The sequence below is a fragment of the Carex rostrata genome, chromosome 20 (genome assembly GCF_964058835.1).
Source record: "Carex rostrata chromosome 20, lpCarRost1.2, whole genome shotgun sequence".
Classification (NCBI taxonomy): Eukaryota; Viridiplantae; Streptophyta; class Magnoliopsida; order Poales; family Cyperaceae; genus Carex; species Carex rostrata.
The window spans coordinates 760,938-901,578 of record NC_135937.1 but is presented as its reverse complement, the minus strand read 5'-3'; the positions used below and the strand labels follow the sequence as shown (position 1 = coordinate 901,578).

Genomic DNA, 140,641 nt, shown 5'->3' with positions numbered 1-140,641 from the left:
AAAATCTGGCAGCAAATTTGATGACTTGGTGTTGTATTTCCAAAACCCTCCTCAAAGAAACCGTTGGTTTAGATCAGACCTACTTCTAAACACAGGATCCGTGCATCTCCCTCTCTCATGAACTGCTAATTTCTGAAACTAAGAGAGGTTTTCAAAAATAAAAAAGTGCCAGAATTTATCTCTTATTATTATCATCCAATCTTGGAACCCAGACAGTAAATCAACTGTTGCCTTTTAAGGTTGTTAAATCCAATTAGTTTGTCTCTCTCTGGACTAAATTTTTTTTTATTTTGAAGCCAATTTCACCCCCACCTTTTAATCCTTGCACATTTTCGATTTTCTTCAAGTGTTTTTTATTTTGGATAAATTTTAGAGGAATAAGAAGATTGGTTCAATGAGAATAGACATGGTGTTTCATAAACCAAGATATTAAGTTATGAGACCCCACATGTCATATTAAATGAGAGAGAAGAAGAAGTTAAGCTCAAACATGAAATAAATGAAATAATGGGCCTGAAAAATACATAACGGGCCTATTTGATTGAAATTTCACTTTAATCTTGTTTTCATTTATTGTCAAAAAAATAAAGATCTGTTTGCCTAAACTAAAACTTAATCATTATGTGACTCTCAAGTTCTTTTATTAAACAAAATACAAGGCAAAATTTGATGCTTTTGATCTCATATTAAGCAAAATATAAGTCAAAGTTGTACGACTTGTCAAGAAAAATACAAAAAAAAAACAACAACAACAAAGAATTCACGACTAAGATTAGAATCATATTGACAACCATAATTCAATTTTGGGATCCTCATGATTTAGAACCGTAATTTTTTATTCTGTTAATTTTTTTTATTAGTACCTGATTAGCTAATGGATTTAAATCCGATAAGTTTTTTAAACACAATTTCTGCCTCTCCCTGACAGAAATCCTACGTCCGCCCTGATTATAATGAGATAAAAAAATGCACATCTAAAGAAAACAACTTTATGAAAATATTTAACTTTTGTCTGTACGTTTATATTCTTTCTTTTTTTGAAATTATATAGAAATATCTAATAGAGAATTACGATGCTAATCATCATTAATAATTATTATAAAATTTTAATATACTATATTTAAGTAAGAGCAATTGTTATATCAAAGAAATTACGGAACCCTACTACAACAGTAAGTCATGAGAGCCCCATTAAACATTATTTTATCATAGTTCTATCAATTTCTTAATTATTGACTAGAGGCATATTTTCTATGTTTATAGAGATGGCATTACATTAAAAAATTGCAGAGGCGTATTTTCATACATAAACACAGTGCAAATAATACTTTGTCAGAAATCTATGTTTCTTTTCCAAATTATAGACTCTTCAATAAACAATATAAAAAGCCACCAACTTCAATAATACATATTGTTAACAACAGTATAAAGTATAAATTAGAAGTCGTTCTACTAAAAAAAAAAAGAATAAAGATTTTTATCCCCCATCTTAAATCCCCTATTCATCCCCCGTGGTTCCAATATATGTACTAACTACCTTATCCATTAAATCAACTCAGTTAAAATCAATGATTGCTAATATTATTTCTAATAATTGATTTAGAAATATAAAAGAAAAAAAGAAAGAGAAACAGACCACTAAAAATCTAATACTTTATATATTTAAATATAAATTCTGAAAAATAAAATTTTCTTCTCGCGTGGAGAAAAGAGATTACGTCTCCAGTAACAAAGTATGACGTGGTGATGTTTATATACAAAAAGGAAAACAAATCAGCAAAACAAAATATGACGTTTTGCATTGGCGTGCCTCTAGTCTCATGTGATTCTTTTCATTCTACTCATCTTCAGTAGGTACATTTGGGGTCACATGTCCAGTGCATCAGCTAGTCTATCACTCAGGAGTCAGGAGAGCTTTTTTATTCATTGTAGGCTGAAAACTTTTTAGTTTTTATCTACTATTTTTTTATTATAAAATTTTGAACCTATCGTTAATTTCTAAAAATAAATTCAAAACAATTATGATATTATCAACGCAGAGCACGGCCTTTTCGATATGGACGAACTCCGACACGGCCTGATCTCCGTCGTTCGGAGTGCTTGACTGAAACGATCATGCTCGTCTCCTCACCCTTTCTTCCTTTCCCAGCTCTCTTTTCTCCACCGTACCATTCTTCCTTTCCTAGCTCAAAAATTTGGTCATTTTGTTATGATAACCCTCTACCTCTTATAAATATCCTTTTGTTCTTCAATGTCGATGTCCTATTCTTACTCCTTCGTCTTCTTCAATCCAATAATTTGGTATACAAAAAGGTCTAAATTTAACAACAAATATATATTTAACAATTTGCTATTGTAACCAGGAATTTACTAATTTATTCTTGCTTTGCAGTTAATTGATTTGTACTGGGCCGTGATCCCAGTGCTTCTAGCACACTACTACGTGAGTCATCCTAATAGCTAAAGCAATGTAGTGAGATCAACCATTGTTATTGTATTATATTTTTCTTGTTATTTTGGTTGCTTGATATTTTAGATATGAATATTTTATATTTTATATATGAATATTTGCGTGCATAGGCATCCATACTTGCATCCAGTTATTTTAAAAATATGTTAGGTATCTTAGGTATGAATACTTGCATTATGATATATAAATATTTGCTCGACGTGGTATGAATACTTATCATATTACGTATTAATACAATTAAGCACCAAACTGAGTAATTTGTAAAAAAAAAATTAAGATACTTTTTAACGTAACAATTCATACTTCAGTTATAAATATGAATACTTATATTACGAGTTATGATTACTTACAATACTTGATATTAATACTTTCAAACGTCATCTAGTGCCAGAAGAAAAAAAAATATTTGCTCGATTTGGTATAAATACTTTCCATATTACCGAATTAATATAATCAAGCATCAAATATAGTCATTTGTAAAAAATATTAAATTAAGATATTTTTTAACGTAACAATTCATACTTTAGTTATAAGTATGAATACTTACATTACAAGGTATGAATACTTACAATACTTGATATTATTACTTTCAAACATCATCTAGTGCCACAAAGGAAAAAAAAAAGAATATGTTAGATACAAATACTTGATACACGAACTATTCACACTTGCATGACGATGTAGTAATACTTGCAATACATGATCTTAATATTTTCAGACGTCATTCTATGTTATATGAAAAAAAATTGATAAAATATGTTAGGTTCAAACACTTCAAACATGAATTATATACACATGTATTACGATATATGAATACTTGAACGACGAGGTATGAATACTTGCTCGACAAGATATGAATACTTGCTCGACAATATATGAATACTTGCACGATAAAGTATTCATGATGATAAATGAATACTTGCATGACGAGGTATGAATGCTTGCACGATGGACGACCTAAAAGGATATCATCATGGATCTCATTTGAAAGAGAAAATTACGTAGAAGACGTCCATAGTTTTAGATTTGCAAATTTTCTTATAGATTGTCAGAAATATTAACGAGATTGAACGGAGAAAAAAAATCCAACTCTAAAAACGTGTAAAAGATGTGTGTGTGATGTATCCAGTTTTTTTTCGAAATACTTGGTATCTTAGGTATGAATACTTGATGTATTATATATTAACACTTGCGTACATAGGTATCTATATTTGCACGCGTCAGTTATAAAATCTATCAAATATTAGGTGGTTCCCAAGTAATTAGTGAAGTTCAGTTAGTTAATGGTCCCCACAAGTAATTATTGACTGGGGGATGAATGGGGGAAATTGACTGGGAGATAGTTAGTTGATCCCAAAAAAAAAAAGAAACATGTTTGGATAAAAGGAACTAGTTTATACATAGAAGCTGGTAAAAATAAATTACGTTGTTTATTTATTTTATTATGTATAGAAACGATCATAAGTTTCCTTTGTTAACGAATGGCAATAGTTTTTCATTTCTAAATATTTGATAACTATATATGTCTGCATGTATTAATTGATACTGTCTAATTTCTTTTTTGAGGGTAATGCTGTCTAATTTCTAAAATATCATGATTAATTTTTGCCCAAGTGTTGCACGTGTCTGAAGATATTATTATATGGAGATGGGCTATGGTGCATTGCAATGCATAGGCCATGGTGTGCATTGGACCATAAATCACCGATTCAAAGTCCAAATGACCGATCCAAACCGTTCATCTTGTTCTCCATATTAATATGTCCTTGGAGATCAAATTTTATATTTTTTGAAATTTTTTTACTATTTATTAAGCCACTTTGAAAATCGCTGATCCAACGGTGGCTTCTGATTTTACTGTTCCAAACAGTCACCGTTGGATCAGCGATTTTCAAAGTGGCTTAATAAATAGTAAAAAAATTCCAAAAAATGTAAAATTTTGTCTCCAAGCACATATTAATATGGAGAACAAGATGAACGGTTTGGATCGGTCATTTGGACTTTGAATCGGTAATTTATGGTCCAATGCACACCATGGCCTATGCATTGCAATGCACCATAGCCCATCTCTTATTATATGATATAAATGCATCTTTTTACATGTCCAAAAATAATCATGCATCCGAAAATATTATGAGATCGTGTAATGATATGTTGATAATGGGATTATGCTAGCTCGGAAATCAATTATAAACACAAACTTTTTTTATCTTCTATATTTGAAAGTATTTCTTTACACATGATTTTGACGACTTAGAATAATTTTAGCAAAAATAAAGACCCGTGAGAAAAAAAAAATGAATGTATACAAAGTTGCAAACACATGTATATTTTTTTAAAATATATAGAATTATCAGATTTTAGAACGTAATTAAAGTTATTATAAGCTTGTATGTATGAGATTTTCTTTTAATTTCTAGAACTAGAACAATAATGAAGACAGTTTTTAGATGCTCTAAAATAGCATTCGCTGTAATTAGCATGTCGAATTAATTACTAGATAGATAGTTGGGTAACAAATAAATTGACTTCGTCCAAATCCAAATTATTAGTTGTTTTTTTTTCAATCTTTTGCATCCTCCAAAGCATTTTGTTGTACATGATGGAAGAAGAGAACGAAAGGGTTGGCAACTCCGACTTCATCATAAGGTAACTCTTGAAAAGTAATTTATTTAATTAATTAGACGAATGAGCAAAAATTGCATGTCATACATTATATAAAATGAAATATATTATCTATTTGATATGCAAAATTTATTATAGAATATGAAATAATTTATTGTATTATACCCCTCTCTCTCTCTCTCTCAGGGTGGAGAACGCCCGACCAATTGGAAGAATTCCTGAGCCAGATCCGTCTATGGACGAAGGTCTTCGGATTGTTTCTGGCTTATTTCTACTGATGATAGCTTTCGCACTTATTCCAATTGTTGAAAAATTGGTACATAATAACTTGAACAATGGATTGATTCTATTGCTGGTGATTGCTCCATACGTTTTCTTGCTTGTGGTGATGGTGCTCATGACAAATGTTTGGCCAGAAGGACATTCTCCGTTTATTTATTCCATGTGGAGCACACTCATTTTCGCCATAATTGTTCTATATTTTCTTGTACCGAAATTTTCAAATTTTGAAATGGTGGTATTTACAGTGGCACCCCTTTTACCCATCCCTTGTATTGTACTTATCATCATTTGTAATTATATGGGAGTCGTGTGTTAATAAATATTTGATAAGTACCATCTTCTCCTTCCCTTTCTTTCTCTACCTTTCAAACTTCCATCCAAACAAATATATATATCCATTATTATATTATGTACGTAGTTATCCTGATCTGCCAACGGCTGAGATTGAAAGATAAGATGAATTTTCAAATTAAATATCAACCCTCCAATTACATAATATGTCTTGTTTTGATTAAATACATCTATTTTATTTGTAGAAGTCTAAATTTAGTTAAAATCATACTCGCCACATAAACCGCTACATAATTTGTCACATTAAAATTGAATAAATTTCTAACAATTTGTTTCCTTATTTCTCTTTACAGCTATTTTAGATTTTTACAATTAAATTATTTCTGAATTTAGCTTGTCCAAAGTCATTTGGACCATATTCGTCCAATGATACATTTTCACCACTAGGTCATTCCATTTGTAACTAATTAATTTGATTTGTATTAATTGCTCCCTGCCATTAATAATAAAATATTTCCACGTTTGCAAATTGAAAATGCAACCACAATGCATTCTTACAAATCTCTATTATTGTTATAAATGGAAGTCTCTATTATTTTCTCAAATCCTCCATGTCTCACAAATATAAAAAAATAATCTTTTGAAAAGAAACTTCGACATAAAAACAACTTGCTTTAATTTAATAACTAAGTAAATAAAGCTTTTAATTTCATTAATTGTTATTTCTTTTGTTATTTTGAATATCCCTTATCAACTAATTACATATAAAATATACAGTTGTCAATTCCAAAGATCACAAACATTATATATATTATTCATATTTTAATTATTTTTCGTTTAATTACTAAAGAAATATGAGATGTAAATTCTTATAAACTCTTAAAGTATATTTAATGTGAAGATAGAAATTTTTGAAAATTAACAATGCAAAATAAAAAAAAAACAAGAGTCATAAGTAAAAGAGGTGTTATTATAACCGCTAAATTTTTTATGCTTCTTTCTCTTAAAAAAAAATAGACACGCGATACTTTTTATTAATTTTTTCTTTTAACTGATATTATTTTCTTTTCAAGTTTCGAACATAGATAAATACGTCATTAGAATTACAATTTAATCGACTGTCAAGAAACCCTTTGGACGGTGATGCAGTCCAAAGAGCTTTAATTTGAACATACTCCACTCCTATTATTTTCTTATTTCTCTATTTTTTCTATTTTATTTCTCCTTTTTCTCTATAATTTCGATAATGATAATGGAAACAATCATATTTTTCTAAATTTTGTTTAGGGTTACTGTATCTTTGTGAATAGATAAATAACAGATCTTATGCTGATGGAAACAATCATATATTTCTGGCCTAGAGAGAAAATGAAGAATATCTAGAACTTTTGTGTAGAGAATTTTTCATTGTTAAAATAATCTCCATCGAGAATATATATGTAAAGAAAACTCTTAATTGAATCATTTAATCATATATTTTCCAATTTTGTTTCTTTACATATCATTTCTCTTCTAAATTGTTTAATAATCGGTCTTGCTTGTGGAGAAAATTAGATATTAAATCATAATTATATTTTAAGAATTTTTTTATGTTATATTTGATCTTTTTTTTTCATTTGATGTTGTTTCTTTTATTGTTATTTCTTATTTTGATTTTTGTTTTTTCATTTGTGTCTTTTATTTTTATTTACATATTTTTTATTTTGTGTGAATGTCAAACAAAAATGTCTCTTCATGTTCTATGCAATCTTATAATATATTCCTATTGCAACACACGGGCACAATACTAGTGTGTGTGTGTATATATATATATATAGAGAGAGAGAGAGGGGTTGGCTATTCTACTTCCATAAGCATATGAGGGCATATGCTTATAAGTCATTTTTGTGTTTTCAATGCCCAAATGGTCGATCTGAATCACTCAACATGTTCTCCATATTAATATGTGTTTGGAGACCAAATTTTATATTTTTTTTACTATTTTTTCAGAATTTTTCAAAACAACCATAAAAAATATTAAAAAATAATAATAATGAAAAATGAAAAATCCTGTTTTGAAAAATTATGAAAAAATAGTAAAAAAAATTCAAAAAAAATAAAATTTTGTCTCCATTCTAGTATGGAGAACATGTTGAGTGCTTTGGATCGACCATTTGTACTATATATATAGAGAGAGAGAGTGAGTCTACCATACATTGCAATGCATAAGCATTTTTGTGCATTGGACTATAAATTACCAGATTTGAAGTCCAAATGACCGATCCAAATCGTTCACCTTGTTCTCCATATTAATATGTGTTTGGAGAACAAATTTTACATTTTTTAAAAATTTTTACTATTTTTTTAGATTTATTGAAAATCATTGTTTTTCAGACAAATCTCGACCATAAAAAACAATGATATTCAATAAATATAAAAAATAGTAACAAAAATTTCAAAAAAAATATAAAATTTGGTCTCCAAACACATATTAATATGGAGAACAAGATGAACTATTTGGATCGGTTATTTGGACTTTGAATCTGGTGATTTATAGTCCAATGTACAAAAATGTCTATGCATTGTAATGTATGGTAGCTTTACTCTGTGTGTGTGTGTGTGTGTGTGTGTGTGTGTATTAAAATGTTGAGATCGACTATTTGAATTATGAAATCGCAAAAATTGATTTGATATAATTTAAACTAAAATTGTAACATTATTATTAACTAGCTAATATATTTATAGTAAATTTGCTTCATCTATATGAGTCTGGCTAATATATTTTTAATAGAATTTTGATCAAAATACTTATGGATAAAGTTTCAAAATTTTACATACGAAACGTTGAATTAACTCAATAAATTGGTTATATATTAAGCTTGTAGAATATCAATTTTACTATTTTTTATAATTTTTTAAATATGGTCTTTTTTGACATACCAACAATACATCAATATACGTATAAATCTTCATTTTTTTACCACTTGATTTAATACCTATATTGCATGGATACGGGTATGGGTATCGTATCGGATCGATACGGACACGGTGATACAATAATTTTAAAAATTATAGGATACAATACGCCTATTTTATATATTATTTTTTATTATTTTATATATTATATTTAAATAATCATAACTTAAATCAAATTTGTTAAAAAAAATAAAGATTTCATCTACGTATAAGTTAAATACTATATTTACTAAAACATATCACATGTGATACTCTAGTGTGGTATAAGATTTTGATGCTCAATGGGAGGACCCAAGTTCGATTCATGCTCAAAGCAGAAGAAAAAAAGACATTTTCATCGGTCCAAGGGCGCGGTCCACGGGCTCGGCTCATGGTGTATCCAGACGTATATATGGGTATCCAGCCATATCTGTGGGTTTCAACGGAGTATCGGCCGAGTAAGGATACACCACATAAATTCAAAATTTCAAAAAATTTATATATAAATGAAGCTCTCTAGAAAAAGATCGGTTGGAATTTTTCGTTTGAAACTGTTTTGATGGATTTTGGATTGAAAGCATATGGATTTTTAAATAAAGGTCAAGTCCTTAATTAGTGTTATATTTAGACTTGTGATATCCAACTAACAAATAAAATCAAAGTTAACCAAAAAAATAAAATCAAAGTTATAAAGAGTTACAATATCACTTCATAAATATATCAAATGTCTTATTTTTTGGCGTACACTCTAAATAAGAAAAAAAAAATTCACAAAATTATTTAAATCAAATACTAAGATCTCTCTAAAAAAAAGAGTGGACCTCCCGGGGGGGTCCGCTTGTGCTGTGACCCGCCCGTGGGCCTGGCGGTCGGGGCATTTATAAAAAAAAATGAAATCGGAGGGCATTTTTAAAATTTTCTTTTTTTTTAGGGTATTAATAAAAATGGTCGGACTTATTTCTTTGCAACAATAAATTCCTTCCTGGCTTGTCAAATTGCTAGTCATTTTTTTTTTTATGAAAGTCCGCGGTCATAATTATTTTGTTGGAAACCTCACGAGTCGTTTATTTTTGGTGGAGGGCTTCTATATACGATTGTGCTGCTGATTTTGGAAAAATAAAATGTTGCAAGGACTTGTTACTGAATCTCTGTTTTTGGTTTCTGGGTTGGAGCTGGCTTAGCTCTGCGATACACCTATCTATAGTTTCAACTTTCAAGCACGATGAAGGATTCTTCAGTTCAGAGGTTGAGATTTTGCTCATGTAGCAGTTATGTTCTTCATTTTTTGCAACTAAGTACTTCGATCTCTATGTACTTTCATCTTAATTTTATATTTTGTTCTGAGTATTATTTTTATTTGCTTCAAATTAGTGTTAGTTTTGACTATTTACGTACATAAAATATTTTCCCGTGTGAATAGAATTCAAAGTTAATCTTCCAATCTATAGTTTCACTTATTTAACAATTTAACGTAATTTCAAAAAATGATTCAGCCTGAATAGTCGGTCAATTTGACGAATATGATATTAACATGAGGAGAGTTTAAATGTCTTTATTTTTTTATCTCAATTATTCTTTACGTTTTAGTTTTCTAAAATATTTTTTTTGTCTCAATCATGTTTTCACGTTTTAATTTTCTAAAAATAAAATTTTAAATTTTAAATGTCAAAATAAAATCGTTAGATATGATTTATATTATTTTCTCTACATATACATAAAAATATTACTTTACAATGTAGGTTTATACAAATTAATAAGTTCAAAAATCAACGTCTGAAATTTATCAACATTGGTGTATTTTTGCAAGTTCTTGATACTAATCAAAACAAATTTAAATGTCATGATATTTTATAGGTGCATAAAGAAAATGATATGCATTATATTTAACAGTTTTATTTTGACATTTAAGTTTTAAATTTTAAATTATTGCAGTTTTATAAATAAAGGTATGATAGAGACACGAAAAATAAAAATATTTTGAACCTTTCTTTATTAATATAAAAATAATATTTACACAGATTTTTTGTAAAGGTATAATCTGTAATAATATTAATAAAGAAACGTACGAAATACAACGGAGCGTACGTAAACCTTTTCCGGTTTTCCCAAACAAAGTCATTCCATTAATTTTTTAGCGGTCCACATAAATTAGCATTTAATTGTACATGAGGTTTGTGGTTACTGGTTACACAAAATAATTGCTGTACTTTACTGCTTCTAATTTTCATATGTTGCATTTACTCGTGATTTAGAAATAAGTATTGTATACTTTTATTTCATTAGTTGGTAAAAAGTAAAAACAATAAATGTAGAATCGATCACCATCTATTTTTCACATTGTTGGACTTATTTCATATATTGTATACTATACCCTAAAAACAATAAATGTTATTTTTGGACCGCTAGAGCTTCGTAAGTTGGTAAAAATAAGAATTGGGCCATGGACAATTGTTGGACTTATTTCATTTAAATAGTAGGAGCTTAATAGGCTTGTATTTTTCTTGGTATACTTTCTTCATATTTTTATTAGACGATCTTCGGTTGTGAATTCTAGGAGTTTTAGAGATGTAAATGCTCTAACCGATGTTTAGCAATTAATTAATTTTTATGTCCACATCAGTGCATCTTTATTTTTGTTAGAGAGATAGCGCTAAGAAAGAATTTGAAACAATTAAAGATAACATACATTTCCAGGCATAATTACGGGTAGACTTGCAGACACTTCACACTTGGATCCCAAAAGTGTCGCTTCAAATCGATTTGAAAGCTGATAATTACCAAACAAACACTTCAATAGGAAATTAGTCATCACTACTTCGTCGGAGAAATTAATACAAAAAAGGAAGGCACAAAGAAAATCACCACCGATTCCGAACTAGTAGTGATCGGCTAATCAAAATCCCAGTTTCCCGACTGAAAAAAAGTATTCACTTGACACGGTAACTCGTTCTGCATCATCCCCGAGCCTTTAAAACCAACAATACCACCAGATCAAGCAACCCTTATTCAAGCCATGAAAATTATTCCGGTTTAACCCAAAATCATGACCTTAGATACAGGGAAAATGAAAACTTAAACCAAACTGAAGTATAAAAGCCATCCAATATTAATGAAAACAATTCAGAAGTAGCTGAGATTTGTACACGTCATAGTATCACCCAACCAGCAGTACAAGTAACAGAAGGAAAGCTAATCCTCAATTGCAAAACCTAAATCCGATTTCTAGACATTTTGTCATTTAAAATTGTTCAAATGACGTATGCTAGCAGATTATTCCTCATCTGACTATATCTAATAAAATCAAAAAAAGTAATTGCAGACCACTCAATTCATTGAGTATTTCCTAGTTATTCCGTTAGAAAAGAATTGCTAAATCAGAGTAAAACGAGCAATTCAATCACTAATCAGACCGTTCCGCAAACTTCTCAGTACGTGGGTCATTGAAATTGATACCCGCCATGGCCTCTCCCAACCCACAACTGATCTCAACCAGCACACGAGAGTCAGCGTAATTGTTCACAGCTTGTACTATAGCGCGAGCACGACGAAGTGGGTCCAAGCTATTGAAAACCCCTGATCCGACAAAGACACCATCACAACCTAACTGCATCATGAGAGCAGCATCAGCTGGGGTGGCAATGCCGCCAGCTGCATATTTGAGAACAGGAAGGTGGCCCAGCTGCTTTGTCTGCATCACCAACTCAAATGATGCACCAATGCGCTTTGCAAAAGCATAGACCTGTATATGGATCAGGATTGATCAAAAGGTAAATGTAAGAATGCAAAAACCAGGGTATAAATAGGATTTAATCAAAAGAGCAATATATTTGAAATGCAGAGACCAGAACAAGGATTAGGATTGAATAAAGAGGTAAAGCCAGGAGGGTTAAAATAAAGATTTTCTTTTTGGTCACAAACAATAGTTAGTAAGTTGCAGCGGTGCATATAATACCCCTGCAATTTCTCATATCTGCAAGTAACAGCTGATACAATGTTTATCTGAACTTGTCGCAGCTGCAACATCTTATGGGACTAGGACTAATGAAGAAAGAGTTTCAACATGTACAGTGCAAACTCTATAAAATGAAATGCACAGCCTTGAAAAAATATGTATATATATATCTGATCTGACTCTCTAAAGCATAGAAAATATCACTCCAATCCAATTTCTTTGAATGCAAGGTATGGTACCGCCCGTTTTTCAAGTAGCAGGAAATTGTGTGAAAAAAGTAGTTCTGGGTAAATCGAACAAAACAGCCATTCAAAGGGATTGGCAATACAAATGGTATCCCTATGCCAATAACAGCAAAACATTATCTTTGCATTGCAGGCATAGGGAAGAACAAAGTGACAGACGTTTGTCAGAAATAAGGAATCAAACAATCTGACAAAATATATATTTGCACTTGGAACCTAAGATTTTTATACCTCAAATACCCACTCTGTCCAGATACCATAAAGGAGAATAACACTAAACTGGACCACAGAACCAAAACATATGAAAGAATACCCTATAAGTACCTCATCATCATCCATGTTGCAGAGAGAGCGAATCCCCCCCATGAGAGAGCGAACATGGCGCACGGTTTCAACAATATTGCCAGTGCCAGCCTCTCCCTTTGTACGGATCAATGCTGCACCCTCCCGGATCCGTCGGAATGCCTCTCCTAGGTTGCGGCACCCACAAACAAACGGCACCACGAAGTTATGCTTGTTGATGTGGTGCTCCTCATCTGCCGGTGCCAGTACCTATTGACATATAGTCAGTAAACCATCTTGGGATGAAACATTGGAACCAAGAACATAATTTAGATGTGTAATAATTCAAAAAAGTAAGGACAGACACTTTTTTTTTTGAAGGTTGTAAGGACAGACACTTGCAAACAGAATTTATATTAATAATGTTTTTGAGAAGCACAGCACAGCATTAACTATTTTATAATTAACAATTTAATTATTGCCTGTAAGTATGGAAAAAGATTAAAAAGGTAAAGTCCTAGTAACTGATTTCTCTAATAAGCTCTCTAACAATTATGAGCAACTCAAACCACGAAATCCATTACAGAAAGTTCTGATGCTTATGCTGAAGGGACTGATAACTGATAAGAACATGCACATTGTCCATATGGAAAGCAATCTTGCATAACTTAATCTGAGGTTTCAGAACAGTTCATAACAAAAAATTCAATGATGAAGGTTCTGATACTTATACTGAGGGTGCATATTAGTAATCTTGCATAATTTAGTTTTGGCGCTTCTCACTCCTCAGTAAACGGTAAGAAAAATATCATCATGATCTAATCTTTCTGCCATTTATCCATAAATATCAAGAAAATCTAGCATATTAGTAATTCAAGATTTTGATATCTGCACGCAGCTATTACAAAACTCTACAGATGATATAGTTAAAAAATTAGCTCAGTTTCAAGAATTAGCAATATCAAAAGTATCAATGCACATACTCCAAGAGAAAAGAAACAGAATTTTTCTACTGTATAATTGCCAGACCAAAAAAGATTCATGAAACTAAGCGGACGGAAGAAAGATGACAGATCAAGAAATAATGATTTAACAAAAACATAAAATTCGTACATACCTCACTCTCATCCACATAATCGACCCCGATGGTCTCCAAAATCTGTGCCTCAACAAAATGCCCGATTCGCGCCTTCGCCATGACGGGTATGGTGACCGCATTCTTGATCTCTCTGATCAGACCCGGATCGCTCATCCTCGCCACCCCGCCTTGAGCCCTTATGTCAGCTGGGACCCGCTCAATCACCATTACAGCGCTGGCACCAGCGGTCTCTGCGATACGCGCTTGTTCAACATTGACCACGTCCATTATTACGCCGCCACGTAGCATCTGGGCCACCCCAACCTTGACTGGGAAGACCGACGATTTCAATTTCGATTTCTTGGCCGTTGATTCAACCAACGCGTTGGAGCCGCTGCCGCCGTACAAGGTCACCACACCGCCACCAGGGGATGACGTGATATCCGACATCTTGTGTGGAATCTCTTTTCCTTTCTAGCTGCGTTGCGAGTGTAAAATGAATAGATTTTGATGAACTGGCGAGGAAGTGAGAGGAACGTTTGTAACTTGTAAAAGAGCCAAATGAGGAAATATATATATTAGTTGGACCGTTTCCAGCCTTTTCTGGAGTCATACGGGAGTCAAGATAGTCCAGATTCTCTGGAGTACCTCAAATTTTGAGGTTAGATCCGGACCGTTCGATCAGAATCCAGCCAATCCGATTCGAGATAGAATGCATAGACCCCTTCAATATTCGTGCTAAAACAGATCTGACTGTTCGTATCTAAACTGAATTCAGTTATTTAGTGTTACTACACTAGTCCACTTAGAGATAGACCTGCTCTGATTTGCAACCCTCCAGAAGGCTCCGGAATTAGTTTGACCGGGTTCTGTACGATTTGCTGGATTCTGTTTTTGTATAACTGATCATTAGTTGATCATTACCTTTTCTGTTCAAGCTGAATCGATATTTCCTGTGGCCAGTTTTTATGGACAACTGTGCTGCGTGCAATACTGACATGCAAATTCATGAATTAATTATTCCTGTGATGCTCGTTCAAATGTTCGAAAAAAGAATTCATGATATTCTTGTAGCATATACAAGTTTCTTAATTTTTTTACAAAAAGTTAAAACTTTGTGTTGTTGTTGATAAAGTGATATGAAAAAAATTTAAGATGTCTATAAAGCACAACTTCTTTTATTATTTTTTCATCCTAAAATTAAAGTATAAAAAATCTAAAATAAAATATTATCCTAGATAATTGATTCCGACTGCACAATATATATAAAAAAAAAGATAAAATCAATATATATATTTTTCTTTACGATCTGATTCCTCGCTCAGAGAGAATAAAATACTATATCAAATTTTTAAAAAAAAAAATTATTGTACATTTTTTCCCGTTTTAGTTCGAGAGAACGATACGAAAAATAAGGTGTATAATTTCTATAAAGATAATAAATGCGTATTTTAGAATTTTAACTTTTTGCATGACTTTGACTTTGACAACGTTTTTCTGTTTGTGAATTTTAAAATTATTAGAAGTCTTACCAGAACAGATGCAATAGGGTAGGCATAACAGAATTGATGTTAGCAGTCAGTTAGGATTGTTTGACCGGTCAAAGTAATTAGTTAGAGAGGTTAGAGATGTTAAGAAGTTGTTAGTTTGTTAACAACATTGTAAATCAGCTTTATATACAGAGCTGCAGTATGTAAAGGAACACAAACAGAAATACAATTGATTCAAACTCTCTGACTCTCTTCTCTATCTCACTGTATTAGTATACCTTTCAAAAAATAGAAAAAAAAAATATTGTCGTTGCTGAACAAATTAATATTATAATCGACTGTGATTAACCTCAGATGTTAATATTATGAAATGCCGACGGATATTTCAGATTCGAATGCTCTGAAGTTTAATCACAGTAGTCTTAAATGAATTTACAAACTTTAGAGCTATTTTTTTATCGAATGCTCTAGAAGTTTAATCACCAGTAATCCTAAATAATTTTTTTATTATAAAGAAAGTCCAATTAAATATATTTTATTTTATTTTGTCATTATTTTTCATCTAAGACTCTTGAAGTTTAATTGTCAATATAAATTTTATCCAATTAGAACTATCACCCGATTAAACTTCTATGGCAGAGTAAAATAACTATAATCTGTCCTATCTATAATCTGGAAAGCGCCACGAGTATGGACAACCGCTGTTATCAATAAAATTTAGTTCAACATAAAAGAAATATCACGATAGAAACACAACCAGATATTAGCCCAACAGAACAATCACCAACATAGTACCGCCAAAATATTCCATGAATTCCACAAAAAATCTGTCTTACAACAGCACAACTAGACTAATAGAACCTTTTAAGGCTCCATCCATAAGTAAACCCTAGCACTACTGACACTACTACAACAAAGATTTAAGAACAAGGACAAAAATAATTTCACCATCAGAGATAGTAAAAGGCCCTCGATTTAACTAGATTTCCTCCCAAGAAAGCACACCGATACCACCAATAAAATAACTGACTAAATATTAGCAGAGGTCTCAAGCATGTTTGGCTTTTGAGTGAGATTGAAGAGCATTCTCACTATTAAAAGTCCTGTCACCAACAAGATATAAACACATCAGTTTGCTTTGTCATTGCAAAATATTGTAAAAGCAAGGCAGTAAACTACTAACAAGCACAAAAATCTCATATACAGAAAAACTAGTCGAAAATGTACAAATTAAGCCTTTTTTTCAATGATGAAGATACCAAAATTAGCTGACTAGTGTATCTTTCAAAACAATTGCACGAGGGCTACAAATATGCAAGTGTACAGGGAGTTATCGTATGGTTTTAAATGATTTAAAATTTTGCAGGTTGCTCGAAAAATTTCTCCTAGACATTTTGCACAGACAAAATTACAAGATATTAAACTTGGATAAAAAAAACAGAGAAAATTACTTGCTGCAAGATTTGCAGGCGATTGAACCACCAGATTTGGGAGTCTGAGGCTTCTTTGCCTTGTCAGTGCTAGCTGCAGGTGTCTTTGGAGCCGTCTTAGCAGGATGTGGGGTTGCCACATGTCCTCCTTTCTTCCCATCTATCCAAATAAAAGATCATCAAAATAGTTAGAGATCAAGAACTTTTACGAGAAAAACAAAATGAACATGAGAAACAAAAACAGAAGGCAAAAGGTACCAGTTTTCTGAGCTCCAGCAGGAGACACAAGCTTTGCCTTCTTGTTTTCTTGAGCAGGCGTCTTTTGGGAATCCTTCAAAGGCCTCTTCTTGGAGTCGGTCTATATAAGAAAACAATAGCAAGCATATAGTAGTTAATATATACTTGTTGAAAAGAGGACATATATGACACCGGTCAGTGAGGTACAGTACTATTTTTTGAGGTTTGATGATTATAGTAAGTGAAAAACAAACCACTTTTTGCAGTACATGAAATGGCTGGCAGATACCAATTGGGTTAAAGAGACAAGTACCTTTTTGGGGGTAGCTTCTTCCTCTTCCTCGTCACTTTCATCCTCATCGTCTTCATCGTCTTCATCATCATCCTCGTCATCATCCTCATCATCGTCATCCTCGTCAACATCCAACTCCATCAATTTCTAAACACGATACACAATTTGACTACATAAGATATTTGTCCAATTTGATATACAGGATTCGCTATGGCATCCTTTTCTCCAATCCATCATGGCAATCTTGAATATTTACTTGAAGTTACTAAAATCTGAATCTGATAATAAACATAAATTGTGACATAAGAGAATGAAAAGTTACCACTGCCTTTTGCTCAACATCAGAATCATCCTCATCAGAGTCATCATCATCCTCCTCATCAGAGTCATCATCATCCTCCTCAGTTACCACATTCTTGGACTTGTTGGCCTTGACATCTGGTTTGGGCTTTGATGCACCGGCCTTCTTTGAACCGTCAGCCTTAGCTTTCTCTTCTACCTTGGCCTTCTCCACGGCAGACTTTGGTTTTCCTTTTATTTTTCAAAAGGAATAAATTGTTTAACTCAGCATATTAGAAATTATAAATTCAATGTCAGTAAAGATTCATGTAATAACAAATGAACCATTCCAAGATCAGAAAAAATCCTATTTCCTGTGCAGCTCTTTCACGGTGAACACATACACTCCAACTTAATTATAAACTATTACACCTTGCAATCCTTCCAGATTTATACCAAATTACACAAGTAAAGAATTAGTAGCCCCTCGAGTAGCTTATAAACACAAATGCAGATAGTTTATTGCACCATCATGACATTTTGCACCTTTAGGTGTCAGAATGCCACTCATCATTTGTCATGAACAAAAAGTGCCGAATTATGATAAACAAACAATAACCAATTAGCAAAAAAACTTTTCTAGTTGCCTTCCGAGTACAATTTGCTGTCACTCTGAAGTGTTAATTGACAACATCAAAGAACAATAATAATTGTAGATTTTTTTTCCCTGTTTTCTGCAAGAGATTTGCTATGCCAATAAAAATGGAATAAACTGAATGAATCCTACAATCCTACAAACAAATAAAAAGATGATAATAATATTAAAATTAATACATACCATTTGCAGCAGGAGCCTTGATTGGAACAGCTTGCATTGGCACTTCTTCCTCCTCTGACTCATCAGACATGGAATCATCTGAAGTTGATATGCAAATTATCTACCATCAAATTCATACCAACTCCAACAAAAAAAAAAAAAACTTAAAAAAAAATATGCAACCCTATGTTGTTCTCAAAGTATCCAAACTGCCCGGCATTTCATGGAATATCACAGCAGAGGGTTTTAAAGTAATTTAACTAGGAGGAACATCGTTTTATGGATTACTTCTCTGCAAAATTTCATGCCATATTTTGGGATAAGATTAAAAATACAAGACCTTAATTTAACAAGCTTGTAGATTTTATAGGTGTCAAGAATACTAAAACCCAACAATAGATACAGAAATTAGAATAGCTACCATCAAACATGTGATCAGCATCATCAGCCACAATGGTTTTGTAGCCACAGAAATATACGCTTGCATTTTTAGAGGTGTGAGACAGTTCAAATTCCTTCTCAAAAACCAAATCATACTGGATCTGGGCACATTTCTCGCCGGAAAGTGTTCCTACAACAAGCTTTTGGTCATCACATTTCACAAATAGTGGCACGTTCTCAGTCTGTTTCTTCGTCTCGCCTATAGAAGCCTTTAAAACACAAATAAGAATTCCAGGGTAAATGAACATGATTACAAACAACTTTATTGTTTAATTAAAAATGAGACATTTCTATGGAGAATACTACAAAATACTGCAGTCCTAATTCATCAAAGATGCCAAGTCACTATTAGTGAACAAGTTTGGAGATAAAGGATAATAATGGCAAAAAAATACATCAATGCACTCGTATATATCTTAATAATATTACCATAATTAAGTTTGGTGAAGACAAGAACAATTTCTAGGTAATACAGGATTACATGTAGTTTTCACAGTAAAGAGGATCAAACATTGTTCTTTTTTTCTAGCATACCACAAGTATAGTGCTAATACAAGTTCTACCATACCTGTGAAAGGTGAATATACTTATCATCACCAGGTTCGCATTTAACAGTCTCTCCCGGTTTAACTTCAACGCCTATAATAAAATAGAACAAAAATCAGTGAGCTCAAGGTATGCATGCTATTAAACAAGCGATATTTAAATTAAATAACACAGTACTGCAGATCAGGTAAAACATATTTTCAGAATACCATCCACAATCACATACGCTATGAATACAGATATACAATAGTCCAAAACTACTGGTTTGCGTACAAACTTGATATTGGAACCCTAGGAATCTAGCTTATTTATACAAAAACGACAGATACATTAAAATAAAAACAATACGAAAAAATCCCAAAATACTGGGTGAATATATATTCGAAATGGGAACATTTCTAAAAGCTAGTTATACACGATGATCGAGAATATCAGCAATCAAATAAGACGGCGATTGCTTCGAACAGCTATCAAACAAGTAAAACCTGAGTAATAACGAAGATTGATAACCACTGAGGAAGAACCTAACTCTCTGACCGGTTAAACCCACAATCGAAACTTCTCGAATTAAGCCGAATTATAGAAAAATTAAAGATTAATCGAAGGGATTAGAGAGGAACGAACATCTTACCCCAAAACTCCATTTCTAATTAGAAAGACTTTGAGAAGAGACTTGAGCGAAGGCGGCTTTGTAGGGTTTATGGTATTTTAGGGTTTGTGAGAAATGGGAAGAAGAGACTGCTTTTATAGATAAAAACCCTCCATTTCTGGTTATTTTTTTGTTACCTATATGTAATGGGTCGAGTAATTATGTGTGTGACTCGTTTCGCGAAATTTGACATGCTTAGATATTTAGAAAATGTTGATTTCACTTGGGTATTCCTGGTGCATATGAGGCGCAGAGAACGGCGGTCCGATTTCGGACAAGCGATTTCTAACGACCGATGGAGATCTCCTACGCCTCGAGATTCGTGATTTATGAGCGGCTATTTTGAATCCCTAGTGGGAATCGGCGACGAGCCGACGACTCGATGGAGCGCGTATCCTCTGAGATATCTCAACTTTTGCGTGACCGACGTGTCCGGTGCCTATTCGAGGGTTATGTAGGGTCAGTATTATGTGTGCTTTGAGATTCGTGCAACACGTATTTAAACAGTTAGGATTTTCCATAAAGTCACAGAAAGTTTGAGATATCTCAGAGGATACGAATTCCGACTCGATGGGCCGAAAATAGACGATGCTTAATTTTCGGGCGCTTAAATAAATCTAGCAATTTATATTTTAATAGTTAGAAACGTAAATACGTAATGTTTATTTTATGGATATTAATATCCCGATGGAAGAGCTGCATGTAGATTTTAATATTGGTGTATAAATTCCTAATTTCAGATCTTGAATCATAAATATGATTATTTGACCTAAAATAAATATGTAATTTTGAGTAATTAGCATTGTTTTAAATAGATAATTTTGGACATTCACAAGTATTCTTCGTAACTTGAAACACACGTTTCAGTCGGAATAAATTTAATTGAATCTAAAAAATATAATTTGCACTTGAAAGAAATTATTTGGGTTGAAATAATTATTTTTAGCATGAAAATATAACTATATTAGTTCACAAATATGATATTAAGCGAATCAATTCGAAATGATTATTTATTATAATTTAATGGTTATAACTTTATTTTGTAGGGTGGAAATTTAAGTTCAAATTCTATCTATTATATATTGTGTGTTTTGAATTTCAATTTCTCTATTAAAATTTTCTAGTTCTGCTCCTAAATTCATATCACCCGTACTTTAGCAGAGCCTCAACAAAACAATCGAATTTCTAATAAATCGAAGTTGCACAGGAGAGATTGGCACCTTGAAATTTCCACGTTATTTTCTGGAACGAAGTACAAAATTTGACCTTTAATTTTTTGGTCTACTGAATATTCTCTGCGTATATGTATTTTTTTTTTTAGTGGATCTGCGTATATGTACTGATTTCTTGTGGTTGATGTTAAGAATTTATTAAGCAAAAAATATAAATCCAGCTGGTTCCCCGATCTACCCAAATTTTTTATTAATATAAAAAAAATGTGAAATTTCAGAAACTATCTAGTTTTTTGCGTTATTTTGAAATCTATCAAAACCACAAATTTTTATTGCTCTTTTAGACTGAATTACTGCAAAAAAAATTTGCGGTTTTGGAATTCCAAAACAGCAAAAAAAAAATTGCGATTTTAAAAAAAAAAGCAAAAAAATTTTGCGGTTTCATTTTTTTCATATTTTTTTTATTTAAATAGAAATATTTATAATTTTTTCTTTTTTTGTATTGAAATATTAGAAATATTTAATATATTTCTTTGAAAATAGACGGAATACTATATAATTTGATTTATTAGAAAGACTGCTACAAATAACCTGGATCAATATTTTTCATGCCGAATTTTTTGCGACTGTAAGAAAAATTAATATGTTTCTTTACGAGTAATTCAAAAAAAATTAAAAATGTTTGAATTTTGAATTATTTATTCCGGTTTAAAATCACTTCTAAGTAATACATTAAATATTGTGATCTTTCTAGTACATTTAATTTATAAAAAGTGCATCTACTTTTGAAAAAAAAATTAAGTTATTTAATGACTGTTATTTAATGACTATTATTTAATTAGAAGTGACTTTTGAATCGGGATCAATAACTGAGAATTCAAGCATTTTTATTTTTTTTCAATAACACATAAAGAAATATATTAATTTTTCTACAGCTGCAAAAAATACGGAATGAAAAATGTTGATCCGGATTATTTGTAGCAGTCTTTCGAATAAATCAAATTATATAATATTTCATCTATTTTCAAAGAAATATATTAAATATTTATAATATTTTAATAGAAAAAATAAATAAATTATAAATATTTCTATTTAAATTAAAAAAAATCTGAAAAAAAAATTGCGGTTTTAGACTGAATTACTGCAAAAAAAATTACGGTTTGGATAGATTTCGAAAAAAAAAAGAAAACCGAGATAGTTTCTGAAATTTCATATTTTATTTGGATATTAATAAAAATTTCAGGATCTGCCATTTATCGAACAAAACTAGGAATCCGCATCAGCCCAGTAGATGAGATGCAAGTCATAAATTCAGACTGTTATTTTAACACGGCACGAATCTCAAAGCAGAACTCCAACACTCTCAGTAGACTTCAGATTGAGTTTGAGCTGACTGGGATTAATCTGGGCCGTACTTTTTTTCAATTGTACCTCACGTACTTGGTGGGACACGGAGACTAACATAAGTTCTCCAGTGAAGAAACTCAAAAATTGGGTTTTAAATCTGAAACGTCCGATTCGAATCCATGATAATCTATCGGAAGTGGAGTGCGCGTATCCCCAGAGAGGAGTTCGAATCGCGAAGCAATTTTGAACGAAGGATTCAAATCGGACCGTCCAAATCCAAAACCCAAAGATTAGATTACTTTAGGGGACCGGACCCGACTAAGATTGGACATTACCACTCGCCGTTCATAATCTGAATCAGCCTCTAATTAATCGTTAATGAGGGTTCAATGTCATAATTTCTTTTTTGTCTCTGATAACTTAAAATTTTAAACTCAAATATCAATATAAAACCATTATGATCTATGTTATTTTTTTTAATATATAAAGTGTCAGCTGTAAAAAATAAAAAAACAACTTGTGGTTCAAATGTTTCAAAGTAGTAGATTAAATGGTAGAAATCATATGTTTAAATGCTTAAGATTTGAAAGTGTTTATGGATTTTACTTAAAAAAAAATGACGACTTAAAAATAACTCAAAAATATTTCTTCATAGATCTCATTTAAAAGATAAAATTAAGTATAAAATATTTGTATTTTTAAATTTGCAAAATTTATCATAGATTGTTGAAAAAATGAACGAGAATGATCAGAGAAAAAAAAATAAGAGTAGGTGAAAGAAATTATTTTTTTTAATTTGAAAACAAAAGTAGTTGAGAATTAAAAATTATCCAAATTTAAAATTTAAATACTTGTAGATAGAGTTTTAAAAACTTGCGATAGCATTATAAATGCTTATAAATAAAACTTTAATTGCTTGAATATAAGCGTTAAAAATAGAAGTTAAACATTAAGTACTTAGAGAACTCGTTCGGAGATTTTATTTGAAGTTTCTTTTCTTTTTTTAATTTTTTTGAGGTACCACGCAATGCTGGGAACGGACTAAAAAACCAATTAATAGGCCGAGAGGCTAATAGCAGCTTCTAACAAACATCTTGGTCTTATACTATCATAATAACTTCAAATAAATTCAGTGCTCTCAGAATTAAATTGCGTGTTAGGTACAAACCCTAGCAAAGAACAGGCAATTTTATCGTCTTGCTCAGCTAATAAAACAACACCAACACCAAGAAAGAGACACTTTACCATAATATAAAATGAAGAAAAAGACAGATCTATAGCATAAAATAAAATAATGATAAATAACAAATAACTATGGCAATTCTGTATGCTATTCATAAATCTCCCTCACCCTGCCTCCTACAGAAGCAACATTATACAGCCAGTCATCACAAGATTAAATACAGCAAGAGCAATTCAGCCAGTAAACCAATGTGTGCTAGCAAAACTTTGTTGTACTAAAATCAAACTCCCCACAGTAAATTAATTGAAAAAAGAGAAGAAAATTGCAACACCGGCTGATTATAAAAATGAAGAAACATGAACAAGCATAGAAGCAAGCGAAATTGTACATATAAGATAGTGAAATTTTTTATCGGGATCGATTAGGGTTGATGATGCCAAACCACCTCCTTTTACCATTTGATCTGTCTCTTCCATCAATCCCATTGTCATCAATGGGAGATCGACTGCCTTGTTGTTGGGATTCATCGCCGCTGTAATATCTATTACTAGGCCCACCTCCACTTGTACTACCTGCCGAATTCACTAACGTGCGCACTGTAGTGAATGCTGAGTGAATATTGTCTCTTTCCCTCAATAGCTCGTCCACCTATTTAAAAAAAATCACACACGTGTCCATCTAAATACTAATAACACATTGCTAAACCTTGCAGCAGCAATACAACTATACAAAGGTTTCATGTGGCAACCATATTAAATTATGATTGTAATAAAAGATAAAAAATAACAATGCAAGTAACATTACATTAAAATTTTAGTTAGTGACTATTTATCAGTACCCGAGTTAAGTTCCAAGTTTCAGTGCACCTCCGCTATAGATAGAAATGGAGGTGCACATGTGATAATGTTCATACTATATGCGGGATTGTATTTTTCTCATTTTAAAAGAGCACAGTAGAAACATATTATCAAAAGAATAGTATGTTATACGTACAACGGCCTTTTCTTGGTTGTATTGGTTTGTGACTTCTTGAAACCGTGCCAAAGCCTGCACAACCATTTTTCTTTATAAGTTCAAAGCAGAATTTCATTCACTGCACAGCAAACGAAAAATTAAGAATGCACATGGTCATCATATTAAAAATATAAAAACCTTTCTGTATTCAGATTCAAATTGGCGTAGGTCAGTTCTCTTAGTCAAAATTTTAGCCTCTATTTCCTTCAGTCTCTCTGTTGTCTCTGTGTATGACTTTGCACACATGGCCTCTATGGTGTATGAAGCTGGTTTAAAGAAGTTATCACCTAGAAAAAAGAAGAAAAATGAAACACAGAATACAACAACAACAATAACCAACCCTTTAGTCCCAAACAAGTTGGGGTAGGCTAGAAATGAAACACAGAATATCAAACAAAATATAGGGAAGACAACAAGGACTGGCCAAGGGTCATCAATAGCTTCCATATTTTATGCTTAGTTTATTCTTACTCTAAAAACTTTTTCATGTTGTTAAGTCAGACCTGTGAAATATAACAACTAGCAAGAGTTTTAGCAAAGGTTATGCCAAATGTTTTACTCTAGCAGGAGACAAAAAATAAAAAAAATAATAAAAGCTTATCAAAATTATTTGATGATTCTTTTAATCTCAAGTTTACCACATGACACTCACCAAAATTCATAACATATCAGTGTACTTAAACATAATTGAAGGGGCTAACCAAATAGTATTGAAAATATCGGGGATCACTTTGAAAAACCAAGAAAGTTCACAGGCCATTTGGCTTTCCCTGAGAAACAAAGAGAAAAGAAAAGAAGTTGGTACCATAAACGGCAAAAATGTGGGTTCCAGGTTTTAAAGTAGACATTTCACATGGCTGAAGTCCCTCTAATCTCTTGAAAAATGCTGCTTCTGGATCTTTCGCCATCGCCAGCTGTCCTTTTTTCACATGTGAACCCATTTAATCAAAAACAACACTAAATACTTATAACAACATAATAAAGCCAGGGCAGAGCCAGACTTTCAAACTATGGGGGTCAATCATATAAATTTTCTTACAGAGAATGGGGGTCAATTTAACAGTACCATGACATTTTACACTAAATTATATAGAATATAACACATAAATATAAAAAATTGAAAACAAAATTGACCCCCATTGCTCTTCCTTACCTCCGCCCCTGAAAAAAGCAATATTACTAACAAAATATTTTGGTGTTTCAGAAGCTAGTTCTGTTGAAGAAACATAAAACCCACACCACTTAACAGAAAAGAAAACAATTCAAGCATGGTATAGATCAGAAAGTACTGCTACTATAACCACTGTTCATGCTGGTCCCAGTTAGGACTGATAATGTACCAGCATGCCAGTACAACATTTTTGATAAAATACAACAAAACAGTCATATAGCATAAAATCACTCACGGCATTGACAGCAGAGTCCATACGATAGACTTGAAAATGCAAAAAGTACATGCCGACTGAAGTTATTTTTCCCGTCTTTTGGCTATCTTCCTGCAAAGTTAATTAAGAAAACTGAAACCAATAATTGCAATTTCTAATAATGACACTAATACCGCAAATTTATTAAGTATCAAAGGAGAAAAGGAGAACTGAATTTACCTGCAAAGCTAATCCATATCCTCCATTCGATTCTTGTTCAAAGTATAGAAGCTATCATACACAGAAAGTTTGCAAATATATATAGAGGTCATATATTCAGCAATACATAAGAGTTTGATATATGTACAACTCTAAACATCTTTATTAAAGTATGAACCCAGATTGACCAGCTTTTACAAGATGTGATTTTTCAGCACGTTGTGTAGCCTTCTATATTTTATTCTCAAGGAACTTTTGCAAATTTAACCAAATATTTACCATAAATGCAAGTAGCACAAATTTTCCTACTTGCAATTTAAAATTAAATTATCTACATCAATCTAAAGTAAATAGATGACTAACTGTCGTTATAATGTGCCTGGCATAATTTTTGTTTGACATTGATTTCAGAAAAAATAAAGGACCTCAACTGTCAACACATAACATGTTTACAAATCAAATGTGCCCAGGTTGTTGGTTTAGAGTGCTAGTCTCTTTATTGAACCAATCAACTACTTGCATATAATCAGCTATTCACCTTGAATTTGCTTTGAGCAGCTGATGTAACCCTAATGACGACGCCAGACTGGGTTTGCTGTTCGCTTATTGTCACTCCAAAGAAATGTGCACTTTGTTTTTCAACCTCCAGATAAAGAAAATACAAGCGTGATAAGAAAACAAAAGCAAAGAATAAGAATATTTGATAGAGAACATCATAAAAGTAGAAAGTAGAGAGAAACAGGTGGCACCTTGCCATTGGCAGAGGAGCCAAGAGGGAGCGGTCTAACAGTTACAGTTCCATTCATAGCTTCTTCGAGCACTGTAGGGGATACTGTTGTCTTTATAGGAACACCAAGCTTGCTGCTCAAAAAAGCAGAAATATCAGTAGATCTTCACTTGATGACATATTTAAAATATTGCAAATTACACCTATATTTTTACTGATTTTAAAAATAACCACCAAAGTTTCCCTCTTTGCAGGTAACAACTAACATTTGGTTGACCATTTGCATCCAAGATCCCAAGTCTTATCCATGAACAAGTTCATAAAACTCGTGACAACAGTATGCCAAGGTTAGAATGCACAAAAAAGTTTGATAATTGGGTGATGGGTGTTTAGCTGCAGACATAAGGAACCTTGGGTGCAATTTGTACAAATAATAAATTAGAGGGTGCTAATTGCAAAAAAAAATTAAAGAACATAATTATTCTGAATGCTCAAAAAGCAAAATATGTCACCTGAAAAGTGCAGCAAAGACGGTATTTACAGTACCAAGATTCGATAAGTCAATCTCCATATCCATTCCTTCTGTCTCTAAAGCCTGTTCATTTTGAAGTCAATTACAAATGCAGAACTGTGTTAACTTGACATTTTACTCAAATAAACTCATAATAAATTCATTACTTCAATTAAGAAAAAACACACACATTAGAAAGAGGTCCCGAGAGTATTTAATGGAATACAATATCCACACAACAAATTCAAAGGCAGGTCAAGAATAATTGTCACAAGATGACTATAATTTTTACACATTGGCTTTTTATAGGTGAATGCTACAAATAATAATACATTAAGCTAGAGATTATAGCAATTACTTCCCCAAATTGGATGGAAGATTATATGCACCATTAATTAACTACTGTAACAAGAAAAAGAAGAACCAGACCTCAAAGCCGGCAGTATCATATTGTCTCCTTTTATCAGGATCTGACAAGATGCTATATGAATAAGCCACTTCTTTGAAGAGCTCAGATGCTTCAGGATTGCTTGCATTCTTATCTGGGTGGTACCTACATTTTATCAAAGTCACAATTATGAGACAGAGCCCCTTCCTCTTTCTTTGCAATACTTGGGACTAGTCTTCCTATCACCACAGATATATTATGATAGTTTTTTTTTTTTTTTGAAATTATATACAGTATTGTACAGATCTTTCTCAAAAAAAGCCAACTCTTCACAGTCACACCTGACAAACCAGACATTCTTGCCGTTAAAAGAAAAATAATAACCAACCTTAAAACCAACACTGAGCAACAAAATGACTAAATTATCCCTAAACTTCCAATTCAATTGATATAATCACATCTAGCATTTCGTACAATTTGGTTATTGGTTTGCTATTATCTATTAGGGCATAGGAAAGGGCTCTTTAGAGGTTTATATGTGAGGCGTCAGTTCCTTTGTCTGGTTTTGTTGGCCTCTTATTTCAGTTCATATTGGTATTTGCATGGCTAAAGAGTAGAGGGAATGTTGTGTGTGTGTGTGTGTGTGAGAGAGAGAGAGAGAGAGAATGACTTGAGTGCAAGCTTTCTATAAGCAGATTTAATCTCCTGATCTGATGAATCTCTTGTGACACACAGCACCTCATATGGATCTCGCCTAAGAGCTGGCGCTGATGGCCCTTCCAGTTTACCAGATGCCATCTTTGCCTCTCTTTCCCTAACTACCCTGTTTTACCCCTCTTGTCTCTTTTCTCTCTTGAACAATAACCTGCAAGTAAACAAGTAACATAAGAAAAATCTACTCACAGACTGGAGTACCACAGAGATCCAATGCATATAGTGAGCAGAACACCTAATCTTGTACTGGTATGCAACCGGAACGAGTACAGTTACAGACTTAACCAGGTACAGGCATCAGGACAAAAAGAAAAGAAAATAACTCTGGTTGTTGAGCTTAAATTACTGATTTTCTAAAGTACTACATCAAGGTGGCCCCAAGAACCAGAAAGAAAAGAACTCTGCGTGTACCAGCACCAGGCTGGGTTTATAGAGTACTCAGACCGCAGTAGCAATTCTTATTTCCTTTTAATAAATTTTAATAAATTAGAGATGATTTATACGACACAGGGAAAAAGTTTCAAGTAATCTCTCATCTACATTTCCAATTAGCTTCCGAAGCAGCTAGCTTATTCCAAAAAACCCTTCTAATCGGCCTCAATTGTAAAAAAAATCAAACTAAGTTACCGAAAAGAAATGGAGCAGTTATCAACCAATTGGTGATCTACGAACTCCAACAGATGGATTCTGTACACCAAAATAGATCTATAGATATATACAGAAATTTTAGGGGAGAGGAGGAGAGAGAGAGAGATTCCACCTGTGAAGCGGTTGGATCAGCTAAGCCTAGACGGAGAAGGCGAATAAAAGAGGTCTCTCTTAATCTCGATGTCGATTTCTATTTCTGTTTTGTTTCGATATGGTGACACCAGAAAGGAAGGAAAAAAATGAGTTTCAGAAAGGGGAAAAGAAAAGAAAAACAAAACAAAACAAAACTAAACTCAACGAGAAAACAGCTATTAATTTATTGTAGTTATTCGAGGGGTTGGATTGGGATCGCCGATGGACGGACGGACGGACTGATGGATAGATCCTTTCCTTCATCGCACGACGTTCTATTTTTCTTTTCCTTTTCCTTTTCTTTTATACGATTTTTATGTTTTCTAAGCTGGATCCATCCAGGCCCACTAAATCACCTGGCCAATGATTTTGTATTAACCCATAAAAGTGACAAATTTCACGGCATACCAAGCGAGTTAAAGGAAGAATTGGTATGAATTAAATTAAGACAGAGTTTTGATATAGACGCAATAGTAATACTGATTAATAATTGTAATATCTCTGAAATAAACTGAGACGCAATAATAATATTGTTTAATAATAGTATTAAGGGGCAATTTCATGTATACCCCTTAAAAACTTCAAAATTAGGTACCCACTAAAATTCATAATATCATATTACTCTTCTAAAATTCAAAAACTCACAAATTAATTATTTTACTGTTTTCCATTAAAACTCTTTTTAAATTTCCAAAATATGTGCAGAAACTCAAAAATTAATTATTTTACTGTCATCTTACCCTTTATTGAGAACAATACAAATATGTGCATGTTTTGAGGGCAAATAAGCCATTTCTACTTTTTGACATTTACAAAAGCATATACTGAAATGTGTTAGAAGTAGAGAAATGATCAATTTGCTGTGGAAAACAAATCGATTAGAAGACTGACATTTTTTTCTGTAACAATTTGAAATGAGTTCTAATAGAAACGACAAAAAAAATGAATAAATTTGTGAGACTTTTAAATTCAGAGGAGCAAATATTTAATTTTAAAGTTTTTATGGGGCATACATGAAGTTCCCCTATTGTTTGTAAGGACTAAGGAGATAATTTCTTACTTCACTAGTGAGTTCGTCCCGAATTTTTTATTAATAGAAAATAAATAAATAAAATATTGAAAAAGGGGATGATTTTTGGGTTTTATCGAGATATAGGTAGATTGAGACGAATTTTTTTGTCCAACAGACAGGACCAATTATCCCGTCCGGCTTTAATCACAATTAACAACCACTAAGCTAAGTGGAGCGGAGAAAAAAAAAAGATGGGGCGGTACAGTTATTCCCGTGCGGAATTATATATAAAAAAAAAGATGGGATGGTACCCTTATTTTCGTCCGGGTTTAAAAAAGAAAAAGAAAAAAGATGGGACGTTTGGTGCAAATGGCGTACCAACTACAGGTCAACTTTTTAATTGTCAACCAAATTAAAAAAATCACAAAAAAAAGATGGAACGTTTGGTGCAAATGGCATACACCACATGTTTTAATTGTGATTTCTTTTAGCATCGGACGGTGTAAACAAACCCGTCTCATCTTTATTTTTTATTTTTTTTATAATTCCTGATGGGAATAATAGTACCGTCCCCCCTCTTTTTTGTTCCTCCGCTAAGCTTTTGTTAATTACGATTAAAGCACAATTAAGGCTGGCCGGAATAATTGGTCTCGTCCGTTTTCATTGGACAGGAAAAATCGTCCCGATCTACCTATATATCGATAAAATCTAAGAGAAAAGGTTTCTGTCCACTGGGTTTTGTCCATCATTTGTCCACAACCTTATCCACTCTCATCTAACTGTTTTTTTACAGTATACAAGATTCAATTGAAAATTTATAGTATTATTTGAAAATTTTACAGTATACGAGATTCAATTTTACAGTATATATTTTACAGTATGCAAGATTCAATTGAAAATTCTACTGTATACAAGATTTAATTTTTACAGTATACAGGATTCAATTGAAAATTCTACTGTATACAAGATTCAATTTTACAGTATACAAAATTCAATTGTAAATTTTACTGTGTAGAAGATTCAATTTTACAGTATACAAGATTCAATTGAAAATTTTACTGTATACAAGATTTAATTTTACAGTATACAAAATTCAACCCAGTGCGGACGCTGATAATTAACTCTAACTGCCAATAACTGCTAATAACTAACTCTAACTGCCAATAACTTCCTATAACTGTAATTTCCGAAAGTATAGTTTGAAAGTACATTTATTTTGTCTTGTTGTGCAAGTTGCAATCTTTTTCTAACTATCATGGGACCACTTCAAATAGTTGCTGGATGTTTTGTGATTAACTGATATATTTTATGTGATATATTGTATAATTATACAGTATGTAGAAATAATTTTATAGTATTCGCGCAAGTTAAAGCTGTGGATAAATGGTGAACAAAAAGCTGTGGACAATTAGACGCTTTCAAAATCTAAAAGCCATCATTTTTTGATATTTTATTTATTTATTTTCTACAAATAAAAAATTCGGTGAGTTCGTCACGCCAACCTAGAAAACCTCAAAATAGACGATATCTAGAAACATTACCTTTGAAACGAGAAATAATGAAATATCATACGTCTTGTATTCTTCTTGCCAGACATACAAAAACGTTGTAATCCCAAAATTTGTTTTTATCACGTTGCTTAGGGGTTCCCATTAAGCGAAAATTATCGAAGTCCTTTTTTCCTCTAAGTGTTATTTTCTCTCAACGAGGTGAGCGGATTCCAAAACTGACGAGACAGTAATATACGAGGATCGATCCATTTCACTGTCGTGTGAGATGAATCTATATCACAGTAGTGGTAAATCTTTGAGTCCGCATCCGAGGGGGCGGATTCAGAATAGAACAGGGAGACAACCATTTCTCTTGAATTTTGAGTTTTAGTGATGATTTATTAATATCGATCGACTTTGTCTTTATTTGGAGATTTTTTGTGCTTATCTTCTAAATGTTTGATTTGTAATTTGAATTAAATTTAGTGTTAAAATCAAAACATATTTTTTGAATTATGATTGATAACTAGAATTATAAGTTAAAGCATCATGATTCGATTTTTTATTGCCCCTGATGAAAATCCTGAGTCTGTCCCTGCGCATTGTCTGCATTAACTCTAAGGAGTATCTTTAGATTTGAATTATGTATTTTAGTCATCTGATTTTAAACATAGTTAATTCGATCTCAGCTTATAACGCATGAGTCTTTTAATATTAGTGCGAATTTAGTCTGCATAAATTTTAAATAAACTGAACAATCCAGATCTATTAACTCAAAATATTTCTTTCTTAGTTATTGTAGAGGATAAGAATTCTAAATATTTACTATTTCTTTAACTTAGCACAAATTTTAAAACTGACCTCTTACAGCTCTAACAGATACTAAAATGTTGAAATTAATCAGAACCTTCATTTTTTTTAAATTGCACCTGATCTACCTGAGGGAACACGGAATTGACGTGAGGTGGCCCACCAACAAATTAAATGTGGTAAAATCATTTTCTGATTACTTTGTATGGGTTTCATCCACGTAGTATTCCTCTGGCGAAAACGGGGCGATTTTATTCCACGCAATAAAAGTTAATTTTAAGGAATTTGATTGCTAAACTAGCTTAGGTGCAAACGAATCACATACAAACGGATAGCCAAACTATTTTCATACTTGTTGTACATTTTTTAATATGGATAATTTCGAATACATATACACATGTACTTAAAGAATCAAATTTTCAGACTATAAGGACAAGCGTAAATGAAAATCAATTATATAAAATTTTATATTTTGAATGAAAATTAATTTTATAATATTAATAGTATTTTATTTTAAAATATACACAAATAAAAAAATAAATTGGAGGTCAATTGATTCAATATCTCGTGAGCGCAACTAATATTAATACATATAGGAGTGATAACGGATCCGGATAATATAATTCGGATTAAACGTATTCGGATCGAATTCGGACCCGAATAATATTTAGATCAGAGGAACAGTATCCAAATACGGATACAAATTCGGATTGAGATGATTAAACGGATTGGATATCCGATTGTATCCATGCCTTCTAGTTCGATGTAAACGGATCGGATATTATCTGATTTCATTCGATTTCGAATCCGGAAAATTATCTAAATTATCCGATCTGTATCTCTGAGACTATCCATATTCGAAAAATTATAACAGATAATGATACAATGAGACTTTTAACTATCCGTATCCGACTGTTCACACTTTTAAACCATAACAAATATGTTATATGTTCTTAAATTGATTTATTAAATTGCATATTGTACTAATAATTTATTAAATTGCGTATAAATATATATATTTTGATGAACAATATAATGCTATGACATAATTAATGACTAATATTTTATAATATAATAGATGTTTTGTAATCAATAAGCTAATTATAAAAAATATTTGTACCCGTAATGGCGTAATGTTTAATATCTGTATCCGTATCCGAAAACTTATAACGGATATGGTACGACCACTATCAGATTCGTATCCGGCCGCTTACACCCCTATTTCTAACTCATACATTCGGATCCGGGTAATATTTAGATCAGAGGAACAATATCCAAATACAAATACAAATACAAATTCAGATTGAGATGATTAAACGGATCAGATATCCGATTGTATTCGTGCTTTCTAACTAGGGGTGTAAACGGATCGGATATTATCCAATTTCGTTCGAATCCGAATATGCAAAATTACTTAAATTATCCGATTCATATATTCGAAAAATTACAACGGATAAGAATACAGCAAGACTTTTAACTATTTGTATCCGACTGTTTACACTTTTAAACCACAATAAATATGCTATATGTTCTTAAATTGATTTATTAAGTTGCATATTGTACCAATAATTTATTAATTACATATAAATATATATTTTGATGAACAATATAATGCTATGACGTAATTACTATTTTAATAATATAATAAATATTTTGTAACCAACAAGCTAATTATGAAAAGAGTAAGGCTACGGTGCTATGGGTTGCATAGAGGGCTACGGTACTACGGCTCAATATTCGAGTTTTCAAAGTTCTAACGGTCGATCCGAACCGTTCATCTTGTTCTCCATATTAATATGTTTGGAGACCAAATTTTATATTTTTTGAAATTTTTTTACTATTTTTTTAGATAGGTAGAAAATCACTTGATCTAAAAAATTCTACACTATTCAAATATTTGACCTTCTACCTATCTAAAAAAATAGTAAAACATTTCCAAAAATTGTAAAATTTGGTCTCCAAAAACATATTAATATGAAGAACAAAATGAACAGTCCGGATCGATCGTTAGGATTTTGAAAACTCGAATATTGAACCGTAACACCGTAGCCATCTATGCAACCCATAGCACCGTAGCCTTACTCTTATGAAATATATCCGTACCCGTTTGATATCCGATCCGTATCAGCATATTATAAAATAATTATAACAAATACGATAATACCACTATCTGATATCCGATCCATATCCAACCGTTTACACTCCTATTTCTAACTCATATCATCTCCGCTGTAGAGCTTTGGAATCTTTTAACGGTCGGATATACTATCATATTTAACATCCTTTTTAGTCGTGGGACTAACATTAATTCCAAACTATCCGGACAAACCTAGGTTATGCGACTCCTTTTCTCTGCTTTATGAGGCTCATACTAACCGTACAACAAAAATCCAAAGTCAAAAAGAGGCTATATGTTTTATGAGATTCTCTCCGGCCTGTTTGATAGTCAGACTTCGTTTTTTTTCTTAAAATGACACTACAGTAAAACCAGTTTTCTGCGACTGGTTTTTCAGTTGCAAAAAGTAAAAAGCGCTGGCCGCTGATAATAAATTCGGTCGCAGAAAATCGTGGCCCCTGAACCTTCAATATTGACTCTATTTGAAGCATTCTGCGCGCTCCGACCGGCAAAAGCATCGCTGCACCAATGATCGACGAGTCCGGGCCAGTACGCTTGCTTGATCCAGGAGTCGTAGGGGCAAAGAGCAGCCCCACGCTCCTTCCACTCAAGCATTGAATCTCCGTACGACTCTTTTGCTGCCTTTATGCATTTATTAAGCATATCCTACAGCCGTCCATCAGCTATCATTCTAAATGTATCCCATGCCTCAGTCAAATTTACATCCGGTGCAAACTGGTAGTGCTTCTGCAATGCATAGTTAAAAATTAATATCGTTAGTTAGCTTAAAAATTACGATTGGAGAAATCCGTGTATTTGGATTACAGGCCAGGATAATTTTGACGTACTTCCTGCGAAATAATTTTGTTGACATTCTTCATCTTCTCTGGATGCCCTGCATCAAAAGTCATACAAAAAGGTTGCAATTATTACAATCACTACAACTAAAGCATAATTACAACATACAACAAAAGTGCATATTACTTGTAACCCCCCAACCGAAGCACTGGTCGCAGACTCAAAACTGGAGGCGACGGAATATATGCATTTGCACCGCGGACATTTTTCTGACTAGACGCTCCTTCGTCTTTTGCCGGTGCCTTCCCCTTTCCCTTTCCCTTTCTACTTGGTGCCATATCTAGAGTTGAGATGCAAAAAAAAGATTGGCATTTCATAATAACTATATACACATACAGAACAATACATACATTTCATAATAACGGACTTTCAACTAATTTGTTGAAAGGTGCAATGTCATAAAATCCAGATCTATACTTTAGACCATCCAGATATCATCAATTGATAACGGACCCTCTAAAGCAAGTCATGAAATAAATTCACAATCAAATCAAGAAATCACAATTAAGTGTTGCATCATCCATGCAACAGGACTTGTATACAGTCATGCAAGTGGCATATAAATAAACTATGAATTTAAACGTATGTACCAGAGAGAGAGGACACTTAGCTTGCCTTGCCTTCGCTTGCCTTGCCTTGCCTTGTCTTCACTTGTCTTGCCACTGTCAAACCTTTCAAAAAAACAAAAGCAAATCAATGTTCATGCAAAGGTTCTCATCAAGTCAGTTATAGTGAGTTAATGCAGAGGATCCATACTCAAATGCTTCAAAACTTACAATTGCGTATGGAATTCATATCACCTAAGTTAACTCAAATGGTGAGTTAATGCAGAGGATACAGACTCATTTGCATATGTACCATTCAAAGCAACAAAATATGTATCATACTAGCCCTGGGTCATATTCAAACCTAAGTTCAATTGTAGGATACCAGTTCATCGAAAACATCACAAAATCCTTCTCAAGTAAAGAAGATTTCAATCCCATGACAAATGAAAAAATAAAGTGATATATTTGGAAAAAATTCACAAAAAAATAGGAAATAGAGAACATAATTGACATGTAGACTCTCAGTAGATTAATTAATCCTATTTCAACACTTGCTCTCTCGAGTTCAGATATAAACATAAAGAGCAAAAAGGCCATGGTAAGGTCAGAATTTTGAACAGTCTGGATTTTCAAAAAGGCCATGGTAAGGTCAGAATTTTGAAATATTAAGATGGTAACTAAAAAAAATAACGAGATATCTCAGGGGATGCTTTGAGATTCATGCCAGATTAAAATGGACAATTCAAATCTCATTCTACACATGACAAAGCTAGAAATTATTAGCTAGATTAATATCAAATTAACGATTATTGCTTCCCAGATTTCCAATACAAGTACACAAGTTGCTATTATTCTCTGAGACAGTTTCTGATTTTTTGAAACACGACCTAAAATTTACAGCAACCATGAAGTGCATCAAAGAAAACAGGAAAATGACAAAATTAAAGAGAACCACCTTGTCAGAACAAAGGGGAACAGACGTTAGCACTGGCAATCTTTCTTCTTCGCGCAGGCGGAGGCAACGGACGGCTGCTAGCTGGTTCACCTATTTCTCGGAAAGAAGAGGAGAGAACCGGGGTGAGAAGAAGAGAAAAGTGGGGCTTCGCTTGTTTCACCTAACTAACGGGAGAGAAGCGGGGTGAGAAGAAGAGGAGGCGCGAGTTTAGGGTCAGGGTTTTTAGGCGCGAGCGATTGATCGACGAAGACAGAGAGTGAGGGAGAAGAGAAAGGGTTTAGGCGCAATGGTGCGTGGCACCTTTTTTTCGGGAAAAAATACCTTCTGCGACCGGCAAAATGACCGGCCGTTGATGCCGGTCACAGAAAATCCTGATCGCCAGAGAATACAGGTTTTTTTATTTTTTTTTTTGGAAAAAAATTATTTTCTGCAATCGGCATCTGACTCAGTCACTGATACCGATCGCAGAAAAAATATTCTGCTATAGTGCAATAAGGCATTTGCTGCCACGTTATTATAAAGGCATAGGCATCCTTATTCTCTTCATTTCAAAATCCTGTGGTTATGTTTTTTTTTTAAATTTAATTTTTTCATAGATTTAAATTATAAACTAACTTAAATTATTCATTAATTTTTATATTTGAATTTTTTTAATTAATAGTTATATTTTAAAATTTGAATAATTCAATTATTCGTTTCACATCCATATTTGTAGATTATCCTCTCCATATCAATTGTTTAATGAATATAAATATGGATACAAAAATAATTTCGGATGTTACACTAAAATTATCAACTTATCATATATTTCACTAAAGAGATACACACATTATATGTACTTATGTAAAAATCAACTACGTAATATTTTTTGATAGGGCCATGTGCTCAACGTCCTCAAAAATAATTCGGATGTTACACTAAAATTATCAACTTATCATATATTTCACTAAAGAGAGACACACATTATATGTACTTATGTAAAAATCAACTACATAATATTTTTGATAGGCCATGTGCTCAACATCCTTATAAAACAAGTTTTGGGCCAAAAAGAATAATTTGAGTTTAAACCATCTTTAATGAAATCAACTAAAAAATGAACAAAAGGTCTAAGATAAAAGAACAAAGGTAACCAAATCATACGGCCCAGCCCGGGACCATGGCGTCTCGGCCCAAGGCCTCAAATCGGGATGAACCACGTGTCACTAAAGCAAAATTAGTAGGCCCCGCCCCATGAAAGCCTGGCCCATAACTGACTTACGGTCATCTCCACTAAATGCCCGTACAGGGCGGGTGCGATTTAATCACCGCCTTCTATGCGGATGCTACTGTACTGTATGCGAACCTCGCATCTCAAATATGCGAACGTCACCTCACCCAGTAGAAGCGTCACCGCTTATATGCGAACTCTTCTAACAGTTCTTGTTATACTAAATGCACCGTTAATCACTCAAAAAACTGAAAATAAATGCAATTGAAAGTAAAATAGATGAGTTTAGAGAAATTTGACACGCGGGATGTTAACAGAGTTCGGAAAAATAAAGACCTACGTCTCCGGGGCTTCGCAACCTCTTCTAGGTGCGCCTTTCTATTACCTAATATGAAAGGATTACAACTTGTGAACCGTTGAGCCCTTACAATCCAAGCGGGAAGTCAACCAGCCAACTAGAGATGAGAACAGGGTCTCAAAGTTTAAGCTACTCAAGATAAACACTCAAAAAACCACTCTAACCTAATCTAACTCAAGATTAGTAAAGTGCGTTTGAGGTTGTTGAGGGATTTTGAAGTTTTAAACTCTCACAACAATAGAGTAAGCAAAGTTCTCAGAAAATCACGTTTTAGAAGTTTAGGGTCAGCTAAGATGCTTTGGGAAGAAAACCCAAAGCCCTATTTATAGAGACAGTTAAAAAATGAGCTGTTTGACTTAAAACATTACCAACGTTTTAGTTCAAAATGCGATTCAGGGTTTTAATTTTCTGACAGCTCAGTAAAACGTTACAACGATTGTAAAATGTTATGCAATGTTTTGTACTGTAAAATCTTGATCAAAAACAGAAATTTCTGAAGCTCATATTTAATTAAAACGTTACAACTTTTGTCAAACGTTACAACGCTGATTTAATTAAATTGTTGTAATGATTGACAAACGTTACCAACGTTTGTAATTCAATTTTGAATTTGATTCAGCTGTACTTCAGCATTTCTGACATTCTCAAATCATTATAACGTTTTATAAACGTTACAACGTTTTCAATTGCTTCTGAGTTTGATCAAGCTGTTACTTCAGCGTTTCTGACAGGCTGAAAACGTTACAACGTTTGTTCCCTATTTAAACACCCTCAAACTTACTTTACCAAGTTTATGATTTTATAATTTGTATTATTGTCTTCATGAAGAATCTTCAGTTCAAATATTCCATATTGACATTCCATTTGACTTGAACCTGCATATCTTTCAAAAATAGAAGATATCGTAAAATTCAATAATTGTATATTTTTGCAAATTAGTCAAATAGACGAAAAAGATTATTGGTAGAACAACAGTTATGACAATGCGGGATGTCAGAACGAGGAGAGACTATTTAAGATGAACAGTCCCATTGAGTCGAGGCTAACACCTTTTCCTAAGCGAGATACCATATAGGGTAGAATCCGAGTATCTCACAACTACCATCGCGTTTCTGACTTTACTCTTTTCATCTCGGGCCCTCTCTTCGAGACGGGACGATTCACACACACCCAACTCGATTTCACATTACGGTACTACTGTCTCGCATTGACATAGTCCTAATCAATTTTCATTAGAAATTTTCTAATTAAAAATTTGATGTATTTACTAACAAATTTTAGTCACCAATTATTATCATTTATCAAAATTTACCATAAATTTATAAATACTAATAAAAATGATACATGAGCAGGTGTGATAAATTGATAATATAATTAGATTTACTATTAATTGAATCTGCAATAAAATTTTAAAATTTTATGGGAATGCATTTACAATCCACTCCTTGAGTCTATTCGTATTTTGAAAAGATAGAGAACTACTGATGTTCACTCGGTAAAATCCGTGAATAGCCCTTGTCGTAGGGATTAAATTGAAAGGAAGATGATTTTGAAATTGTATGTGTGCATGAATTGCTTGAAATGAAAAATCAAAGTAATGGCATACATGGTTTCCGTTCGCCAAGGAGTGTGCGAGAAAGTAGTCTTATAATAAATTGGATTCGCCTTTAAATATATCACAAGAATCAAAATAATTTCATGGACACAGACTAACAGGAGCTTCGTCTTGTGGGGGGCGGCGTGGTACTATATCATTACTTCTTATTTCGCACTTTCACAGCGTCGAACTGTTACAACTTACACACTGACTTACACATGAGCTCCCCTATCCTTACTGGCGACACATTTGGCTACACGATTTAGACCACAGAGATCCCAAGCAGGAAATCGGATGAAATCAGAGAAAATTTTGAAAATTGGAAGGCACAAGGAGATTATATACAGGTTAATTAGAAGACAAATTGTGTAGATAACCTTTCTTACTAACATTCCTAAGCTCATTATCTCCCGCTCAACCAAAAAAGGGCTGGAAAAACATACTTAAGGCACAATATTTATTCTAAACAAAACCGTTGCTGCATTGTTTAGGCTGGCTCAAAAATCAAAATCTAATCCCGTAGCAGTGAAGGGAAAGGGAAAAGGCAGACAGACAAGCAGCCCGAGAAGCAAAACGACCACACCAAGCGCCACAGAATTGTTGTCAGGGTCTGTTATTTCCTCTGATAGTGGGGCTATTGGACCCCGCTGTAGGAAGAATATCAGTACCACCCAATAGAATGCCACATCATTAAATATTGCTGCTATGCCAAGGAGACCAAGTGTAATGCTACCCAACCTAGCTGATATCTGTTACAAAAAATTATAAAAGGATCAAATTAGACAACCGAATGAAATCTTCAATTTGCCAGATAGAACAAAAATTACAGTTTTAGCTACTACTGAGATATTTTTGTGAGCAGTCCGGTTAGATACTGTTATGGTTCAAAACAGTATCAAATTCATCACTGCCAACTTTTGTTTGTTAATTGTGTAAACAGAGTGTCAAACGGGGCCAGTATTAATAAGAAAAAGAATAGTAAAAATGATACCTTTCGACCCCATAAACCCAATGCTATCCGCCCCCCATCGAGCTCCCCAGCCGGTATGCTATTGATAGCATTAATCAGAAGTCCAGCCCAGGCCCAGAGAACCAATGGATTTATAGACAATGGTGTGCCCTCTTTCAATGCATCTCCTAAAATAAGCTTGGCTGTTTACCCAACAAAAAAAAAAGCTCAGACTTGACAATTTTACTTCGCTGTGCTTTTCATTAATGTTACACTTGGACTACTTTTGCTGACAAAATTTTAAATTTCCGAGAAGTTGTCAACTGTTTTAACTTTCCAGTATATGCTGTATCAGTATACCATTTCTGATGGATCTTTTTCTTATCAACAAAAGCCTTTATTTTGACTTTGCTTAGTGCAGTACTTTCGTTGAGAAGTTGATCAATCATCATATTTCATATATTAGCTAAATTGATATTTTATGCATTTATCAAGGCCTAATTAATTGAAGTCCAAAACACTATTTTCATCAAAGCTAACTGGTGCCAGTTTACTATTTGGGCAAGGTCCTGGTACATAATGCATTCACTGTGCAATAAAACCCAAAAGAATGAAAATTATAGATTAATAACGTACCAATACCACCAGCAAGAAATGACTCGTGAAAAACAGAAGGATCAATCACAATACCAAGGCCGTCAGATGGAGGTAAGAAAAATCCTAAAAGGAGAAGAACAAGGCCAAGAGAAAAACCAGCAATAGGACCTGCCGCTGCAAGCCGTACCAGGTCTTGCCGATTCTGAACTATGCTAATTATTCGGGTGATTGCACCAAAAGAACCTATCTGAAGAAATGTCAATTATTAGCTGGTCATTATGCCTCTCTAATTTATTAAGGCTATATTGACTATTGATGGCATTCGTCAAGGCTATATAAACCATCGAGGCACCAAATTCATTACAATAACAACCAAGCCTTTAGTCCCAAACAAGTTAGGGTAGGCAAGCTCAATTAAACATCAACAAAATTTCACATATCAGCCTTAATTCAATACAATTCTACCTCAATAAACCCTAACTTCTATGTGTACCACCAGTAGTTAGTTTAACATCAATCAAATCCAATTAGCATTGATCAAACCAAAGCAGCTGTACAACTCATGAAGCAAGACTAAGTTTTAGCCCCAAGTACACCAAATACTGCCTAAATTTACCCTAATGTCCCTTCCCTTCATTCAAAATAATTATAAACAGAAAGTGCAAATTGGTAGTGGCAGATGCTTGGGATTGCTTTTTGCAAGATCTTTCATATAGGATGATAGTTTATTAACATATAATGGACATACCTGCCAGCTGGGAACAAAATAGGGAACTGCAAGTTTTATTCCCTTGGTTTTAGCAACAGCAAACTGTGCAATTTCATGAACTGCTAGTATCAAAGCGGTAACCAGTGCACCTGGTAAGCCATCTTTCAACAGTTCTATGTTGTCAAATGTTGACCTGGTTCCAAAAAAAAAAAAAAAAAAAAAACACAAACTTTCTGCATAAAGAAAATATATTATGCAAACCCTGCACAACACCCAAAAAATTGTGTACGGTGCTGTTAAAGTGATAATTCACTCATGTACCCTTATACCCACAGTAACCCTCCTTGACACTTCTTTTTTCTTGTGGTAGGAATGTAGCTACCAGCCTACTATGGCAGATACTACTATTAAAATAATGGATATAATTTATGGCAGAGGCAATTCTGAGGATTCATTTTCTTTGGGCATAATTAATAGCTTAAAATCCAGTTTCAACATCCACATCTTCTAAAAAGGAGTGGCCTATGTTTTTATCTCTTTTTAGTTCTGACATATGAGGCAAATGATATTTTTCGTATTGCTGTGCAAACATGAAAAATTTATATAATTAGTAAGATGGATTATAGAGGAGGAGAAACATAAAATGAGAGAAAGAACCTCATACAGTAAGTTCGACTGTAGTGCTGGTACATTTCTCAAAAGCAGTGTAAATACTGTCACCAATCCAAAAGCACCAGCTGCAAACCACTCTGGTACAGCTGGTAACAAAAAAAAAATGAAGTACATAAGTTGCTCCCAGTTAAGATCATTTTGCTGACCATTTGCATAAATAATACATGAAAAGTACAGCACCATCACAGAAATAGCCTCAATTAGTTTTATAAATTTACCAGATCAATCAGGTGATAAACCCTAGTTATACAGCAATCTTACTTGCTTTGTAAGTGGACTCTTTTATTGGCAATACAGGTCTTGCTAGGTAATTATCTACCAAGATTCAAGGAGAAAGAAGGACACTATTCCAACGAGTATCTTGTACTGGACTGATATAACAATACCAATTATCTGACCAATGCAAAATAAAATTCATAGACTTATTGGTTTATGTTATGATAATTACAATTTATTTTTTAAAATTAAAAGAAGGTAGGAACAGATTTAAAAAAATGGTAGTAACAACAATAGACAAACCAATATAAGTAGGAACAAAGCTAAGAATTTAGCTGTCCAAGGCCTCACTAAATAATAATTTTAGCAGAAGAGTGGTGGTATCAATAGTTATTGATATTAAGAACAGCAATAACACCATTACATAACTAAATTATAAGAATTATTAAGGGAAAATTACCAGTAGAACCTTGCTCAAGTGTTAGTCGAGGCACAATTACTACTATTGGTTTTTCATCTTCTGGGTTAATCAATATAAACAATGAAAACTGATCCCCAAACTTATCCTGCATTTAAAAAAATAAAGATTAGTCGTACTAATATTTTTTTTATGGGGTGGGGGGGTGGGGGGCAGGAGGGAAAGGAGGTGGGATGCTGTGCATACATTTAACCTCTTTTTGATCTTCTCATAGCTTGTGTCTGCTTTCCCCCTTAAATTCCCCTTGAACAATACTCCTCCCTTGCCGACAAGCATAAAAACAACAGTACAAATGAAACAATAATTAATAATACAGTGTCAGACAAAACAGAACTGATGACACATTATATTTTATGCTATGCTATCATTATCAAGCATCCATTTGATGGCATCTCATGTTATCATTAGATTTTGATTTAAGATAATACCAAGAAGTTAGGGCCTTATCGCACATTTCATTTATGCAGTTTTTTTGTGGGGATTTTGGCAATGTTCTAACAAACACTACAACCAAGTAAAATGACTTAAAAAGGGGGCAAACATGGAAAATAAATATTACCTCATAAGGCTCTTGGGTTGTGACAAAAAATGTATCAAATCCAAAAACTTGATCTTTTATAATATCAATGGTTTCCTTCGGAATTCTCATTGTTTCATCTAGTTGTTGCTGAAATAACATCCAAAAGAAAAGTTTGAAGAAACTACCAAATGGAACTAGAAAAAAACTTAAAATTAAATGGGCCTGTGCAAATTGCACCCTATATATTTGTGTATTTCCAAACATCATCCAAGCATCTCGAGATTACAATGTGCATCCAATAGCTTTTAGGTTACATAAAGGGTTTGCCTTGCTCTCAAAGCTAGCAGTCAAGCCAAACTTTTAAGCAGCCGCTAAAACTCTTCATATTGAATTCAGATAAATCAGGTGATGGTCAGCTTGTCCAAATGTGTTACCTAAGATGTATGTCTTTTAGTTCACTCATAATTCAATTAGTACGACTGAGGTTGTAGCAGAACTGAGAGAATGTAACAAATAATCCATTTTTGAGTATAATATGGTACTCACTATTATCTGCAAAAGATATCAGGTGTTGGTTGAAAAAATTGGGATGTTTTGGGTGTTATTTGCAAAATTAGTTATTCTTCCATTTCCAAGGATATAAAATCCAAACTATTTAAATTTACCCGCATTCCAGGCAAAGGTGAACCACTCGCTACGTCAATGGTTTCTTCAGGCTTCTCCTGTGGCACGAGCAATCTACATATTAGATGATTGAAAATTACATATTTATTTATACTTCCATTAAATCCATATAACAAGGACAATAATGCATAAGACCTTAAACATAAAAAAATCCTTTTCACAAATTAAAATAACCATTTAATGAAGGTTTTCATGCAAACTATTGTTATACCTGTGTTGGATTAGAAACAGCCACATCCTCTTCAATTTTTTTATTAACATCAAGATTATTTAGAGCTTGTTTTGTCCCAAGCCCAGTAGGACTCTGTAAAATTGGACCGCCAAATAATACAAACAAACAAAAAGAGTCCAATAAGCAAGAGGTTGTGAGTACTAATGAGTAACGACATATAGAAAAAAGTAATAGAAGTAGGCTTTGTGCATGAATTACCTCGGATGCATCGTCTGCATTCTCTTCATTTTTTTTATATCCTTTAAGGTTATTCAAAGACTGTAATGCCTGAGTCCCCCGCAAAAAAAAAAAAAAAACAGTCCAACAAGCAAGAGGTAGTGAGTACTAGTGGAACACAGAAAAAGTAATAGAAGTAGGCTTTGTGCATGAATTACCTGGGATGCATCTGAAGGGGTTGCCGTCTCTTCAGTTTTGCTATACAATTTAAGATTATTTAAAGACTGTAATGCCTGGGGCCAAAAAAAGGAGTCCAATAAGCAAGAGATGGTGAGTACTGATGACATACAGAAAAGGTAATAAAAGTAGGCCATATTTATGAATTACCTTGGATGCATCTGGAGAAGTAGCATTCTCTTCAATTTTGTTATACATTTTGAGATTATCCAAAGACTGTAATGTCTGAGACCCATTTCTTGTCTGCAAAAAGTTGACACGACAAAAGTAATGAAAATGAGATATTGCTTAACAAAGAAATAGCACAAGTAAAAAAAAAAAATAGGTGAATACCTCATCTGAAATGGGATTAGAATCTGTATTTCCATTATCTGATGTAATACTCGACTCCACTTTCTCCTATAGAAGGATACTATATGTAAGTACAAGCTAAATTTATGTACCAATATGAAGAATTTTTTTTTTTTTGCAAATAACACACAAAGTGTATGCTATTTGTAAACAACACCTAAACATTTTCCATAATTAGCTTTGCAATTATATTCTAATAAAAGTAATTTTTGAATAAAAAACTCTAAACCCTAAAGTCTTAAACCAAATAAATAAAGGTTCTACTGAACAGCATTTCCCCTGTTTTAAGGTTGGTCACCTAAGTGATAAAAAGAAAGAGAAAGAACTCACTATAAGGAGGGTCAAATTTTCATTCTTTTACAAAATAGATGACCACAGGTGCTAATTATGACGTTATATAAATCATTCTCTAGAAAGTGTTTATTCTATGAGAAGTATTCACTGTTATCTACAATAATGTAAGGTGTCATTTTGCCAAAAAGCAATAAAAAAAAACCCAGTTCAGCAAAACAAAGAAATGGCTCTAATTTTCAAATTTGGTCTGACCATGGACAACTTGTGCCTGCGCTTACAGTTATTCAGAATTTAAAAAGAAAAGAAAAGGAATAACGGTCAACTTGGTTATTCATACTTCAAAAATTCGATTTGAAAGAGAATTGGACCAAGCATTCTACACCTTTGAGTCAAATGTTTCATCGGGATTTTCATCAGGTTGCGTTTCGTTCATAGACTGGCACAAAATGTTCGTCCTTTTTCCTCTTAACCTTCATTCAATTCATCAAAGTAAAATATAAACTACATAATATGTGCGAACCAAAAAAAATAAGGACACTTACTATTTTATGAGTCTAAAGTAGCAGAAATAAAAAATATTTACATCTTTTCTTACCGCAACAAAGACTTAGAGATGGGTCTGAAATAAATGCTTGATGAAAGAAACTTGAGAGTTTTAGATTTCGACTGGAGGCATCCAATGGAAGGAGAAGACTGGCGAAGACTCATGCAGACAGTACACGCCATGCCTCAAAATGAAGATGAAGATTAACCAGAATTAACTCAGATTACAGAAAATAAAGGGAGAACTCGTTGGGAATAAGAGAGAATTAAATTTGGTTCTCATTGAAGCGAACCGTTGATGGTGGTGAGGCGACGCCTTATCTTTTGGCGGTGTCAAGCTCTTTTACAAAGAGCCCCTCCTAATATTTGTTATTATATAACCAATAAACATATGATATTTCATATTTCATTACTTTCCGCGTATATGTGTTAATGGATGAAATTAACCCCGAGTTATGAAAGTTTGTACTTGGCAACCACTGCCCACTGGCCACTGCCATTGTTTAAAAAAAAAGAGTTATTTAAAGTGTGCTAATTGCAAGTATGCTATTTTTTTTTTCATATTTGAAAAAGGTGGTTACTACATGTTATATATCAGTGTTCTAAATAGCGCGTGATAGAACCATGGGTCAAAGACCCTTATAAAATAAGTTTTGAATCAAAAGAATAGTTTGAAATTAGAATCTTCTAGCAAGACCAATTCCAAAAATAAACAAAAGGCCTGAGACCAAAAGACAAATTGGACCTATTTATCAAATTCAGCCTGAGAAACACGACATCTCGGTAAAGAGGCCTCCGAGGCATGAGAGCAATCCTCATACGGATAAACAGCCTCGTAAGGCCTGATCTCATAAGAAGCCCCGCCTATGATTGGCTTACGGTCACCACTATTTGGCATATGTAGCAACTTAGTCGCCGCTTTTTATGCGGATGTCACCGCATTGTATGCGAACACATTACCGCTTCTATGCGAACCCTTCTGACCGTTTGGACAACGCGGAATCTTAGAATGGAAAGGGGTTATTTAAGACAAACAGTTCCACTGAGCTGAGGCTGACCTTTTTTCCCAAGCGAGATACTATACAGGTTATAGTTTGAGTATTTCACAACTATCATCCTGATTCCGACCTCACACTTTCATTTCACCTCGGACAGTCTCCTCGAGACGGGACAGGACGAGCCCTAAACACACACGTACACATTAACCCGAATTACGGTGCTATTGTCCCGCTAGTACATAGTCTGTATCAGCGCACTATAGCGGCGCTATAGTGTTTTCGAACCTTGAAAGTTACGCTAGGGATAAAAGTGTGTTATTTTAGCTACAACCGCTATAGGCGGTAATAGCAGTTTGCTATTTGCGCTACACGTTAGGTGCTATAGCGCACGCTATGTTGCATAGACTTTTATATAAAGACTCAAACTTAAAATTAATTTTAAAGATCAATTTTTTCAAGGTCTAGATTGATTTTAATATTTTGTGTTATGATGCTTATATTATTTTGAATAAAAAAAGATAAATAATTTATGATATTATTAGAGATATTTTGAATAGTAATTTAGACTTTGTACTGGTTCAATATAAATATTTTAATTCTTTAATCAAATTTGTGTTACTTATTGCTCTATGAGACTTTAGATAATGTTGACAATTTATAGAAATATAAAATATAAATTAAACAAAAAAACACTATGTATGATAACTTTTCCGCTATGACGCGATAATCGCTATTTAAAAACTTGTGTTATATTAACCCTAAGATTGTAACTTCAAAGTACATACAAATGACCTTGTCTGTGTTGTAACATGTTCAAAACAATTGCACCTACCGTGGTAATTTAGCATATGGCTCAGGCCTCTTATAGTTCGGTTTTAAAAATAGATCAACCTAAGTCCAGATTAATTGTTAGAATTTAAGAAAAAAAATAATCTTTAATACGGACCAATCTACGCTATGCATACGTACTCACAATCTCTAATTGTCGCTCTGTACCTACGTAGTCACAATCTCACGTCGCAGCGGAAAGCGTTTTTGTATTTGTAGATCCGGGGCTCCGGGCAGGAGGAAGAAACAGTGCTCTTGGAAATGAGTTCCGGCGTTTTTGTATTTGTAGAACCGGACTGTGGCCCGCCTCAGCCCGCCATTTTGTTCATCTTTTTCAAGGCCCACTGACCCAGTTAAGGACGTGTCGTGTTGTTTGAAAAGTACAGGCTAACATATATATAATTAGGCCCTTTATATTGGATTGCCTTCTGTGTATCTCTATGTAGTCGATTTCAGAACAGCTGCTGCTGATAATTACATCGAGACTGGCAAATGGCAATAGATGCACATCCATAATCCATTATAGCTTCTCCGTGGGACCGTGGCAAGTATAGCTAAGGCCCCCATTATAAATCACCGAAACTGGATGATCCAAATTATAATTTTGAATTGACATATCAAGTTCTTAATAAAAAAAAAAGTGTTGCAATTCGGCAAATTATTTGCGTTCTATTAGATCTATACACATTTCACTCGATTAAATACAATTTTTGTCGGTCAATTAAATACAGCCAGCATTAATTTTATGAATGTGATTCGATTCATTAGTCGAGTATGCATAATTCAGTTTCAGGGATCATTCTTCAATTATTCAAAGTAACGAGGAAAACGCGTGAAATATACGCTTAACACTTATCAATTATCATCTCAGCAAATAAAAGAACTGAATTCAATTGAAATACATTAAAGTGCGTGCCTGCCTCCGTTGCTCACCACGAGGCGATAGCTGCCTGACTGCCTCAAACGCCAATTAAATTCTTCCCATTTTCCAAAATAAAGTTAAAAATTAAGATCGAGCAAAAATCCTATTAAAAGGGGAGAACGCGTGCGAGGAAAAGTGGAAACAAGATATTTGCGGTGTGACCCGTGAGGCTGTGAAGAAGACAGCAGAAGGTAACTAATTTGTGTCTTATTCTCTTTATTATTTTTTTAATGTTTAAAATTAGATTATTTTTTAATAGTTTTCACCATCGAATCGTTATATGAAATTATCATAAAAAAAGGGGTGGAATCTTCGTCTTGTTTACGCCTCTTTACTGAATAATGGGGAGGAAGTACGTGGCAGTCTGGACTGGATATTTCCATTGGTGTTTCAACAGAGAGGAGCTCAACTTCTATCAAATGGTCTGAATCGTTTCCACCGTTCACTTGGTTGATTCCCACCTTAATGTAAGCACTAGGCCACAGTGCCACACCCAAAAAATTAACTTAAAGGGGCTAATTGCATTTTGGAGACGTGTGAGCGTACTACAAGCATCTTTCTGTCAATTTATAGGAGAGTGTTTTGAGTAACTAAGCAACACCGATTTTTAGCAATGACTATATTATTTGGTTTTTAGTGCAAATTTTTATAAATATGCACATCCTATTTTAGAACTACCGTGTCCCTCTTCCCCTTTCCCACACTCAAATTAGTTTCTAAGTATTTTTGAATCTGGATTCTGGACGGATATTGACGAGATCTTCTCTTGGTTCGAGATTCCTCTGAAGGTTTGCCACCTGGTATCTTTTCCTCTGTTTTTTATTTAGAAGAAGAAGTCAATCTTTTCCTCTGTTATCTTTGTACTTTTAGAATCGATAGCGAGCACCTAGCACGTGCACTTCTATTATTTTTTTTTTACTTTTGACGAGAATTATGCGTTTTCACCTTAATGAATTAAGATCAAGGGGTAATTCTGTCCGCACCAAATCTGATCACTTATCGACTATCTTGTGATTGTGAAAGGTACTAGCTCACTGGTCAAATTTAAAATGTGGAATTGTTGACTATATAGTCTGAATGCACCGAATAAATTATTCAACCGTGTGTTATGAAGAAACAGATGTGTCACTTGCTTTATCAAGGAAAAGAATGTCCCGGTTGGCAGTTTCATCATTGCATTATATGATGGATTTGGACTTCAATACTTCTACCAAACCTCAGAAAAGGATGGGTTCTTTTATGATTTATAATAATAAAAAAATAAAAGAAGAAGAAGAAGAATAGATAAAGATACAATATGATTCGATTAAATTAATTTTTGAGTTTCATTGAAAATAGTTATAGCCTTACAATGTTTTAGATTTTTTATGCTATCGGAATTGATAGGTTTCGTAGCCCTTTTGAAATTGATTGAAGTTTTTATTTATTTATGCTCGTCTCATAGCACAAATAAAAAAAAATATTATTTTGCAATAGTTGAATAAAAGAGAAACATCTATTTGGAGGAGTAGACATAAGTCAAGGTGAGGAATATTTGGGTTTTCTAAGAAAATTTGGCTGAAAGAGTGACAAAGTATGATTAGTTTGCTTTTTCATGGTATAATTATATGAATTCATACCCAGTGAAGCAACTCAATCTTTGGGTTTTAAATCGGAACCTAATCTATCCGAAGTAGAGCGCACATATCCCGAGAGATGAATTCAAATTGGACAGTTCCGATTCAAAATTCAAAGATTTAGTTACTTTAGAGGATCCGGACTCTAATTATACGACCTTGAATATTGTTTGGCCTGGTTTGATAATTTCTCTATTTTAATAAGCGTTGTTTTTCCTCCTCTTTTTTTTTTAAGAAGTTTTGTCTGTATGCGTACTAATTAGGGGTGTTCATCAGTTCGGTTGAAACCGAACCGAATTTGGCAAACTAAAGTTATAATTCGGTTTAAAAAATAGAACCGAACCGAATTAGCATTGCAACTGAACCGGACTGAACCGAAGTTTTATTTCGGTTTGTTCGGTTCAAACCGAAATATATTAATTTTTTTTATTTAAAACAATTGATTTATAATAAACCGAAGTATATTAAGAAATAAACCGAAGTATATTAAGAAATAAACCGGAGTAGTAAGAAATAAACTAAGATATTTAGAAATAAACCAAGTATTTAAATTGATTAAAAAAATAAACCGGAGTATTAAAAAATAAACCGGGGTGGTTCCGATCAAATTCATATTATATGAAAGTTTTGTCAGTTCGGTTATTTTAGTTTTGAAATTTTTCAAACCGAACCGAACCGAAGTTATAATTCGGTTTTGAAAAGCCAACCGAACCGATCCAATAAACCGAAATAACCGAACCGTTTAAACCGAACTAATTCGGTTCGGTCCAAAACCGATTAAACCGAACCGTTTGAACACCCCTAGTACTAATAGTGTTGTTTTCATACTTTTAAGGTTAATTGTACAAATTTGGGATATAGATAAAATAAGTAGGACTACAATCATTGTTGCCAAGTAAACACACGCAAGAGACGCAATCATGCGTTCTTGTAAGTTCAATAATAAAAAAAAAAATGCTTTTGTAAGCTACTAGGTCAGGTTACAAGTCAACAAATAGATTTAAACGGCGTCTATTTGATATGGATGGGCTAGTTTAATGTGCTTTGAGATTCGTGCAGGCAAGATTTGAATGGTCCAGAGATATCTTAGATGCTGCGAATTCAACAGGATATTACTTCCTTTCGTTTCTGGTTTCATAAATTCAATGCATACTTGCCATCCTCAAGTTCTAAAAAAAATAATATATGAATAATGTATTTCGTGTGACAAGTCGTATATTCCAAATCTAACTAATATTCTTGTAAATATTAAAAATTTATAAATTTGATTCCATCTTTATTTTAAAAATAGTGACTAAAAGTACAGCCAGGAGGAAATTTATCCCGTGTCCCTCTTTATGTATCAACTATTTGATTATATTTTAGTTTCCTCCTTTAGATGTCTACATCATGCTGTTTGAAAAAGAAAAAGAAAAAGAAATTATTTTTTAACAGTCTAGCTGACTTTTCATCTCGATTCGACAAATTATATATTGTTCAGTTCCTTTTGGTATAGTCGGTGTCTAAAGATATATTGTTAGTTTAGCTAATAACTAACAAAGGTTACCGCTCAATCTGCAATCTTATACCATTCTACGGGAACAGTTTCCTTCTATTGTTAGTTTGATTATTGAATTTAATTAGAAGGAATTTCGTCTGGACAAGTAAGTAATAGCTTCGTCTTTACACTGATCGGAATAGCAATAGAGCAAAAATTTAATTCATTTCAATAGAATAGAGAAAAAAAGAAATGATTTGAAATTGAATTTTGATGATTATAATGATTTATTTTAAATGAAGAATTGATTTCGGAGGTATATTAAAAAAGACTTGATCATTATTTGAAACTTAAAAGTCACTCCAGTTAGTAAGAGATATAATCCGATAAAAGGGGGCAGCCACGCATGTTACACATCAAAATTGTTCGTCTTCTAGCTACACCTCTAGATTTATGTGACATTGGCCCGATTTTCTAATATCTCTTCTTCTTTTTTTATTTAGAAATAAAATTAAACCCTTCATCAAATACATAGCGTTATTGTTGATAACTTTGCTTGCTTACAATAAGAATAAGGAGAGGAAGCTGACAAGGGGCAATTTTGTCTTTTAACTCCAACGAATTCTTTTCTTGCCAAATCCGACCCTTTTTGTCCGGATTTCAACTGGCTGCTTTTTCTCGCTTCAAATCGTGTGAAGTGAAATTCATCCCTTGTCGTCTTCTTTTTTGATCTTGAAATTTATGGAAAACAGAATTCTTTTTCTCGTTTTATTGGGAACGAATTGGTTCCGATCAGAGGGAAGTCAGTTGCAATTTTTGTGCTCAGAAGTCAGAACTTGCATTTCTGTTTGATGTGAGATTCAAAATCACACTCATACGAGAATGTTTGACCAACTTGCTATGTGAATCACAGAGTGTATATTCCTTATCTTCTAACATACCTGTAAAAACGACAAAATGGGTCGTAATCGCTGCCAACAAATGGAAGAAAAAAATGGAAATAAAGATACCATTGTGACCTCATGAAACATTCCGTGAGGGGCGCATTTTGGTAAGAATCCCATTATTTAAAAGTTCAAAGTACTAATTCTTTTTTTTTAGAGAAATTTCAACTTCAAAGTCAAGAGAGAAAGGTAACTATCATGCACACCTTATCAAGTGTATGTATATTTCTGATAAACCAATTTCTCTTGAGGTGGGATCAAGCTCCTACTTTAAATTAGTACGGAGAAACTAGAAATTTATCTTCAGAAAGAGTTAGCTCCTTTTTTCTCTCTTCGTTTTCAATTCTTTTTTTTATAGCTCACTCAATTATTTAGGGCCTTTCTCATGCAACTTGATCAATTTTAACAAACGAAGCTTTTCACTTCCTAAGTAACTGGTTTGTTTTAAAATCAATTTCTTTGATGATTCTCAACGATTTTCTTGGTCAGTCAAATTCAGATCTTGTGCAATATCTAACCGGGCAGGATGAGATCTGAGTCGTCCGTTTAATCTGATACGAATCTCAAAACGGATCCCTATATTTCATAAAGGCACCAAGTTGATTTTGGGTCGGCTCGGAGTATTCTATTGCGCGCAGGATACACTATTCCCTTCGATTTTGCTAAAACAAGATGAAACAAGCTGATTGTTGTTTTCGTGTGGTTAGAGAACTGCTTTCATGGGTGCACAGTTAGGATGTTTTCTTGTTGTTTTGTCAATGCTTTAATTTGAGAGCTAGAACTAAATGGCATGGGTGCCAATCTATCAGAAAAACAAAACAAAACAAAAAGCAAAAGAAAAGAAAACAAAGCAAGAAGAGAGAGGTGGGAGGTTGGGAAGGGCGGGGGAGGGGCAGCATTTTCTCCCTTTCTTTTGATGTGGGGTTGCGGGGTTTGATTTTTTTTGTTGCTTTTGTTGTTAGGTTCAGTTAATATCATTAATTACAACCGCTCATACTTCTATTATTCGAGTATATGATGGTGGATAAGTCTTGGAAGCAAGAGCTAGTGCTGACTAGTATATTGCTAATGTCTGGGGTCCATTTTTGAAATTATACCCTCTCCTTGGTGGTGACAGATTCCCTTTCCTTTCTATCTTCCTTTTTTAGTGTATTAACTGCAAGGTTAGCAACTTAGCTATTATTGTATACTTCAGAGAGGGAGAGACGACCCCCTCTTATCTTTGGAATTGATATCTGTCTTGAATATGCATTAGACAAACCAATTATTTTATTTTCTTGTCTTCTCTTGATCAATTTTGATTACTTATTATTGACAAGTAATCCCTCTAATTAATATCAGTGCCATTAAAAATGCTCTGCTGATGACTTTGTACTTTTCCTATTTTATTTCTAAAAAAAGTAATATGTTTGCTCTTGTAATGCAGCAAAAAAGCCATGGCAGAAGTGGAGTATACCAAAGATGGTACAACTGATCTCAAAGGAAACCCTTCCGTGAAGAAAAGTACTGGCACATGGAAGGCTTGTCCCTATATTTTAGGTATTCGCTCGAGCCTTTTGTCGCACTGATTGATTATGTGCCAAGGTGACTGGTATCTCGATCATTAGGAGGTTTATACCAAGTGACTGGCCTGCATCATTAGGGAGGTTTATACCATTGCTTACATTGGTACCATACCAGTTTGGCTTCAGATAAAGCAAACTTGCAAAGTATGATACACAACAAAGAATTTAAAAGAGGAAAGGCAAAGCTAAGATCTCATGTTTTCCAGTTTTGTGATCAGGATCAGTCAGTTTATGCCGGTACCTTTGTAGTAGACCGGGCCAGCTCAAACTGAGACCTTATAATCTCCTACAAGTCTCACTTGTACCAGTTATCTAATTCTACTATTATCCTACTTGTTTTGGTTGAGAATTTAGGTTGATAAAGACCACAAAAGAATACCAAAGAAAATATTATGATGGGGCATGAGGGTATTATAGAATATTGGGTTAGAAAGTTATATTAGATCATAAAAACCATTGTAGCCTGAGAAATGCATATGCAGTCCAAAAAAGGGAGTACCCTAGAACTAGAATGTATGTCAGGTATAGGATGAAAGAGCATTTATACCCAGATAACAACAATAGTCCGAAAGAATGTTTATTCGACTTGCTGATGTACTTGTCACCTAATTTACACTTTCTTCTAATAGCAAACGAATGCTGTGAGAGGTTGGCATATTACGGAATGAGTACAAATTTGGTGAATTACATGAAGAACCGATTGAATCAAAGCAACACTGCTGCAGCCAATAACGTCACAAACTGGTCGGGCACTTGTTATATCACTCCTCTTATAGGGGCTTTTGTGGCAGATGCCTATTTGGGCCGGTTCTGGACAATTTCAAGCTTCATGATAATCTACATTGTTGTAAGTTGACTAGTAAATTAGTAATAGTATTGCAATTTTGTTGTTTGCAATTATATTATTGACTATTCACGTTTGCCCTGGAAATGCCATTTTCCTGAAGTCAACCTGACAGGAACCCAATTGACCCAAAAAAATTCAACAAAATTCAAACCTCATTGATTTAAAGCCATCATGGAGCCTTGCCTAAATATGGGATATCCTGATTGACATGAATACTTTCAAAACCACAAATTAAATTAATACTGCAAGGATTAAAACTTCAAATGGCTCAAAAGTTGAAACCAAACTGAAAGACTGGGAGCCAAGAATTAATTTGACAAAATTAAGATGACCTAAAACTTCCTGATAATATAGCAGGTTTTGACCTAACCATCTTTTGTGGGTGTAGGGTTTGATACTGCTAACCATGACTGCATCTGTTCCTGGTCTCAATCCGAAATGCACAGGTGACAAGTGTTACCCAACCGGAGGCCAGACAGCAACTGTATTTACTGCACTCTACCTAATTGCCTTGGGAACAGGTGGAATCAAACCATGTGTCTCCTCATTTGGGGCAGATCAGTTTGATGACTCTGACCCGATAGAGAAGAAGAGGAAGACCTCCTTCTTCAACTGGTTCTATTTCTCCATCAATATTGGTGCATTAATAGCCTCTTCGGTTTTGGTCTATATACAAACCAATGTCGGTTGGAGCTGGGGATTCGGTATACCTGCTGTCTGTATGGCCATAGCTGTGGCAAGCTTCTTCATAGGCACACGGCTCTACAGGAACCAGAAACCAGGTGGAAGTCCCCTTACACGCATTGCACAGGTGCTGGTGGCAAGTGTAAGAAAATGGCAGGTCACGGTGCCTCAAGATAAATCTCTTTTGTTTGAGCTCGCTGATAAGGAGTCAGCGATTGAAGGGAGCAGGAAGCTTGAGCATTCTAACCAACTCAAGTAAGTCGACTATTGTTTTTGGGTGCTTTGTTAGAATTATGTGGTATGTATCAGGCTAAAAGAAAAATCACATCTGGTGCACACGAGGGCTGGGGGGTGTGGCTTTAATATATCATTGACATTAGGGTTTAAGACATAAGGGTCAGGCTACCAATATTTGTACCTGTACCAGTTGGGGCCTGTATCTTATTCAACAAATGTGGGGCGCAATTACTTTAAAATAATATTATGCTGAAATAATTTGCATAGTTTCATTATATTGGCTATCCCCCCCCCCCCCCCCCCCCGAACAACAAAGAAATTAAATTAAAGATAATACATAAGTTTTCATAACTATTTTTTTTTCTTTCAGATTTCTAGACAAGGCATGTGTTGAAACTCAAGGTGTGGGTCCTGCTAACCCATGGAGGCTCTGTACTGTGACACAGGTAGAGGAGTTGAAGAGTATAGTGCGGCTTCTTCCCATTTGGGCTACTGGTATTGTATTTTCTACGGTATATAGCCAGATGAGCACCATGTTTGTGCTACAAGGGAATACTCTGGACCCCCATATTGGCCCACATTTCAAGATACCATCTGCTTCTCTGTCAATTTTTGACACTCTCAGTGTCATCATGTGGGTCCCGGTTTATGACTGCATCCTTGTCCCAGTGGTCAGGAGGTAAAATTTGGTTTTCATATTCCATAAAAGTATTGGCAACATCTATAGTAGTGTCTAAACCTTTATGGCAGTTATTAGATCAAATACCTTGAGACTGCAGTGCTAGCACCTTACCGTACCACAACACCTTTGGTCTCCATTGAAGTACCAAATAGTTAAATCAGAAAACTAACTTATGATATGATGGGCGATCAGGCCTGATTTTCAGCTTTAGAGAGAGAGAGAGAGAGTAGTAATGAGCTAATGTGAAATTCTTGGTATACTTTATGTTTCAGTTATAGAGATCTTTTATTTGAAATAACATGGTATCATATTAGCTACTATATTTGAGGTTCCAAATTAAACCAGGACAACCAGACCTGTCTAGTGTTTTGTAACAATTATGTTTACTCTAGATATATATATTGGGTCTGACTAACACATCTAGGATTCTAATTTGAAACAGAATAACAGGTCGAGAGAGAGGCTTCACCCAACTAACCCGGATGGGGATTGGTCTAGTCATATCCATCTTTGCTATGTTAGCTGCAGGCCTTCTAGATATAATCCGACTCAACATCATACACCGTCACAACCTTTACGACTCGAAAGACTTCATCCCAATGTCAATTTTCTGGCAAATACCCCAATATTTTCTAATTGGGGCAGCAGAAGTGTTCACTTTCATCGGCCAATTGGAGTTCTTCTATGACCAGGCGCCAGATGCCATGCGTAGCATGTGCTCTGCACTTTCCCTAACAACCAATGCACTGGGAAATTACCTGAGTACCCTTTTGGTGATAATTGTGACAGATATCACAACCAAGAATGGGAGATTGGGTTGGATTCCTGATAATCTGAACAGGGGTCATTTGGATTATTTCTTCTGGCTTTTAGCCATCTTGAGTGTCATCAATTTCTTGGTCTATCTTCTGATCGCAAGCTGGTACACATATAAGAAGACAACAAATGATATCGAAGATGATATTGGAAATGGTGCTGTGAAAAATTGAGTAAAACTCAATTTGAAAAAGGAAATGAAAGGAGAGAAAAGAAAAGAAAAGAAGATAGTCTATATGTCAATTCGCGTAGTAATGCACCTCAAAAGGAATAGTTATTAATTATTTGTTATCTTGTAAGACTCATTGTTAGTTTGATAATTTAATCATTAGTGTACTCAATGAATTAAATTTTTATTAAAAGAAATGAGTTGTAGCAATATGTTTCTAAGCTAAAAATTGAGGATACAAGATATATCGTGTCTAAGAAGACGAGAGATAAAATTGGAGTGTCTAAGAAGACGAGAGATAAAATTGGAATAAATATCTCCGAACTTTTCAATTGTGGCAAATTGACAATTATCCATTGTTGATCTCACTTAACAAATAAACTTCAATTTTTGGGAAATGTAATGCACTAATGCTAGACTAGTCGTACGTACGTGATAATTTTATTACCATTGAAAAACCTCTGAAATTCAATATATACTTTATATTTTCTTTAATATGATTTAATTGAACAATACTTCTGGAATAAAAAAATATAGATATATTCACTATAATCAAACGATGAATTAGCCATTCATCCAGTGATTTGAAAAATTAACGATTTAGTTTTTTCAACTTCTAATTAGAGTAACCAAACGAATTTGAAACTGAGCCAATTTTTAATTCATGATTTATCTCAAATGGTAAAAAGTACATTTATAATTTTGTCGAAATTTACCAATTTTGACATTGGTCAATGGTCATTATGGTTGTTCATATATTCTTGCTTTGAATAATAACAAAATAAACGCTAAAGATACTTTGGCGGTTTTCTAAAAAAAATGTATTATTGTTAAGTGAAATTAACAGAATGGTCTTGTAATGGATAGTGAGAAGTGATGTAACATCACAGTTTTCGAACGCCTCGCTTTGCTTCGGAAGGATAATTAGATAATTAGCCATGCTTTTGCTTCGGTAAGGATAATTAATCGAGATAGGTTGTTTGTAATATATATAAGAGAAATTGTACTCCAAGTGTTAGTTTACAAATAGAATTATATTAAAGGATAGTACAAAAGCAATATCAAAACAATATTATGTTGTTTAAGAATATTAGTCCATGTTTGTCTTGAACTAAATAGATTGAAAGGTCACCCTCTTATCAGATACTTGTAAAATACATCTTGGCAGACTATTAACTATAGAAGCACTTCCTAAAAAGGAAGACTAGCTAAAACCTATCCCTCCTCATCGCTAAATGCAATAACCTGAATTAACTTCAGATTTTAAGTTATTCTATAGACATTAACAAAAAAAAAAAAAAAATCAAAGAGCAAGTACTATGATCAAATCCTGTAATATCAAATGATAAACATGAGCTCATCACTTTTCAAATTAGAAAAGTAACAACAAATAAAAAAGAGCATAAACTGTACAACTACCAAATTACTAAATACATGGCCGAGATGGAAAAAGTTTTCATGCAGTCAAATCAGAACCATAAAGTTCCACACTCGTATATGCATGTTTGGTTTTCTGTTTTATTTGGTTTTGTTAAAAAAAACATAGAGAGGTAAAATACGAAATTCACGCAAAAAAATCTGATAACATCCAAAAGTTAGAACATACAAATTGTTTTACCATCAAAGTCTGTTCCGTACTTATCATGTACTTTACAGAGAAGGATTGGTATTGAAAACAAAATCCTTTGGTAGGTCGATCTAGAAATAAATATTTGTAAGAAATACACCATAAGTAGTCAAATTGGTTGCTAGTAAGAAATAAATGAGTTAATATGGAGTTAGGCTACTATGACATTGGTGTTATTTGAAATTAAATAACACCAACTTTTAAACCCTTAGATCTGCCTTGAGATTCATAATATCCGCTTTTACTGTTCAAGCACTTTATTTTGTACGAATCTCAAGGCAGATCTAAGGATTTAAAAGTTGGTGTTTTTTAATTTCAAATAACACCAATGTCATAGTAGCCTAGCCCGTTAATATGTGTACTCTTGGTTATCTAATTTGGATATTGTTGCTCCTTCGCGGTGTAATCTTCCGGTAGGTCGATCTAACCTTCGCTACACATTCTTCGAGGAGATAAAATGAAGAGATAAAAGAGTTGTTGTGTTATTTGAATGCTTAACAAATATTGAAAAATATGTTGTGCTTTTAATAAAATGAAGAGAAAAAAGAGAGGGACTGAGTTTTGCATATCATGTTCGAGGAGATTGTTTAAGTCCATATATTAATTTATTTAATTTGCAAATAAGATTGTAATCAGTCTTTTTTTGGTAACCAGGTGGTAAAGTTATATACACTTCTTCTTCTAAAGTGCCTTGAAGAAATGCATTTTTTACATCCATCTGTGATAAGCTCCAACCAAAATTCACAACAACAGATAATAGGGTTTTAATCGTGTTCATTTTAGCAATAGTAGTAAATGTTTCTTGATATTCTAAATTAAAATTAAATAAAAATAAATAAAAAACCCTGAATCGAAGAGCCGATCGATTAGACAGTCAGAGCTCCGTAAGGGACCTGAAAAGGAAAGAGGTTCCTAAAATAATTCTAAATCATTTTAGAATTTTCTAAATTATTCTAGACCATTTTGAAAATTTCTAAATTATTCTACACCATTTTGATTTTTTTTTTAATTAATAGGATAATATTCTAAACTATTTTGAAATTTTCTAAATTAATCAGACAATATCTAAACCATTTTCTAAATTATTCTAAACTATTTTTAAATTTTCTAAATTAATAAGGCAGTATTCTAAACCATTTTGGAATTTTCTAAATTGTTCCATTTTGAAAATTTATAAATCATTATGGATTTATAAACTATTTTTAGTCTAAACAATATATGTAATTAACCTATTTTTATTTTTGATTGGTACAATTTAATAAATTTAAAATTAAATAAAATGATAAAACTTACTATTTGTGACCGAGTGAAAGCGAGTGAGAAACTGAGTGAAAGCAACACTGAGATCCGCAGTTTTTATAAACAAAATCAGTGCGAGTTCGGAAAAAAAAATTCTGGTTCAAAATCGGAATTTTTTTTTTCTGGTTTCTAATCAAAATACTGGAAAAATTTATTTCTGTTTCTTGATTAGAAACCGAAATTTTTTTTTCTGGACTAGGCCTAAAACCGGAAAAAAAATTTCCGGTTTCTAATGAAGAAACCGGAATTTTTTTTTTCCGGTTTGGGTAGATTTCGAGATTCAACACAGATTTGGTTATTTTTTTAAAATTTTATTTATTTTTTGGATATAAATAAAAAAAATCAGAACAAATGTGAGAAAAAAATAAATTATTTTTACAACCTGTCTTTTCTTAACTAAAAATAAAAGATTAAACCATAATTATGCACAAAAAAGGTAGCAGAATAAAGATGTAGATGTTAAATCATAATATTGAATGAAAACCATAAGTCCTAAACCCTTAAACTACTAAGCATAAAAACAATTATCTCAAAATGCTACATTATAAAGTTGAAACATAATCATAGACCATAACCTCTAAAATTGACCATCTCGTCTTAACTAAAGAAAAAAATTTGTACCACAATTTTATACAAAAGACAACACGACCAAATTATAAACCTTAAATCACAAAATTGAATGATACCCATGAACTTTAAACCCTAAAACAACTAAAAACAGAATCGTAAATCCTAAATTGAATCATTAAAAACCACAGAGCCAAAAACTTAAAACAATTGCTTACCCAAACATTTAACTCAAAATCATGAAGCAAAAAAAAAGAAAAAAAAATGAATATAGTTTGCAATTTCACTTCCAGTTATAAAGTTATCAACTCTAAACTGTAAAATCAGGTATAATGTGAAATCAACCGTACTTCGAGCTATAAGTTATTAACTCTAAATCCTAAAATCGGGTATAATGTCAAATCAATCTTATTCAGCACCATTAGCATAGAAATATACCTGAAGAAGAGAAAAAAAGTAAACGAAATCAGTTTGAAATCTCACATCCTATAAGCAGGAGCGAATCTTAGTGTATTGGAAATGTGGCTAAACCATTCCTATGATTTTAAAATTTTAGTTATATATATTGAAATTTAATTAAATTTTATTTTTTCATAACATTATATATAGTCTAGTCCCCCTCAATAATAATTGAATATTTACTTGTAATCTAGTGGTTAGAGTTTTGTTTTGTAGATGAGAAGTATTGAGTTCAAATCTGACTCATCACATTATGCATTTTAATTTTCAGCCCCTCCATCAAAGTTTTCTAGTTTTGCCCCTGCCTGTAAGTGGTGATAAAAAATCTTGGTATGTAGAGAGTTGAGAGCATGTAGGAGACTGAAATCGTAACAAAGAATAATGTGGTAAGCGCAGGTAGGAGAGTGTGAGAGAGAATGAACTTTTAAGGTAAGCGTGCGAATGAAGAGGGGAACTTTCGATAGTTCTTTCTTTCCTTTTTTTTAGAAACATAATTGGAAGTTTTCAGAGAATATGAGTGGGGGAGAGAAAAGGAAGCGACGAAATTTTAATTGGAGAGACTGGCAGAGTTTCACTATTTATATTATGGTAAAGCTCTGTTCGGCAATCACTTCTTTTATAGAAATTTAGTGTGTTTAAGTTAGAGAAGTACAATTGAATTGGATGGCTTAAAATTGAATTTTTTTTTTTTTAACTTGGCACGAATCTCAAAGCATAAATAATACTGCCCCTACGCCATCCCTAGCAGGCACCGGCTGAGATTAAATCTGGATCGTCAGTTTAAATTATGTTGAATCCGAGTCACATACCTGGAAGGATACAGATCCTAAGTTAGATGGGTCCAAATTCTTATTTGAGTGTTTGGGAGCCCTATATTTCTTCTCAAATTTTCCTTGGGTAATTCCCCAACTTATACCCATTTTAGTTCATTTTTTTTTTTTTTTTTTAAATCCGTTCTAAAACCTCATTTTTTTTCCTACTCAGACGTCCTTGCTCCTACTGAGAGCCTGCGACCCACTTCGAAATCTGAAAACTTACTTTTTTGGTCAATATTCCTTTTCTCCCACGAGATTGTGCAGACCCCCATGCGGCCATGCCCCATCTCTATCGAAAATAAATCTGCTGCAATGCGATTCTAAAGGATCGCAGGGTCTGTGCGATTTCAATTCCAACCGTTTATATGTTTCGAGATTCGTGTGCAGAAACTAACTTCTTTTGAAATTCATGCATTCTAATGCATCGAGATTCGTGCACGGAAACTTGAACATAAACTTTTGAGATTCATGCATTCTAATGAATGAACGGTTGAGATTGGAAGCAGAGACCCGATCCTTTACAATCAATTATTTTCTCATCTCTCTCTCTCTCTTTCTTTTTCTCGTAACAAACTTATAGTTCAAATTCTATACGTAAGGATCACAGTTTTATTTTTATTTTCTGTTGTGGGACTAAACTAGTCTTAGCTCGAACCCAGACTTTTTTTTTAAGCACCGATTTCTTATGTTTATTTTTTATATAAATGTTTATGTTCTTATTTTTTTATTTGTTTATTCTTTTAACACATACTCTTTCTCTCTATTTTAAATGTTTTTCTATTTCTTATACAATCTAATTTATAGGTAATATTATGCTATTATTTATGTTATATTATTTAATTGCATTATTAATAATTTTTATTAATAAAGACAACTGTATAATTTAAAATATTTTAAAAAGAAAAATAGTCATAACAAACAGGCCTAATAGATGGGCCGGCGGAGCGATGGATGAAATGTGAATTCGGAGCATTGAGCCTTGAGCAACGGATGCCTGATTCGCAGCTCTAAGTCGGTCTAAATACATTTCCCTTTCTATTTCTACCTCATAGGCTCATACACCCCGCCCCGCTTTCTATTTCTGCTCCACTCCCCGCTCCGCTGCTCTGTTACAAGAACCCTAACTTGAAAAACCCTTCCCCTTCTCTTTTCTAGGGATCAGAACTCTGAACCCCGATCATGGATTTGCGGTTTCCTTTCTCGCCAGCTGAGGTGGCGAAGGTTCAAATGGTCCAGTTTGGAATTCTAAGCCCCGATGAGATAGTAATTCTCTTGCCCCGTATAAATTTAGAATTTTGGACATTTTTCTTTTTTGAAACTGGCGGGCATGAGAGGGAGGGGATGTGAGAAGAGAGAGGGCATTTTGTTCAAACTGGTGGGCATTTTACTTCCAATATATATAATTTTAAAATATTTGGACCTTAAGTGGAAGCTGGTACTTTGCCCATTCTGGCATTAACCTGTATTCTTTTTCCATGTTCCTTTTCATTTATGGTTTCTACCTTCTCTAAGAAAAAGAAAAAATAAATAATTGCAGAGACAAATGTCGGTGGTAGAAATAATACATGGTGAGACGATGGAAAAGGGGAAGCCTAAAATAGGTGGCCTCAGTGACCCTCGACTTGGCACCATTGACCGAAAGATGAAGTGTGAGACTTGCATGGCCAACATGGCGGAGTGCCCGGGACATTTTGGTCATTTGGAGCTTGCTAAGCCCATGTTCCATGTTGGGTTCCTAAAGACAGTTCTATCTATAATGCGCTGTGTCTGCTTTAACTGCTCCAAGATTCTAGCTGATGAGGTATGCACCTTATTTGAAGTGAACAATTTTCCATTTAGCTTTGTTAGCTTCTAAGGCCAAACAATGTGGGGGCATGGGGTTTGACAAGATGTAAAAAAATTGACTAAGAGCATTGCAAAAAATCTCAATTTTTTGTTGCAGAGATAAAAACACTGAGCACATCACAATATGGTCTTATACCAATGCATTCTATTTCAGGATGACACACGTTTCAAGCAAGCCCTAAAAATCAGAAATCCCAAGAACCGTCTGAAACGCATATATGATGCATGCAAGAGCAAGAAGAGATGTGCCGGTGGTGATGATATTGATGTACAAAAAGAGCAGGATGGAGACGAGCCGGTCAAAAAGAGCCGAGGTGGTTGTGGGGCCCAGCAGCCTAATATAACCGTTGATGGCATGAAGATGGTGGCTGAGTTTAAGGCACCCAAGAGGAAGTCTGATGAGAACGAGCAGCTTCCTGAGCCGGTTGAGAGGAAGCAGAGTCTCTCCGCTGATAGGGTACTTTTCACCCTTTTCACTGTAGGGTCCCATTAAGATTTGATGTTCATTATGTGCCAGATTTTAATCGGCTCTTAAACATATTATTTAGTTAGCAAAAAGTACTCTTGTCCTTTCTCAGGATAACATATAATTATGCCTTTTGCATCTGTGGCCCAAAATTTAATTTGGGCAGTAATATCTTTAGGAGAAGAACCTGCATCAAATTTGAGTAGTGTTTTCAACAGAGAAGATCACTGCAGATTTTAGTATGTAGTTTTATAGGTAAAAGGAACAGGTTTGACGAAAGAACAAAATCTATGTTTTTCTAATTTAATTAGTATCAATACTGTGGAGAACTACAACCAGGGGGTTTTGAAATGTAATTATTGGCAATAAGGTGGAGAACTATAACCAGGGGTTTTCCAATTAAATATTTGGAACTGATACATACTATCCCGTCATTAACATGACCTTTTTTTCTTTCCTATGTTTTTTCATTCTTTCTTGCTTCCATATCTACTTTTATCTTTTAAGCTGAAATGAATTTAACAAAATTCTAATGAGGTATGTTAAAATTCTACCAAGATTGACTGATTAATAAACAATTTGTATTTCCAAAGAGAAGTAATAACCAACTATGCATCTAATTCTTTTGTTAAAACAGGTTCTGAATGTACTGAAGCGCATAAGCGACGAGGATTGCCTCTTATTGGGTCTGAATCCAAAATATGCCCGGCCGGATTGGATGATACTTCAAGTGCTCCCTATCCCTCCTCCCCCTGTTAGGCCTTCTGTTATGATGGACACCTCTGCTAGGAGTGAGGTAAAATTATTTTTGACCAAGTAGAAAAAAAATGATATCGATCTTTTTCATGTATATGTTGGCTGATCAAAATGGGTTATCTATGCTTGAGCAGGATGATCTGACACATCAGCTTGCCATGATTATACGGCATAATGAGAACTTGAGGAAGCAAGAGAGAAATGGCGCACCAGCGCACATAATTACTGAATTTGCTCAATTACTCCAATTTCATATTGCTACCTACTTTGACAATGAGCTGCCTGGACAACCCAGGGTTAGTAATTGCTGACTGAAGAAATATTCTTTTTGAGTTCATGAAATGCATCTAATTTGTGGTGTACTTGGTTCTCTTATTTTTGCTTGTTCAGGCAACTCAAAGATCTGGGAGGCCAATTAAATCAATATGCAGCCGTCTCAAGGCAAAAGAAGGTCGGATCAGGGGCAATTTAATGGGCAAGAGGGTTGACTTCTCAGCTCGTACTGTTATCACGCCTGACCCCACCATTAACATTGACCAATTGGGTGTCCCATGGAGTATTGCTCTCAATTTGACCTATCCAGAAACTGTCACCCCATATAATATTGAAAGGTTAGATATGCATGCATGTGATGATGTAGCTGAAACTTCAAATCTGGACTATAACAACATCCTCATGTAATGCTCCCACTGTTATTTTCCTTCAGGCTGAAAGAGCTGGTGGAATATGGACCCCACCCACCACCTGGTAAGACTGGTGCGAAGTACATTATTAGAGAAGACGGTCAGAGACTTGATCTTCGGTACTTGAAGAAGAGTAGTGACCAACATTTGGAGCTTGGTTACAAGGTTGGTTTTCACTTCATAAAGAATTAAGCCCCCCTTTTTTTTTTGCATTTTTGTCTATGCATTTTAGGGAAGGCTAGTTTTGAGGGAGTTTGACTAAACATCCCTGGAAAATTAGTAATATATCTGATCCATTATAGAGGAGTATAGAAGAGAGGAGAGAAATATAAACACATGATTATACGAAAGGCTGAACATTTGGCATGGATTTGGTCGCTACTTGCAACATTAAGGCTTTGAGAGTTTGAGAAATTACCAGTAGGAGAAAGGGATGCAGTGCAGATGCCTGTTGTTTAGTACATCTTTCTAAAGCTAAATTGCTGAGATTCAAAAAATTTCCTAAAACAAATTGTTATCTAATAATGTTTTGTTCAGGTTGAGCGGCACTTAAATGACGGTGACTTTGTACTATTCAATCGACAGCCCAGCCTGCACAAGATGTCAATCATGGGCCATCGCATTAAGATCATGCCATACTCCACCTTCCGCCTTAATCTCTCTGTCACATCCCCATACAATGCAGATTTTGATGGGGACGAAATGAATATGCATGTCCCCCAGTCATTTGAGACTCGCGCGGAGGTGCTTGAGCTCATGATGGTGCCCAAATGCATTGTCTCCCCCCAGTCAAATCGACCCGTTATGGGTATCGTGCAGGATACACTGCTTGGATGCCGTAAGATCACCAAGAGGGATACATTTATTGAGAAGGTATTTGTCTTGATATTCTCAGCTTCTTGATGCAATTTTTAGGTTTACTGTATATGCACCCAAGAGGGCTTACTAATTGCTTACATTTTTTTCTTTTTCTTTAACCAAATATGTTATTTCTGAAAATTTTCAATTTATATTTCGTTTTGGTAGGATGTCTTCATGAATATTCTCATGTGGTGGGAGGACTTTGATGGAAAAGTACCTGCACCGGCCATTCTGAAACCAAGGCCTCTGTGGACTGGGAAACAAGTTTTCAACCTGATTATACCGAAACAAATAAATTTGATACGTATGGCTGCATGGCATAGTGAGGCAGAGACGGGTTTTATCACCCCTGGTGATACACTTGTGCGTATAGAGAAGGGGGAACTTCTTTCAGGGACACTTTGCAAAAAAACCCTTGGAACTGCTGGTGGCAGTCTTATTCATGTGATATGGTTAGCATCTCAGCAACCTTTTTATCTTTTTGTACCTACCTACCTACCTACAACAAAATAATGCCAATTTGTTCCAATATCATGCCATTAGTTTCTACTGTACCATTGATCCTTGTATTGTATTTGCTAGGTGAATGGATCAATTTGCTTTGTTATTTCGTTAATTAGGACATTTAATGAAAACAAGTTCAATTGTTGTTTTTTTCCAGGGAAGAGGTGGGACCTGATGCAGCTCGCAAGTTCCTGGGACATGTTCAATGGCTGGTAAATTACTGGTTGTTACAGCAAGGATTCAGCATTGGCATTGGTGACACGATTGCTGATGCAGCCACCATGGAAAAGATTAACGAAACTATTTCGAAGGCAAAAAATGATGTGAAGGAACTGATCAAGCAAGCGCATGACAAGAATCTTGAGCCTGAACCAGGTCGCACCATGATGGACTCTTTTGAGAACAGGGTTAACCAGGTGAATATCTTATATTATCATTATATATATATTTGTTAACACTTCTTTTTGTGTGGCCAGACGTTGGTTATCATGATTGTTTTTCATTGGGAGAGTTGTATAGATGTTTACTGTTCTGGCCTGGTTGGTTCATGAAGTGAGATGTACTGGTTTGATTCCCATGTATAGAAAATATTTATTTTATTGGTTAGTCTTTTGTCTTCATCCCATTCTAGTTGGGTGGTTTTGATTATTCTGGTTGGGCATATTTGATCATGTAACAAAAATCTGGAAATCAAATGGTAGCCGGTGAGAGCAATTTTGGTAGAAGGTGAAATCCATCCTGAACAATCTCCATATGGTTATTCAGGCTTACTCTTTTTTTTATTATTATTTTCTCATGCTAACAGTGAACACTATTTTCCTGTCAGGTGTTGAATAAGGCTCGCGATGATGCAGGTGCTAGTGCACAAAAATCTCTGTCTGAAAGCAACAACCTAAAGGCCATGGTGACAGCTGGGTCGAAAGGGTCTTTCATTAACATCTCCCAGATGACTGCTTGTGTTGGACAACAGAATGTTGAAGGGAAGCGTATCCCATTTGGTTTCATTGACCGAACCCTTCCCCATTTCACTAAAGATGATCTAGGTCCTGAGTCTCGAGGTTTTGTTGAAAACTCTTATTTACGAGGTCTGACCCCTCAGGAATTCTTCTTTCATGCTATGGGAGGTCGCGAGGGTTTGATTGATACTGCTGTCAAAACCTCTGAGACGGGTTACATTCAGAGGAGGCTTGTTAAGGCCATGGAGGATATCATGGTCAAGTATGATGGCACAGTGAGAAATTCTCTTGGGGATGTGATTCAGTTTTTGTATGGCGAGGATGGTATGGATGCAGTGTGGATTGAGTCGCAGAAACTGGATTCACTAAAGATGAAGAAATCAGCATTTAACAATGTTTATAAATATGAATTTGATGATGAGAACTGGAACCCTAGTTACATGCTTCCGGAGCATGTAGAAGATCTGAGAACTATCCGTGAATTCAGAAATGTGTTTGATGCGGAGGTGCAGAAGCTAGAGGCTGACCGGTTCCAGCTTGGTACTGAGATTGCCACAACAGGAGACAACTCCTGGCCCATGCCTGTTAACTTGAAACGGCTGATCTGGAATGCACAAAAGACTTTCAAGGTTGACATGAGACGCCCCTCTGACATGCACCCTATGGAGATTGTGGAGGCTATTGATAAACTGCAAGAGAGGCTGAAGGTGGTCCCTGGGGATGATTTTTTGAGCATTGAGGCGCAGAAAAATGCAACCCTACTCTTCAACATCTTACTCCGCAGTACCTTTTCGAGCAAACGGGTTCTGAGTGAGTACCGCTTGACTAGAGAAGCCTTTGAATGGGTTGTGGGAGAAATTGAATCTCGATTCTTGCAATCTCTTGTTGCTCCGGGAGAGATGATTGGTTGTGTGGCAGCACAATCAATTGGGGAACCTGCCACACAAATGACTTTAAACACTTTCCATTATGCTGGTGTGAGTGCCAAGAATGTGACACTTGGCGTGCCACGGCTGCGTGAAATTATCAACGTGGCCAAGAAGATTAAAACTCCGTCTCTCTCTGTATACCTCAAGCCAGAGATTAACAAGAAGAAAGAGCTTGCAAAGAATGTGCAGTGCGCACTGGAGTATACCACACTCCGGAGCGTAACCCATGCAACAGAGGTCTGGTATGACCCAGACCCACTTAGCACAATTATTGAGGAGGATGTGGAGTTCGTGAAGTCATACTATGAGATGCCAGATGAGGATATTGCCCCTGAGAAGATCTCTCCATGGCTGCTGCGTATCGAACTCAACCGTGAGATGATGGTTGATAAGAAACTCAGCATGGCCGATATTGCAGAGAAAATAAATCAGGAATTCGATGATGATTTGACGTGTATATTCAATGATGATAATGCGGATAAGCTTATCTTGCGTATACGCATCATGAATGACGAGGCACCTAAAGGGGAGTTGCAAGATGAGTCGGCCGAGGATGATGTGTTTTTGAAAAAGATAGAGAGCAATATGTTAACTGAGATGGCACTCAGGGGCATACCAGATATCAACAAGGTGTTTATAAAATCTGGTAAGATAAACCGTTTTGATGAAAATGAGGGTTTTAAACCAGGTCAAGAGTGGATGCTTGATACTGAGGGGGTTAACTTATTGGCGGTGATGTGTCATGAGGATGTAGATCCGACCCGTACCACTAGCAACCACTTGATAGAAGTGATAGAGGTGCTTGGTATCGAGGCAGTTCGACGGTCTCTGTTGGACGAGCTGAGAGTGGTTATTTCATTTGACGGATCTTATGTGAACTACCGGCACCTGGCAATTTTGTGTGACACCATGACATATCGGGGCCACTTGATGGCGATCACTCGGCATGGTATCAACAGGAATGATACTGGCCCACTTATGCGGTGCTCATTTGAGGAGACTGTTGATATTTTGCTTGATGCGGCAGTGTATGCCGAACCTGACCGCCTACGTGGCGTCACTGAAAACATCATGCTGGGCCAGTTGGCACCGATCGGTACTGGCAGTTGTTCCCTGTATTTGAACGCTGAAATGCTCCAGAAAGCAATAGAACTGAACCTACCGAGCTTTGCTGAGCTAGACTATGGCATGACCCCAGCCCGGTCCCCTATAACTGGCACGCCATACCACGAGGGGATGATGTCACCAAGCTATCTCTTAAGTCCAAATATAAGGTCTTCACCAATCACTGATGCACAGTTCTCACCATACGTTGGGGGCATGGCATTTTCTCCGGGTGCATCACCAGGATACAGCCCGAGCTCGCCTGGGTACAGCCCGAGCTCACCCGGGTATAGCCCGACTTCCCCTGGGTACAGCCCGACTTCTCCCGGATACAGTCCCACATCCCCAGGGTACAGTCCCACATCGCCAACCTACAGCCCTAGCTCACCTGGCTATTCCCCTACTAGCCCGGCATATTCTCCTACTAGTCCTTCATACAGCCCCACTTCTCCAAGCTATAGCCCTACTTCTCCAAGCTATAGCCCCACTTCTCCCAGTTATAGCCCCACAAGCCCTAGTTACAGCCCAACGTCGCCAAGTTATTCTCCCACCTCACCGGTGTACTCCCCGACATCGCCAGCGTACTCCCCAACATCTCCGGCGTACTCGCCGACTTCGCCTTCATACTCCCCCACATCACCATCATACTCACCGACTTCACCGAGCTACTCACCCACTTCACCATCGTACTCACCAACAAGCCCGAGCTATAGTCCAACAAGCCCCAGTTACAGCCCTACAAGCCCAAGTTACAGTCCAACGAGTCCTAGTTACAGCCCAACTTCACCGGCGTACAGCCCGACATCGCCCGGGTATAGTCCAACCTCCCCTAGCTATAACCCACCATCACTTGCATATTCTCCCACAAGTCCGCGAGCTTCCCCCAATTATAGGTGCCTACTGCTGAACTTTAAATCTTAGTTTTCACATTGGTACTTGTTTGACAATTCTGGTTTTATAATTGGAAGAATAATTTCTTTTAATTTTTTTATTTTGTGCAGTCCTACTTCGCCAACTTACTCTCCAACATCACCATCGTATTCTCAGCCGAGCCCGACATACAGCCCAACAAGGTTGAGACCCTAATATTTCCTTTACTGGCTCTGTTCAACATTCCATTAGTCTGTACATTGTTCCTGAATTATTGTTCCAACTTTTTTCAGCCCGTACAACGCTGGTGGGTCAAATCCTGACTACAGCCCCACCTCTCCGCAGTACAGGTAAAATCTCTTCTATACATCTGTTAGCTAAGAAATTTCATTATGATGCACCACCAAGTACCAGTACTATGCTTGTTAATTGCTGATTTTTCACTTGCTTTCTTCGTGCTAATTGGTTGTCCTTTTGTCTCTTATTTTGTGTGTTCGTCAGGAGTTGTATTATGGTGGCTTTATATATTAATGATGCTAACCCCTTGCAGGCTGCAGTATTGACCCTTTATATACATATATTTTCCTTTTACATCTGGGTGTTTGGGAACCTTTTTGGGCCCTATTATAAGTTGTTAGTAGTAATACTATAATACTGATATATATTTTTTTTAATTTAAAATGAAAAACAGCCCAAGTGGAAGTTATTCACCGACTGCACCGGGGTTCTCACCACAGTCTAGTCAGTTCTCTCCTCAAATTAATAATAAAGACGACGATCAGCCTGCCCTTTAGATCATTGAAGCTTTATTTTATTTATTTTGTTGAAAAGTGTCTCTCTTTAAAGAAAGAGTGTTTATTTGTAATTAATTGGGGTAAATGAATAATTTAGTCAGTTCCATCCTCTTTTATTTATTTTATTTTTATTTAATTTTTTAGAAATTATATTGATCCATCTCCTTTCTTTCTATTCGCTCCACCTCTTTTTCTTTCTCTTCACTGCTAAATTAGCCCGGGTAGATATTTGTTTATAAAGGATTTATATTATTGGTATTGATAAGCCCTAAAGAGAATCGGCAGGCAGCTCAACAAAGAACCAGTTGGTTTTCTGACGTCCTTATTCTTGTCCAACACGTGCCTTATTGTCATAGGATGGAAGCAGTAGGCGCTAACTTTGTATTAAATGAATTCGAAGCTTTCAAAATTTGTATGTACACACATCCCGTGAAGTAGATGAGTTTGACAATGAAATTGTCAGAAGTTTAAAATCTTCTCTTGGGTCAACTTAGTACAGTTTCAACTTCTTAAAAAACACTGCAAGTACTGTCACTAAAGGGCTTCAATTGAAATGCAACAGAAGGTGACTGAGAGGATCACGACTCCAGTCTCCAGCTTTATAATGTTTTCTTTGATCTGGTGAAGTAATATCGACTAAATATTTTGAGTTTTATATTAATTACAATCATTTTTGTGATTGTATAACTATAATATAAAATAACATCCATGGCTTTTTATAGCAACATGCATCAGCAAAATACGAGGTAGGATATACATCCAGTCTCCACCCTTGAGGGAGGGAGGGAGGGAGGCAGGCTTAGCAATGTGTTGCTAAAGAAACCTTAAAGTGTTGGAACTAATCTTAGTAAGCTCAAACTTTGATTTTTAATTGAAAGAAGAAAAGTCAATTTTTTTGACCATTATTTAAAAATTGTGGCTAGTAACCGACTTACAAGACAGAAAATGAATTGTGGTAAAAAATTGGTGTAATCCTGATCTAGTCCTAACACTTTCTCTAGGGTTACCTATGACATTAGTAAGAGTATGAGAAGGAACTTTCCTTAGATTTTCGGATATTTGATATGTCTTCTTGAGTCTCTTGAGGCTTTATAGGAGAAGTGTTTTCTTCATTAGTATGTTGCTCAAGAGATGGAGAGTCTGCATGATCCTCCTCATTTGTGAAGATGTGTATGGGTCGAGGTTCATAAGTGGATACATCATTTGTTGCATTAACTTGGGGTTTGCTTGTTTGCATTTGTGTCCTCATTATCTTGATTTTGTAGGTCTTCAATACCTACAAAATCATTTCCTTCCTCGGTCACTTTATTAGTACTTTCATCAAATTTTACATGTACGGATTCCATTATAATGTGATGTTGAACCAAATGCCATAAAGTGTGACACGCCTCAATCATGTTAGAGTTCTATTTTGGCAGATTATAAAGTGCCAAAATATCCCAAAATATCCCAAACAGTAAACATCCACTATTAGTACTTTCATCAATCATGTTAGAGTTCTATTTTGGCAGATTGACAGAGTTTTTCTTCACAACTGCGGAGATGTGCAAAAAGCTCTTCTGGAGAGAAATGTTGTACTCTCGAAAGAACTTCAAGAGCGCTTATCATTGACACCCATTTTGGTTTTCTAAGCATCACAAACAAAATATTTCCTACAATTTTACTATTAGAAATAAGTTTCTTCCAATTCTACAAATTCATTTTGCATTTGTAACCATAGTGACACCTTAATAGTTCGGGAAAGGTTCGGCAGAGTCAAAAATTCGTGATTAGGGTATAATTCGGATATAATTCGGAAATAATTCGAAAATAATTCGTTTTTGTAAACACCAAATCAGTATAATTCGAGAATAATTCGTTTTTGTACACACCAAATAATATACTAAAATATTAAAGTTGAAAAAAAAAAATTAAGATTATTTGGTTCATTTTGGGCCTGAGCAGGATAGATCCGAATTGTTACTATAAATAATTCGTTTTGGGCCTAAGCAAAACACCATTAAATCCTAATGCAAAGAATTAGGCCTAAAGAAAGAAAAAGGCCTCATGCCTACAAGCAAAACAAAAGAGGTGCTGACAAAAGGCGCTGACAAGCAAACCATTATATCCGGTTTTTTACTCTTGCCAAGTCCCACAAGCAAAACAAAAGGCGCGTACAGCTCTTGAGTTCTTTATATAAGAGGGTTAAGGGGCAGGAGAGATCTGCACTCTTGGACAGAGTCAGTGAATCATCATGGAGATTGACTCGTGGCTTACTTGGCACTGGGCATTTGTCCAAAAAAAAATTTATTTAAATATTGCGAATATTTCGTTAAAAATGCGAATAATTCGTAAAATTCATGTTTTATCCGTAAAATATGCGTTTTATTCGGTCAAAGGTTCGGTCAACCGAATAGTTCGCTGTTCGGTACCGTACCTTGTTACTATGTTTGTAACATCTTATTGTACATATTCTCAATTGATTCATTTTCTCCTATATCAAAGGTTTTAAATTTAGTTTCAAGACCAGTGAGTTTTGTTTGTTTTATCTGGACATTATCCTCGAATTTGTATACAATAACATCCCACATATCCTTGGCAATGGTCATATCACCAAAGATGACTGATAAAAATTCATCTATAGAACTATAGATAATATTTATGGCATTATCGTTTACTCTCTTATTTGCTTTAGATTCATTTGTCAATTCAGTGAAATTTTCTTTGGCAGTAGGAGTATATCCAGTTGCAACAATATCCCAAATATCAATTACATTTAGATAGTTTATTATTTGTCTCTTCCAATGGCTAAAGTTCTTGGTAGATTTCGTTAATTTGGTTGGATTTCTAACATGATTGATTAGTGCCATTATAGGATCTAATATAATAAACAGATTAAGTGTATCTTAATTTGATATTCTTGCTTTGATACCACTTGTTGGTCCCAAAGACACATAGGGGGGGGGGGGGGGGGAAATAAAGTCTTTTTAAACTTTTAATCTAAGTTATAAGTCCCTAGTGTGTCTTATAGTTATTCTTGGCGGAAATTACAATAACTTGGTTCGAAACTAAATTAATAAATAATAAAATAAAGAATAGAGTTTAGAGACACTTGAAAGAAGCGATGCCTGGGAGGCAACCCAAGAACAATTTTCTTTTTACTTTTCCTTTTAATCGAGTCCTTCTAACAAATAACTCATGAAATTTACAATTGTACAACCAAAAACTCAGAAGGGAGGAGAACCAATCCCATTAAAGACGAGAGAAGACCAGGTGAACCGCATGCGGATAACCACCCAACCGCATGCTACCCTACAAACCGCACATGGTTAACCCCTCAACCGTATATGATTGACCCATACCCAAACGAATGACTCAGATCTAGAAACGAAATTGCATGCATTTTAGGCCTGAACCGCACGCGGATCTGACCTGATAACGGACTCGTTTAGGGTTTTTGACTCTTTGAATTCTCGCGTCGTTTCGTTGCACCATTTCAAACCCTACAACTACCCATTTTTCACCACCTTTCTTTTCTATCTCTTTCTCTTCCTCTACTCTCACTCTTTCTTTCTCCTCTCTGCCTTCGCTGTCGCTTCCCTGCCTTCGCTGTCGCTTCCCTGCCGTCGCCATCCCTGCGCCATTTTTTTCTCAGTCGCCATCTCTCTTTCTCTTCATTCTCCTTAACCCGAGCACTAGCCCTACACCCCTCTTCTCGAAATCTTCAAGGTAAAACCCTCAAAACCTTCAAAAACTCAAAATCAATAAAAAAAAGGGTTTTATTTCCGTGATTTGGGAGTTGTTTGGACCATAGTGACAAGGTTTGCGAATTATTCGCGAATAATTCAGATCTGAGTCATCGACGAACCGAACAGCAGATTAAACGACAATTCGCGAATTAAACGAATTATACGTGATTTATTCGCGAATTATACGGATTTTATGTTTAATTTGCGTTTCTTTTGAAACAATTCGTCGCGATTTCGCGCGGGAGAGAGGAAATAATTTCGTATGGGGCTTTGAGTATATCACGTGGATTTGCAGCTGTGGGGTCCACTGCAGCAAAGATGCAAATTGTTAATATCAAGGTGGGATATTCTATTGTTATTAAGTTTGTGTCCATTAATGTGCATAACCTTTTATTTATTTGTATAAAATTTATTTTTTGAGGGACTTTTTTTGAGGGGTTTTTTTTTTGTTGTACCGAATTATTTTCGAATTATACCCGAATTATACCCGAATCACGAATTTTTCACCTCGCCGAACCGAACCCGAATTATTCATTTGTCACTATAGTTTGGACTGGTATCACTAGTACAAAAAGAAAGAAAAACTCTGAAATCATGTGCGATATAAGCCCAAACCGCATACTACTTCTGAACCTCCATCTTCCCAGTCGCACTCGGTTCTACTAAACTGCACAGCCTTCAACTAATACCCTTTCCAAATCACACATGTTTCTTCCACTCCAGGTGCTAGTGAAATGGACAACCCGAATCAGGGCAATCCTCGATTCTACGAGAGATCAAGAAGACACAGAAGGGTCGGAGCTCCTCCTGGGACTACACCCAGGCTCTCAACTTCCCCAGGAAGGTTCATCCCAGTAACCTCAGATTCAGGAAATTCTACCCAACCCGAGAATGACACCCCCATCAGTCGGCAACAATGGGCATCTAGCAGTGTGCTGGCTATAAGGGAATGGGGCGAATCATCCAGGGCACCTAGGCCCACTTCTGAGGCAACCTCCCACTATGAAGAACTGGAAATGAGAGGCTTGGGCGAGGTAAGAGTGATTTGTCCTTACACTATGGCGACACTTGGGATATATGATCAGTTCGTGGAGATTGCCACTGCCCTTGGAGTATACCAATTGCTTGATGAGCTTCGACACTGCAAGGTATACAAAGAACCAACTCTCAACTTTCCCTCCTCTTTCAGGTTCGAGGATAATGTGGTCAAATTCCGGATCACCAGGTAAGAATACCGGATGACCATTGAAGCCTTCAACACAGTGCTCGGTTTTAGGGCAAACACGAGGTATCTTGGCAGCCACCAGGAATCTTAAGAAACGTGGGCCCATATTACTGATCATCAGGGAGGAGAAATGAAATGAGGGAATATGATAAGGCATCTCCTCCTGAAATACCTGTACCGAGCAATGTTAAACACAATATTTGCTAAAGGGCATACCAATTTCGCGGTTAGCAACACAGAAATAGAGCTTCTTCATTATGCCCTTTACGAGGCAGGTAACAGGTCCGAAGGGATCCCCGACATAGGAGACTACTTAGCAGGTAGCATCTCCTGGACCACCCATAACCCCCGAGACAATGGAGTGCTCGGGTATGGCGGACTGGTACACCTACTCGCATGGAAGTTCAGTGAATCCATCAAATATTATGCTATAGGTGCTAACACCCAGCCTATGAACATTCAAGAGCTAAAAAACATGAGGGTACTCGGGCGAGGAAGTAATCCTTGGCATGTTATCAATAGAAGAGTGCTCACTGTCTTGCCCTTAGAACCACTAGATTTCCTATCCGAGGAAAGTTGGATAGTTGTACGCACAAGGGAAGGAGGAGAAGCTAAACAGTAACAACAGGAACCGCATGCGGATAGATAAGAAATACACGCGGGTTGGGAATATCAAGAACCAATTCCTGCCGAAGGCTGGGCCCCCTGGCCTGACCATCATGCGGTTTTGCCCCAACCGCACGCTATACCCCAGCTGGCCGGAAACCCTTATCGACAAGTTGTTGACAATCTGTCGAGGTAAATATCCGGACTGTCAATAGATATGGCCCAAGGATTAAACCAGCTGAGGAGAAACGTACAAGCAACCGTAAAAAGAGCTGGTACCATACGTGATCAAGTAGAGAGGCTCGAACACCTTACTAATGAAAGGTATGTTGATCATATTGATAATACCATGAGGTTCAACTACCCAAGAGCATGTCTCTTCAACAATGACTGGTACGCACGACTCTATAAGTGTCCACCGCAGCCACCTAGACGTGATGAGTAGAGGTTGTACTTTACTTTTCTTTTCTTTTCTTTGATTTGAGTTGTTTAGTTTTTATTTTATTTTATTTTCTCTTTCTTTACTTGAGTGATTGTGCCATGTTGGTACAACATTCAAGCTTGGGGGAGGGAAAGACTTGCATTGTACCCATCTAGGCATTTAGGTCATATTTATTTATCGAGTCGCTAGAAGTTTTACCTAGTTTCAACTAGAATCACCGTGAATTCTAGGAGGACGAACTAGGATTTTTATCTAGCATGCATTGCACTTAGAATCTTATTGCATTAGGTCATGTAGGAGTAAAGCATCCTAGAAGGTAAATTAGGATTGTTAAATATATTAGAAATGGATATTTTATCATGTCATTGCTTCTCTTGCTCTATTGATTTCACTTTACATTTTACCTCATTTGAATGATCTTTTTAGAATACGAAAGACTAAGGCTAACAACATATTTTTATATTGAAAAGAAAATTACAAAAATAGATTTATTAGAATGAGGAGGGTTCAAATGCCTCCATTTTTTGTGCCTCCACCATGTCTCAATTTTTTAAAACTTTAATAACTTAAAATTTAAAACTTAAACTTGAAATAAAACCATTATATGTGATCTATGCTATTTTCTCTCTGTGCTCATAAAAAAATATCACATTTCAATTTTATTTTTATGTGAATCAATAAGTTCAAAAATCAACGTCTAGAAATTATCCACATTAGTACGTTTTTTACAAGCTCTTGATGACAATCCAAATAAAATTGAAATGTTATAATTTTTTTACATGTGCATAGATAAAATGATGTAGATCATATCCAACGGTTTCATTTTGACTTTTAGTTTTTAAATTTTGAATTATTAAAGTTTTGAAAAATGGAGGCACGGTAGAGGCACAAAAAATGGAGGCATTTGAACCCTACTCTATTAGAATTGTTACATGTGAGAATTTTTATAAAATTGAAAGCATTTCAAATTACACTCTTTTTAAGTTTTGACCCCGATAATTTGATGAAGTCTAAGGATAATTTCTAGATATACGTATTTAGGAATTGTGTGTATTCATAGTGAACATGACCCAAACTTTGCATTTGTATATATTTTATTTGCTTTCCCAAAAATGCAAGAAAAAACACAAAAAAAAAATACAAAAATACAAAAATACAAAAAAAAATTCAGAAAATACAAAAACATGAATAAAGGGTGGAGATAGAAAAATGAGTACGGACGCCTACGCAATAATGGTTGTCAATATGCTCGAAAGATCTCCCATCCACTCGGCTTGATCTAGGGCCCAATGAAATCCTTAGGTGCATTCAGAACGCATAACTTCTCGTTTGTATCGATCTATGCGTTAGAAGGGTAAAACCAGATCGAGTGAGAAGATGGATTTTATCTATTTTTTTCTTTTAATTTCTGCATTTTTAATTTTTACCCTTCTTTTAAATTTTTAAAATATTTGCATTTGCATAAGTCATGTCTTACTAACACACTTTGTCACTTAGATTTATCCCAAATCCAAGGGTATGGTCGAAGAAGGGATCAAATCATAAAAGGAATTATGAAATGAATATTTATCTTCTTTATGATTATTTTCATAGTAATAGTTTTAAATTTATGTTTTTGAAAGATTCTGATTAAAGTCAAGAATGGTGTTGTGAATGCAAAGGTTTCTATTCCTAAAAGATCTTCATTCAAGTGCAAAATTAGAGTTTGAGCAAGCAATTTCATGGCAAATCCAGATTCGAAATGATTTGACAAGTCTTGTAATTTAGTTTAGAGCAATGGTTAGAGGTTCGAACCAAGGTAATATGACCCGTGAACGAATTGTTTAGATGCTTAGGGACAATCAAATCTTTCACATTCATAATCTTCGTATTTTATTTGGAGACAAACAAAATTCTCAGATTGTTTGTTCAGGACGAACAAAGGTTTAAACTTAGGAGTGTGATAGGGGTCAAATAAGTAGTTATTTTTCCTATCACTTAGCATATATTTTGGCCGTTTATCGAGTTACAATTGCTTATTTTTTAGAGAATCAGATTCTTTTTCGTTATTTCACTTGATTTTAGAGAGTTGTAGATTTTCAATGATTTTGGAACAAAAAAGGCTTAAAACACGCAATTCTGACACCTCAGCCTCAGGCGCACGGATGCCGTCATTCACATGCTATCCAGAAACGCTGCCGCACGGATCTCAGCTTAACCGCATGCTATTCCGGAGACGCTATCGCAGACGGTTATGCCACCCATACGGATCTCAGCCAAACTGCATGCTATTCCGGCATTCTCACGCAGAAACTGCCAGAACAACAGTTACAGATCTAACTTCCCAACCAATGCCTATTTAAGCAAATGGACGCCTAGAAAAGATCTCTCTCTCGAATCACAGAAGAAAACACACATCTGAGAGCACTTAGAACTAGAGTTTCACTCTAGTGGAGGCTATGCAAAGGAGAAATCAATAAGGAATAGCAAGGTCTCTACTAGAAGAGGAGGAAGGAACAAGGCGTAAAGACGGCGTGCATGAGATAAGGGGCAGCATAGGTGTTCTCCCTCCATCTCTCTTTATTGCTCTCTTTCTTTATGTACTTTGTTTCTTTTGTTGTTGAACCCGCCATGAGCGGCTAAACAACCCTATTCTAGGGTGAAGACATGTAATCTTCAATTCTTATGAGTTTAATCTTATTGTTTATTTATATTATCTTTGCACTATGATCTGAATTTTTACTGAGATCTCTATGCCTTATGTTCTTGTTTATTGTGTGCCTTGTATGCATGGAGGGCGCAATCCATGCATACCCTTAATTAGGAGGTTAACTAATATCCAAATGATATAAGTATCTTAAATACAAGTAGAATAGATTGACATGGTGCCCGCTTGTATTCGAACTACAGTAAAGGAACCTATTAGGATATGGTTTAGCAGACGAATGTCGCATTCCATAACTAATAGTGAAGTAATCTTGATTATTGGTATTGTGAAATATTAGTAATTATGACTTATCATTAATCTTAATGCAATTGTACTAAGTACCTGACAAGTACTTATTCAGTTAGGGTGTTGTGAGGCCGACAGGAGATCAACACTAGAATAGGATTAGCAGCTCTCAGATCACACTAATACCAGTGCAGGGCGTGTACTGTTCAGGCCAAACTGTGTGCGATTCTAACTGGAGTTGAAACTAGACTTTGTACGGTTTACCCAGAACGTGTGCGAATGGTAACAGAACTGCATGCTACTGAGTAACTTTATAATTGACAAGTATTAGCAGTAGCATGCGGTTGGTGACAGACTGTACGCAATTGTTATGACAACCAGTGTCACACCCCGCGGCCACGGGTAGTAACAGTCCCCCGCCGTAAGCATACAACGCCGTGTATGCTTACAAGGCTAATCACAATTTAAACCAAACAACACGCAATTCAAAACAAGTTTCTAATATAAAATCAGAGTACACAGTCTGGATAGTAATAATACAACGAAAGTATCGCATCCGGATACCAACCATGAGGCCTACCCTATATCTATACAACCAAAATATCTAGGGTCCTGAGATGGTCAGCTACTATGGCCCACTACTCGCGTGCCTCTCCGGAATCAATCGTACCTGTACCTGTAAAATAACCGGGAGGGTGGGGGGTGAGAATAAAATTCTCAGTGCGAATTTGCCACAGTTTAGATTATTGGACTTGCAATCAAACTCTATATTCAAAGATGAAACCCAAACAATAAACAATGCAACAGTTATATAAGAAAACATAAATAACAGAATGCCACTACTCGACAACAGTTAATCAACCTGAAACACAGTTTACGGAATTTCAATATGGATTTCAACACACAACATGTACTTTGGCTTAACTCGATTCCTAACGCAGTTCATTAGGGCTTGTAGCAATTACAGATGTTCTCTCGAGCTGAACCGTTATCAAACCCACATCTGTAGGGTTACAAGCGCCTACAGATGGCCAACCAAGCTGGACCCTTTATCGGACACCCATCTGCAATTGCTGTTTGGCTTAACCATTTCCTAAGGTCCGGTTACAAGTCACCAATACAGGTCAACTTGACACATATGCAAACACACGGACTCAAAGTTACCTATACAGGTCAACTTTGCTAAATCTCAAGCAAATATATCTCAAGCCACACATATAGGTCAGTCTCGCAAATTCTACAGATCGACGCATAAGTCAGCAGCGTCACCTGAATCCAGCCACCTAAACAGGTCGGTCTGGCAAATTCTACAGATCGACGCATAAGTCAGCAGCGTCACCTGAATCCAGCCACCTAAACAGGTCGGTCTGGCAAATTCTACAGATCGACGCATAAGTCAGCAGCGTCACCTGAATCCAGCCACCTTAACAGGTCGGCCTGGCAAATTCGTAAACACAGGTCAACGGATAGGTCACCGTTACCTTATCCAGCCACCTAAACAGGTCGGCCTGGCAGATTCATTCACAACAAGCACAATTCATAGAACTAAACAATTAATAACCATACCAACATGCCAAATAACCTTAACCGAACAATTCAAATCATTCTCATTTATGCAATAATCAATATACAGCATGAATTCCAAAATATGCAACAATTAATCATTCAACATGACAAACGAATAAACAGTTTAATTCCTGAAAACAAAGTATCAAACAAGTCCAAGAATCCCGCACCTTATTATGACGAGCGTACCGCTTAAGCTAAGGATCGGACGTCTCGTATGGTCTCGCAAGTTCTTGCTCGACCGAGCCTACACCTATATTATACGTATACTAGGTTTAACATTGGTTCAGGATCGAGGAGTTTAATCGAGTGGTGCTAGGGCTTATACCTTCCCTATTCAATTTCTATGTTTTTTTTTTTGGTATCAATTCGTTCGGTTCATTATTTCTTACCAAAATCCTCTAGGTCCTCGGGACCATACAACTCTCCATTTGGTGACCATCAATCACCGGTTCACTACCTTGGTTCTCGGTTCATTTCAATTTACCGTTTGGTTAACCCTAATTTGGTCAAAACCTCAAATCGGCTGTTAAATGTTCTAAAAATTCACGATCAGGAGGCAACCCTACCGATTACAAGTCTAATTGGTCGGGTTAAGCAAATCAAATCACGATTAGGCCAACTTTCAATTTTGGCACGAAACCCTAGAAATCAGATTTCATAAATCGGAAGAAATCGGGAAAAAGAATGACAAACAAACTAGTAAGAAGTGTAGAGGAACTAGTCCTCGAGCAATTCGAGCACAAATCTCGGGTTTAAAACGAGAATCCGAGAAATCGAGAAAATTCGAGGTTTCAAAAGTAAAAAGGAGAGAAAGAAATACCAAATAGAAGGGTTCTGAGAGATCCTCGGCTGCTTTCTTGGTTCCAAACTCGATTTCTCGCAACAATCGGGAGTCTGGAAGAAACGGAAACTCACGGGATCTTTTCCTTCTCTCTTAACCGAAAATAACTTAGAAATGGGGATAATGGTGAAGTGAGAGAGAGAGAAGGTTTAATTTGGGTTTTAGGGTTAAAATTACCCTGAATGCGGATTAGCCAATCCGCACTGCGGGTTACCTAATCCGCACTCGAGACTTAGTCGGTTGTCAGCCGAATCTAGGAAAAGTCCGAGCCTACTGCGGATGAACCTGATCCGCACTGCGGTTCACCCTCATCCGCACTCACTACTTAGCCGATTTCAGGAAAATTCAGTGCAATACAGAAATTCATGAGTGCGGCTAAACTCATCCGCACTGCGGATCCCTCACCCGCACTCACTACTTAGTCATTATTTTGGCAAAATTCCAGAAAAAGCCTGAGCCACTGCGGATGGCTTCCACCCGCACTGCGGTCAACCTAATCCGCACTGGGGCTATAAAATTCTGAAATCTCGAAATTTCGACGCGGTTTCAATTCACAATTAACTTACTTATTTAGGGGAACCTTAATTAAGGTTTAAACTTCCATTTTATTAACATGATTTATCGATTCTTTCTTTTAAATCATTCGAATTTAATTGTAAAAATTTCATAACGTAACAACCAGAGCCTAGATTAAACAAGTATGAATGATAGAATATCTTATTCCCTAGAAGCCCATCTTCTAAACACTTAATATACTACTACTTCTTTGTTGTAACCTAACATTACAACCGAGAAATCAACGATCAACCAAACAAAACACAATCAACTAACGTAAAAGAACCGATAACCTAGACCTTAGTTTACATCTTAGATCTCTTAATACACCATCCCTACGGATCGACACCCCAATTTATACTATACGATAGATTCATACGCTTGTGAATCGACAGTAGAGTAAACATTAGGGTTATAAATATTATTAGCATTGATTTCCACCCCATCAGGCGTGCTCTTGAAAAACATGGAAATGCTCTTGATGTAGTTCGGAAGGAAAGATCATTGAGGACGATCTGTTGTAATGGGCGACTGTAGGTGACGGTGGTTGTGCATCAACGGGACTTGAATCGGCCATGGAACTCTTCTTCGGACGGCCTGCGGAGTAGTCGTGCGACTGTCTTATACAGCCCGAATTTGGAAATTCTTTGACTGGAATTCTGAGATCTGCTGATGAAGAAGAAAGGACTCGAAAATTGAAAAGGTTGTGAGGAAATGAGAGAGGCCAGAATGGTCCTCTTATAGGGATGAGATAGATCAAGAAATAGATGGCTGGATGGGAATAGTGGGCATCACCCCTGGTCTCTATGAAATTCCAAAAACATATTTAGTTTTCTGAAAGATAAATTTTACTCCAAAACAGGCTCCTGCGGCCTCCACATACCGCCTAATGCGCCTAATGCGGTGCTAAATTTGGCAGGGTTATTTTCTGGCTTCTGTCGGATCCCTATACCGCATGCAGGTACACATTATATCGCATGTGGGTTCATTTACAGAACCTTTTCACAATTTTTCTAAGTCTGGCTTGATTTGGATCTCACGATCCCGAGCATATGCCGCATGCAGTATGGAATGATACCGTATGTACGGGCTACATACTAGACCGAAAAATTGTTTTCTTTGTGTCCTTCACTTCTTCCTAGTTTCACAACTCCAATCATCTACTTGTCAATTCTGGTTTGGTAAGTTTTTACTTGACTCTAAAAGAAAAAAAAAAAATGTCCACGAAGCGCTTATTTTAGGTCATTAGCTTGACCTTCCTCGTTTAATTGGCTGAAGGGGGAAAGGGCACTCCTTCGGCAGGGGTTGCAATTAATAGCGTTTATCATCCTTGGCCACAATGCAACGAACCGAATCTCGTGAGTTGACCTCGTGCGTGAGAAGTTCAAAAAATCATTAGCTAGTTTAACTACTTTATTTTCTAGTATCCTTGTGAATTATCCTATTGTAAGAACGTTGGTGTTGATCCTATCTACTGTCTTCCCTTGTCTTTCAAACAATATGAACGATTTAAAAAGTGCAATCGCAAGTACAAACTTTTTTTGTCGATTAATAAATAAGGTTTTGTTGCACATTTTCGGATAATTAGCGGAAGGTAGTAAAGTTCGATTAAGAAAAATGAAGATATCGGATTTTAAATGGAAGAAAAATGGAGTTACGGGAGGATAGTTAGCTACCTCATACTCATTTGATTTTCTCCTATACTTATTTTCTTTATAAAAATATTATCGCATAAGCAACGAGAATTGGTGTTATTCAAACTGACATAGCATCACTAAACAGCTTGATTCTGAATTTCTGATCAGCTGGCACAAAGTAACACACGCACACCCACAGAAAGAGAGTGTTCCAAAACATGAAATGATGTCCCGGCAATCGCCATCATTAGCCTTTGGGGCAGTCATTCTTGCGGTTTGATGACAGTACGTCCTAATTAATATATTAACCAAGCCAACGAATTTGGATTCAATAAAAATTACAAATAGCCCAGATAAAATTAACCTTGAAAAGTACAATTAATTAACCTAGAAATACAGTCCTCAACATCCTTAAGGCAAAACGGACTAAAGGTGTAACCAATTCTATTTAAAATATTAGATCAAATGTGTGCATGCTCATGCAAGCAAAGCCGTGCAAAGATCTACAAAATTTGATTTTGAAAGGATCACAATTTTTTTTGTGAAGTTACGAGGTGAGGTGGAAAATTTGGCAATTGGACTTGTAAGATTGCTTAGAAGCAGCCTGTTCGAACTTCTTGGATGCGGGTTCATTTTCCTCCAAACCTGTTTGGACAAAGTACCGGATCCACCATGTGGAACTCCTTAACTTGGCCTACATAAGAACAAATACTTGTCATCAGGGATCAGTGTAACTGAATTGTTGATTAAGGCATTTTGCAGTAAAGCACAACAATCATTGGTTACCACCCTTGATACTGATGCCAGTAGCTGTAAAAACAAGGGTGGGAAATAAAAACTTGTACCAGCATGACTCCAGCGAGAAATAAGAACTTGCATGTACCAAATAGAGGCAGAATAGTACCCCTTTTGGTAAAGTTTGATTCGCATTTAATATTTCTGTGTTCACACAAAGGCACACAAAAATATAAGAGAGCTTTACCGGTCTACCAAATTTGGACAACTCAGAAACTTTAGCCCTCTGCTGCCCTGGATAACCTACAATTAAAAAAATAATTATTATAAAGACAGCTACATATTATGGCTAAATTTGGGCCAACATGGAACAAAATGCACAGAACAATAAGTGAAAATACACTTTTTTCCACCTTAGTTCATCAACTAAAACGCTTCTGAGTAAATCATATGAACTTGAAACCAAACATGTTCCTTCTGTTGGCTTGATTTTAGCTCAATGATTGCTTTTGGAAATTTGCAAAGTTGCCAATATTTAAATTAAATTTTCTCCTACATCTCTTGCTCTCTGGATGCTAATTACAATATTCCAAACAATGTGGGGTCTTATTGCGAAAACTTTTATGCCACCCAAAATTTCATGTAATTCTTACAGTACAAATTTTGTGCCCACACATGCACACACACACACACACACACACACACACACACACACACACACACACACAAAACACAAACACACAGGAACTTACCAGCAAATATTACGAGGCCATCATTTGAGATCCTAGCAAGGTCAGGCAGGGTTTTATTGAGATACCTAGGGGTGAGATAATCAAGTGCGTCAGACACCACAACAAGGTCAAAAGATTTGGGCTTGTATGGTAGAGGGAACTTAATATCAGCCACTCTCACAAACCCCTTTCTGACAAGGCTCTTGCATGTACTGTCAGCATCCTCTAATTCATATGGCTCTACACCCCATGCCTCTGTATTTTTGGCTGAACAAAGCATATAAATAAGAAATTGTACATTATTCATGTTAAATCAGAGAGAAATCAGACGATTAATGTTAAATCAGACCTACTTTTGAAAAGTAATGGCAACTTCTATTGGCTTTTTATGTTTTTACACAAACATCAACAAGCTTGTTGCACATGGTGTAGAAGGTATAAAAAAATTTCTGGTGGTATATATATGAAATGAGTGCACTATTACTGGTAACTTTATTGAGGCCATTCCAAAGAATCACTGGTAAAAGTTAGAAAATGCATATATCAAACTATACAAAGTGGTACGAATCTCAAATGTCAGGTCAAGTACCAGTAACCCAACAGGGCACCAAATTTATCAGCTCATCTCAATGCAAGCTGATTCATCCCAGCACCAATCCTGGCCCCTCTAGCACAGAATCAGCATGACACCAATCGGTCCAAAGAAATAATTACACTCTCAAGAAAAACAACAGTACAATAGCAATTGAAAAGTTTTGCTGACAATTTGAAAGGACATGGCTCAAATACCAAACAGGAGTGAATGCTAAATGTGTACCTTCATCTTTCAACAAAGTGGAGACAACGGAGCAGGAATCAGGACCCACGTGTAAGATCCGTTTTATGCTGTCACCAAGTCCATAGGCTTTCTTTAGCATTGGCATTGCTTGTAACACCTCAGGTGTGCAGGATGCTCCTTTTTTTTTAAAGAAGAAGAAGAAGAAGTTTATAATAAAAGACAGTACAAAAAATTAGCATGTTGGAGGATGAAAATTAATGAACTGTTCTTCAGCTAAGAAGGATGTTTTTCAAGGATGTTTTTCTTTTAAAAACATTACAGAGAATTTGCCTATGAGGCCTTGAATAGGGAGATAAAGAGAGTATGCATCTTTACCTTCATCTCTGCTTACAGCTTCTTTATTGCTACCAAAACTACCTGTATATTAAAAAATATAATGGAGTACCCTCGTAAGAAGTATTGCTTTCAAAATACATGAGAACTAGAATTTGATCTATATGCACCAAAAATATAAATTCCAATTTTCTAGTCACAATATAAAGGGACCTTATCTTCTGTACAAGTTGTTCCGGTAAATTCATGACATTTTGTAAACTTCATAATTCAGATTCTTATAACAAGGAGGTGAATATGCAAATGATATTCAATTTTTAAAATCTTAAACTGACCTGAGCCACCGTATGTGTACCCAATAATAAGAAAGGCACCCTGAAATATACCGAATAGGATGAATCAATCAAACTGAAAAAACTGGTATTCTAAAGTCAAGAAATATATGTGAAGTTCTGGCAGAAGTCAATGATTAAAATCAAGGTTCTAAATAGTGATTATAGCAGCATAGCAGGGAAACCAAAAAAAAAAAAGCGAATAGCGTAGCTACAGCGGAAGCTATTGTACAAAGCGTTTTTTTTTTTTTCTTTTCAAAATTTATATTCTATTTTTCTACTAACTATCAACATGATCAATATTGGAGAATTGGGGTAACAACTAAATGACAACTAATCTAAGTTTATTCTTTTTTCAATCATGCAAATAAGAATAAAAAAAAAAGGATTTACAAGGTAACATTATTTAATAGTTCATATTTCATAGTATTATAAATTATAATAGACGAAGAGCAATTAATTTTACAAGTGAAATGAAGTCAGTATATCTATTTGAACATTTTAAATATTATAATAATCAAAATTAGCTTTCAATGAAACGAACGACAATAATTTTACAAGTGAATACTAGACGAAGAGCAAGCAAAAGGAAGAATTAATATTTGAATATTTTCAGATATAGAATGAGAGACTAAATCACAAACAAGAACAGAAGCACATAGTTCAATTTAGCATACTTATCATAGCAGACCATATAGCATCAGAAATAAGAACAGAAGCCCATGTAGCATAGCGGTAGCAATAGCACGTAGAGGTAATAGCGGTCAGCTATTACAACTATAGCGGTCATAGCTGAATTAGCACACTTTTATCTCATAGCTTAGCTTTTATGGTCCGAAAAAGCTATAGCTAGCTATTTGGAACACTAATTGTAAGATAATAACAACAACAAAGTTACAAGATTGCCCTGGAGTATCATCTTAATGAATGTTGGACCATCCAAAGGAGAGCCATTATTTTAATAAAGTAAGAAAAGAAAACGCATGTCAATACTACTCAGAAAAGGTAAGAAACAACAACAATCGCCAACCAAAAAAAATGCGTAACATTCTATGTACGACTTCTTCCTTGTTTTTTCTTAAATGAAGCTCAAACTTCACCATTTTCCTATGTAATTTTCTTTGATTAAAGAAAACAAATTAAGGGTAGTTTGGGACACGTCTCATAGAATTGGAAGAGACGGGTAAAGGTGATGTATTCCGTACAACACACTAACAAAAATAATGATAATACAATAATTATGAAATAAAGTTACCAAAACAACCAATCCAATGGTAAGTAGTGGAGAGGAGCGTGACTTTGATTGCAAAGATGTGACAAATGGTACGCTACCTCCATCTACCAGCCTACGGGTAGAATTTACTGGCCTTCGGGACATGCTTCTCCCTCAACCTAATATGTACATAATGTAAACATTTTGTACGACTTAATCAAAGAGAAAAGAGTGGTGCAAAAAAACAGGTCAAGTTATAAATTAGAGAAGTTGACTGTGGGATAATATAAATACAATAAATTAGGCCCTGAAGTTATAAATTAGAGAAGTTGACTCTGGGATAATAAATGAAAAGATTAGACCCTTGAGTTATAAATTAGAGAAGTTGACCGTGGGATAATATAAATGTATTCCTGTTGTGTGTGTGTATATATATATTTTTTTATTTAAGCCCGTATGTTTGGTTTTATCCAAGTGCCACTGCGCACAGAGGGACGGAGCTAGAAAATGGCCAACAACCCCACCCCCCACCCCCGCCACCCCAAGCCATTTTGTTGTTTGCGAAGTACCTTACTTTTAACTTAGGACCTTCTACTATAGCAAGCAATAGTCACTCCATTGCTGCATTGCTAGCATGATTTTGGAAAATCTACCTGTTGGTTCACGATCAGATCCGATCCGATAATTGGCCGATTTTCCAAAGTGAGATGGGGATGGGGACGTTTGAATCGAAAGAGACTCACCTTACGACGGAGTTGAGCCGATTCTTTTTTCTAGTATTCTTCAGATTTGATATTTCACCGATTCCCCAAAGGCAAAGGTGGATCTGATTGATTGATGATCGAAGTGATATTTCGGGATAGTGTGTTTTTCGTTAACTATGAGGAGAGAGAAGATGGGTCTGTCGGCGGGGATTTCTGTTTGGATCAGTTATTATTATTAGAGGGGTTTGCAATCCCTTATATTTTTCATACGTTATTATCCTTTATATTTTATATTTTATATTTTTATTTTTAAAGTTCAAATTATCGATTCAAACTGTTTAACATAATATTTATACTAAAATATATATGAACATAAAAACTTTTTTACTATTTTTTAAAATAAGTATAAAATTACTGTTTTTGAACCGTTCAAAAAAAAGTGATTTTCTATCCATCTTAAAAAATAGTAAAAAAGTCTCAAAAATTATAAAATTTCATCGCTAACCATATTTTAGTATATATATCATGTTGAACGGTTCGGATCAACAATTTATACTTCAAAAACAAAGATATAAAATATGAGGTATGAAAAACGTGAGGTATTCGAACTTTCCTCTTCTTCTTCTTCTTCTTCTTCTTATTATTATTATTATTATTATTATTATTATTATTATTATTTTCATTAATTGGGTTAGGAATTATATTCACCTATGTAATTCTAACACATTTAGATTTGTTACTTCTTTTTCTCTACTTTTTTCTTTAATTATTTACAAAATTTAAAAATTATACATACATTTATTGAGGAAAGAAAATATCAAATAACACATGATCTGATAGGAAAATTTTACCAAAATTTTATCACAGATAAATTTTGATATGACACAAAATTTTATCATAAATCAATTTTGATAACGAATATTTAGATTTTAGGCTATCATAGCTTTGTCTTTCATTTTTATTCCTGTATGATTAAATGAACGCTTTATGTCTCACATCTTAACCCGAAAATGCAAACCTACTTTTTAGCTCAAAAGCAAAGTATTTTGAAACAAGTCAAGTTACTGATATGACTTGTGATTTGTTTGATTTAAATCATATACAACATGCCAATTTCAGCTCTGATTATAAATTTCACAATCATACATTGACTATGTTGGATTATTTATTAGATACACACGGAGCATAGATACATATAGACAAATTTGTCTTTTTAGTTAGTTTCTTATTATAATCAAATTTGTATCAGGGGCGGATCCACCAGAAAGTACCTCCCTGAATTTTAAAATTTAGTAAAAAAAAATTAGACTTAGTTCTTGTTTTCCTCTCTCGAAAAATAGTTTGTCCTTTTATGAACCCAATAAGCCCAAAAAAAAAAAAATCTACATATTCATCCAGGTAGCTAAATTTTAACATTTTTTTAAAATTTATTTGAATATTCTCACAAAATGTCTCATTAATTCAACGAGGCGTTGTGACTTCCAATTATGACAAAGAGATTGTCGAGTTATAAATGAGAAAAGAAATCCAACAAAGCAGAGTTTTTTTTAGTAAAGGTTAAGAGGTCTACGTAGAAGATATTGTTTTTATCACCAGATTAATGGCTCGTTTTCTCAACAAAACATAATTGATGGTTACTTAACATTATTTATAATCAGACGCCACTGTATCTCATCGCATGTCACCACTATATCTCAGGGCACACCTATTTGTGTTGCTTTATATATCTCATGTGCATGTGCTGAGACGGTTTGATTAATACAATTGTTAACTAACTAGCCTTTTTTTTTCTCGAGCGTTGCATGCACTACTCATGAATCATGATCGGCTGATTTTGTGTAGGCGGTGTTTGATGGGGTTAGGCTCTTCTCCACGGAACGCTATCCTCTGCGGAGTTTTTGCGTGAGAAGCTGTGCGGAGCTTTTAATCTGATCCGTTCGTTTCGGATCAGACGGACTGGATTAAGGGTTCACCAAATTTTAAGTTTTTTTAAAATTCGAGCAAGATCTAATTTGATCCGTCCGATTCAAAACGAACGGACCAGATTAAAATCTCTACACAGCTCCGCACGAAAAAACTCGGCAGAGGATACTTTCCCCTTCTTCACTTGGAAAAGATAGTTGAAAAGTTCCCAAGATATCTTTAGCTCGTTTCAAAACATACGGTTATATATTACCTTCCAAAGAAAATTAAGATATGGGGAGAATGTGTCAGCGGTCAAAATCAATTTGAATTGACTAAATGAATGGTTCAGATTTATTTGTATAGACTAAATTAAACTTTTTTTATTTTGGTATTTATTATTATAGAGTCATTTTTCAAAAATAACAAAAGAGTAACAAAAATTTAAAAATAGCAACATATTATATCGTACAAATTTTGATAGGTAGGTGTTATTGAGCGATTTGAATCAATCAGTTGGAAATGAAATTGTAAGATTTAAACCGTTTAGCATATGACATGAAATTCTAACATTAATACATCAACATAACTCATAATGTAATTAATGATAAAGTCTTTTAACTTGATAGAAATATTGTTCACATTTTCTTATGATTTCTGCAGTTTGTGTTGCTTTACTATATGTATGTATGTTAATACTAAAGGCTGTACAATAGTTAATGATTTTAATGATTTTTTGTGACTAACAAAAGTCTCGTACCGATGGCTAGTGGGCTAAATTGTGCTAATTGTTCTAAGAAATGTTAAAATTAGGCACTGATTTTGGTCAGTAAGATTTCTCTTTTTCTATTGCTTAGACTGGATGTACCTCAAGGCTCCAAGAGGGGAGGGAATATGTGTTTCAAACTTTCAGTGAGGTTTTCTCGTGTGGGACTTCAATTGAATGTCCAAAAGCACACTTTATGGACCTTTTTTCTCTCATTTTTCAAGTTCTTCTAGATTGATTTTTTTTTTTTTTTGGAAAAATATTGCTTGTACTGTCAAACAATTCCACTGCCAAGGATCACATCGAATAATAATACTATTCGATGAAATCATCAATCATTGATGTGTCATAATTCTACCTGATACGTGCTGGCCCTCGAGACAGCTAGGTGCTACTCTCGGGCTGGACGTAGAATAAGTGTGTAAGGTATTCGGACTCTGACCTGTGATACCTTGTATGTATGAAAAATGTGAACCCCCTCTTAGGCCCAGAATTGGGCCTTATATAGATCGGAGCTTGGCTGTCGCGTAGCGCACTGACCTGAGGGACTCACAGCCTTGTCTGGCGAGTCAGATAGTACAGAGCCTGTCACAGGAATCTTCTTTGCGAGTGACCCCTAGCTGGGCTGGGCCAGGTTGTTTCGAGTTGGGCCAGGCCGTCTCGAATTGGGCCAGATTGACCCGAAATGGGTGGCCTGCTTGGTCCCTAACCCTGGAGCGGGTCGCTATACACTCATATGGTTACTGCACTCGAAGGCCTTGTTTTGGGCCCAAAGCATAGGGCCCTATCACTACCTAACATAATCTACAAAATGATGCAACAGTCATGACAACTCTCAAAAAGAAAATTTCTTAGAATGTACCAAAAGGACATGGAATATATAAGTAAGTCATATACTCGTTTCAACATTTATGTTCATCATTCATTTATGCAGCATTTTACAAGTCACAAGCATAATAAAGTACTTACAAGCTCTCTTGCTTTGCTCCAAAGCAAATTATTGATTCAATATACAAAAATGAGAATAAACCAGTGCATGCTTGCAAGCTGCTGTTAAATAGTATCATTCACACAGCAGCGTTTCTCGTGTTGCATTTCCAGTAGTTGGATTTACCCTGGTTGACAGGAAAAATGAAAAAGAAATGCTTAATATATAAATCTCAAGGAGATACATATTTGACAAAACCTACTCAGGATAATTAAGGAATGTAGATGCACAAAATTACCCATCAGCAACTTTGCATAGGTACTCCTTTTGATCATCTCTTAAAGAAACATCAGTAAAATCTAAAGATATGAAACAAAAGCAAGCATCTATCTTATCTTCAATTAGTACAATAAAATATTAATGAAATGTTGTTAAAGAATGCTAGAGAGTGAAAATATGACCTGCCCCGTTTATGATTGAACCTTTAAAAGAGGTGTTTCCTGTAGCAAGTGCCCCTTCTAAGTTTGCATTTTGCAAATTTGCCTTGTACATAAAAGGCGAAGACAAAATTATCAAACAACTCAATTGTTTGTGTGTGTGTGAGAGAGAGAGAGAGAGAGATGGAGGGTTGCGGCAGTACCTTTGTTAAATTAGCCAAGGAGAAATCAGCACCTCTCAGGTCCGCATCAGACAGATCAGCAGCTAATTAAATCAAAGGAAAATACACTGTAAAGCAGAACAGTATAATTTGAAATTAACATAACAGTATGCCCCTTAAATGAAGAAAAGGAAAACAAAATTAGACCAGTCAGATCAGCATCAAAGAAGCTTGCGCCAAGTAATTTAGCCCCTTTGAAATTTGCTTGTCTTAGTATAGACTGCATTAAATGAAATGTGCTATCATTAGCTTTAATTTAGTGTCTTTTGCCTCCAAGACTTTTAAAGACAGCATGAAACATGCGAAGTAGAATATAAAATTTGGATCAACGTGCTTAATTGCTTATCACTTTGTATCAGCGCGGGGGGAGTTCAGATCCAGTGAAGTAACCCAATCTTTGAGTTTGGGCCCAGGGGGGTGCACTGTACTGACCATACAACAAATATGCTACCATAAAAAGACCCAGTTAGTTATAAACTGTAAACATGGATTAGCAAACAAGTGATTTCTATGCAAAACCTGAATGGTATCATCAAAGGTTCCACTGGATGTGATCAATTTATTTGGCGATTAAGTTATAATCCTTGTAAAATGAGTAAAATGCCGACACAGAATGACTGGTAGAACACCAACACATGGCACAGAAGAATCTGATAATCTAACCGTTTTAAAATCTTGTTTGATGAGTGTTTGACCACTAAAATCCTTTCCTGTCAGATCCTGTCCACGTGTCACTTGAGCTCCATACGGGCCACCTCCCTTCATTTAAACAAATAGACAATAGAAAACATATATTGACGTCTAACCGAGAGTCCGAGAGTGATTTTTCATTAAAAATAACATAGATGGATCCCAACCAGCCAACCTGGCTCTTGGAATCATGATAATTTACAATACACTGAGCTCCATACTAAAATAATATAATTTACCAACGTCCAAGGGGTGTATATGCTATAAAACCTTAAAAGCAAGAGCAGGGTCGGCGAGGCAGAGAGAAGTAGCAAGGAGCACTGCGGCAGCCCGCCCAACCAGCCAATGTGGGCCCGTACCGTCAGAGTCTGAGGGCGCTAACTTCACCGCCACGGGCGGAGGTAACTTCACTTTGGAACGATACAAGGATTTGTGGTTTAAATTCAAGTTCTTCAAGCTGCTGGTGCCAATAGATGATGACGCCATTTTTGAAAAAAATGACGAATCTCTTTCTCAATCTCTTCTTTTGAAGACCTTATCCACTAGTGAGAGAGTCAAAAGGATCAGTGATGGGTTCGGCTCCGCGAACCCAATTGTACCCAGACAGGGGAGAATTCGTATCCTCTGAGATATCTCAAACTTTGAGGGTTTTTTTTTTTTGAATATTTAGAGGTGCAAACTAGGGCTGGCAAAAAAATTCGAGGTTCGTGATTCGATTCGGGTTTGATTCGAGTTTAATTCGATTCGAAATGAGTTCGAATTGAAACTAACCGAACCAGGTTCGGTTCGGAATTAATTCAAACCAAACCCAAACCTAGCCTGGTTCGATCGAAATGTGTTCGATCATTTTTATGATTCGAATCTCATAATAACATCGGCCGTCCATTTACCTGATGAAATTAAAATCCAAGATAGAGAGTCATAATTTAACTTAGCCGACACTCCATCGCTCTCAAATCTCAATAACCTAGTTCTCTCTCCACCTCTTCCTAACTCACTCTCCCTCTAGCTCTAAAATCTAGCTGACGCTCTCGGCGACTGGCTGTCTCTCCGGCTGTCACTCCTCTCTCCGGTCTAGATGACTGTCTCTCCTCTCTCTTTGGTCGTCTCTCATAGTTCATATCAGGAAAGCCGTCTCTGATGTATTTTTTCATGAACAATTTTTCAACTTAAAAACACTCATTTCATAGTTCATACCGGTAAAAGGAAGCCATGTGAATTGTCCCGCGAGAAAAAATTAATGTATAAACTACCGGTATAACTAGGACTGCTAAAAAATAATTTAGTTCGTGATTCGATTCGGGTTCGATTCGAAAAATGTGTAGTTCGAAATGGATTCGGTTCGAAATGGGTTCGGTTCGAAACGAATCAAACCAGGTTCGATTCAAAATTAATTCAAACCAAACTCAAACATAAGGTAAGTTCGGTTCGGTTCGGTTCGGTTCGTTGCCACCCCTAGTGCAAACGCCGTGATTTTTATTTTTACCCATTTAAATAAATATTTTATTAAAAATAATCAGGTTTTACAAAAATTTATAAAAATGTCCAAACTGTACAGAATATTTGCGGCCTGGAATTAAAATTCTGAACCGTACAGAATATTTACGGTCTGAAATTTTTTTTTTCCGACCGCACATAATATTTACGGTTCGAAATATATATTTTTTTTTTTGGAATTGAGTGAAGTTTCGTATGAAAATTGACCGACATACAGTCTTGATATCTCACGATCTGTTTGGAGATTTCATACGAAACTTCACAGCCTTGTTCTATGATATCAAGACTGCATGTCGGTCAATTTTCACGATTTTTTGAGATGTTTTGCTATGTTAACCAGGGGTGCAAAATTGGACTTAGAATGCACTCCTTTAGCAGTTCGGGCAATTTTTGAGACCTGATATCTCATGATCTGTTTGGAGATTTCGTACGAAACTTTACAGCCTTGTTCTATGATGTCAAGACTATATGTCGGTCAATTTGCACAGTTTTTGAAGATATTTTACTATGTTAATCAGGGATACAAAGTTAGACTCATAATGCACTCATTTAGGCTATATCAAAATAGTACATTTGAAGACCGATATTGATACTGTTTCTGAGGTACTGGAATTAAGTAAGAAAAATTGCTCTCAATGCTATATTTCTCTCTGCCACTACATTTATTATTAACATTCACATTTGTATTTTTGCAAGATTGGGAGGAGGGAGGGAAAAAGAAAGGAGCATGGAGGAAGAGAAAAAAAAAAAGAAGAGAGAAGGGCACAGAAGGGTGGATGGTGTTTTCAAATTGTCCCAATAATTTTTAATTTTTAAAATTGATGAGTTTGATGTCTACTTGATGTATTTTAGATGAAAATCTTAACAGAGTTACTTAATTGGAACAAATATAAAATTTGGTGGTCATTGAGGAACAAGTCCAAGTTGGATGACTAATTCGTGACAAATAGCAAAGTTTAATCCAGCAAAATTTGCCAATATTTCTTTTTTGAGGAAAATACATAATTTTGAACTTTAATAGGGCATACATGAAAATGCGTCTTTTCCTGTTCTTCTGTCTTTTTCGCCTTCTTCTCCATTTATCATCTGCGGGTCCGAGGTCTCAACTTTTCGGTTACTGAATAATATCACGGAGAGAGAGAAAGAGAAAGGAGAGAGCGAGAGAGAGGAGAGAAAGAAATGCCAGTCAGAGTGGTCGAAACCTCCTCTCCTTCTCATTCCTCAGGTATTATCTTGAATTTAAGTTTGCCTGATCAGTTTTAATACCGAATTAGAGCCTCGATCAAACCCTAATCGTCTAGAAATACTCAGTTAAACTAAATTAAAATAATTTGGGTTTGGTAGAGGCTGTAATGTAAATACTAAAAATTTTATATTGAGATGGTTCAATAGAATTTTGCAAAGACTTGACTAAATGATCGCTTGCACACCATCAATCAAAATTTTATTTTATCTTTTCAGGACAAGATCTGAGTTCAGCACAACCTTCGCCTCCAAGCTGTTCTCTTTTATCTGCTGGTCGGGTGAGCAATATACAAATTTACATACCATGATTAAGTGCCTTTTCTGTACTAAACTATAGCCATGAAACTTCTATTCACTTAGGAATGAGATTAGTAGTTGATAATATAAAGTCAGGGCCATGCCAGGTGCACTGGTTTTATGGGAGATAAAAGAAGTTTTTTTTTGGTTGTTGCCTCACTGGCACCCTGAAGATAACTAATGAAAATTTTTACTCTACAGAAGCAATAGTTTAGGGGTCCAATTGAATGAAAGAAACTGATTGGTCAGATTTTGTGCAACATTTGGAAGTCTGAGGCTATTTTGGACTTCTCTAGGTCTATGTTTACTTCTTTTTTTTTTTTTTTTTTTTTTTTTGGGGGGGGGGGGGGGGGGGGCGGTGCGGTGGTGTTTAAATCTGAGATTTAGTAATTGCTCTGATTTTAGATTCAACATCCTTTAATGTTTTTATTAAAAAAAAAAAAAAATTGAGCAGATTTCACTTTGTTGCATCGTCTCTGACCATTCTCCTGTTGTTTTACTTTGTATTCTAGACCTATAGACGTAGGGTTTAGGATGATTCTAACTTCCATTTTTTTTTTCTGCTTCAGTCATTTTGTGGTACTCAAAATGTATCGAGTCTTCAAAAGGATGAGGCGTGGAAGGTTAATGTAAGGATTCAGGGTTGCGATATTGAACATGGTTTTCTATGCGGTACAATGGAAGCATTAAATGTCCCCCTTGCTGACACACCGGTACCAAACTTTTGTTCTAGTTTTGCAAAGCTCTTGTTTGTAATAATATTCCTTTTCAAAAGGTTTAAAAATATGCAATGAAAACAGGTATTTGAAACTCTTATTTCTCTATTTTTGTGTTTGAAGTTTGTTGATTTTGCCTTTTTTTCTCTCTTTTTTACTGTCTTAGATGCTTCTTCGTTGTTCATTGATGCAAATATTTTTGTATTTTGTTTATGTTTGCATTAGGTGGTCACATTTTGGGAGGGAGAAATAGTAGATGCTAAGAACCACACATTTTTCACCGGCAAATGGGAAGCCACGTATGCTCTTCTTCCTTTCTATTCATGCTAGATTTAATTCTTTTTTCTGCATTAGAAGCAAATTTGAAAAATAATTGAATGCAGACTTAAAATAAAAACATAAATGAATAAGATAGAAATAACAACAAGAAGAACCCCAAAAACAATACGAAGATACAAGTTGGTATTGGCTGATCTGTTCAAGTCTAAGATTGAAATCATTGCTATTAGTTTGGTTCATCTCCCACTAATGTTTCTTGCTATTTACTTGCTGATACTTTTGTTTTCTGTACTGTTGTTGTTGGTTTGGTGCAGACCGGAGGATGATATAAGACACTGGTCAAAATTCCCATCCTTTACTCCTCTCCTTGTAAGAATAATAAAAAGGGATGTTTTGCAAGTTTGTTCATTAATCTTTTGAATATTTTTTCTATCACTGCCTTATACCTGTTTGTAGAGCCAGATCGAGGATGACGGTGGAAAATCCCTGGATTTAAGCAACTATCCTTACATCTTTATGGTACTACAGTTTCTCCACTCTCTTATTCGTAGATTTCTTTTATCAATTATCTCTGAAAACTTATCTTTCCGACGTATGCTGTTTAAAATGTTTCTTTCTTCTTAACTTTGAAAACCATAGTTTTGGAGGAGGTTCAATTTTTAAAGTCAGATATCATTCTGTTTATTTGATCTGTACAGATTGCTTTACAAAGCACATTCTGATATACACAGTAATACTGGATATACCAAAGGAATTGGTACCAACTCCTAGTATCATCAGGAAACTATCAGAAGCAAAAGACTAATCTGGACCGCTAAAAACCCCTACCATTTTTTTTTCTTTCGAGGATATCTCAAACTTGAGATATTTGTTGAAAACCAAAGAACAGATGAAAAGAACAATACTTGGTCATCTACTTTTTATCGTGGTGCCATTTTGTAGAGATGGAAAGAACAATACTTTGTTAATGTGGGAGCAGATTGCGGATTGACAATAGCAGGCTTCTACTATGTTTGTTTCTCTTGTACCGATGGGTCAATTAGTGGCTTTTATTATGACCCAAATAGCAGGTTCTCTCTCTTTCTCTCACTCTTAATCTTGTTCGTCTTAAAATACTATCAATGTTCCTGTCAATGTTTATGCTGATAAATTATTATTTTTGTGTGCATACATTTGGCACTGGATATGTTATAGGAAAATTGACTCTCCTGCCAATTTGTTACAATTCTCACTTTGTATCATCTTATTTTGTCCCATTGGTACCTGATTGTTACCTTAAGATATTTCTTTGCTAACCAAAAAATAATCTCTCTCTCTTGCTGTCTTGCTTGCCTACTATAGTCCATTTCAGAAGCTGGAACTCAAGTGCATGAATGAGAAACTGGGTGGTTTTTCCTTCTCTTCATATGAACTAGTTTGACAATGAATTGCCTCAATTCTGAGATTTCATTTTTTACAAGCTTTTTTTTAATTTTTTATTATTTCTTGTGTTGCTCTAGGCTTCCAGTTTATGTCCGATTGTATAGATTACCTTGTATACAATTTTATATCTTTGTATTGTTTTAAAACTACTTTCTTGAAGGCCAAATCTCAATAGTAGCTCACAAGCTGGGGAGTAACTGGAAACCAGTTTGGTCTTTAGTGGGCATCTCAGTGCCTCGTTGGTATTTGCCAGTGGAAGTTTCAATTAATAAAGTTTTATGTTTAAATAAAAAATGAAAATTGATCATTGGATTACGAATATTGTATTTCCTAATGGCTAACTCTTTTTTCTCTTCTTTTCAAGTTCCACCTTTTATTTTATTTTCCTTCAGGCTTCAAGTGCAATGGAATAGGCTGTTAAGTCAAATCCATTACCATTTTACCAGAATCCTGCATATGCTTTGATATCAAGACAAGCCGCTTCGCTGTTCTAAGACTTGGTCGTTGATTCATTTGTGAATTGTGATAGACTGATAGTGAATTTCTCGGGCTTGGTCAGTACATGGCTGGGCTGGAGGCAAAATCCAATAAAACCAAGCCACCAAAGTTGAGGCCATGGACTAGTGGAGTCCAAATCTGCTGTAATTCCGGGAGGAATTACAGGGTCTGAAATTCTAATATCAATCATCTATTTTTCAGTGCACAGATCTCGAAAACATTATAAAAAAGTAAGTTTTTATGCACACATCTCGAGAAAGACCAATGGTTGGAATCAGGATTACAGGGTCCTGAAATTCCCCAAGAATTACAGCAGATTTATTTTCGTCTATTAGGGCCTTGTGGGCCATTGTTGGTGAACATATAATATGAAAAGCAATCTATTCTTGCTAGTAGAGGTGCTATCAGATCGGATCGGGTCCGGATACTATTATATTTGGACCCGTACCCTAAAAGTGTTCGGGTCCAAATTTCTATCCATACACTTATATGTTTCAATTCGGGTCGGGTCTGGATCCGGGTACCTATCTATCCGTAGATATTTCGGGTCTAGTCTTTCGGTTCTGGGTAGATATATACCCATAACTTGTTTGTAGATTATCGGGTCCGGTTCAGATACGGGGCAGTTCCGGATCCGGAGCGGGTATATGTCACAAAAAAATCAGGAGGATAGAGAAAAAATAACTTTTGAAAAAACAATATTAAAGAAGATATATAATTTTTAAAAAGTAAAATATTAGAGATGGCGATTTCATTTTCTATAGTTCAAAAAAATCTATGAATGAAATACTAATAATTTGTAGAAATGACATATCAATGAGAGCAATAAATTTTCATTATTATGCAGAGGATATCAAGGCAAATATTGAAGGATGTATCAATAATAATAAATTTTATTTAAAAAATTAATGCGACTGTTATAGAAGGAATAAATTTGGCATCCATCTATGTATATAAACATAGCGAATATATCACTGCATTCTATTTTCTCATATTAAAAAAAGTATTGGGTTCACCATGACTTGTGCAAAAATTAATATGCAAAATTGTATTTTTATATATTAATAGTTATTAATACATGTTTTATCGGGTATTTATACGGGTATCGGGTCGGGTTCGGTTATGGGTCGGATAATTAAATGAAATCCATATCCTACCCATTACAGTATCGGATTCGGATCGGATATTAAATTATTAATTTTGTAACTATACTCATAATTCAACCGGTTATATTTTTTAAATCATACCCTATCCAAATTAATTGGATCCGGGTCGGTTCCGAATCAGATATGAATAATCGGATAAAAGTAGCACCTCTACTTGCTAGTAGTTCACAGAACACTTCAAATTTTGGAGAAAACAAATAAATAATGAATGCTTTCACTCCTACGTCCATATGCAAAACATTACTATTGATTGTTTTCTTCTTGTTAAACTCCTAGATGCAGCACCAAGTTGAAGCCTCATGTAGCCACTCTATGTATATATGCCAAATCTAATAAGAGCAAAACAGGAACAAAGAAAATAAAAGAAAAATTAGGATCCTTCCAAGTAGTCACAAGTGTTCCCATTTTGATTATTCTGGTTGTGATGCTGCAGCCAGTGCACACGTACACCCAATTTGGTGGGAGTGTTAGCCACGCGATTTAATTAGCTGAGACACCTCGGTTATGGCTTCGAGTAAATAGGGTTCTTGTGGGTGGCAGAAATTGTGATACATAAGAGTAGATTTTTTTTTTTTTTTTTAGCTATATATATAGATGGCATAAGTAGTGATGGAATGATCCGATTCGGACTTAAGTAAAAGCATTTGTGATACACTGATATTCAGACGAAGAAAACAAAATCGATCATGCACGTGAAACAAGTCTTCTTTAGAGTGCCAAACTAAAAAAAAGAAAAGAATAAAACAGTATGATGAGCTGATAGTATGGCATTAACATAATTCGGGATAGCCAATGGCCATTTTATAGAAGAAAAAAAATTAAAGGAAAAGGCATCCTCGGACGTTTTGAATATAGAAAAGATCGAAGATGTACAAATGAATTCCGTAACTTAATTTCTTGTAGTGTTCATTTCCTTTGAAGCAATTACAATCTAAATTGTGAGCATGCTATTTACAGTCCCTTAGTTGGTTTAAGCAAGACTAACATAATTTATCTGATATATAATGACATTTTTGCTTTAGGTAAATAAAGTCACTTCTCTTCCCATTTTCTCGCAAAACAAATTGTTGCAGCAAAAGGCAATTGACTATGCAGAACAGCAAACAAATAAAAAAGGTTCTTCGCAGACCAAATTAACCAATATTAGCTTAAATGACTATGCTTATGCTTTCCCGCTGTAAAATGTTTTTATTTTCTGAAGATAAAAATTGAAAGCTGTGAAAGCTATCAGAATAAATCTTCGATACTCTTCTTTTGGTATGTATATTCTTTGTACAGATATTTGGGTAGTTTCTCTTAGTGATGAACTATTCTTTTGAAGAGAGTCAGAATAATCAGAACCCTACAGAACAAAGCGTTATATAGAACCAGAATCCTAACTCATTTATGTTGATGAATAAACTTAATTTTTCATTAAATTCGTGACTAGTACTAGTAAGCACATGTGCGGGCACAAACACCTCTTCGTGGAGATGCAAGAGATAGAGGATGGGCATGTGTCATTTGGAGACACATCGAAGGTTCAAGTAAAAGGTCGAGGTAAAATCTGTTTTTCTCAAAAAGATGGTAAAGAAGGGTTGATTGAGGATGTCTATTATGTGCCCGACTTGAAGAGTAACATCCTTAGTATAGGGCAACTATTGGAGAAGGGACATTCAGTTTTCATAAAAGACCGGATGTTGCACTTAAAGGACAAAAAAGACCGATTACTTGCACATGTAGAGATGGCCAAGAATCGAATGTTCAAACTGAACTTAAGAAATGTGCGAGAAAAGTGTTTGCAAGTCAACATGGAGAAGGCTGAGCAGCGTTCCAGTTTGGTGGATGAATGGAGGGGAAAAGCAGAGGAACTGGAGATCCGACTTGAGGAGGTGCACGAATCAGAGAAGTGCAAGACAAAATCTCTTGCCTCAGCCATTCAACAACTAGAGGAGAAGGGGGGACACTGTTGCATGAGAAAGAAATTGAAATTCATACTTTGAAAGAGAAAATAGAGATGCAAGCTGCGAAGGAGGAGGAGCAGCTGCTGGAGAAGTTGCATCAAATAGAGTTGCAAGTAAATGTGGCAAGTAAGGCAATTGAAGAGGCAAGAACAAAGAACTTGCAATTGAAGGAGAGGTTGTTGGATAAGGAAAATGAGTTGCAGAGTATAACACAAAAGAATGAAGAGCTACAGGTCCGTCAGTCAAAGACTGAAGAAATGATAGATAAGTTGAGTTCTCAGCTCAAGGAGGTGGTGATTGTAGAGAAAGCCCGAGAAATGCCTGAGGAAGCAAATCCCATGTTAGATGTAGAAATTGAGAAACCAAAAGTGGAGGAAGAAGAGTCTCTTCATAGGTGCAAAGAGGATGAATCAAATGATAATATTAAACAAAAAGGGGAGAATGGAGATGCAAAGGAAGAAGAGGAGGAGAGTAAAATGGCAAAGAGTGAGCCTCCACATAAGAAAAATGGTACAGAGGATGAGAAGGTGAATTTGAAATCTGGTAATGGTAATCAGGTTGACAATGGATCAGGTTTGAATGACATGGGTAAAAAGGAGATAGAACTGGTGCATGTGAAAAGCGAGGACCAAGCAGCTAACATCTTTACAAAGTCATTGTCCACAAGACTATTTGAGAAAATGAGAAATCTACTCGGCAAGGAGGACAAAAGAGAATTAAGTTTAAGGAGGGGTGTTGATGAATAAACTTAATTTGTCATTAAATTCGTGACTGCACAGTGGACAGATTTAAGGTTGTTTTAAATGATAATTTGAAAGGGAAATTCTAGATCATTCAGGACAAATAATGAGTCTATTTGACGTGTCTTGGAGTCTAGTTTCTGATGGTTCAAGTTTCAAGTCATTTGGAATTCTCTATAATAAGTTACGACTGTTTTAGTACCAAAGGGTTAGAATTTACTGTGCTGCACTGTTTTCTGTTTTGAGTTGTTTGAATTCTGTTTTGTTTTAATTACTGCACGGATTTTAAGAGTCATGTCTAAGGATATAAATAGACTTGTATTCTGTTGTAAGAATGTAAGAGAGAAATAGAGAAAATATAGATTGAATAGAAAATTTTCATAATATTGTCTCTCTTCCCTCCACCGAAATATATATCAAATACTAACAATCTATACTAATATTAGAGTTTTAAAATCTTAAAGGCAACTGCAGAGCATATGAATTGTAGGGTATAAATTGAATGGATGACAGATTATAAGAGAATGTGTTTGTATCACGAGGAATAAGAAACTAATTGAGACTAAAAGTCTAAAAGATTTTAGCAGTGAAATATTATATTTCACTGTCAACTTAATTTCATATGCATTTTTCCAAAGAACTGAGTTTTGAAGAGCACTCACTATATTTTTAGTTTTGGAAGAACAAACAAGAATTTTCATCATTTGCAGCACGTACCAGAAATATCTTTTTTTTTTATAAACCATAAATAAAAAAACATAATTTTAAGAAGAATAATTATTTTAGTACCCGCACTGTATCCGCGCTACCCGTGCTACAGTACCCGCACTTAGAGAAATAATGTATTATGGTTCCCACTAATTATATTGTGTCTACTAATTATTATTCTAAAAAAATATTATATAGTCTCAACTAATTATTATTCTAAAATCCCAGCAGCACCATTTCTCTATGGTCCCACTAATTATATGGTCCCCTTTCAAAGTCCCGGAACTAATTCCACGTCAACATTTCTCTAACAAAAATAGTTGACCTCATAAAAATAAATATTTCAGTGCATAGATATAAATACTTTCAATACTTAGATATTAATACTTTCAGTGTCATATGTAAAAAATACTTAGATATTTACACCTCCGTAGATATAAATACTTAGAAGATGAGATATTAGCACTTAAAAAAATAAGATATTAATACTTTGATGCGTAACTTGTTATGATAATCTCTTTTCGAGTTCCCCAATCATTTCCACGTCAACATTCCTCTAACAAACATAGTTGACCTTATAGGTATAAATATTTCAGTGTATAAGTATAAATACTTTCAATACTTAGAAATTAATACTTTCAGTGTCATATGCAAAAAAAATATTTTCAAGTGTAGTTATAAATACCTGTATGATGAGGTATAAACACTTGCGTGACGACGAGCCTGAAAGTACGTCATCATGGATCTCATTTGAAAGAGAAAATTGCATAGATATTAATCATTTAGAAAAAAAATTCAAAATGTGGAGTTTTTGCGGTCCCTGTAGGAAGATATATTTATGCATTTAATTTTCAGTGGTCCCCAGGTACTGTAGCGCGGGTACAGCGTGGGTACTATAGCGCGGGTATTGTTATTTTCGTGCTTTAAGAATTCACGCAATAAATAATTGTTCACATCATAGATATAAATATTTCCGTTCATAGGTATTAATACTTTAGGAAAAAAATTAGAATTGTGCAGTTTTTGCAATTTCCACAAAAAGTTATATTTTCACATTTAATTTTTGATGGTCCCCGCGAGTACTATTATCAGCTCCCTTTCAGGAAATCAACTTGATTGGGTGATTTTTTTTAAAAAAAACCATAAGTGCTGAATAGACTATTCGGCACCAATCATTTACTCAGCATGTGCCAATACAAAAAGAGAATAACATTTTGGTGCCGAATAGCCTATTTGGCACCGGAAAATAAAAAGTAAATGATTGATACCGAATAGCCTGTTTGATACTTATGATTTTTATAAAAAAACCTAATCAATCAAGTTGGTTCTCTAAAATTCTTTATTTTTTTATTTATGGTTTATAAAAAGAATAGATACTAAATCTGATCAGGGATAGACACTCAATTGGATCAAAGGTGGGCACTACAAACAATTAGTACCGGGCTTAAAATTTTTTTCAAATATGAACCTTAATGGATCTGCCTCTGTCTATACCCTTACTCGCTCCAGCCCCTGATACATGTATTTTGCGCTTTGTAAATTGTTTACAAATTATTTTACTAAATTGTTTACAAAATTTAGTAAGGTACGTAACTACGTATTGATCTAAAAGCAATATCAATTGGACAAGAAATTTTAGTGGGATATATATAAATCATACTTTTGGACCAAAAGTTATGTCTAATTAATTACAAATTTGATACAAAAATGCTCCCAGATATATATGACCCAGAAAATCTTTACAAAAATGCCAAGAAGCCTTCGTATGATTTACTTTACCCGGGCCATTGTATTAATGACTAACCTTTACAGGAAGAACTCTCCATATGGAGGTCTAAAAATCATGAAATGCTCAAAATAGAAGTTCCTAGGGAATTATTTGCAAATAGTCCTTGCCATTATCAATTGATTTGGAGCCTCCTTCCATTACCATCAGCTTCTTCTTTTTCTTCTACAATTTTCAGGAAAAGTACAAGAAATACTATCTGTGAATTTGAGTTCCAAGATATAATCGTACCATATTGGTACCATCTTAAACCAGCAACAGCCTAAATAAACCAACACATACTTGTTTAACAAGGCTTGGGCTTTTAATTTTGTTAAATAAACTTGTCCTTTACAAAACTCTCTTAATAAATACTTGAATAAATAAATGAATATTATAATGTACCTGTATATGGGTTTCTTGAGACAGCTACAGGTGAACCAGGCATTTTTTCATTTCCTACTATAGAATAATCCCTTGTTCTTGTATTTCCAACAACAGCCTTGCTTTTTAAATAATCTCTAAGGGAAATTCCTTTCTGGTATCCTGTGCCAGCTACCTTGTTTGTCGCGTGAGAAACTACACTATAAACCGGTGTTAACATTTCACCAACTGCTTCAGTTACGGTCTTGTAGTCTCCACCATCAGACAAATCAGTGTTAAAATTAGAGTTATCCTCTGGTGTATTTTTAGCAACTTTTTTTGTTCCAATCCGGGCCGACTCAACTATCTTACTGGCTGCTTCAGAAACTGCATGATATGCTGGTGTCAGTATCTCAGTGACCGCTTCGGTGACTGTCTTATAATCATCCTGATTAACGGGATTGCTATTAGATTCCTTGGGATGATTGACTGTTAACTTTGTGGAAATGGGTTTTAAGTTGATGGGTTTTCCAATTTCGAGTGACGTTGAGTTGAGCTCTAAGGGTTGGGGTTCAGCTGTAATTTGTGGCAATTTTTCACTGGTTAATTGTGACGCTGCTGTGTTGTTAACTTGATATGATGAGCTTCCTTTAAAATCCATGCCAAGTATTTGAGTTGATCCAGAGTTATCAAAAGTTGTGGTTCTAAGGTGTTCAAATTTGTTATGATCTGGTGCATCTGTAGGAACTTGGATTTCGGTCATTGAAACTCTGGGCTTGGTCTCAGTGGGTGCAAAAGAAACTGTGCGGCGGTCATTGGTAGCATTGAGTTCAGGTTCTTGACTTGTTGCAACCTTTGAATCAGCAATCTTATGAGCAACTTCTGAAAGTACTTTATAAGTAGGTGACTCATTAGGTTTTGCCTCAGTATCCTTGTCATTATTCCACATGTTTGCAGAGATGTGTTTCGAGGTTTCGGGTTTATAATGCTTGTTTAGCTCAGGTGAACCCGAGAAGGAAACCGCTTGGTACATTTTTGTGCTATGTTGGTGATGATCCTTAGCCTTAGAGGGCAAACTGGAGGGTGAATCCAGTATTTCGTTGAGTTCTTCTACTATGATGTTGTAGTCAGTGAAAGTCATGTCATTACTATTGTTTCCGCAAATCATTCTAGAGTTTGATGTATTTGACAGCCGAGTCTCTGAATATTGAGGTTCATTATATGTATTGACTACAAGTCGAGGCGATAAAGATGAAGGACTGCCAACAAACCGAGGTGATAGAGATGAAGGATATTTGGTCCGTTCGAGTTTGCGGTTGTTAAATATCACTTGTTCACTTCCATCAAGTTCTTTAATTTCAGGAGAGGTTGGGAATGAAAAGGAGGTGGGTGGACACTCACTTGAGCCTACTCGAACAGGCTTGAGTCGCACCGGGTCAGATTTGGTCCTGGCCATATCATGGACTTGGACTTCTTCTATTCCTGACTTGACTCCAGGTCGCGGTCTGTAAGATTTGCAACGTGTGAGTTGTGGTGGGGACGTGGCGTGTTGGGATTGGGATTGGAGCTGGACAGGTTGTGGTGGGGAGTTCAATACTGATCCTTGTAGTGTCACCGACTGTTGCCTGTACAATTTTGGTGCAATTTCGGATTCATACACTGCAAAGAGCCCAAAAAAAAAAAGTACCAATCAATGATCTAACTTGTCGGAAGGTACTAATTAATTAACAAGATAAAAGTAGTTATAAGGCAAACAATTCCTAACAAAGGTTAACAATTGCAACAGGGAAATGATACTTCTTAAGAAGAAGAAAAATGTAATCCAAGGCTTATAATTGCTCCAATATATCTAGCTTCGATTGAAAATACCTTTTTGTCTGGTATACTTTTCCTTGGTGATTGATAAAGTATATGTTTTGAATGTAATATATGCCGTTGTTTATCCTATATATATATATTTTGGCTTGCTTTGTTTATTTGATAGTGTATCTAATTAAGATATTTTTCTTGATGAGTTCATTATGACCCTACATGTTATTATGAAAAAAGAAACCAAATATTTAAAGTAACAAAAGGTAACTAAAATTTTACATGTTCTTGGATAAGAATTATTCGAGTATAATTTATTACTCGGTGCCCCGAGATAGTCAGCATCACACTCTTCTGTGTTTCCACCGTTCCCCAAATCGACCGAAGTAGTTGCGTTATCAATTTCATGTCCTTGCCTCTGCTCATTGTCATGCGCTTGTCCATGCAAGTGCTTCTTTATATAAGGAAGTATTTGCTTCCATTTCTTGGCCTTTTCATGAACCTTTGTCATGATAGTTGGTTTCTCCTGATTATTCTGAGCACTGTCAAAACTTGGTTCACGACTGAACCGGGTCTTGGCAGTCGGTGTATTTGGAGTCGAACAATAATTTCCCGCATCATCCAAATAATCCTCCAGATGCTTCTTACCTGTGGAGGTGCTGTGTTGTTGAGAATTTGTTGCATAATGTTTTTTTTTATAACTTAATTTGCATTTAAATATTTCATTTGAAAAAAAAAAGAAATTACCATCATTTGGGCTCCTAGGGGAAGCCCACGCCTTCATCCATTCATGCTGATCTTGCTCTTCGTCTTGAGCCATGTTTTAATCCTGTCTCTTACTCTGGTGGTCTTTCTATATTTTCAATCTCGGATCCTTTTCTCTCTCTACAAATATTAACGTTGAAAATCCATTCAGTAAGGGTGGTAAAATTTAGCTCTACCTATATTTGGTTGATGAAGATTGATGGCTAGGGGTAGAGGAGGTCTCCCAACCATTCTCTACTTCAGCATCCAATAGGCTGACGCCAGACAGGGACAGACGACGGATCGAGCGAGCATTGAGCATATAAAGCAAGTCAAAGAAAACAAATATTGCAAATCAATTTCCAATGGAATTAATTAATGAAAGCATGCAACCGATAAAAGTTGCAAGCTATGAAGTTCCAAACAAAAGACGTACGAAGTGGTGCATGTTATCTTGAACGAAGTGGTACGTGTTAACTCGAAGAAAACAAAAAACAAAGAGACTGTCAATAGTCAGTACTTTACAAATTTATATGCTAACTTTATAGCACAAATATACTCGTAGAGATCCAATTACATTTTTTTTAGTGACACCGAATTACATTCTCGATTTTCAAAGTTTTTAAAGTTTAAATAGTCGATCCAAACCGTTCAACATAATAAATATATTAAAATGTGCTTGCAAATCAAATTTCACATTTTTTGAAACTTTTTTTTACTATTTACCAAGTATTTAACCAAATGAATATTCAGACCATTGAATTATTTTACCCATCTTAATAAATAGTAAAAAAATTCAAAAAATAATATAAAATTTGATCAGCAAGCACATTTTAACATTAACATATCCATAATGTTGAATGGTTTAGATCGACTGTTTAGATTTTAAAAATATAGAGTATAGTTTGATGTCACTAAAAAATGATATAATTGGATCATGTTAAAATTTTAACAAGAATGGCGCATTAGATAGACGAACAAAAATATTTAAAAAAGTATTTGTCAAGAATGGGATTCGAACCCATGCCCTTTCGGACCAGTACCTGAAACTGGCGCCTTAGACCAACTCGGCCATCTTGACTGTTTTGTTAATCTTTCAGTAATAATATAATATATTAATATATATTGAGAATGTTTTATTATCCCCGCCACTCGAGTCGCGAACAGAAATCCAGGCTGAGGAAAAAGGCGATGCTTCTCCAGTCCTGTCCCCAAAACCCACGGAGACGACACTAACAGTTATTTTTCGCGAGAGAGAACTGAGATGGCGGAAGCACGAATCGCGAGGCAGACCGACTACGATCTCTTCTCTCCGACCACTCCGATTGTCATCGATAATGGCGGCTCCACCTTCCAAATTGGGTACGTTCCTCCACTGTTTTCCACTTTTGCGATTGAAACCCTGTAAATTTCTCCCCTTTTTTGTTTTCGGGCCACTTTCCAAAGGTAGGGTTTGGGTTTCGGATTTGCTTTACCAAGAGTGTTTGTTCCTCTTTTGATTCCCCTTCCTCTGCTTCTCTAAGGAATTTTGCAATGTACCTGTCTAAGCTGCTTAGTTTGCATTGTAGCCCATCTGGTTCCTTAAACTTTTACTTTTACCCGGTTATTTTGTGTTAGCACAGCACGATGCAAACTTCTCAGAAGAGCGCTTCTCTTTGTCCTGAAAAGGATAGTTTTATGTATAGTCCTCACTCGCAGTGAGCTATCTTGAGTTGAGGGTTTCAGAATTAATACAAAATACTATCTAATCTTAGAGGGATATAAAGTAAATTGTAATTTTAACTTTCTAAGGGCCCCTATGAAGAAATTTTGTTCTGTTTTATTAGATGGGCTGGTGAGTCGGACCCCCGCATCATGTTTCGAAATGTCGCTTTGAGGCCTCGGCATAGATCCACTGGTTCATCTCTCTCTCTTTCTCTCTCTCTCTCTCTATCTCTCATATTCATGTACAGATGAATTAAATATATATATATATATTTTTTAAATTAGTACAGAATAGAATTGTGGTTCTACTCTATAGTCTATACCATTGATTTGCTTTTGCTAAACTGTGCCATCAAAGTTACTTATTTCATAAAATCTGTGTACCATTAAAACCATTTATCTAGAATAATTTCTATGATTTATTTGTATAAAATTACTCTAGGGGAGACAGTGACAGTAGTAGGAGAGCATGACCCAGCATTATTCAAATATTTTGACTGCACAAGGTCATCATGGCGCTCTCCATTTGACAACAATGTCGTGTATCAATTTGAAATCATGGAATATGTTAGTTACAGTAGACCCTTCTTTTTTTCTCTTTTTCTTTCAAGTTCAACCTTTCTCTGGTATTAATGTCAACTTTTGTTTTCTTTGTAAGGTCACTTTTCTCAAGTATCTTTAGGATTGTTTCTAACTTTTTGAGGTTAATTAAAGGGGATGTAAAAGAATCTTTTAGTTGGTTCTACCAGTTTAATGGTAACTCTCATGGGCATGCATACAGATAGAAACTTATGAAATATATATAACAAAAGAATCTTCCAGCAATAGATTTTCATTTTCGGAGCCCTTTTTTGTAGTGACTTCTCAACAACTTTTTAGGTCTAAAAGGGCCATGGATACTCTCTAACTCTAGAATTCTTGATGTTCATTTTTTAGGTGCTTGACTATGGATTTGATCAGTTAGGTGCAAGTTCTTCTATGGTAGGTTAAAATAATTTGCATAGTTAAAATATTGTCATTGTCAATCATCTTTCAATAATTTCCTTTTTGTTATTTTGAAAATTTGAAAATGGAGGCAGGGAAGGTAGATCATCCAATCCTTATGACAGAGTGCATTTTGAATCCAGTTTCCTCTCGTGCTAAAATGGCTGAACTTCTTTTTGAAACATATGGCGTACCATCTATAGGTATGAGAGGCATCGTTGTCATTTTATAACAATTGATTTGTGTTAGGAAGAAAATGGCTGTTGACCTCCAGTATGCATAAGTTGACATTGGTACATGTTGACTCTCGTCACCCTAAACCCTAAATTGATGTTTATGTACCCATTATGTCCTTCTAGAATTGCTCTGATGTTGTTTTTTCAAATTATCATCTCAAATTTCACTGCTGGACTTAAATTATTGGTTTAATCACAAGCAATTACTTGCAGACATTTTGTTTCATTATAACAATACTTCTTTTTGTGAAATCCAGCATTTGGTGTAGATGCTGCATTTAGCTACAAGTACAATCAAAATCTTGGGATTTGTGCTGAAGATGGGATTGCTCTTTCTGTCGGTTACATGACAAGTCATTCTATCCCGGTAAGTAAAATATACCCAAGGATTACCTTACATGCTTGTTTTGACACTGATAAATCAGGAGGTACAATAGAGATATAAACATGCTGGCACTACAAAGCACCAACTGATATGTGTTTAAAATGTGTTTGTGTGCATATACACCCTGCGTTAGTCTTTTAGGGTTCCTACACTCTTTTCTTTCACTTGTTTTTTTCGCTAAATACAAATGATATCATATGAAATTCCATTTACAGTTTTTAAAAGGCGAACCACTACCAGAGGGAAGTTGCCGTACTAATGTGGGGGGTTACCATGTCACCAACTATTTAAAGGAGCTTCTCTCTCTTAAATACCCCTATCATGCGTAAGTTTTTTCTTTTCACTGCTTTGCATAGTGATCTGATGTTTGTTTAAAAATCTTATGTAAGTTTTTGGATTTTAAAAAGGTCAAGTATTACTTGGGAAAAGTCAGAGGAACTGAAGAGGGAGCACTGTTATGTGGCACCTGACTACGCATCAGAGCTGCAAATTTTCAAAGTTCGACTTTTTTGTCTTCTGTTAATTTGTTACTGCTACTTTCTTTTACAAAATGGAGACTTTGTTTTGCTATCTAAAATTTAATATTTTGTATAAAGGATCTAAGTTTTCCCATTAAAATAAAAAAGGAAAGACGTTATCACATTTCTCTTAAAAGCCTTAGCAAAGATAGTTATTAACGTAGTGCATAAAAGTGATGTACTGCCAATGTTTGGGTACTGCTAATAAAAAGTCTCTAGGGGTTTTGCTGAAATAAATGCGCTTTTTCAGGGGTATATATAATTATTTTAATTTTGCAAGCTAGTAACATTACCAACATATGTTTCACAATTGCAAAATATATATCTAAAATGGCCCTGGTTATAGGTGTCTGAAAGGATCTATGCAAAATGCTCTTTTTGGCATTTTGATTATGTAAGATGCTCTCAACTTTGTAGAAAGAGACAAAAGAGTCAGAAGAAAAGAAACGGGTGTGGCAGCTTCCATGGATCCCGCCTCCACAAGAGGAGCCCCCATCAGAGGAGGAGCTTGCTAGAAAGGCCGCTATAAGAGAAAAACAAGGCCAGAGACTACGCGATATGGCTGCAGCAAAACGGTCACAGAAGATCACAGACTTGGAAAATGAGCTGCATGTTTTGGAGACTTTGCTGAGTCAGCTTGAACAAGCTGACCAACCAGAGGTAAGTTCATTTTCCAGGTCAAGTTTGCTGTAGTAATAACAGTTGATCATGAAGTATCTCTTTTATACTGATCTCTAGCAGTCATACCGTAATTAACCATTTGTGCTTATGGTTGTTAGTAATTGTTACCACAATTATGGGTTTTGTATCAATGCTAGGATTATTGTACCAGTACAAGTGTACATGTCTGCGTTCAAATGGTGCCAAGCTTTGTAGCGTGTACCAGTACTGTCTCTTGCTGGTGCTGAGTCACAATTCCTGAGGTCAGACTGGTACCTATGGTAGAATACAGTATCAATTTAGATACAGCAAAGATAACTTAAGCTATAAGACAACATTTTGGTAATCTGTACTGACATAAAATGGCTTGACCAGTGTGGTGCCATACTTGTATGGAACTGGACTGATGCTGTCAGATTGCCTTACCTCCGTGTTATATTAAGTTGTTATTAATACAGTGGTTATTCTGACTGGTGCATCCTTCATATAATTGCTCCTCCGTATACATGATACTTTTTGTGCCTGGTTCAAGTGGACATGCTTGTTTCCCAGTTATAACAGATAATGTTTTCTGCTTTTTGGTTGAATCAATAAGCAGGTGGCATCTAGTATTTTGGCCCGATCGGGTTACCTTTCTAGACAAGAGATTGAAAGTGCTCATTTTAGGGTTTCTCAATCTCTCAGAAAGGCCAGGGGGGAGCCAACTGGTACAGTAGAAGACAATGCAGACAATGTCACATCAGCTGATAAGTACCCACTTGTGTCTATACTTGATGAGATGCTGACACCTGACCAGGTACAGTGTGTTAATATTTTATTTAGGAATGTACCAAATGGTACATGCAATTAGGCCCTTGTTGGTCACCAGCACCAAATGTTTCATCAGGATACAGGATATCTACTGTTTGCTAATGTCTTTTGCCTGAGAGCACAACTGAAATTGAGCTGGTTCATTTTTTTTTTCTATTGTAGCTAAAAGAAAAGAAGAGGCAATTATTTTTAAAAACCACATCTGAAGGCCGTCTACGTGCAAAACAGAAACGGTCAGAGGAAGAAATGATGAGGGAGAGACAGAACCAGCTAGAGGAAGAGAGAAGATTGTATGTATTGTCTCCTTTCTTTCTCATTAAAAATTTGCATCTCCTACACAAACAAGGTAACTAATTTCAATGTCTGTGTAGAGAGAATCCTGAGCTCTATCTGGAAGAACTACGGGCGAAATACAAAGAGCTTTCTGAGAAGATGGACCAGAGAAAGAGATTGAAAACAAATGGAAATGGTAATGGAAATGGAAATGGATCAGGAAATGGTAATAATGTTTCTGGTGGGACTGGCCGTGGTGAGCGACTGAATGCGGTTCAGAGAGAGCGCATGCGGCTTCTAACTACTGCCCTTTATGATAAGTAAGGACCAAACAACCACTCAATTGCATTGTTGTAACTGGTTTTTTTTTTTTTTTTCTTATGTTAATTTGGTTGTTATTGTCATTTGTTTTTCAAGGCTGCTTTTGAAGAAATGGCATTACAATATTATTATTTCCTTTTCTTTTATCTTTTATTTCTTTTGCTTCTGACTGTGTTTTTATTTATCAATGTTATGAATCTGTTATTGTTGCCAACCTTGGATCCTTGTAAATCATCAGTTTACTGTTGTATTGGTTGGTTTTTGTTTCCATAACATCATTATAATTTCCAAAAATATAGGGGTAAGGGAGAGGATACATTTGGATTGAAAGATGAAGATTGGCAATTATACAAGCTAATGAGTAAAGATATTGATGACGACGATGATGTGGTGGATCCTGATGAGGCTGAGCTGGAAAGAGTTGCTACTAAGCTCCAGGTTGAACTGCTTTCTGTTTTGAAGGATCTTCTATTTCTTTTTTTTTTGCACAAGTATGTATCTAAATTAGTTTTGATATCAGTGCACCTTGTGTGGAGGGTATATGCATAGTAGCTTGTTTCAGTTTGGAGGCACAGATGCTAATTTTGCTGAGGCCTTGTACAAATATGGAATATGCTTGCTTATGCAGTGTTCCCTTTTTTTGCTGCATTTTAGCTACAAATTTCATTGGGAAAAGAAATTAAAAGGGTTCCTTTGTTATGTAGGAATTTGACCCGTCTTTTGTAGGGAGGACCGAAGCGGGGCTGATGCAGAGCACCCAAGAGCCTTCCCGGCCACGCACTCTCACAGCTGAAGACTACCAGGTTGTGCTTGGTGTGGAGCGTTTTAGGTGCCCGGAAGTACTATTCCAGCCAGGCATGGTTGGAGAGTACCAGGTGGGTCTAGATGAGATGGTTTCTCACTCTCTTAGGAGGCTACCAAATTTGGACAGTTCGATTAAAGACCACATGTGCCAATCTATATTTCTGACAGGTGGTTTGACCTCTCTCTCTCTCTCTCTCTCACGCACACACACACACACGGAGTATGGGACCTACTGACATGAAACATTTCAGCTCTGCCACGTCCATATAAGAATTGTCATTCTGTTTGGATTCGGTACCAGTAAATATAAGCGGTCACACCAGACCTGTATTACCATAATGTACCATATTTTACCAGACCAATACCAGTTTTATCTAGAATTAGTATGCATCAGATGGTCAGATATATATATTGTGGCAATAGGTGCTTCTGTATTGGTACGTACTGAGTGGTGTGCCAGAACCAACCCCTTGATTTTCCTGTTTGTACTTTGCAGTGGAACTTAAGGATCTGATGTGCTACAGGTTTTGGAAATATTCTGAAGCGAATGCTAGATACTTTGATGCTAACTCAGTCAACTGACAAACATGAACAATTACTTATTTGATTATATTATATATTGTTTGTATGTGATAGGCGGTGGCTCCTTGTTGCCTGGTATTGAGCAAAGGCTGGAGACAGGTATCAGGGCAACCCGACCATACCTCTCCCCTTTGAAAATTGTGCGAGCAGTAGACTCAGTGATGGATGCATGGAGAGGGGCTTCTGTGTATGCAGCCTCTGAGATGTTTAGCACACAAATATTTAGTTTGCAAGATTATAATGAGAAGGGGGAGGATTGGCTAAGGAGATACAATATTGTTTACTCTCTGTATGATTAGGGGGGAGAGTAGTTAATGCCGGCGTAGAAATATAGGTTAATACATCTCCTTTTCAGATATGTTGATGCAACAAACCAGTGTACTTCTGGAGATTTTTACTCTATTTGATCATTCAGTACCTTTGAAGAAATGGCTAGTGTTATTAATCTTTTGCTGTTGCATCTACATAACTGAACAAAACTAGAGACGAGGATGCCCAAATACATAGTTCGTAATACTGATTCTGTGTAAGAATATAAACAGTGGAACTGTGGAACCTATTTTGTCTGAAATTAGAAACAAAATTACACTTACAGCTCTATGGACATACAATCTTATAACCACTAAATCTTCAAAAATGTACAAACTATAACATTGATATACTTAACCTTGCTCATATAGTGTTATAGTTATCTCTAATTTCCTCAATCGCAACTTGTTCTTCGTCCGGCCCTTTTTGCCGTAATTTCCTCAAGCATAAACCGGATGATTTAAGTATAGAACCAAACAGCTCATCGGCTGCAAAAAGCATGATGATCCAAGCATAAACCAGATGCCTAACAAATCGGAGTCGGCATCTTCTGCATTAACTCAAAAGACCATCTTTTAAATTTAAACTAGTTTAATGCATTTCGACCGTCTGATCAGGATCAAAACCAATCCGGCCCAAGCCTATAATGCACGGGACCCTTTCATATTAATGTTGATCTCAATCAGACGGTTGAGATCTATTAACGCGTTAATGTTGAGGATACAGTCCTCAACATTAATTCAGAATTTATCATGCTTTTAACTATTATTCTTTTAAGAATATGGGATAGACAAATAAATATTTTCTTTAATTCAGAATCCATCTTTTGTTTTTGAAATCTGTTTATTCTTTTTTTTTAAAACAGACGATTTATAGAAATACGAAAAAGAAAAAAAAATTAATATTAAACTCCTGATATTAATCAGGTCTAGAATTTAATAAGATGCAATTAACATTTTCTAATATTTTAAACTGATGCATTTTAAAAATAAGCCGAACTAAACTTCCAAGTTTTAAGAGCCCTAAGTGATACCTCGAACTGAAATTTTAAGCAATAACAATTATATTTAACACTAATTTATTTAGAAGTTCTAGTGTCAAATTTTAGAAAATAAAAAGAACGGACAATCATTTTTCATCCTTCAATATTTTATTAGACACAGCTAGGGGTGGTGAGAAAATCGCTCATAAGTCATGACTTGCTTATTATCAACTCGCTTGTTAATTTAATGAACTGAGTATAAGCAGATTCCAATTCGCTCATTGCTAACTTGAGTTATATGAAGTCATGCCACATCCAATTCTAACCAGATCCAAATTCAAATCAAAATTGCAAAAGGACTCAGTGTCCCCGCCAACACTTGTAAACCCTAACCCAACGTATTCAAATCCAAATCCAAATTCCTTTCCTTCTTCATCTATACTCTCTCCGTCTCTCGAGTCTAAGTCTCGACTTCGACTCTCACTAACTTCGTTCCAGTTACATGTATTGGCTGGTTGTTAAATTATGTTAAATTTAAACATTTAGTGTTTTTGTCTTTAGTCAAATTTATTTTCTATCATGTATTATTTAGGACTTTTGGTTTTAAGAAATTCATTTTTTTTGAAATTCAAACACTAATTGGTCTTAAGTCTTAACAAGTTACGAGTTACGAGTCAACTCAAGTTGTTAACAAGTTGAGCACAATCACAATTGTCAACTCGATATTATCTTTTCAACTCAAATTGACTCGCTTATTAACTTAATAAATTGAATATGAACATATTCCAACTTGAACTCTGTTGATTAATAACTCTGGACAAAACTAGCGGCATAAAAGAAAAGGTGCAGAAAAATAACACTTGTCCGTTATAAACCCCCTACGTTTTTCGTGCATAAAAATAATACTTGTCCGTTATACACCCCCTACGTTTTTCTCTCTTCTTTGCTGGTTGTGCTTATAAAAAAGATTGAGATGGAAAAAAATAATTCTGCCCTGTTAATTTTATTAAAATTTCACTTTTCAAGTTCGTTTCGTTATAACCACTTACCACTGTTGTTGAAAAAAAAAACGGTTATCATCCTGATATTTCATTTCGAATAATGACTATGATATTTTCAATGTGTTGCCGAAATTTTTATTTTTACCATCTTCACAAAAAAAAATTAACTCTTTTTTTTTTGGAGAAATTCTATTTTAACCAAAACCACAATATGAAATTGTAATTCTATTGGTTTGTACCGCAGTTTTAAAATGCGGTTTCAACTTTTCACTCATTTATAGACTTTTCTGATATTTTTCTGAGACTGCAGTCTGAAATTGTGATACAAGCCAATATGATGACAGTTTCAAACTACCATTATATAATAAAATTGCCTAAAATATTTGAATTTTTTTTTTTTGAAATAAAAGGTCAAATCATTCATTAAATTAATGAGAAGACTTCATGTATATATATGCATATAAAATATGAATTCTCATTAATTTTTATTTCGAAGTTTTAAGAAGTTTGATTCATTGTAGTTTTTAAAGTTTCAATCAATAAAGTATTACTCAAAGTTAAGAAAGTCTCATGAAAAAAAGTCTGATAAATATGGAATTTTGATGCAAATTGAGTTAATTGATTGATTTATTTATTTTTTAAGATGGTAAAAATAATAATTTCGGATGTTTGAGCCACGAGAATTTACAGATATTTCAAATGATGGAGGCGAGAAATTTCAGTTTTTGAGGGCATCCATGCAAAAGCACCCTAAATTTGATAATTTTGATCGCTGCCTTCGCTCACCAGTCACCATTTTGCATTTCCTCCCTCTCGCTTGCAAGTTACAAAATCGCGTCGATGGAGAAACCGAAGGCCGGAGACCTAATTTCACTGGCCCGAGAGACGAGAAAGGCCTTTAATAGTCCCGGTATTGCCTCCGGATCGCTCTCGAACAGTTCAAGTCAACCCCAAATCCTCGTACGTGCACCTACTGGGTATGGTACCTTGAATAATTTTTTTCCTTTTGGAATTTTAAAAGGAGATTCTAGCACTTTAAGTTAGGATACAAGGGAAGAGGAGTCTATTTTGTTGCGGATGCAGCTGGGAATAAGGCTTGGAATTAACTTATTCCTGTTAGTACATGCATGTTTTCTGGAATAACCATATTTTAGCTGTATTCGGCCCAATCCTAGACCACAGTGCTCTGATGCTCTCTCTATCCGCTTCCTCCATAATCTAGCTACCTACGTATTAAATGCGGAGGGAAGGAAGAGAAAGAGAGAGTTTAACTACTGGATACCAAAGTCAATCTTATACCAAGTAACACTATGCAGAAACTAGAAAATTAGAATAAGAACCTTATTCTAATTTTCTAGTTTCTACATAGTGTTATTTAGTGGGAATAATATTGCTAAACTAACAAAAAAAAATTAGGAAAAGTTGCTCTTGTAATTGGCTTTATTATATGATTAAAGAGAAGAGAAGATCATTTGGTATTTAGGGTTCTTAGTCGAGGTTTTAGGCAAAGAAGTTCAGTCTTGGTTTTGCTTATTTATCTTAAATGCTAAATAGCATTGGTTATTAACCTTCTCTTTTTGGAATTTGTCCATGTTCTATCTGTCCATTTTATAGAAAGTATGTCACCGATTTTGTATGGATGTAAATTGTTACAAATACTGATCTTTCCTATAGAATTTGATTAGTTACATGCATGAATACAGAAAATTTGCACACAACAAATAAATGTGATCAATAGCACACACATCTAATGATCTAAATACACAATGGATGTAATTAGACCATGCTCATCTGGCACTTATTGGTTCCAATCTGAGTCCCCTACCAGGATCCATGTTATCTGCTAAGTCTATAACAATCACCAACTAAAAATTAAATGTTTTTCCTTTTGGCAGGAGAGTGGTTTCTCTCTGGACATGTACAAAGATAAGTTTGTTCAGCTTCGGGGTTGGTATTGTAGTGGGTTTCATGCTTAAGACTCGGGTTAGGCGCTGGGCTTCTAAGTTGCTCAAGAAAATTAGAGATAACTAACTGAATGGTCAGTGTGGGCTCATCTGATTTGTTTGGAACTAGTTTTTTTTTTTTTTTTTATTGAATTTTTGGGAATTTTGGTTCATGAATAGTCTTGTCTGTTTTTCTTGTTTTTTATTTTAAAAGTTTAACAATGCTTGCAGTTTCAGTTTTCTGCAAACTTTTGATGGGTTGTGGTGTTTTATGATTGGTGGAGATATGAGCGAGTTTGCTTTTTTAGGTTCAGAATGATCTTTTGGGCTACACATTTTTATTTTTCAGTACTGATGGGGAGATGTTTTTGGATATTTTTGTAAATCTGAGAACTTGCTTTGGGGACATGGCCATGTTATTGGTCATGGAAAGAACTAGGAACTAGTGTAGGCATTCTTTGTGCAGATGGTAATGAGAATGGTGAATGGAGCATTTGTGTGGCATTGGTCTAGAAAACTGGTACTGACTACTGAGGCTTAGAATATTTGTGGTTAATTCTTTTGTTTTCTAGGACCGAACTGTAGTGAGTGTGTGAGTTGTATTGAGCTTTTGAAAAAAAAAGGTTTTTCAAAGTTCATAATATCAGTACAGTTTGGTTATGATATCTTATAAAATGATTTATCAAATGGGTGGTGTACTTTTTGCCTTTTTTAACCTATCATAACATAAGCTCCTCTCGATGCCTACACTAATCTATTTGGGACAAGGATAAATGATATTTGGTCTACTTAATAGACAATATAGCTTGTAGGAAAACAAAAGTGGGGTATCCATTCCACTTTTATTACTTTCAAGTAGAACAATGGCACATAAGGACATACCATCAATTAGAACCAAAGGTTTAAATAGCGTTTATCGTGTTATAGCGGACTAACTAAAAAAACAGCGCTATACTTAAATAGCGATGTTATAGCGCGGAATAGCGTGCTATAGTGCTGATAGCGCCATAACTTTTATGATTCGAAAAATGCTATAGTACGCTATTTAGAACCTTAATTAGAACAACGGCACAACTTTGTGTTTTATAGTTTTATATACAGCAGAGGTGATGGATGCAAACTTTCACAAGTGAGGTCCCTTTTTCCCCGAAAGACAAAAGAAGTCTTACCTGTTAATCCCCTTTGATATTGGACAATTTGTTTCGAGGTCGCTCTACATTATTTTGTTTTAAAAAAATTATCTGATCATCGAACTTTAATCTCTCTCTGAAACAGAGTCCATGTTTTATTCAAATTTGATTATTCTATCGCTGAGTCTCAAGAATAGAGATTGAGATTAGCAGATGAGAGTAGACAAAAAAATATCTGTTATTCAATCTATTTCCTGGAGATTAAAATTTTTTATTTTAAAATTAAAAAAACATCATCAACGTTCACACGTTATCAGAGAGCCAAATCGGACCACCTTACAGTTGGTCCGACTCCGACCCGAGAACATGAGCAAGTTTTAAAGAAATCTGTAGTAGCTTTGCAGCCTTGCGGGGACTCGATTGAAAATTCCTCACCGCCGCACTCGCCTTTGCGAGCCATTATCCCTTGCTCTTTCCAGTTTCCATCTTCCCTCGGATCTATCTCTAGGGTTTGTGAAGTTAACCTTTCTGGCTTCCCTCGCAGCTTGAGGTCGATGGATTTCTCTAGCGATCCGTGAGTTTCTGCTCTCTCTTTTCACAAGCTAGGGTTTCGTCCCTCCTGTTGTCGCCTAGGTTTTTATTTTATCTTTTCTTTTGTAGCTACATCGATGAAGACGGCGAACCTCTCATGGATCCAGATGCACCGTCGTCTCCTCCCCTGGCTCCCGAATCACCGGATCCGTACATGGACGGAGACGATGACGAAGCAGAGCGACGTGACAGATCTCCCACGCCGGTATATACTTCCTCGGACAAAGGGGGTAAGCCGAAGAAGAGATTAATCAAGAAATCGACTGGTGGGAAAGGTGACAGTGACGAACTGATGGAGCAAGAATTAAACGACTGGGATGATGAAGTGCGAGAGGACATGCCATCCAATTCCAGCGCCAAGAAGAAGAGAAAGAAGGAATTTGTGAAAGAGGACAGAGAGAAGGTAAAAGATAGAAAGAGAGAAAAGGGGGTGGAGATTGAAAGAAGAAAGGATGGGAAGGGAGAAAAGGGGGCATATGGAAGTGGGGGTTTGGAAGAAGAAGAGCGAGAAATGTGGAATACTGTTGCAGGAGAAGATTCAGAGGTATGAAATATTTTCTGTCAATATTTCTTTCAACATCTGAAATTGATCTGATTTGATTCTGGAAGTTCCAGTTTTTATGACTTTTCCTAAGCACTGGATGTTGGTTTGAAATTATTCTAGTTTTTTTAGTCTTTTATATTGGTTTCATCTTTGGTATTCAAACGTTTCTTCATGTTTCTTGTACTGTTTGATTACTAATAGCAAAGCTGGCTTCCTTGCTAAATCTGCAGTGTTCATTTTTCTACTCCTGGAACGTTGGAACCTTATTTCTTGTTTTGCGTGCTTCAGCAACAATTTAAATTATTAACTCGAACTGTACTTGAACTGACTTTTTAATTATTGAGGAAGTAAGCATCTTTGTTATATTATGGGGTAAGAGATTCATATAAACTTTTGGGAGGTTTTTGAAGCTTGGTTGGTTATATGTTTCTCAGTCTGGTGCTTTTAGTTAATTAGTCCCTTATTTTTGCAACATTATACAGAATGACCAAGATGGTGCTAGAACAGTAGATGATGACAACTTCATAGATGACACTGGTGTGGATCCTGCTGATCGGTATGGCAGTGACAATGACCGCTCTCCAACCCATCTCCCACAGGTGTCAACTTGTATTTCTGATTTTTTGTTTTTCAAAGCATCTATGTAGTCACATTAAGAGCTCTTGTTAGAACATTATGAAGTTTCATCTTCCGAATCTTAACAAAGAACCATACTAAATTGTTGTTCTGAAATTAACTTTAGTTGACATGTCGGTATAACATTTGCAACTTTGGAGTGGTTTTCCTTGTCTGCATGCTTGCTTTTGAAAAAAATTCAATGGAGGTGTCTTTGGAAGTCGTAGTACATGAAGAGTAGTCTATTTTTTTTTTTTTTGTCATTGTGGCTGTTGGAGAAGTGTCTGCCTCTTGAATAACATATAAGATGAAAGTTTGACATCAGACATTCCAATGCTAGTTATGTGAAGTTATCCCAGTTACACATACATAGATACATTCTGATATCATGGATCTAGACTTATGTTAACTATGCCTTATATGCATATATTTTTTTTATTTATAGGCAGAGGAAGGGGAAGAAGAGGATGAGATATCAAGACTTTTCAAATCAGGGAAGAAGAAGAAGAAAAATGAGAAATCGCCCCAAGAAATTGCAATGATTGTTGAAAATTTGATGGCTGAGCTTGAGGTGACGGCTGAAGAAGATGCTGAGCTAAATAGGCAATCTAAACCGGCAATTAACAAATTACGTAAATTGCCATTGCTCATAGATGCTCTCTCCAAGTAAGTGGAGCTGTCCTTGTCCAAACTTCTTTACATAACTATTCGATATTTCTCTTTCAATAATCTTTTATTTGATTGCAAAAAGGGTAGGAATCCATTGACAATGGGTTAATTCGACAATTTATACAATTTGATTGTAACTCATAATTTTGAAATCTGATATTTGGAATATGATCTATGAATTATGTATATTTACCATTTATCTGATGATTTGAAGTTTCGCAATGGCCCATGTTTTCATTTAATTCTTCGTCAATGGATCCCAACCCTGACAGATGTGATTTAATTCCTTTTAATGCAACAAGCTCAAAACAAACCACTATTGGTGGATTTGCAAACTGCACATGATCCATAGTACTATGGAACAGTGTTGCTAATGGGTATTGAATTTTTTTTAAAATGACAAAAGGTATCACAAGACAGCAGTTTTGTTTTTCCGAATTGATGCTGATAGTCTTGTGTTGAGCTCAAGTCTTGCAATGGAATGCATAAAAAGTTATGCTGTTAGTACATATTTTAGTTTTAGGATTGCTGGAGCTCATCACAAGAAATAGCATTTATTTACATTAGAGAGCAATGACCCTAATGTGTTATATATATTTGTGCGGCAGAAAGAAGCTACAACAAGAGTTCTTAGACCATGGTGTGTTGACCCTATTAAAAAACTGGCTTGAGCCATTGCCTGATGGAAGTTTACCAAATAATAACATCAGAAGCGCCATTCTCAATATACTTACTGATGTAAGTTTTTATTTTGAGCTCTTTATTTGGCATGCTTTGCTACTAGATGGATAGTTGTACACACTCACGGGGGTATGTTGTTTAATATTTGAAATTTGGAATTTGTGTTGCAGTTTCCGATAGATCTTGACCAGTATGACAGGAGAGAACAGCTGAAGAAAAGTGGTCTGGGCAAGGTTTGCATTTTTGCCTAGAACAGTTAAAAACTTTTTAAGGGTACTGGGAATGACTGTATACTGTGCGGTTGTTACATTAAGTGCTGTGCCATGGTAATTAAAGCCTAATGTTGTGTTTGTCTATTCTTTTTGTTAAGATAATTAAAATATTTCACGTGACAAATATACTATTCCTGGTAACTGCAGATGTCCATAGTTAGCATGATTCTCTTGTAACATGAGTTCAATTACTTTTTGTTTACTTTGGTTTGTAGGTTATCATGTTTTTGTCAAAATCTGACGAGGAAACAACAGCAAATAGGAAAATAGCCAAGGAATTGGTGGACAAATGGGTGAGTGTAGATCTCCTATGCACTTTCAAGTAAAGATAAGCAACCATTAGGGGTGCCCTCTTAAACCTATTAATGGTCTAGGACATGTCTTTTTGGTAAATATTTGGGATTTTGCAATTCTTTGCTTTGCTGCATAGCATTTACCGTGGTCGTTCTAGAGCTGTAAAGTATATATACACTTTAGGATACTGAAAATGTATCTTTTCTTACTTCATGTCAAAATTATGATATACAGAGCCGGCCTATATTCAACAAAAGCCTCCGGTTTGAGGATATGAGGAACTATGATGATGAGCGGGTCCAGTATCGTAGACCAGCTTCTAAGAAGTATTTATTTTTTCTTGATTTTATGATAATCCTACTTTTGTTTCTTTTTGCTAATTGAAAAGCTTGTTCTCAAATTCTTACTGTTATTGTTTGGTGAATGAAGGCCAATGACAAGTGATTCAGGATTAGCATCAAGAGATGACGATCTTGATTTGGCCGGTTCATCTCAGTAAGTTCTCAATTATTTACTCTCCCACTCCCCGGTCTATTTTTTTAGTGGACCCTAACGGTTTTTTTTTGAAGTAGTGTGATTGCATACTCGTTTGGCCTTTGCTGATGATTTTAAGAGAAACTCTGATTTTAGCAGATTACTATTTAATGTTTGAAAAATGGAAAAAAAAAATGATATGGTACAAAAGGGTATTCATGAACAGAACTTCCAGGTGAAATACTATTAATAATAACATAGTAGTCATTGTTGTTATAAAGTTTGGCCCTTTCGAGTGCTGTGGTGCCAAGTCTTCCAAGAAAATATACTTTGATTGGAAAATTTGACCAATGGGGTAAATTTTAGGGGTCGTAAGTCAGGCCAGGGTGGTTCATCAAGGCAATACACCACAAGGCCAGAAGCATCAGCACTTGATTACATGATACGACCTCAGTCGAAGGTTGACCCGGAAGAGATACGGGCCCGTGCTAAGCAAAATGTGCCTGACCCAAGGCGCCAAAAGGTGTCGTGTTTTCCCTCTATTCACTTTCCTAATATCAACTTTTCATATTACAATTGCATCTGTACACAAGCATTTTCCTTGAAAATAAAATATGAGATTTAGAGACATACTTGGAAGAATTTTAAGCGTACCAGTTATTATCAGAAGTATGCCATTAGTGGTAGGCTGTTATTTAGTGTTCATTATAGTTTGCAGAAAACATATCGTGATGGAAAATAAAATTTCCTTTGATTGAACTTCTTCTGTACATTAATATAAGTTGTATATTTATCTGTGAAATTTAAAATTGTATGTAATCAGATGCAAAAGAAGCTACAGCAACTGAAGGCCCCAAAAAAGAAGAACCTCCAGGCATCTAAATTAAGTGTGGAGGGCCGCGGCATGGTCAAGTATCTCTAATTGCACAATACATGACGCATCTCCTTCCATGCAAATCTCTAGGCACCTGTGTCATGCCTATATTTGAAAAAGATCTATGGGAATTGAATCATGATAAGGCAAAATAATTGTGAAAGAGTTTCGGGGATTAAAATTTTGTACTCTGAATAATAGGTCATGCTTATCTGAATTTATCCTTGTAGTATATATAGTGTAAAGCATCTGGAATTAAACTTCTCCGTTGTTCAGCTTAGATTGAGTGCTTGTTTCTATCTTGTGTTTGCTTAAGAGTCCATGCCTGGATGGGTTTTAGTCGGGTTAAGGGGATGCTGATATATTAGTTTTGTTTGATTGAAATTAATGGTCGGGGTTTAATGGTTAATGGAGGCTGTCAATGCGTCTGTTACCTCCCCCAAAATTTGGGGAGGTTCTGCAATCAAGCAATAGAGGGGAAACATAAGAAGGCTTCTCCGTTGTTATATCCTTTTACTTTCGCTGAACAAATATAGAATGAATTGCACAAATATCTCGTTGTTGACATCTCACCAAGTTTTTTCATTCCACACTCTTCTTTTATTATTATTTATTATGGAGAATGGGGTATTAGTTTGTCACTAACTTCATTGAAGTCGTTGAATTAAGATCATGCTTAAAATTTAAACAATAAGTCGGGAAACTTCGCAAATTGCCGTACCTTCTAAAATTTTCAAATAAAATACCTCTTCTAAAATTATTAACAAAATATCCTTGTCCGGACCTCACTTTCCCCTCTCCCCTTCTCTATCTCTATCCTACCTCCTATTTACTCTTATCATGTTTGTCACTTTATTATTTCTCATTAGATGTTAATGAGTGAATAATTTTATTTAAAGAATATGTGATTCAAACAATATTTTTTTTGTAGACATGCAACAAATTTTTCAGTTATATAATATATATATTTAATACATTTTTTTTTAGTATTTATACTAATTTGCATCGCGATGAAATTATTTAAATGATTATAGTACATTATTAGAAAAATAAACTCTTAAATTGATATTTTACTTATTTGACATTGTTTCATTTAATTAAACTTTGATGTCCAATTAGTAGATAGAAATGAGAATATATATTAGTGTTTAATTCTTGCATTCATGACAGTATCGTTTTTGTAAACTTAAATATCAAATTAATGCATATATGCTCATCAGTAATCCAATAATTTAAATTCCTCAAATTATGATTATTATAATGAGCCTTTCAAAAAAATTAACAAACATATGATCATATTCCTCAAACAAGTAAAATATAAATTTAAGTGTATAATCGTGTAAATAATTTTATCATGATACAGATGAGTATAAATACTTTAAGAAAAAAAATATGTATTCGATATATATATTATCTAACTGAAAAATTTGTTGCATATCTACTACAAAATAATTGTTGTTTGAATTATATATTTTTTAAATTCTTTAATGCACATTGAAAATCATCACTTTGTTGATTTTGTTATTATTGTTTAGTTTAATCAAAAATTCTGAAAAAAATAGAAATTTTTTTCCAAAAAGTGTAAAATTTGGTCTCCAAGTACATTTTAATATGAAGAACGCGTTGGAATGTTCGAATCGACTTTTTAAACTTTGAAAATGAAGATATGAAGGAAGGGTGCACGTTAGGAGCACAAAAAGATGGTGCATTTCAACCCTCCTCTTGATAATTAGAATTATAAGTTAGAGTATCAGAAATTATAAGTCAAAGAGTATTGAAAAATATAAGTTAAAGCATTGTTTCCCCACTATAAGGATTTTGTAATGCTTACAGCTGCAATTCTATAGACTAATGCGCATGTAGCCATTGATTATCAAGACTTGGATATTCTTATTGATGGTGGAGTCGTGGAGACATGCAAAGGATCATTATGCAAGGCCGGAAAGATGGTCATGAGGGTATGTCTTGATATATAGTATCCCAAAAATCTAGTAAATCACCACACAGAATCCATCTGGACCAATGGCCTTGTCTACTCCATTTGAACACTATTTGTTTTTTTTTACTTGTTTGTCAGTGAAGGGGTTGTCATAACTCACAATGCCTTCTTCAATATTTATTTTCTCTTGATCTGAGGTGTGGCCGTGTGGGATAGGCTGGACGCCTTCTTAATATTTGAGGATCAGAGGATTATGTTCTGATAGGATATGGAATAGGAGTACGCCTCATAGTGAAAGCATGGAAATTCTCACAGATTTTTTACAAAGAACCTATCTAGTAAGGCAATAGAGCCTAGGTTAATCGTTTTTTTTTTTTCCCCGTTTGAGTTCTATTAGCTCCAATCAGATCAGATGACGTAATTAAACCCTTAATTAAAGGTGATCTCCTGCGGCTCTCTTTTATGTCTTTAGGCATTGAAGTCCCTGATCACCATTCGGAGATCATTCGAGATTGCTCCGAGGTCACATAACTCTGCCCGGAAGACATCTCATACATTTCAGTCTTTCTAATTATATGAACATTATAAATATGTAATTCCAATTAAGGAGTATATGAGAGAACTAAAATTGCAAATTACCAATATAAGAACTTTTGCATTATTGACAACAAAAGTGTTTCTATTCAATGTAAAAAGTAAGATTAATGTAGCAATGGTATTTTTTAGAATGTCTGGTAATTTTAAGCGAACAAATATGTTCTCAGGGATGCATGATCCCTACATGGGGGCATCCGGGCATGGGCCAGACTTTGACACCTTATTTAGTGTTCAGTGAGTGTTTGTAATGCATGCACCATGGTCATGTCAACATTCAAGCAATTTTTGTTTTTTATTTCAAAGAAATTCGTTCACCGGATGCATGCAGCTTTTGAAAATTTGCTGATATTTTTTTACTATCACTTTTTCCACCACTCTCGGAATAAACTTAAAGCTGAGATAATTATTTGACAGATATTGGTTACGTATTTGTCGTTGGTACAACATTTATTATATATTTCATAAAATGAAATATATAGTATGATTTAATAAGGTATGAAAATTTCCATTTTGGCAGAATACAACTACAAGATATTTTCTACACTTTTTGGCCAAAACTCAGATGTAACTTCCAATCTAATTTTAACCTCTCCCTCTTCTCTCCAGCTAGCTAGTTTACTAAACATAGTAGCCGAGACTAGGAACAAAACCTTGGTATGGATTTTAAGTTGTGTGGCAGCTTGTGTGTCAGCTGTATGCAAATCATGATGCAAAGAGCACAGAAAGAAGAATCGATTTGTGCAATTTAGGCAACCGTAGCCCCAATGTTAATCTTTTTCTTAATTGATATAAAACATATGGTGAATTGAAGAGAGGATAAGCTGATATTGTTTGATAATAGATACCGTCACACAATTAGGTTTACCTAAATGCCACAGAAAAACTACGGTTCATTTTCCCGCCTCTAAAACTTCCTCTTTCATTTTTTCTTTTCTTTTCTCGATCAATTTTCTATTCTCTTGACAAATTTTCGTAAAAGCGTTAACTGATTAGTGATCTCGGTCTTTCTCTTTTTAGAATCGCACCTTGCATTTGTCCTACAATGGTCAAGGGACGTAGAAAGGAGGAGAAAACTTCTCCTAGTGAGAAAACCCTCCACTAATTCCTTATCAGAGAGAGATTAATTAATCAATCGCAATTAATCTCTCTCATTCAATCTTCCTTTTACCCTCCATTAGCTTCCATTTAACACTTACGACGTACAATTCCCTTTCTAAAAAGTTCCTGTCCTCAATTTTTCAATTTGCCCCCTACAAAAACTAAATTTGAAGAAAATGGGGAAACGGAAGGGAGAAGACGCGTTACCCTTGCATCGGAAGGGTGATGGGGTTGCGCCACGTGGCAGATCAGTCGAGTTCCGACTGTTTAAGAGATGGTTCCCCTGGCTCGTACCTCTGTTCGTCGTTGCTGACGTGGTGCTTTTCGTCCTCACAATGTACGTTAACAACTGCCCCAAGAACGAATCAGGACTCGCCAAGGTGGAAGGGGTGACGTCATCCTCTCGTTGCATACTTCGATCGGAGTTGGGAAGGTTCTCTTTCCAGCCAATTCGCCAGAACCCTCTCCTTGGGCCCTCTTCTGCTACGTAAGCTTTCAAATTTTCTTTTCTGTTCTATTAATTAATTTATTTATTTTACCTTTTAGTTTGTGTAATTTGCGCTGTACCAAAGAAATCCGACTAGCAGAACTAGTTTTCCATACCCCCTTTTTTAAGGTTTTGTTGCAGATAAGTGGTTTGTTTTCATTTGCAGTCTTGTAATAACAAGGAATTCAAGTGTATATCGTACAATTTGATGTGTCCATTGACAGTTGCCCTGTAGCTCATACCAATTTGGACCTGAACCTAATAGCCTATATTTAACCAAAAATATTCGCAAGAGTGACACTTGAAGAACAAAAACAAAAGTAAATTTGCTGACACTTAAACCACTAGTGGGCAGGTGACCACTTCACTTGACCGTGATAATATCATATTTGGAATTATGAATGCTTTGTACAACAAAAATTAACTTTAAAATTCCAACGGACCCGTGTTCGTCGAACTTGTTTGTTCAAAATTAGTGTCTAACCAATAACTTCCTTATTGTTACAATAACATATGGGAATCTTATTTTTGTATTTTTATCTTATGTGAACATCATAAAATCTATTAACCAGGTTATTAAAGATGGGGGCTTTGGCACTGAGCAATGTGGTAAGTGGGGGGCAGAGTTGGCGCATGTTCACTTGCATCTGGTTGCATGGAGGTGTTGTTCACATATTTGCCAACATGTTCAGCCTTATCTTGATTGGCATCCGCCTTGAACAAGAATTCGGCTTTGGTGCGCATCATATTCTAAAACAATTAGAAAAAGAAGTATTATTAGTGCTTTGCTTGTCTTTTTCGGTCTAATCATGATTCTGAAGATGTTATCTCTTTTAGCCATAAACTCCAATAACTCTCAGAGCAAGGGACAGACTAGAATAATCTCCTTTTTCTGTTTGGTTTGATTTGTGGTTAGTTGGGGTTTTGTGGCAAGACGAGAGATACATTGATGCATTATTATATTGGCAGTTATGACCGGTATTGGTAATTTTTATTTAAGTTAAAAGTTGATGCAACTTGTGATTGTAAAGTCTAATCCTAATTTGGCTCCTACCTGTCTTTATAGATAAAGATTTAATACATGTTTTTTTTCGATGCTATATATTAATTTTCTCATATGTGTTTTCATTCTGCTTAGTTTGGGTTTTTGAATGGGCAACTTAGGAATGCATCATGATATTATCATATTGGAAGGCTTTGTCCACAAGGATTATTACCCAAAAAAGAAGAAGAGAGAAAATTTTGGTCGCCATCTCGGAAGTATCATTTAGTTTGTTTTTTAATCGTCGTTGATTAATCCTGGAAGCCTTGTAAACCTTTGCTCTATGACACTGCTTGTCCTATATTAGTCATGTGTTATACATTACATATATATGCAATTGTAAATCTTTATCACCACCAACTACATTATTTTGTACTTCGTAAAACAAAAATAACAAAATTACAATCCTCCGTCTAAACTTAATTTCACTCTTTACTTACATTTTCTTGTTTTCATTTGCTGTTCTTATTAATTGACAGTGAAAATAGGAATGTTGTATGTGATAAGTGGGATAGGCGGGAGTTTACTATCAGCCCTCTTCATGCAAGATAGCATATCTGTAGGTGCCTCTGGAGCTCTCTTTGGTTTATTAGGCTCTATGCTTTCTGAGCTCCTTACCAACTGGACTATCTATGAAAACAAGGTACCTATTTCAACCCCATGTTTACTTGGCATTTCAAAACTGCCAGTTTTTTCTTTCATTTCTGTGTAGTTGACTCTCTAAATTAGATAATTGATTTCAACCTCAGTAAAATCTCTAATTCACTGTAAAGATATGGACCAAACATTGATCAAACCAAAAAGAAGTACTCCTGGTCAATTTCACAGCATATTGGTACCATACATTGTGGTTCCTTTCTTCAATTTTTTCTTAAAAATACAAGGTTTAAAAAAATATTTTGTTCTATTTAACTTCATCCAAATTTGTAATCATCGCCATAACCATATTGTACTTCTGTTCTTACTGTTTAATTAATATTATTTATATCACTACTAACATTATATGTCCATCTTTTCTGTAGCTTGCAGCTTTGTTCACCTTGGTTATCATAATTGTGATAAATTTGGCGGTTGGAATATTACCCCATGTGGATAATTCTGCGCATATTGGAGGATTTATCTCTGGATTTTTACTAGGATTTATCATCCTAATCAGGCCACAATTTGGCTACATAAATAACAAAAATGCTCCTCTGGTGTATCAAGCACCAACCAAGCGCAAATACAAGATATACCAGCTTATTCTCCTGATTATTGCCTCAATCCTTCTTGCTCTTGGGTAAGTTCGTAACATTTTTGTTTCGCAGCTTAATATAGTCTAGGGGTTTGTTCAAATATACTATCTTTTGTATTAATCTTCTTACTGTAAAAAAATGGTTTGAGAATAAGTAAATAGAATGTCATATTTCTTGAAGGAATTGTTAGGACTAAGAGCGTGATACTGTGAGGAACATAATCTTGCCAATGCTATGTTTTTCCAATTTAAGGATAGAGCAAAATAAAGAGAAATCAAACACCTCCAAAATTTGGCCTCCGGATTCATTTTTTTTTTTTTCAAATTCAATATAAAAAACATAAAGCTCAAATGACAACATAAAACTGTCACATATTGTCTAAATCACTTTCTCTACATGCGCGTGAAAGGTTAGAAAATGTCAATTTTTGGTCTGGACTTTTTGATGGATATCAAGAGGATTGTGCAATCTAACTATTGTGGACAAATTTTATGCATGTTATTCTTACAGGCTCTTCATGGTTATCAGAACTAAGTCAAAATGTTGTAATATTGTACGTGCACGTAGAGATAGGTTTATTCTATCATTTGAGTTTTTCAAATTTTATTTTATCATAAAAAGTGTAAGAATGGTGGAAGCATAAATTTTGAAGGCATTTGATCCCTCAAACAAAAAAATGTTATGCATTTCATTTGTCATTGGTTTTCGGGGAAGGTAGTTGGATAAATAAGCTAAAACAACATAAAGTCCTGATCTAAGAAAAATAGTTATGTGATTTTAAGTGAGGATATACATGAGCCTTTTGGTAATTATGAGCTGAACTTTTCTAACTAGAAAAAAAAAATCATTTGTATTAGGTTTGTGGTGGGACTTCTGGTTCTATTTTCAGGGATGAATGTAAGTCAGAAGTGTAGTTGGTGCCACTATTTGAGCTGCATCCCCACTTCCAAATGGTCTTGTTCCAGTTCCCGCTCTGGTACTTCTTGTCTCGTAAGTACACTTAATACTATGTACTATTCTACCGGTTACAGTGTCAATACCACTATACCAGCTTGATATATCGTACTTTTCTTATCACATTGCAGAGCACCCGTGTAACATCTCTTTGCTATTGTTTCTTTTGCTAATGACACGTTGTAATGCTCTCTTTCTTATTTATTTATTTATTTTATTTTTTTCAGTCATCGCAACTTGGAAATCAACTAAATTTGACATGCGAAGCAACCAATAAAATGCACACATATAATCTCCAAAGTCCAAATGCCACTGATACCATTTATCAGCTCTGTGTCGACCTTTGCAGTTAATTTTTGAATTTTAAAGACTCGTTACTTTTTTTGTCTTTCTTACTACTAACACGAAACGATCAATGTGTTTTTCCTTTGTTGTGGTAAAGAAAGGGGTCTACTTCATATTTGACCTCCCAATATTATCTTCAAATATTTTTATGTGCTCATTTTCTATATAATCATAGTGGTTTATAATTAGGAAAATGTTAACAGTTTTACGTACTTGCCTAACCTGGAGCTACCTAATGAACCCAATTTGGGCTTATTTATTACGACTTGTTGGCAAATATTTTTGTTTGCTTCGTGTAAAATTGTGTATAATGTTAGAAAATGGAATGGGTGCGTGTTGGGCCAGTCGCATTACTATCTCATTGTATTCGGATTTTATCTTGTTTTGACCCGAACCCGCTGATCAACGAGGCCCGGCCCAGGCCAGTCTGGAATCAACGGTCCAACACTGCATCGATATCTGCTCCCTAGACTGTCGGAGTTTGGGATTTTTAATTTTATTATCATCAGCATCCTAGCAATCGCTGCTCTTTTATATGGCTCACACCTCCAAATGTATCTCTCTGCTATGTTGCATCTGGACACCTCAGAAGAAACGCTTTCCGAGACAAGACGAGAGCTTTTGTCGTTGCTTTCTTCCTCCGAAGAGTCCGGATGGAATGCATTTTTGTGTTTGAGTTTCAATTTGAAATTTTGAACCGGGTTTAGGTCGGGTTAGGTCGGAAATTTTCAAGTCTAATATACCAAAATTTTTAGGATGCGTTTGGAGCTATTTTTTTTATTTGTGAGAATTTTAATGAGATGAGATTTATGATCCGAATAGTGTTAGGTGGTCTTTTGATAATGAAAAAGTTGATCCATAAGAAAATACTAGTAATCGTGCTCGTGTACAGCAACGGGAGCAAATTATTTAGTAGAAAATATTACGCTCCTTAATAAAGAGGAGAGATAATTTAAATCAAATTTGTAGAGAAAAATAGTTAAATACTATATTTATCTACAAGATAACACATGTGAACTCTAGTGTAGTGGTAAGAATTTTGGCACCAACAGAACCCAACTGGGTTTGAATCCCGCCTTCAGCAGAAAAAAAAGAAAAGAAAAAGGGTGCGCGGTGCACAGGCTCGGCCAGCAGGTGCCGTGCGTGGTTCAGATGCGCGGTCCACGGGTGTGGCGCGCAGTCTACGGGCACTGGGATCATATGCGGCGCAGCACTGAGATCATATGCGGCGCGACCAATGCATACTTAAGTGTTGAAGCTCATAATTTGGAAAATTCATCTATGTGCGATCTGAAAATTCAACGGCTGAGCATCATTCCGAAAAAAAAACAATAAATCAGGATCTAGACATTAAACTCCTTAATAAGGATGAGAGATATGGAATCAAAAACAATAAATCAGGATCTAGACATTAAACTCCTTAATAAGAATGAGAGATATGGAATCAAATCTGTGCACAGATGCACAGAAAAAAAATACAAAATTTAATTTTTTTTTTTCTCACATGCCATCTCTTGTTCATTATCCTTCTATATTTTAATTAAAAAACAAATCATTCCAGGTGCAATTTAGTCAATTTTAAGACAAATTACATTACGTACAATCACGTGATAATTGAGCATGTCTTATGTTAACTTCAATGTTGTTAGACCTAATGTCAGTATAATATCAAGAAAACGTCCTATAAAAGCGGATTTTATGCAATAAAGAGAGAGTTTTTGTCATTTTTAGATTATTTTAAGAGAAATGTTATTTTTAGTAAAGTTGAGAATCAAGCCACCAAATAGTTTAATATTCACAAAAGTATCTTATTTAGTTTCATGAAAATGACAATATGTTGTGAAATATTATAGAGAATTTTGTTATAGATTCCGTTATAACAAAAATGGGTTTATCGCAATGAAAATGGGATCAAGTGGATCTGTTCCCCCATTTTGTCTAATACGAAAGGAATGGAGACAGTTCGATGGATCTTGAATTAAATTCGGTTCAATATCAAAACAAAGATTTCCGATTCACATTAAAGTTTGAGCACACTTGATATGCATAAATTTTAAAATTATTTGTGTGAATCAAACACGGATTGAACAATTCTGGATAAAAGAAAGTTGGTACTGCACTAGTCATACCGCCTTCGATTCTGATATGAAATCTATTTTTGTTAAATCTCATCTAAATAAGTCAGAATACACTTCTAGACGCTTTTTTTGGAGATTAGGAGAGATTTGATTCCGCATCATCTGCATTAACACAAAAAAAAGTATTTTTTGAGTTAACGTATCTTGGCCGTCTAATTTAAACAGAGGACATTGGCAGTCAGCATGGTAAGAATTTCTGGTTGAGGGTTTGGGGGGCTAAGGGATTGGTGCCTGAGCTGAAATTATTCATTTGGAGGTGTGTGACACAAGCATTGCCGGTTAGAGGCATCATAGGCGCAAGAATCAGCTCGGCACCGACAACCTATCAGAGATGCCAATTGGTACCGGAGTCTGTTGAATGATAAGCATAAATTATATACACATTCGATCTAGATTTTGACAAATTCCAACACCAAATATCATGTATTTTAAATATGAATTGATTAAAATATACCTATAATCAAGTTACTGCGATTGTTTGACTTTAAATGCAGGAAAAGATGAAAAACTGAAGAAAATACCCTTCAGTGCGGACACACTCAACACTTAGCCAAATTTCCAGCATCTCAGCAGACCCAGGGAATTTTCCTAAGCGTAATGCGTCCGCACTCAGAATCCAGTGCGGGTCATCCACCCGCACTCAATACTTAGCCGATTTCTTCAAGCTTCGAAATAACACAGTAACTTCACCAGTGCGGGTCAGTCACCCGCACTCATATCCAGTGCGGACACACTGAGGAGGTCACGCATAATTTTGAGAAGTTAAATAAGGAAACTCAGAATCCAGTGCAGGTCATCCATCCGCACTCACCACCAGTGCAGACGCACTGGACCCGCAGAAAGCCAAAAATACACGGTTTCAACACGGTTTCTATTTTTGGCGCATCATGGATGCGTTTTTACAGCTAAACTTGGACAAGGCATCCTGAGAAACAATCCAAATATAGCACCCACTCATCTCATAACTATGCCCCTTGATTGG

The 140,641-nt window shown here is 35.2% G+C and overlaps 14 protein-coding genes and 1 non-coding gene across 33 annotated transcripts; 7 read left to right on the top strand and 8 right to left on the bottom strand.

The window, feature by feature from the left end:
• Positions 1 to 11,684: 11,684 nt before the first annotated feature.
• LOC144572284 (putative pyridoxal 5'-phosphate synthase subunit PDX1) lies at positions 11,685 to 14,729 on the bottom strand. Its single transcript, XM_078321790.1, has 3 exons — positions 14,199 to 14,729; positions 13,124 to 13,351; positions 11,685 to 12,341 (listed from the first exon to the last, which is right to left on the bottom strand). Exons 1-3 carry the CDS (start codon positions 14,607 to 14,609, stop codon positions 12,003 to 12,005), a joined length of 978 nt encoding a protein of 325 aa, XP_078177916.1. The 5' UTR covers positions 14,610 to 14,729; the 3' UTR covers positions 11,685 to 12,002.
• Positions 14,730 to 16,388: 1,659 nt separating this feature from the next.
• LOC144572283 (histone deacetylase HDT2-like) lies at positions 16,389 to 20,465 on the bottom strand. Of its 2 annotated transcripts, none has more exons than XM_078321788.1 (9): positions 20,323 to 20,465; positions 19,714 to 19,784; positions 19,126 to 19,354; positions 18,726 to 18,803; positions 17,931 to 18,139; positions 17,630 to 17,755; positions 17,338 to 17,437; positions 17,101 to 17,239; positions 16,389 to 16,752 (listed from the first exon to the last, which is right to left on the bottom strand). In XM_078321788.1, the coding sequence occupies exons 1-9, from the start codon at positions 20,333 to 20,335 to the stop codon at positions 16,698 to 16,700; spliced, it is 1,020 nt and encodes a 339-aa protein (XP_078177914.1). In that variant the 5' UTR covers positions 20,336 to 20,465; the 3' UTR covers positions 16,389 to 16,697. The 2 variants fall into 2 exon arrangements, with proteins under 2 accessions (XP_078177914.1, XP_078177915.1); XM_078321789.1 differs by having other exon boundaries at positions 17,934 to 18,139.
• A 3,671-nt stretch (positions 20,466 to 24,136) lies between these two features.
• Positions 24,137 to 30,035, bottom strand: ARG1 (Chaperone DnaJ-domain superfamily protein). 2 transcript variants are annotated; one of them, XM_078321612.1, is made up of 12 exons: positions 29,740 to 30,035; positions 28,936 to 29,130; positions 28,307 to 28,430; positions 27,879 to 27,961; positions 27,389 to 27,500; positions 27,178 to 27,282; positions 26,661 to 26,711; positions 26,463 to 26,552; positions 25,862 to 25,970; positions 25,195 to 25,343; positions 25,036 to 25,089; positions 24,137 to 24,690 (listed from the first exon to the last, which is right to left on the bottom strand). In XM_078321612.1, exons 2-12 carry the CDS (start codon positions 29,061 to 29,063, stop codon positions 24,451 to 24,453), a joined length of 1,245 nt encoding a protein of 414 aa, XP_078177738.1. In that variant the 5' UTR covers positions 29,064 to 29,130; positions 29,740 to 30,035; the 3' UTR covers positions 24,137 to 24,450. The 2 variants fall into 2 exon arrangements, with proteins under 2 accessions (XP_078177738.1, XP_078177740.1); XM_078321614.1 differs by having other exon boundaries at positions 29,607 to 29,771.
• An 11,015-nt stretch (positions 30,036 to 41,050) lies between these two features.
• EGY2 (ethylene-dependent gravitropism-deficient and yellow-green-like 2) lies at positions 41,051 to 47,686 on the bottom strand. Of its 5 annotated transcripts, XM_078321488.1 has the most exons (16): positions 47,404 to 47,686; positions 47,191 to 47,278; positions 46,497 to 46,562; positions 46,314 to 46,406; positions 46,145 to 46,219; positions 45,969 to 46,037; positions 45,750 to 45,842; positions 45,520 to 45,576; positions 44,894 to 45,001; positions 44,521 to 44,595; positions 44,317 to 44,422; positions 43,633 to 43,726; positions 43,008 to 43,161; positions 42,299 to 42,506; positions 41,705 to 41,865; positions 41,051 to 41,462 (listed from the first exon to the last, which is right to left on the bottom strand). In XM_078321488.1, exons 1-16 carry the CDS (start codon positions 47,532 to 47,534, stop codon positions 41,211 to 41,213), a joined length of 1,830 nt encoding a protein of 609 aa, XP_078177614.1. In that variant the 5' UTR covers positions 47,535 to 47,686; the 3' UTR covers positions 41,051 to 41,210. The 5 variants fall into 5 exon arrangements, with proteins under 5 accessions (XP_078177614.1, XP_078177615.1, XP_078177616.1 ...); XM_078321489.1 differs by lacking the exon at positions 45,969 to 46,037 and having other exon boundaries at positions 47,404 to 47,652; XM_078321490.1 differs by lacking the exon at positions 46,145 to 46,219 and having other exon boundaries at positions 47,404 to 47,652.
• A 2,430-nt stretch (positions 47,687 to 50,116) lies between these two features.
• LOC144572135 (protein NRT1/ PTR FAMILY 8.1-like) lies at positions 50,117 to 59,160 on the top strand. Of its 7 annotated transcripts, none has more exons than XM_078321567.1 (6): positions 50,117 to 50,290; positions 55,563 to 55,675; positions 56,331 to 56,548; positions 56,937 to 57,487; positions 57,840 to 58,148; positions 58,594 to 59,160. In XM_078321567.1, the coding sequence occupies exons 2-6, from the start codon at positions 55,573 to 55,575 to the stop codon at positions 59,138 to 59,140; spliced, it is 1,728 nt and encodes a 575-aa protein (XP_078177693.1). In that variant the 5' UTR covers positions 50,117 to 50,290; positions 55,563 to 55,572; the 3' UTR covers positions 59,141 to 59,160. The 7 variants fall into 7 exon arrangements, with proteins under 7 accessions (XP_078177693.1, XP_078177692.1, XP_078177689.1 ...); XM_078321566.1 differs by lacking the exon at positions 50,117 to 50,290 and adding an exon at positions 50,761 to 50,887; XM_078321563.1 differs by lacking the exon at positions 50,117 to 50,290 and adding an exon at positions 50,800 to 50,899.
• Positions 59,161 to 64,959: 5,799 nt separating this feature from the next.
• Positions 64,960 to 73,796, top strand: LOC144572179 (DNA-directed RNA polymerase II subunit RPB1-like). The gene is made up of 14 exons (XM_078321623.1): positions 64,960 to 65,166; positions 65,441 to 65,704; positions 65,903 to 66,205; positions 66,852 to 67,010; positions 67,105 to 67,266; positions 67,361 to 67,581; positions 67,677 to 67,818; positions 68,191 to 68,526; positions 68,680 to 68,966; positions 69,176 to 69,434; positions 69,845 to 72,900; positions 73,009 to 73,080; positions 73,171 to 73,227; positions 73,569 to 73,796. Exons 1-14 carry the CDS (start codon positions 65,083 to 65,085, stop codon positions 73,669 to 73,671), a joined length of 5,505 nt encoding a protein of 1,834 aa, XP_078177749.1. The 5' UTR covers positions 64,960 to 65,082; the 3' UTR covers positions 73,672 to 73,796.
• Positions 73,797 to 87,527: 13,731 nt separating this feature from the next.
• LOC144572088 (putative pectin methylesterase CGR2) lies at positions 87,528 to 92,234 on the bottom strand. 2 transcript variants are annotated; one of them, XM_078321485.1, is made up of 8 exons: positions 92,072 to 92,234; positions 91,371 to 91,507; positions 90,119 to 90,158; positions 89,826 to 89,867; positions 89,490 to 89,627; positions 88,694 to 88,939; positions 88,189 to 88,244; positions 87,528 to 87,900 (listed from the first exon to the last, which is right to left on the bottom strand). In XM_078321485.1, exons 2-8 carry the CDS (start codon positions 91,491 to 91,493, stop codon positions 87,754 to 87,756), a joined length of 792 nt encoding a protein of 263 aa, XP_078177611.1. In that variant the 5' UTR covers positions 91,494 to 91,507; positions 92,072 to 92,234; the 3' UTR covers positions 87,528 to 87,753. The 2 variants fall into 2 exon arrangements, with proteins under 2 accessions (XP_078177611.1, XP_078177613.1); XM_078321487.1 differs by lacking the exon at positions 92,072 to 92,234 and having other exon boundaries at positions 91,371 to 91,532.
• Positions 92,235 to 95,579: 3,345 nt separating this feature from the next.
• Positions 95,580 to 97,506, bottom strand: LOC144572699 (Tetratricopeptide repeat (TPR)-like superfamily protein). 2 transcript variants are annotated; one of them, XM_078322360.1, is made up of 7 exons: positions 97,247 to 97,506; positions 96,950 to 97,045; positions 96,434 to 96,506; positions 96,269 to 96,330; positions 96,090 to 96,171; positions 95,895 to 95,987; positions 95,580 to 95,815 (listed from the first exon to the last, which is right to left on the bottom strand). In XM_078322360.1, exons 1-6 carry the CDS (start codon positions 97,460 to 97,462, stop codon positions 95,923 to 95,925), a joined length of 594 nt encoding a protein of 197 aa, XP_078178486.1. In that variant the 5' UTR covers positions 97,463 to 97,506; the 3' UTR covers positions 95,580 to 95,815; positions 95,895 to 95,922. The 2 variants fall into 2 exon arrangements, with proteins under 2 accessions (XP_078178486.1, XP_078178485.1); XM_078322359.1 differs by having other exon boundaries at positions 95,927 to 95,987; positions 97,247 to 97,505.
• A 2,008-nt stretch (positions 97,507 to 99,514) lies between these two features.
• Positions 99,515 to 102,587, top strand: LOC144572619 (glucose-induced degradation-like protein). The gene is made up of 8 exons (XM_078322263.1): positions 99,515 to 99,698; positions 99,935 to 99,996; positions 100,585 to 100,728; positions 100,957 to 101,030; positions 101,325 to 101,379; positions 101,467 to 101,529; positions 101,953 to 102,080; positions 102,352 to 102,587. Exons 1-8 carry the CDS (start codon positions 99,653 to 99,655, stop codon positions 102,428 to 102,430), a joined length of 651 nt encoding a protein of 216 aa, XP_078178389.1. The 5' UTR covers positions 99,515 to 99,652; the 3' UTR covers positions 102,431 to 102,587.
• A 2,951-nt stretch (positions 102,588 to 105,538) lies between these two features.
• Positions 105,539 to 106,078, top strand: LOC144572778 (uncharacterized). The gene has a single exon (XM_078322454.1). The coding sequence runs from the start codon at positions 105,539 to 105,541 to the stop codon at positions 106,076 to 106,078; it is 540 nt and encodes a 179-aa protein (XP_078178580.1).
• Positions 106,079 to 109,131: 3,053 nt separating this feature from the next.
• On the bottom strand, positions 109,132 to 112,265 carry LOC144572657 (uncharacterized). The gene is made up of 4 exons (XM_078322308.1): positions 112,172 to 112,265; positions 111,707 to 112,072; positions 109,658 to 111,274; positions 109,132 to 109,438 (listed from the first exon to the last, which is right to left on the bottom strand). Exons 1-4 carry the CDS (start codon positions 112,242 to 112,244, stop codon positions 109,389 to 109,391), a joined length of 2,106 nt encoding a protein of 701 aa, XP_078178434.1. The 5' UTR covers positions 112,245 to 112,265; the 3' UTR covers positions 109,132 to 109,388.
• Positions 112,266 to 113,168: 903 nt separating this feature from the next.
• TRNAL-CAG (transfer RNA leucine (anticodon CAG)) lies at positions 113,169 to 113,249 on the bottom strand. The gene has a single exon. It is a non-coding gene; the product is annotated as a tRNA-Leu (tRNA).
• An 84-nt stretch (positions 113,250 to 113,333) lies between these two features.
• On the top strand, positions 113,334 to 119,883 carry ARP5 (actin-related protein 5). 5 transcript variants are annotated; one of them, XM_078321745.1, is made up of 15 exons: positions 113,334 to 113,530; positions 113,995 to 114,065; positions 114,315 to 114,439; positions 114,809 to 114,853; positions 114,948 to 115,059; positions 115,350 to 115,459; positions 115,693 to 115,802; positions 115,885 to 115,975; positions 116,413 to 116,655; positions 117,254 to 117,451; positions 117,628 to 117,755; positions 117,837 to 118,058; positions 118,359 to 118,497; positions 118,764 to 119,031; positions 119,500 to 119,883. In XM_078321745.1, exons 1-15 carry the CDS (start codon positions 113,433 to 113,435, stop codon positions 119,742 to 119,744), a joined length of 2,205 nt encoding a protein of 734 aa, XP_078177871.1. In that variant the 5' UTR covers positions 113,334 to 113,432; the 3' UTR covers positions 119,745 to 119,883. The 5 variants fall into 5 exon arrangements, with proteins under 5 accessions (XP_078177871.1, XP_078177875.1, XP_078177872.1 ...); XM_078321749.1 differs by having other exon boundaries at positions 113,347 to 113,530; positions 114,952 to 115,059; XM_078321746.1 differs by having other exon boundaries at positions 113,349 to 113,530; positions 114,809 to 114,857; positions 114,952 to 115,059.
• A 5,256-nt stretch (positions 119,884 to 125,139) lies between these two features.
• IWS1 (Transcription elongation factor (TFIIS) family protein) lies at positions 125,140 to 130,102 on the top strand. Its single transcript, XM_078322261.1, has 11 exons — positions 125,140 to 125,384; positions 125,471 to 125,945; positions 126,428 to 126,544; positions 127,006 to 127,226; positions 127,838 to 127,967; positions 128,081 to 128,143; positions 128,398 to 128,475; positions 128,711 to 128,802; positions 128,906 to 128,971; positions 129,317 to 129,473; positions 129,774 to 130,102. Exons 1-11 carry the CDS (start codon positions 125,365 to 125,367, stop codon positions 129,870 to 129,872), a joined length of 1,518 nt encoding a protein of 505 aa, XP_078178387.1. The 5' UTR covers positions 125,140 to 125,364; the 3' UTR covers positions 129,873 to 130,102.
• Positions 130,103 to 133,259: 3,157 nt separating this feature from the next.
• Positions 133,260 to 138,028, top strand: LOC144572496 (RHOMBOID-like protein 1). The gene is made up of 6 exons (XM_078322090.1): positions 133,260 to 133,945; positions 134,518 to 134,681; positions 135,467 to 135,630; positions 136,010 to 136,266; positions 137,080 to 137,212; positions 137,404 to 138,028. Exons 1-6 carry the CDS (start codon positions 133,635 to 133,637, stop codon positions 137,527 to 137,529), a joined length of 1,155 nt encoding a protein of 384 aa, XP_078178216.1. The 5' UTR covers positions 133,260 to 133,634; the 3' UTR covers positions 137,530 to 138,028.
• The last annotated feature ends 2,613 nt before the right edge of the window (positions 138,029 to 140,641 follow it).

Coding starts and splice junctions, on each gene's coding strand:
- LOC144572284 (XM_078321790.1), bottom strand. CDS start 14,609: ATGTCGGATATCACGTCATCCCCTGGTGGCGGTGTGGTGACCTTGTAC. Junction 13,352..14,198: donor ATTATGTGGATGAGAGTGAG/GTATGTACGAAT, acceptor ATATGTCAATAG/GTACTGGCACCGGCAGATGA. Junction 12,342..13,123: donor GCAACATGGATGATGATGAG/GTACTTATAGGG, acceptor ATCCATATACAG/GTCTATGCTTTTGCAAAGCG.
- LOC144572283 (XM_078321788.1), bottom strand. Junction 17,438..17,629: donor AAGAAGCTACCCCCAAAAAG/GTACTTGTCTCT, acceptor TTTCTTATATAG/ACCGACTCCAAGAAGAGGCC. Junction 17,240..17,337: donor TGCTGGAGCTCAGAAAACTG/GTACCTTTTGCC, acceptor TTATTTGGATAG/ATGGGAAGAAAGGAGGACAT.
- ARG1 (XM_078321612.1), bottom strand. CDS start 29,063: ATGGCATCTGGTAAACTGGAAGGGCCATCAGCGCCAGCTCTTAGGCGA. Junction 25,971..26,462: donor TGGACTCTGCTGTCAATGCC/GTGAGTGATTTT, acceptor AAAAAAGGACAG/CTGGCGATGGCGAAAGATCC. Junction 25,344..25,861: donor CCACATTTTTGCCGTTTATG/GTACCAACTTCT, acceptor TCTTTTTTCTAG/GTGATAACTTCTTTAAACCA.
- EGY2 (XM_078321488.1), bottom strand. CDS start 47,534: ATGGCGTGTACTGTCTGCATGAGTCTTCGCCAGTCTTCTCCTTCCATT. Junction 46,407..46,496: donor CTAATCCCATTTCAGATGAG/GTATTCACCTAT, acceptor AACTTTTTGCAG/ACAAGAAATGGGTCTCAGAC. Junction 43,162..43,632: donor GCACTACAGTCGAACTTACT/GTATGAGGTTCT, acceptor TTTTGGAACCAG/GTCAACATTTGACAACATAG.
- LOC144572135 (XM_078321567.1), top strand. CDS start 55,573: ATGGCAGAAGTGGAGTATACCAAAGATGGTACAACTGATCTCAAAGGA. Junction 55,676..56,330: donor GGCTTGTCCCTATATTTTAG/GTATTCGCTCGA, acceptor TTCTTCTAATAG/CAAACGAATGCTGTGAGAGG. Junction 58,149..58,593: donor CTTGTCCCAGTGGTCAGGAG/GTAAAATTTGGT, acceptor AATTTGAAACAG/AATAACAGGTCGAGAGAGAG.
- LOC144572179 (XM_078321623.1), top strand. CDS start 65,083: ATGGATTTGCGGTTTCCTTTCTCGCCAGCTGAGGTGGCGAAGGTTCAA. Junction 68,527..68,679: donor GGGATACATTTATTGAGAAG/GTATTTGTCTTG, acceptor TCGTTTTGGTAG/GATGTCTTCATGAATATTCT. Junction 72,901..73,008: donor CGAGCTTCCCCCAATTATAG/GTGCCTACTGCT, acceptor TATTTTGTGCAG/TCCTACTTCGCCAACTTACT.
- LOC144572088 (XM_078321485.1), bottom strand. CDS start 91,493: ATGTCCCGAAGGCCAGTAAATTCTACCCGTAGGCTGGTAGATGGAGGT. Junction 89,868..90,118: donor GTACACATACGGTGGCTCAG/GTCAGTTTAAGA, acceptor TTTAATATACAG/GTAGTTTTGGTAGCAATAAA. Junction 88,245..88,693: donor TGGCCTCGTAATATTTGCTG/GTAAGTTCCTGT, acceptor TTTTAATTGTAG/GTTATCCAGGGCAGCAGAGG.
- LOC144572699 (XM_078322359.1), bottom strand. CDS start 97,462: ATGGCGTCATCATCTATTGGCACCAGCAGCTTGAAGAACTTGAATTTA. Junction 97,046..97,246: donor ACCCTGCTCTTGCTTTTAAG/GTTTTATAGCAT, acceptor GTTTAAATGAAG/GGAGGTGGCCCGTATGGAGC. Junction 96,172..96,268: donor CCTTGGCTAATTTAACAAAG/GTACTGCCGCAA, acceptor TTTATGTACAAG/GCAAATTTGCAAAATGCAAA.
- LOC144572619 (XM_078322263.1), top strand. CDS start 99,653: ATGCCAGTCAGAGTGGTCGAAACCTCCTCTCCTTCTCATTCCTCAG. Junction 100,729..100,956: donor TCCCCCTTGCTGACACACCG/GTACCAAACTTT, acceptor TGTTTGCATTAG/GTGGTCACATTTTGGGAGGG. Junction 101,530..101,952: donor ACTATCCTTACATCTTTATG/GTACTACAGTTT, acceptor GCCATTTTGTAG/AGATGGAAAGAACAATACTT.
- LOC144572778 (XM_078322454.1), top strand. CDS start 105,539: ATGTGCGGGCACAAACACCTCTTCGTGGAGATGCAAGAGATAGAGGAT.
- LOC144572657 (XM_078322308.1), bottom strand. CDS start 112,244: ATGGCTCAAGACGAAGAGCAAGATCAGCATGAATGGATGAAGGCGTGG. Junction 112,073..112,171: donor CCCTAGGAGCCCAAATGATG/GTAATTTCTTTT, acceptor GCACCTCCACAG/GTAAGAAGCATCTGGAGGAT. Junction 109,439..109,657: donor CTCAAGAAACCCATATACAG/GTACATTATAAT, acceptor TGAAAATTGTAG/AAGAAAAAGAAGAAGCTGAT.
- ARP5 (XM_078321745.1), top strand. CDS start 113,433: ATGGCGGAAGCACGAATCGCGAGGCAGACCGACTACGATCTCTTCTCT. Junction 115,460..115,692: donor TGACAAGTCATTCTATCCCG/GTAAGTAAAATA, acceptor TTCCATTTACAG/TTTTTAAAAGGCGAACCACT. Junction 118,498..118,763: donor GAGTTGCTACTAAGCTCCAG/GTTGAACTGCTT, acceptor TTTGTTATGTAG/GAATTTGACCCGTCTTTTGT.
- IWS1 (XM_078322261.1), top strand. CDS start 125,365: ATGGATTTCTCTAGCGATCC. Junction 125,385..125,470: donor ATGGATTTCTCTAGCGATCC/GTGAGTTTCTGC, acceptor TTTCTTTTGTAG/CTACATCGATGAAGACGGCG. Junction 128,803..128,905: donor CGTAGACCAGCTTCTAAGAA/GTATTTATTTTT, acceptor TGGTGAATGAAG/GCCAATGACAAGTGATTCAG.
- LOC144572496 (XM_078322090.1), top strand. CDS start 133,635: ATGGGGAAACGGAAGGGAGAAGACGCGTTACCCTTGCATCGGAAGGGT. Junction 134,682..135,466: donor TGAACAAGAATTCGGCTTTG/GTGCGCATCATA, acceptor ATTAATTGACAG/TGAAAATAGGAATGTTGTAT. Junction 137,213..137,403: donor GCTCTGGTACTTCTTGTCTC/GTAAGTACACTT, acceptor TATTTTTTTCAG/TCATCGCAACTTGGAAATCA.